At 39.4% G+C, this 138835-nt stretch overlaps 17 protein-coding genes and 1 non-coding gene across 25 annotated transcripts; 11 read left to right on the forward strand and 7 right to left on the reverse strand.

The window, feature by feature from the left end:
• Positions 1–414: 414 nt before the first annotated feature.
• Positions 415–4401, forward strand: LOC116251292 (magnesium transporter MRS2-1-like). The gene is made up of 5 exons (XM_031625461.2): positions 415–1282; positions 3100–3228; positions 3299–3628; positions 3727–3774; positions 3994–4401. The coding sequence occupies exons 1-5, from the start codon at positions 755–757 to the stop codon at positions 4222–4224; spliced, it is 1266 nt and encodes a 421-aa protein (XP_031481321.1). The 5' UTR covers positions 415–754; the 3' UTR covers positions 4225–4401.
• A 414-nt stretch (positions 4402–4815) lies between these two features.
• On the reverse strand, positions 4816–12640 carry LOC116250125 (uncharacterized). The gene is made up of 2 exons (XM_031623551.2): positions 12470–12640; positions 4816–5164 (listed from the first exon to the last, which is right to left on the reverse strand). The coding sequence occupies exons 1-2, from the start codon at positions 12603–12605 to the stop codon at positions 5073–5075; spliced, it is 228 nt and encodes a 75-aa protein (XP_031479411.1). The 5' UTR covers positions 12606–12640; the 3' UTR covers positions 4816–5072.
• A 632-nt stretch (positions 12641–13272) lies between these two features.
• LOC116250123 (kinesin-like protein KIN-7O) lies at positions 13273–31347 on the forward strand. 3 transcript variants are annotated; one of them, XM_031623547.2, is made up of 30 exons: positions 13273–13534; positions 13620–13709; positions 14612–14730; positions 15446–15559; positions 15657–15738; positions 15827–15894; positions 15969–16043; positions 16141–16286; positions 16381–16483; positions 17296–17376; positions 17546–17614; positions 17711–17770; positions 17850–18011; positions 18685–18765; positions 20296–20517; positions 20612–20677; positions 20769–20915; positions 21025–21129; positions 21713–21799; positions 21982–22131; positions 23877–23981; positions 24232–24435; positions 24526–24744; positions 25991–26197; positions 26325–26414; positions 26514–26654; positions 27774–27871; positions 28364–28442; positions 28523–28669; positions 30606–31347. In XM_031623547.2, the coding sequence occupies exons 1-30, from the start codon at positions 13408–13410 to the stop codon at positions 30825–30827; spliced, it is 3666 nt and encodes a 1221-aa protein (XP_031479407.1). In that variant the 5' UTR covers positions 13273–13407; the 3' UTR covers positions 30828–31347. The 3 variants fall into 3 exon arrangements, with proteins under 3 accessions (XP_031479407.1, XP_049932643.1, XP_031479410.1); XM_031623550.2 differs by lacking the exon at positions 14612–14730 and having other exon boundaries at positions 13487–13534; XM_050076686.1 differs by lacking the exons at positions 27774–27871; positions 28364–28442; positions 28523–28669; positions 30606–31347 and having other exon boundaries at positions 26491–26649.
• A 1134-nt stretch (positions 31348–32481) lies between these two features.
• Positions 32482–34303, reverse strand: LOC116250915 (pentatricopeptide repeat-containing protein At3g25210, mitochondrial). The gene has a single exon (XM_031624904.2). It carries the CDS (start codon positions 33842–33844, stop codon positions 32675–32677), a length of 1170 nt encoding a protein of 389 aa, XP_031480764.1. The 5' UTR covers positions 33845–34303; the 3' UTR covers positions 32482–32674.
• A 760-nt stretch (positions 34304–35063) lies between these two features.
• Positions 35064–38425, forward strand: LOC116251560 (pentatricopeptide repeat-containing protein At1g80880, mitochondrial). The gene is made up of 3 exons (XM_031625900.2): positions 35064–35679; positions 36458–38149; positions 38234–38425. The coding sequence occupies exons 1-2, from the start codon at positions 35075–35077 to the stop codon at positions 37554–37556; spliced, it is 1704 nt and encodes a 567-aa protein (XP_031481760.1). The 5' UTR covers positions 35064–35074; the 3' UTR covers positions 37557–38149; positions 38234–38425.
• Positions 38426–39398: 973 nt separating this feature from the next.
• LOC116251507 (uncharacterized) lies at positions 39399–44500 on the reverse strand. Of its 2 annotated transcripts, XM_031625828.2 has the most exons (6): positions 44300–44493; positions 44025–44199; positions 43813–43947; positions 42769–42876; positions 41259–41330; positions 39399–39832 (listed from the first exon to the last, which is right to left on the reverse strand). In XM_031625828.2, the coding sequence occupies exons 2-6, from the start codon at positions 44166–44168 to the stop codon at positions 39668–39670; spliced, it is 624 nt and encodes a 207-aa protein (XP_031481688.1). In that variant the 5' UTR covers positions 44169–44199; positions 44300–44493; the 3' UTR covers positions 39399–39667. The 2 variants fall into 2 exon arrangements, with proteins under 2 accessions (XP_031481688.1, XP_049933072.1); XM_050077115.1 differs by lacking the exon at positions 42769–42876 and having other exon boundaries at positions 44300–44500.
• A 1531-nt stretch (positions 44501–46031) lies between these two features.
• LOC116251798 (small nucleolar RNA snoR114) lies at positions 46032–46119 on the forward strand. The gene has a single exon (XR_004171855.1). It is a non-coding gene; the product is annotated as a small nucleolar RNA snoR114 (small nucleolar RNA).
• Positions 46120–47816: 1697 nt separating this feature from the next.
• On the forward strand, positions 47817–48523 carry LOC116251229 (uncharacterized). The gene has a single exon (XM_031625377.2). It carries the CDS (start codon positions 48087–48089, stop codon positions 48360–48362), a length of 276 nt encoding a protein of 91 aa, XP_031481237.1. The 5' UTR covers positions 47817–48086; the 3' UTR covers positions 48363–48523.
• A 1867-nt stretch (positions 48524–50390) lies between these two features.
• Positions 50391–54960, forward strand: LOC116251618 (lamin-like protein). Of its 3 annotated transcripts, XM_031625986.2 has the most exons (4): positions 50391–50799; positions 52020–52119; positions 54055–54315; positions 54401–54960. In XM_031625986.2, exons 3-4 carry the CDS (start codon positions 54138–54140, stop codon positions 54751–54753), a joined length of 531 nt encoding a protein of 176 aa, XP_031481846.1. In that variant the 5' UTR covers positions 50391–50799; positions 52020–52119; positions 54055–54137; the 3' UTR covers positions 54754–54960. The 3 variants fall into 3 exon arrangements, with proteins under 3 accessions (XP_031481846.1, XP_049932853.1, XP_031481845.1); XM_050076896.1 differs by lacking the exon at positions 52020–52119 and having other exon boundaries at positions 50391–50793; XM_031625985.2 differs by lacking the exon at positions 52020–52119 and having other exon boundaries at positions 50392–50799.
• A 4977-nt stretch (positions 54961–59937) lies between these two features.
• Positions 59938–61416, forward strand: LOC116250881 (lamin-like protein). 3 transcript variants are annotated; one of them, XM_050076895.1, is made up of 3 exons: positions 59938–60094; positions 60376–60621; positions 60738–61416. In XM_050076895.1, the coding sequence occupies exons 1-3, from the start codon at positions 59953–59955 to the stop codon at positions 61088–61090; spliced, it is 741 nt and encodes a 246-aa protein (XP_049932852.1). In that variant the 5' UTR covers positions 59938–59952; the 3' UTR covers positions 61091–61416. The 3 variants fall into 3 exon arrangements, with proteins under 3 accessions (XP_049932852.1, XP_031480715.1, XP_031480714.1); XM_031624855.2 differs by having other exon boundaries at positions 59952–60108; XM_031624854.2 differs by having other exon boundaries at positions 60047–60192.
• Positions 61417–63559: 2143 nt separating this feature from the next.
• LOC116251276 (putative receptor-like protein kinase At1g80870) lies at positions 63560–66477 on the reverse strand. Its single transcript, XM_031625442.2, has one exon. The coding sequence runs from the start codon at positions 65740–65742 to the stop codon at positions 63850–63852; it is 1893 nt and encodes a 630-aa protein (XP_031481302.1). The 5' UTR covers positions 65743–66477; the 3' UTR covers positions 63560–63849.
• A 7853-nt stretch (positions 66478–74330) lies between these two features.
• LOC116250884 (transmembrane 9 superfamily member 8-like) lies at positions 74331–78398 on the reverse strand. Its single transcript, XM_031624859.2, has 7 exons — positions 78149–78398; positions 76970–77134; positions 76583–76692; positions 76399–76507; positions 76201–76313; positions 75955–76105; positions 74331–75861 (listed from the first exon to the last, which is right to left on the reverse strand). Exons 1-7 carry the CDS (start codon positions 78266–78268, stop codon positions 74704–74706), a joined length of 1926 nt encoding a protein of 641 aa, XP_031480719.1. The 5' UTR covers positions 78269–78398; the 3' UTR covers positions 74331–74703.
• A 2615-nt stretch (positions 78399–81013) lies between these two features.
• On the forward strand, positions 81014–83987 carry LOC116249985 (pentatricopeptide repeat-containing protein At3g49740). The gene has a single exon (XM_031623302.2). It carries the CDS (start codon positions 81327–81329, stop codon positions 83505–83507), a length of 2181 nt encoding a protein of 726 aa, XP_031479162.1. The 5' UTR covers positions 81014–81326; the 3' UTR covers positions 83508–83987.
• An 11903-nt stretch (positions 83988–95890) lies between these two features.
• Positions 95891–103369, forward strand: LOC116251050 (BTB/POZ domain-containing protein NPY1). The gene is made up of 4 exons (XM_031625110.2): positions 95891–96498; positions 99698–99767; positions 101098–102303; positions 102549–103369. Exons 1-4 carry the CDS (start codon positions 96437–96439, stop codon positions 103125–103127), a joined length of 1917 nt encoding a protein of 638 aa, XP_031480970.1. The 5' UTR covers positions 95891–96436; the 3' UTR covers positions 103128–103369.
• Positions 103370–105818: 2449 nt separating this feature from the next.
• On the forward strand, positions 105819–110271 carry LOC116251449 (uncharacterized). Its single transcript, XM_031625734.2, has 7 exons — positions 105819–106340; positions 106704–106745; positions 108316–108398; positions 108540–108641; positions 108756–108970; positions 109414–109508; positions 109812–110271. Exons 1-7 carry the CDS (start codon positions 106199–106201, stop codon positions 110051–110053), a joined length of 921 nt encoding a protein of 306 aa, XP_031481594.1. The 5' UTR covers positions 105819–106198; the 3' UTR covers positions 110054–110271.
• A 928-nt stretch (positions 110272–111199) lies between these two features.
• LOC116251288 (photosynthetic NDH subunit of subcomplex B 1, chloroplastic) lies at positions 111200–114848 on the forward strand. Its single transcript, XM_031625456.2, has 6 exons — positions 111200–111926; positions 112244–112434; positions 112802–113059; positions 113554–113659; positions 113836–113921; positions 114469–114848. Exons 1-6 carry the CDS (start codon positions 111309–111311, stop codon positions 114632–114634), a joined length of 1425 nt encoding a protein of 474 aa, XP_031481316.1. The 5' UTR covers positions 111200–111308; the 3' UTR covers positions 114635–114848.
• Positions 114849–115541: 693 nt separating this feature from the next.
• Positions 115542–118620, reverse strand: LOC116251289 (phosphatidyl-N-methylethanolamine N-methyltransferase). The gene is made up of 2 exons (XM_031625457.2): positions 118349–118620; positions 115542–115985 (listed from the first exon to the last, which is right to left on the reverse strand). The coding sequence occupies exons 1-2, from the start codon at positions 118591–118593 to the stop codon at positions 115727–115729; spliced, it is 504 nt and encodes a 167-aa protein (XP_031481317.1). The 5' UTR covers positions 118594–118620; the 3' UTR covers positions 115542–115726.
• An 11067-nt stretch (positions 118621–129687) lies between these two features.
• Positions 129688–132251, reverse strand: LOC116251112 (probable N-acetyltransferase HLS1). The gene is made up of 3 exons (XM_031625191.2): positions 131952–132251; positions 131572–131729; positions 129688–130881 (listed from the first exon to the last, which is right to left on the reverse strand). The coding sequence occupies exons 1-3, from the start codon at positions 132117–132119 to the stop codon at positions 130032–130034; spliced, it is 1176 nt and encodes a 391-aa protein (XP_031481051.1). The 5' UTR covers positions 132120–132251; the 3' UTR covers positions 129688–130031.
• Between the last annotated feature and the right edge of the window lie 6584 nt (positions 132252–138835).

Here is a 138835-nt window from a genome sequence, read left to right on the forward strand (position 1 = left end):
TGAAAATAACAATCCTTTCGAACATAAGTTAAATCCATCCGAAGTAAGATGAGTTTGGTGGTATTGGCCAACGGATACTTCTTTGTTTATAGACGTATTAACACTTTATTATTATGGTTGTGTTTGATAGTTTTGGATATAAGATTTAAGGCTACATGAAAAGTTGTGTTTTGAGAGATTCTCAGGATCTCAACCGCATGAACTTGAAATTCATGCTACACCTTAAAAACCCTGAATTTTAGGGTGGAATAAGAGGAAACCTGATCTTACATCCAGAAATCTGAAATCTGCAGTAAAACAAACAAAGGCCACGTCAGTGAGGGAGCCACTATTTTTTTGCCAACAAAAATATCATCTGCGCGTAAACATAAAACAAATTTGAAGAAGAATTAGAAAGAAAAAGGAAGAAAAATCTCACTCATTTCTTATGCTGCTCAATTTCCTTCCATATCCTGCAGAAATGGGCGGCTAGTTTTAAGGAGAGGCGCGGTTTCTTTTAGTTGCTACTCCATTTTCTTTCGTTCTTATCAGAGACGATGATCGATGGATAGAGGGATAGAGGAGGGAAAGTGTGTAGCTCCCAAGAAAGGGACCCAACCAGTTCACCGCCTTATTGGCGTGGGAAAGGCGCCTTCTCCTTCCAGAAAAGGAGCCACTCCCAACCAGAGGGAAGGGGTCGAGGGAGCGCCCACTCGTCGCCAAGAGGTCCTTGGTTGAATGACAAGGCTCGTCCGCGTAGCCCCCACCGCCGCCGATGGCCTCCAATTTAAAGGAGCGCCTTCTCCCTCCCAAGCCGGCCACCGCCGCCAACCGGCCTCTTTTCCAGGGCCTCGACCTCTCCGGCCTCAAGAAGCGCGGGCATGGCGTCCGCTCTTGGATCCGCATTGACAGTTCCGGAGACTCCCAGGTCGTGGAGCTCGACAAGCTCGCGGTCATGCGCCGGTGCGACCTCCCCGCCCGCGACCTCCGCCTCCTTGACCCTCTATTCGTCTACCCGTCCACCATCCTGGGCCGTGAGAAGGCTATCGTCGTCAACCTCGAGCACATCCGCTGTATTATCACCGCGGACGAGGTCCTCCTCCTCAATTCCCTCGATAGCTACGTCATTCAGTACGTCGTCGAGTTGCAGCGCCGCCTCGGCTTCGAGCGTAGGAGCTTCTCGCCGTCGGCGAACAATTTCGAGGACGGGTTTGGCGGGTCGTCGCCGACGGATGGCCTGCCGTTCGAGTTCCGCGCGCTCGAGGTGGCGCTGGAGTTAGCGTGCACGTTTCTTGATTCTCAGGTACGGTGGATTGCCTCATTTTAGAAGTTTCAGACTTTAATTTCTCTCCTTCCGGATTTTTTTAGTGATTTTTGATGATTGGGCCTGTAAAGGTAGCCGGTGGATTCTTGTTTTGCTTTATTGCATCATGGGGATTTCTGAATACTGAATTATGGGTAGTTGGTATTTGGAGAATCGTTGTCGGCTGGTAATTGTTAGGTAGCTGAGGTTTGGGCATTTGAATTTGATGTAGTGCTTGGATACGTTGTTGTTTTTGGATATTATACCTCATTGTGTTTCCTTTTTGATGGTTAATGGTGCTGGGTAACATGTGTAATGTACTTCACGTTTATTGAATATCTGGAAGATCGCAAGAGTGAAAGTAAAGAAAAATGCACAGAGAACTCCCACCGAATTACCATTACAGAATACAAAATGCAACTAGATAAGCACGTGAATGTTGTGTCAATTGCACATCAGGAACTGTATAACTAGACAAAAAGGAAAAGAAGTATCCATCAGAAGTTCCGCTTAGGAGTACGTTGTCTCAAAAAACTTGTTTGTGGAGATGTGTGATACCTTCTCTATATGGCAAGATTCATCGTGATCATATCACCATATTGCGTTTCCTTTTGGAAAATGTTGCTACAGTTCCACTTGATAACCACAAAGCTTGATGTTGTGTTTCCCTTCCAAATTCAATCCAATGAACTTTGCTATCACTTTGCGTATACTATATGATTTGGTAAATGAAAAGGGTGATTTTTTAAAATATTTTTTTAGTCCAGTTTTTCATTGTCACTAGCTCACCATCCTTAATTTACACTATAATTTGCCAGCAGCCTAGAGATGCCTGGATTTGGGTTATTCTCGGGCTACTTCATGCTGGAAATTATGTGGAGGCCCCTATCCCCTGTTTATGATTATGAAGATATCCAAAGCTGTTTCCTGGAAATCATATCGCAGGAAATATGCCAAGCAAACCAGATTAGAAGCTTTTCTAGGTTTTCTGAAAGCTTTCGAGTTTGCGGTGTTGAGAAATGGAGGAACTGGGTGCCCTTTTGCTGCACACGTGTTCCAAGCAGACTGTGGTTGAGCTAGATATGTTCATCATCCTCAGCTGGATGATTGCACACACCAACACATCCCATAGATTCCATGGGGAGAAAATCTCTTGTCTGAGAACACCTTTCAAATTCTCAAAAGCTTTGCTTTCCAAAAGGGTAGAAGATGCCCTTTGCTTGCCATGAGAGTGGCTTGAGCAGGTTGATTATGAAGATTCTTTCGGCTCACTGAGAGGGCACTGAAAGTCTTTGGCAAACCTTTCGGCTTGCGCATTAGAAAGGATCGGCTTATCCTTCTTAGATGTCAATGACAGATGAACGTTGTCATATTGTGTTATTGGCTCTATCGTTTGATGAAATTTGACTACTTATTGGTTACAGAAAAATGCTACAAACCATGTAAGTGAGATTCGATTCCACTCCTTCACGAAACAAAGCGATCCTGCAAAGCAAAATAATGTTGGTTAGGCTACTAAGTGGCATGTTTTCATCAGCATTTGCTATAAACGTGGGGCCATCACGTTTCAATGTTTGAAAGTACAGTAATGAATTTAATCTTGATTAAAGAAGGAATAACTGGCAGCCAATTGTTTCCTCTATCTTGTTCTTTGAGCCTATATTTTTCCGTCATTCCTTGCTGTATTATTCTCGCATGTTACAGCTGCCTGACAATTCAAGTATAGTACCATACTTAGAATTGGGCGCTATTTGCAATTGCTAAATTGATGAATAATGATATATCAATGGTGTTGTTTCCACAAAAAAAAAAAAAAGGCAGCAGATCTAGAGATAGAAGCATATCCGTTGTTGGATGAGCTGACCTCAAAGCTAAGTACTTTAAATTTGGAACGAGTACGGAGATTGAAGAGCAGGCTTGTTGCTTTGACTCGTAGGGTTCAGAAGGTAATGAGCTCTCATGCTCTCTTCGTACTTTCTGTAAGTATTGTTTCTTCATGCCACCTTCAACTTGCAGGTGAGGGATGAGATAGAGCAGCTTATGGATGACGATGGAGATATGGCTGAGATGTATTTAACTGAAAAAAAGCTGAGGATGGACTCCACATATGGTGATCAATCCATGATAGTTTATGGCTCAATCGGAGCAGGGGTATCAGTCTCTGCTCCTGTTTCCCCTGTCTCTTCTCCTCCAGAATCTCGAAGACTGGAGAAGAGCCTAAGCATTGGCAGAAGCAGGCATGAGAGCATGAGGAGCACGGAAAGTGGCGAGGACATTGAAGAGTTGGAAATGCTACTCGAAACCTATTTTGTTGTTATTGGGAGCACGCTGAACAAACTAACATCGGTATCGCCCGAGCAATGCCTGCATTTTCTTATCTTGGCTTGTCACCAAGTATTATTTTTAGCATATTGCCTGACGTTTCAATTTAAAATGTTTTACAGCTGAAGGAGTACATTGACGACACAGAAGACTTCATAAATATACAGCTGGTTAGCTCTGATCTTCCATTTTTCCATAGATAACTAAGCCCTAACTAAATATAAGCTCCCTTCTGATTTACATGACTGGGCCGTGGACATAGAAAGAATCGTAACTGTGAAAATTTTCTTATTCTTTTCGAAGACTAGTTTCTCTGGCTGAAGTACATATCCAGTTTTTGCTTAGGGGCCATCAATGTTAACTTTCATAACGGTACTTGGTTGTTGCAGGACAATGTCAGAAATCAGTTGATTCAGTTCGAGTTGCTGCTTACAACCGCAACGTTTGTGGTGGCAATTTTTGGAGTAGTAGCGGGCATCTTTGGCATGAATTTCTCAATATCATTGTTCGATGAACCAGATGCATTCAAGTGGGTTTTGTTGATCACTGGTGCATGCGGGTTGCTGATTTTCTGTGGATTCGTGTGGTTTTTCAGACACAGAAGACTGATGCCTTTGTAATTTGTACAACGTGTGATATGTCTTTTCAAAATATCAGTGATATGTCTTCCCAAAATATCAGAAAAGAAAGTACACTATATATTCAGAAGACAATACCTGGCCTTATAGTTTTTTTTTTAAACTCTGTATATTCAGAAAATGATACTTGGATAAACGATGGAATTTTTTTCTTCTCCATTTGACAGGTTCCGATGGGAATGAACCAGGAAATTCCCAAGTTATCTTTGTGAATTTCATAGATTTTCATCCATAAAACAATAGCAGCAGCAGCGGTAGCAACAGTTACGACGATAAACGGATCCATGGAATACGAGAAGACTCGTCTTTCGTACTAGTAGCCGCAACTTTTGGCAATAACATCGCCTACAAATAATGTCACTACAGGCTAATGAAACACGAGGAGATTTTATGCTCGGTTCTCCGTAGGTAACGAACTAGCAGCCCTTCGAACAGATGAAGCAGGGTTAGCAGATCAGCATGGCCTAGCCTCCGTAACAGGTTAGCTAACCCAACTCTCAGTGTGTATGTGTGCGCGCACGTCTGTGTGTGAGCGGATGTTTTGCAATTTAATTTCCGTAATTCACAAATAAATGCACCTAAATGAACGATAAATTTGATTATTAAGAAAAAACTAACAGTGGTAGTGTCAAAATTTGACCATAAAACGTACTATATTCATACAAAGTGATGCAACCAGCATCAAGGACGGTTTAAATGGTAGTTGCTTCATTCTCCGGGCATCATAAAGATGAATGTCAGTTGAAAGGAATATTTCTTTCTGAAGAGCTGTTAAAACAACATTTGACAGAGGCTGGAGGCTTTATTTTGATTATTCTCTCGGCATGTAATCACTTGAAAGAAGATGCACTGGAAGAGAGTCTTTCGCTCCTTGCTTTGTCAGCTTTCTCCATATAATCTTGGTGGGAACTGTGTGTAGTGCCTACCATCAAAAGAAAATGATAATGTTAGACATTGACAAACATGAAATATGCACATCATTAGATAACATTACGGAAAAAAAGCAACTTCTTGCATTTAAGCAGCCGATAATGACCTCCCCCTAATCGTGCGATTCATGCCCTAGCGACTAGCGTGGCAACCGCGAGGAACACCGAAAAATGAGTCAAAGTTCATGAGGATCTCTCACTCTTTCCGTATGGGGTGGAAAAAATTATCACGTGGTGACTTGAAATGAGAACATCAGTTCATTTTGACAGAATGCCAACTCCCAATTCCTCTTCGCCATTGTTCCATCAAGATTCACGACAACGATAGTTTAAATTGAAAATCTGTCATGGACCCATAGCACTCAGCAAATTCTGCATCGTAGCCTTACGCTTCACTTTGTTCCAAAGCAATTCCCTGGACATAGTAGAGCGTTCATACCCCTAATACATCATCTTGATTTCTTACGTTTAGCATGTGTTAAGTGTCACCTAACCAAAACAGTAACCATCAGAAAATCTAGATATAGAAAAATGGCCTACAAGTCTCTCATTTCCAGATCATGAAGCAGACTGGGCAATTCAGCAACTTTACATCAACTGGGACAAACCCCTATTCTGGTTGAAGAATGCGTTAATCCTGTTACCTGTTGCCCCAAGTAGGTGGGCACTTGAAGCTCTTCAAATGGTTGTATAGGACACAATCGCTACTCTTTTTGGACTTTTTCCATATGTTTCATCCTAATGTCAAAGGCTTTCTCATTTATCATATACTCCAACAAGAAGGGATCTGCCCTTTTGATACAGAAAATTCAGAGCACCTATACCCAAAAAAAAAAAGGAAAAGAAAAGGAGAAGCATGAAGACGGTAAACCAGAGAACTTAGCATCAAACACGATGGACCCAACAACTAAAGAATGAAAATTTAATATGTACGTATTTCGTGTTAACATGCATACATGGTAGTCCTATAAGAAATGTTGAAGGAACGGCTAATTGCAGCAAGAGGAAAGTTAATAGACTTTCCTCTTGTGCGAAACTTTTTCCATTATTGTTTCCTTTCCTTGTTGTTCTCCTCCGTTCCCTCCATTATATGTCTGGAAGGGGAACCACCAAAAGTGTAACAAGAAAGAATGAAAAAGAAAAAAAGATGACTGATTTTGTTCGTCCGTGGATGTAGGCAGCAATAGCTGAACCACGTTATCTCTGGTGTTTATGTGTGTTGTCGTCTTTCTTCAATTCTTGATATGGTATCAGAGCAACACCCTGATATTCAGGTATTCATTCTTCCACTAGTCTTGTGCACCCGCCTGTTCATTGTGAGAAGGGTGTTCTGCCAGAAAAAGGGTGTTCTGTCAGAAAAACAGAGGATCGGTGGGGCATAAACTCTTGTCTTCGTGAATCCCTTTGTTCCTGTTCAACAGATAGGGCGAGAACCAGAGTCGTGACATTCTGAATCTGTTTTTTCTTGAATGTGTTCTCCCTTTTCGCGTTCTCCACTTTCGTTTTTCTCCTGCAGACGGAATCAGTTAAGGGACTTGCCCTGGCTACGGTTGTCTTGGTGCCCGCGATCCCTCTTTTCCCCCTTTCTTCGCCTGCTACGACGGGAGGACGCCACTGCTGGTTGTTATAGCCGATCGACTCCTGTACACGAGCGAGGAACTGGCTGAGAAGATAACGCAGCAAGAAGTTTGCTGCTATCAAGAGAGACATCTTCTGTGTATTGCTGAGGAGGACTCGGCGTTCTACGGGCAGGTTGAAGACGTGGGCTCCAGACGTCTGCCTCAGATTTTCTTATCGCTTATCGTCGCCGATCAAACGCCTGCTCACCTCCTGCAAAGGTCTTTTCTGTATTTGTGTTGCCATGGCATCCAACACAGAAGGGCACCCGTCTGTATTCCCACCAAATCAGTATGATGGTGGATCCAGCAGTTCGAGAGTAGAAAATCACCCTCTCAAAATCACAACTCTTTTTTCCGGCACAGGCTATATCAGTTGGTCAAAGGCTGCAAAGCTCTTTTTAAGTGGCAAAGGAAAAGTCAGCTACATTACAGGTACGATACCTAAACCTGAACCTGTTGATCCTAGGTATGCACAATGGGAGTCTGAAAACGATATGGTTATGTCTTGGTTGTACAATTTCATGGAACCCCAAATCAGTAAGGGACTTATGTTTATGGAGACAGCCAAAGAAATGTGGGATGCTTAAAGAAATCTATGGCTAACAAAGCAACACCACTCGTATCTATGAATTGCAAAATGAAATTACTAGGTTTATGCATCAAGATAAACCTTTTAACGTGTATGTGGGCACTCTTCGAGGAATGTTTGATGAAATGCTTATGTATCGTCCACCCACTATTGATCTCAAGATCCAACAACAACGTCTTGAAGAAGACAAAATTTTTAAACTTCTTGGTGGACTTAGTCATGATTACGAGCAGCTTCGCAGCCAAGTTCTTCTGACAACCCCGCTTCCGTCATTCAATTCTGTTTGTGCTATGATCCAACGTGAAGAAACTCGCAGAAAGTTGATGATTTCCAACTCTATTATATCCGATGTCCAACCTACTGAACATCCAGACAAGGTGGCATATCTTTCTAAAGGGCAACATCCATCAAGAAACAGATTGTTGTGTGAGTCTACATCTCACGATCCTGGGCCTACATCTCATGATCGACTTAAAAATCGATCTCGCTTCAAATGCACTTATTGTCAAAAACTTGGCCACACTCGAGACAAATGTTGGGACCTCGTTGGCAAGCCACCTCGTAACAAAGGAGTCTCTCAAAAGTCAAACAAAGATGACACAATAGCTCACTGTCACTAAAGAAGATATGATGAATTTTTTTTCTCAAATGGCAAAAACAAATTTGGTATCATCTCAACCGATCTCTGATGCAGTCAACACTGACGATCAAGGTACATCTTTTGCTTTCTCTTTACATTCTCCTATCATAACTTGGGTAGTCGACTCTGGCGCCACTGAACACATGACCAACCAGCCGACCATCTCAAAAAATTTTAAAAATTTTAAAAATTTTAAACCTGTTTTTACTGCTGATGGCTCGGCAATGGGGGTTGCTGGCTCAAGTCGCATGAAATTGCTTTGTCATGGTAAGGATTCTGAAGTTCTTCATGTTCCTAATATTTCTACTAGTCTCCTATTTGTAAGCCAGATTACTCTTACACATAACTGCATTACAATTTTCTCGGCTAAGGATGTTATTTTTCAGGACAAGGAATCGACGAAGGTGATTGGTAGAGGCGTCCAACGCGATGGCTTATATTTTTTAGATTCTCAAACATTTGCATTATTTAATCATGTTTCTTCTACTGAACAATTTGGTTTGTGGCATTCTAGATTAGGTCATGCTTCTCATAAAGTTGTTCGAACATTATTCCCTCAATTATCTGTTTCTACAAAATCTTGTGATGCGTGTGAATTTGCAAAATCTACTCGCTTACCTTTTAATAATGTTGTCGAACGTAGCTCTATATTATTTGATCTTGTTCATTCTGATGTGTGGGGTCCCGCTCCACTTGATTCTATCTCAGGTTTTCGATACTATGTGACATTTATTGATGATAAGTCCAGGGTAACATGGATTTATTTTCTAAAACACAAACATGAGGTTTCTAAAATTTTTATCAATTGATTGTGACTCAATTTAGTATAAAGATCAAACATATTCGTTCTGACAATGGTGGTGAGTACATTAATGAAGTATTGCAGGATTTTTTATCTCAAAAAGGAATATTGTCTCAAACGACCTGTAGAGGCACACCACAACAAAATGGTGTTGCTGAAAGGAAGAATTGTCATCTTCTGAATGTCGCCCGTGCTTTGATGTTCCATATGAACATGCCAGATGAATATTGGGCAGATGCCATAGCTACATCATGCTACATAATTAATCGTCTTCCCAGTGAGAGACTTGAAAATATGGCCCCAATGGCAATTTTGACACAACGATACGTCTCTGTCAATCATTTGAAAGTGTTCGGGTGCAAGTGTTTTGTTCATCTTCAACAACAATTTCGAAATAAGTTACAAAAACGTGCCATCAAGTGTGTTTTTGTTGGTTATTCTACTTCCAAGGAAGGTTTTAAGTGTTTTGATCCTACTACTAAGAAATTGTACATCTCAAGGGCCGTCAAATTCTTTGAAGATGAGCCGTTCTTTTCTACTTCAATTCATTGTGAGGGGGAGATGCAGAGTCATAGTAATCACAACCACAATGAATCTTGCCAACAGTCTACTCCCAAGACCTTCTTTCCTGTTTTTGACGGCTTCAATCCCAGCACCCTTCCACCGGTTTTTCACCCTGAAGTGAGTAGTCCTGAACCTCAAAATCGCGAGTCAACCTCCTTGAGCCCACAAAGCCAAACTATTGACAATAGCATACCTGAAGGAAGAAGACCTTCTAGAGTGACACGACCACCCTCTAGGTTTAGTGATTTCTATCCGTTCTGTTCCAATCGCTTACTCTAGTTCCAAACATCCCATTGAAAAACACGTAGACTTTAGTAAATTGTCAACCAAGTACCAACACTATGTCTTCAACTCGTACTCTCTCCGCGAACCTTCAACCTTTCAGGAAGCCAGTCTTGATCCTGAATGGCAGAAAGCCATGAATGAAGAGTTGATGGCCTTAGAGAAAAATCAAACTTGGACTGTAGTTCCTCTACCAGAAGGAAAGAAACCTGTGGGATGTCGGTGGATATACAAAATAAAATACAACAGTGATGGCAGTGTTGATAGATACAAAGCTAGATTAGTCGCAAAAGGCTACACTCAACGAGAAGGTATTGACTTCACAGAGACCTTCGCCCCTGTTGCTAAGATGAACTCTATTCGTATCCTTCTATCAGTGGTAGCAAATAAGAACTGGAACACTTTTCAACTTGATGTCAAAAACGCTTTTTTGCATGGGAATCTAGAAGAAGAAGTTTATATGCATCCACCGCAAGGAGTCAAACATCAGCCTGGTTATGCATGCAGACTCAAAAAATCTATCTATGGGCTAAAGCAGTCTCCACGAGCATGGTTCTCAAAACTCAGTAGGGTACTCATTGAGATCGGATTTAAGCAAAGCGCTGCAGACTATACTATGTTTGTCACTCGCTCTCAGCAAGGTATTGTTATCTTATTGGTGTATGTCGATGATATTATTGTTACAGGAGACAATGTAGAACAAATGAAGAAAGTCAAAACCATATTGCACGACAAGTTTGAAATTAAGGATTTAGGGAAATTGAGATATTTTTTGGGTATTGAAGTTGCACACTCAGAAGAAGGCATTTTCTTATGTCAAAGGAAATACACGTTGGATCTTCTCAAAGAAACAGGATTCCTGGGAGCTAAGCCGAGTTCGACGCCTCTTGACCTCAACTACAAAATCAGAAAAGACGATGGAAAACCAATTCAAGATGTTCAAGGCTTTCAACGACTAATTGGAAAGTTAATTTATCTAACCGTAACTCGGCCGGACATCACGTTTGCAGTCAACATGATAAGTCAAGTCATGCAAAGTCCTCGGTCTATACACTTGGAAACTGTTCATCGTATTCTCAAGTATTTAAAGGCGAGTCTAGGGAAAGGAATTTTAATGAAACGAAACAACAACCTTGAAGTGATTGGATACACAGATGTAGACTGGGCTGGAGATCAAAGTGATAGAAAGTCTACCACCGGATTCTGTACTATGGTGGGAGGTAATCTTTGCACATGGAAAAGCAAAAAACAGAATGTGGTGGCTAGATCTAGTGCAGAAGCCGAATACAGAGCTATGACTACATGTGCCAGTGAACTTATATGGGTTAAAGCGCTTCTTCTTGATATGGGAATCAAAATTGAAAAACCCATGAGTCTCATGTGTGACAACATGGCAGCCATTCATATTGGTGCAAATCCAGTGTTCCATGAACGCACTAAGCATATCGAGGTTGATTGTCATTTTATCCGTGAAAAAATTCAGAACAAAACCATATGCACTCCTCATGTTGGTACCCAATATCAATTGGCAGATATATTTACTAAAGCCCTAGGAAAGGAGCGTCATCAGTGGATTACTAGCAAGTTGGGGCAGATCGACATCAGCTCTCCAACTTGAGGGGGAGATTGTTGAAGCAACGGCTAATTGCAGCAAGAGGAAAGTTAATAGACTTTCCTCTTGTGCGAAACTTTTTCCATTATTGTTTCCTTTCCTTGTTGTTCTCCTCTGTTCCCTCCATTATATGTCTGGAAGGGGAACCACCAAAAGTGTAACAAGAAAGAATGAAAAAGAAAAAAAGATGACTGATTTTGTTCGTCCGTGGATGTAGGCAGCAATAGCCGAACCACGTTATCTCTGGTGTTTATGTGTGTTGTCGTCTTTCTTCAATTCTTGATAAGAAATTCATCGTGTCAAAACTGTGGTGTTTTTTATGATGAGCTCCAAAAGAAGTCTCAGTTTAGCGAAAGAAGAAAAAGGGATTTTTGCGTGCGGGTGGGTGTGGGGGTGTGGTTTTTTTTTTTCCTTGGGGGTGGGGCTTTGGTGGGTGGGGGAAGAGGAGGTATGCTGGGGTGATTGTTGAACCACCTGTAGTAAAATATACAAGACGAAAGTATCGGCCTGGGAATTCAAGGTTACTTTCCTAAGAAGCAAACCTTGAAATCAAGAACAAGAGGAGGAATTAAAATCATACGCCAATATTTCATCTAGTTCAACGTAGTTTTATTGCAGCCAACGATTGCAAATTCGCAATTCCCACTAGCACAGTTGACGGAAGGCTCCATTGGCTGCCTAAATCGATTTAATGTGTCTAGAACTAATTTGAGCTGTTAGAACCTCAGGTAAATGCTAGTTCACTTCTGTTCGAGTTGGTTGGTGGTTCGATTGCAGGAGACTGTGAACATGCTTTGAACTCTGGGGCGGAAGAACAATCCCACACACACATGTTGGCATATTCCTTTCAATCTCTTATAGATCAACAGTATCCTTCAACATGAACCAAACCAAAAGAAGAGAAAGAGAAACTTCGGCCGCGTTAGAAGTCGCAGATCACTAACGTTTCCCTTAAGAGAAATCGCAACAAAATTGTTTAACCCATGTACCATTAGTGTCTGATTCTGCTGATGTACTCCAGGAGAACTCTATTTTGCGGCGGAAAACCTTAATCAGCATTAACGCAAACGTGGATGCACGTATAAACTCTCAGATAAAACCAAGAAGAATAACAAGAAGCAGAAAAACTTAAGAAACCAAAAGGGGGCAACAAAGGGAAAAAAAGGAAGATGACGTAGAAGGGGTTTTACCTCGGTTCATGAAAAACCAAGGAACGACGAAAACGACGCCGACGAGGGCAATACCGGCGAGGACGTGCTTCTTTTCTCCGCTGTAGAGGAAGTGATCCACCCGCGCCCTAAACCCTCCTCCCCCGTTCTCCGCCATCTCTCTCTCTCTCTCTCTCACATTTTGACGATGAACATAAATATTGAGGCAACGAAAACGCTCTCGTGACCTGTTGTTATATTCCAATGTTAAGCCCATTCTCACCTTCTCACAGCCGTATTAACTCGGTGCTGTATCTGTTAAATAACTGCCCTTTCTTTTTTTCTTTTTATTTTCTTATTTAAGAGACCGGTTATTGGCCGTTCGCCTTGATGCGTGGGCGATTACAGTATCTTTCCAAACGGCTATTTTTTATATCAACAAAATTTGGCATTATATTTAGCCCCATTTTAATTTTATTTTTTACTTTATGTGATTTTTGGAGAACTTTGCTTTACCTTGATTTATTGTCATTTAAATATTTATAATATGAGATTCATGCATTTAAGATCCGCTAATTCTAAGTCACACTTCCTATGTCGGTAAAGGAAAATAAGAATTTTAAGCGCCTTAATTGGGAACATATTATTGCCTATATTATTATTATATGAAACAATTAGTAACATAAAAGAGAAAATTTAAAATGGCATGTGTAGACTTAGTTTTTTTTTTTTAAATAAGGAATTTGATTTTGTTGGAAGATATAATTGTAAATAAGGATAAAGACGAGGGTAGGAAGAAATGGGCGCAAAGGAATTGTTTCATTTAATATCGGAAAGGCGGGAAAACGCGGGTCGCTCTGCTCTTCGCTCTTCTTGTCGGACAGTGTTTCCTGGTTTCTTTCTCTCGTTGCGTTGCCCTAAACCTTCCGTCCGGAAAGTCGTCGGGAAATCCTTTTCCGGCAGAGCAAGAGAGAAAGAGGATGGAGAGGATCTGCGTTATGGTGCGTATAAGGCCGCTTGACTCCCTGGAGGAGGCGAAGGCCAGCCTGTGGCGTGTATCCGGCAACACCATCTCCCTCCATAACCAGCCTACCAAGTTCGAATTCGGTGATTTCCTCTTTCCCAATTTCCTTCTTCTTCTTTCATTTTTATCGAATTTGAGCAAGTAATCATTTCTTCTCGTTACGGGCAGATAGGATTTTCAAGGAGGAAAGCAAGAACTCCGATATCTACCAAGCTCGGGCAAAGGACATTGTGAGAGCCACAGTTCGTGGTTTCAACGGTATGCGTTTCTCGTTGTCATCTTTATTTGCTTTATTGGATTGATCGAACTCGGTGAAAAAGTGCTGTAGAAAAGAAAAAAAAAATAACAAAGTTTCATAATGCAGCCTAATATCTTTTCTGATATGAAGAGAGAAAGAACCCTTGACAGTATATCAGTTGGGTACGAAGTAGGAGATAGCGACTTCTTGCAGTTTAATGAATTATTGCTCCTTATAGGACCGGAGATTTTGTTGACGATGATACGCTGTGTTTGACAGTATATTATACTCTGGAGATGAGTTCTGATGCGTAGTCCTTTTTTGCCAATTTTGGATGAGTTTCTCGTAATGAATTTTAAAACAGATTTTTTTTTTAATGAAAATAATAATGGTTATAGGCTTATAGCATGCAGGGTTTCAGAAAGAGGAATAGGAGCCCGTAGAGGAACGTGACCTCTTGAGGTTATGAATGTACTTCGCATATATGGATACATTAGGCTGTTGCTTTATTTGGACAGTTTTGTTGATATCGTTTAAATCGGGTCTAGGCGATTTCCTAGCACCGATATGGAATAACTTTTGTTAATACTCGTACAATATCCGCTCTGCTTCGGTAAGTCAGAAGACATAAGTCTTGGTGGCACAATCCGAGAGAATTTGGACTCATTCTTTCGTTGTAGGTGGGTTTTGTTTTTCTTTTTTTTTTCTGCTTTTTGTTAGATAATCTGTTGATATCCAATTTCAAATCAAAAGGTGTACTAGAGTTCTGTTGACATTGACGTTCAAGAAAAATAGATAGCACTACAAGCCTACAATCCTCTACCTTTGTTGCGTTTTTTTTCATGAAGTTTGAATCCTCGTCAATCTCATTCTTTTCTGTCTGATTGTTTAGGACTCAGAATGATTTTGCTCTTCTTCACAGGAACTGTTTTTGCCTATGGACAAACAAATAGTGGAAAAACACATACTATGCGAGGGAAACCCACTGAACCCGGAGTTATTCCACTCGCTGTCAATGACTTGTTCCACGTAATAAGCGAGGTATATAACAGCAATTGTTTGCTGATTGAAACACTCAACGGTTCTATATGTTTCAATAACAATTGGTTGCATACTCCCATTCAATAGTGCTATATGTTCAACCTTTTCATAAATTTGTATAAAAAAAATTACTCGATAAAAAATTTATGACCTGACCTGGACAAGTTGCCAAGTCAACTTGCTCATCCATGACCCATTTGTTAGCCAATTTGAGTTTAGCTTATGGGTTTTGCGTAACTGTGTCATACATAAGTTTTTTGAGTCAAAACAAAATATGGCCTGTTATATTTCTGAAATTGAAAATCTCAATAATTTTTTATACTTTTATATTAAGAATATGTAGATACGGATTGCATGCATATAAACTGGCAAATAAATAAAAATTTTTGCATACATGTGGAGGTATGTTCCTGGAGGAAAATAATAGACCATAAACAGTTTGGATGACCAAAACATTCTAGAAAAGTTTAAGAGTTACACTTACAGGTTTCTTTGCTTAATGTAAATGAACCTAATCATTGCTAATTACTAAAAGCTGTACCTGTTCGACATGATCAATTTGAAATTTATCTTTTGTTTTTAATCAAGGATTATTGCAATGTGAGCTGTCGATTTTTGTTGCTCCATAAACACCTAAACAGGAAATATTTCTAACATTGTCTTTTCTAAGTTACAAAAATTCAGATGAAGCTTTTTTCTTTTTCGAAACATTCAGGTTGAAGATAGAGAATTTCTTCTTCGCATGTCATACATGGAAATTTATAATGAGGAGATCAATGATTTGTTAGTTCCAGAGCACCGGAAACTTCAGATTCATGAGAGTCTTGAGGTATTTATTACATAATTTTGTGAAACATGATATCTGCTGAATGTGCTGTACAATGAGATCGAATGTGTATTTATGGTGCTTTATTGTCATCTTACAGCGTGGGATCTTTGTTGCCGGTTTGAGAGAAGAAATAGTAGTTTCACCTGAGCAAGTTCTGGAGTTCATGGAATTTGGCGAGTGTATGAACAATCTCTTATTTCTTTTGGAACTGCGCCACATGTGCTTCATTTTTAAATAAGTGACTACATGTTTCTTTACCATGTGCAGCCCATCGTCATATTGGAGAAACTAATATGAATGTGTACAGTAGCAGGTCCCACACCATATTTCGGATGGTGAGTTCTTGCTTCATGAAATTTGCCCATTAATATGTAAGTTGCATACAACTGATTTATTTCCTTCCATGCAGATAATTGAAAGCCGAGAAAGACATGATACCTGTGATGCAGAGAGCCCTTGTGATGCTGTTCGTGTGTCTGTTCTTGTGTGTTCACGATTGCCCTTTTCTTTGTTTTAGTTTCTCTTTCTTAAGTGTTCCTCTTTGTCGTTTCACTCTGTCTCCGTTTTTTTTTAATTATTAGAATTTGGTGGACTTGGCTGGTTCCGAGCGTGTTGCAAAGACAGGAGCAGAGGGTGTTCGTTTGAAGGAGGGTTCTCATATTAATAGAAGTCTTATGACACTTGGAACAGTAATTAATAAACTAAGTGAGGGGGCAGAATCAGTGGGGTAGGTTATATTAAGATAGCTTTTGAAGTTTTTTTGGTAATTATATTGGTACTGCAGTTAATCCATTCTAACTAACATTTGACTGCAATATAAGAGGACATGTACCTTACCGGGATAGCAAGCTCACCCGCATTTTGCAGCCTGCGCTGGGTGGAAATTCAAATACTGCTATTATTTGCAATATCACACTTGCTCAGGTATCTAATACTTGAACATTTTCCTTCTTTACGTACTGTTTGCTGGTTTTACCATGCATGTCAAAATGTTGAACTATGCATGCCAAGCTCCATGGGTTGTCCTTTTTTTGTTTGTTGTCTTCTACTGAAACCCACCAACTTGTTAGCATTCATTTCATGGAGCTGATTGCTTTAGGTCTAAGCATTTCTCTGGAGCATAAGTGGACTGAATTGAGAAACCATGCTGGTAATGTTATCAGATGGCCTAACCGATGTATACGTTTACAAATCTCATGACATATCTCTCATTTCTTTTACTCTCTAGAAAAGATTCTCTCTCTGGTTTTTCTCTGTAGAGTGCCTTCTGCTGGCTGCTTCCAATGGATCAAGGATAGAAGCAGAATCAACATCTTATAATGATTGAGAAAGTTATTCTTTTTCTTAAAAATTGTGTAGGTTTCACCCGTTTTGTGAGAAAATGGATGCCTCTGCGTAACCAAGGAAATTTTCATATTTTTATTCATTTTTTAAAGCATCTCCTCGTGAAATCACTTGCATATGAATGGACTCTTTTGAAATTTGATTAAATAAAGTGATTCACTATGTGGTTTCCTGTTGTTTATCTTGTGTGTAGACCATTTTTTGCTGTTGTTTATTTAGTATATGGTCCTTCTGTTCTTGTTCAGTTTAATATAATAGGAAACAACTTTTTTGTAACTGATAGATCAGTTGTTACTCCAGCTTAGTGTTGTTGGTTTGATATATTGTGGGAACAAACCCTAGTCCTTTTGTTGTCTATTTGACTTTCTTTACATTTTTTTATGTAATGGAAGGTCCATACTGATGAGACAAGGAGCAGTCTTCAATTTGCAACAAGGGCACTACGTGTGACAAACTGTGCACAAGTGAATGAGGTTTGTTATATCGTTTTTTTATCTTCTTAGCTTTTTGTTGGTTCCCCTTGCTGTTACTTCTAGCTTGTTCTTCTGGAATTGGAAATGGCCTGTGTTTGCAATTTTTGCTGCCACTTTTCTAATTTCCATCATTTTGATGAATGGATCGTTTATGTCTGTGGGGGGACAGATTTTGACAGATGCTGCATTGCTTAAGCGCCAAAAGAAGGAGATTGAGGACCTTCGTGCAAAGCTAATGGTGTCTTATACTGCTCTATGAATGGACTATGAATTGGAGATGCCTAGTATGCTTTCTTGATGGTTTTCTAAACTATCTATTATTATTATGGTTTAGGACTCACATTCTGAGCACTTAGAAGAGGAGATATTGAGCCTGAGAAATACATTGTTACAGGTGAAGCACTAGATTCAGTTGATTTTGGATTTTACTTTTAACTTCTATTTTGCAACTATCAAAATATTTACATCCACAGAGTGAGCTTGAAAGAGAGAGAATTGCCTTGGAATTGCAAGCAGAAAAGAAAGCTCAAGCAACACGTGAGCAGAGACTACAGGAACAAGCTCGAAAAATAGCTAATTTGAGCACCATGGTGCTCTATTCTACCAAGGATCCAAGGGAAAAGAATCCAAAGAAGGTCATTTGCAATTGGCACCTTATGTTGGTTTTATTTCATTTATTTACTCTTATATAATTATCTACTTTCTCCATTTTACAATATAAATGTTATCTTATACTAAGGAATATATGCACACACACACATAATACACACACTGTTAAATAAGGCCAAGTTTTGGTATGTGTAGGTACCTTATGAACTTAAATACATAACATATGTTTATATGTGTACTCTTGAATTGGTAATACAAGGAAGATATTGTATATACAATTGTTCTCTCTTTAACAAAATATAAAGTTTGTATGATCAGATCAAGTCATGAATTTGACGTGGCAGAATACAGGTCAACTTATGTCAGGCCTGATTCTTGGTTGTAAAATGCAAAACTGGTTGACCAATTAATTAAGTGAGATTTAAGTCTGATTCTTTATGCTTTCATACATTTTATGAACACGGGAAAGATCTTCTTTCATTATTTTGTTTTGTTTTGTTTTTTTTTTCCTCACAGACATTTGCTCCATCTATCTTGATTTCCAATTGTTCATTTGGCCAATCTTGCACAGTTGAGCTGCATGCGTTTTTTGTTGATGCCATTTGCATTCATTCTGATATGCAGCATCCAACTCTTCAAATAAACCAATCTCACGGATTCTCATACACTGATTGTTACTAAAACTCATCTTTGGATCAGGGTAAGAGGCGAGAGACATGGTGTCCTGGTGGTCCTTATGGGAAGCCATTGGAAGAGGGCAATGGTATTAACACAGCCAATGTAAGTACAGATACTTATCACTACCAGTAAGATGCCTTGGATGGTGTAGTCACAAATTTCACAGCGTCAATGGTCAGGGACAGTACATGATATAAAATAAATAACATATTTATCAACAAATAATAGCCTTTGCCAATGATCTTCATGAACCCCAGAAAATAGCAAACCCTTAAATCTCATTTCAAATATTTCCCCTTTTATTCTTAAGTAAATTAAAGCAGTAAAACACCATTGAATCTTTCATTCCAATTCTGCAGTTTTCTCTTCCTCCTTCTCTCTCTCTCTCTTTTTATAGTAAGTTTTCTAGTATTTTCTTGCAAAAATACAAATAAACAAGTAAAAGAAGTTTCTGGAAGCATAAGAGAAACAAAAAAGAAAAATTATATGCTGAAAAATATGAAAAAGGACCTTTCTGGAAAGCCTTAGGAAAGTAGCAGCAGTATGTCAGGAAATATCATGGTTATATCATGGCATTTTCCTTCTTGGAGATATTTTAAAGACATTGTTACATTTTTTGCACTTTTATTGGTTGGTTTCACAATATTTATAGTATCAGGATATTCTAAAAAACCTCATATATTTTTACTATGATATGTGTTTATGTATCATATATGCAACTTGCTTCTTTCTTTCCTGTCTGCCATGGGAATGAAGATGACGAGATGAAGAAAAATTAATTGTCTGCTATGCTTGAGATAGTAGTCCTTTAAATTACGGTTTTAAATTACACGTGAAAAGCGAAGAGAGAGAGATCTATTCATAGCCACAAATATCGTTCTCAGGTTTTTATCGGTGAAGTTTTTCTTGGGTATTTATCGCAAAGTAGTTTTTTTTTTTTTTTTGGAAAATCTCAGAGTTTTTTTTTAAAAATAAAAAGTCAAAATGTTAAGTAAAATTACAAGGAATGAAAAACTAATAAGTATTGTATTGCATTTAGGAGGTTATGTTAAATTCCTAAAACAAGAGGAAATAAAAAAATGAAACAAAAGTTGAAAAAAATAAAAGCAGAAAATGAAATAAAATAAATAAATGAAAAATCGCGTTAAAATCACAATAAATTCATTTTAATGATTATTTCACTATATCCCAGTATTTTCCCGTTTTTATCATTTTCCTTATTTTTTTCGTCAATATGTTCGAAAATATCACAATGTTTGTGGCTACTGGCTATGGATCTATTTACCTATGTTCTCTTACATGCATCTTCCTGAACAGCATAAACCAGTATATTGCAAATACAACCCCCGGAAGAGGTTGAAACCTTTGTTTTGAGGGGATTTTTTAAAGTGAAATCTTTATGCAGATCTTCCCTCCAAAACACAAAATCCTGTTGGAATGTTAACATTCAATAATCTCAGTCTCTCTGAAGTCTGAACATAGCCTTAAATGAAAATCTCCATTTTTTTTATATATGACAAGATAATTTCTCCTTATTCTACTAAATGACACCGTTGTTTCCTGTAATATGGTTGAATTTTGTTTACGGTTTTTTGGTAAATGACCTCTTTGGTTGCGAATTTGAACATGCAGGAACAGTGTGGAGCTGAGCATGATAAGAATTTGTTGTTTCCCTTAGAAGAACTGACACAAGAACCTGAACAGGATTCTGAAACTTATGTCAATCAGGCCTGCATGGAAGAAACTAATGACAGGAGAGAATCACTCGATGGCTGTGTTCTGCCTGATGAGCAAGCCATGTTGCGCGTTACACATCGAAGAAAAGTAACTTTTGAGGACATTGGCTCACCTCAGGTCTGTATCAGGGTTCCGTTTATTAACTGTTTTGCTTTAATTATGACATTAACTTACTAGATTCAGGCAACTCACTTGCATTAGTTACTTGTAGGGAACCAATGATTTATTGGAAATCAAGAGAAAATATGAAGAGTTACTGGTGGATTTTGAAACTCTGGTGCTTCCTGACCCTAGCCTGGGTAATTTGGGTTATTTCGTTTTTTTTATTGTTTTCTCTTTTTCATGTGATATCTAAATTTTCCATTTAGAAAGCAACAAAGGATGTGGAGATATCAAGTTTAAAGAACCAGCTAGCAGCCGAATGTGGTCGTGGAGGTCCCAGATGTGCAAGAGGTACAAATCTAACTGAAAGGGAGTCGGAAGCAATTTTAGTGATCAAGCAGCTGCAAGACCAGGTGAAGTTGATATCTTTGGGAATATGGGCACCTCTAAACCTTCCCTCTCTTTTTCACCCAAACAATCCTTCTATGTATAACTTATTTTACACTGCTGATGATGTTGCAGATAAGTAAACTGGAGATGGAAAAGTTAACAATTCAAAAAAACCTGGATAATTTAGTTGAATTGGCTACAGAACAAAATGTAAATGCAAGTAAGAAATGTGATGAGGTAAGGTTGCCAGGTGTAGGTTTTACTACGCTTGCTGTTTACCCTTATGATTTCTTTCTGTTTGGCCTATGGTGGCCTTTTCTCCTTTTTTCTGCATCTGAGTATGTATCCTTGAATGCATATTCTGTTGATATTTCTTATATATCAGCCTGTTTAACACAAGTTGCTTGTGCTCATTCTCATAGAGTACACACTACTAAACTTCTATATGAAATCTTCTATTGATATCTTTTACATAGAATTTAACAACCGGTACAAGCTTGTCTCAGAATTTTTGTGTGTGGAGATCATGCTCTCTAGTATAAAGCTCCTGTATTCTGAACATTCTTTTGCCTTTTCCCATGTGCACGATGATGAATTTAAATTTGCACAGTTAATTCTTCAAATTTGACCTTCTGAATGGTACCATGATTCTGTCAAAATTTAATTCTCAATTTCATTCTCAAGACATTATTTTCTGAAGGCCTCCTTTGATATCTCATGCTGCGTGAGAACTGGTGATTGCATTTTACAACATAAGTGATATATAAACATGTCAGTTCTGCTTTTCCATGTTAATGTATTTATATTTGATGTTTTTTAGCTTTGTAAAGAACTCCTGGATGCACGGGAAGAGACAAGGGTTGCTCGTGAACAATTAACCTCTGTAACAGTCACAGAGGCAGATGAGGTACTCTTTATCTGATACATGTAATTTGCTTGTTTATACATTCCTTATGAGCATTCCTATTTTGTGATTTTTTGGAAATGTGTTGATTTGAGAATTTTTCTGTCAAATTTGATGTCCTTTTACCTGGCATTTGTCTTTCTTTCTTTTTTTATGAGAATTGATTAAATGATATGATGTTTCAGATGGTTAAGATGGGCAATCCAGAAGACTTTCTAGTAGAACTGGATGCCATCAAATCGGAACTTGAATGCCTAAGAGACTATGTTGATTCTGTCTTCCTCTTTGCGGGTGATCTCCTTTGTAGCTTTAATGAGCTATTGGGTCTATTGCCGGTAAGTTTACTGATAAAATATGAGGTTCATCTGCATCTAATCCATCATTTGTAAGTTTTGGTGTTTAGTGACAGGGGTTTCATAATCATTGTTGTTACTATTAGTATTTGTATATCTTGTGTGAAAGCCTCCAGGTAGAGAAAACATGGGCTCTAGATTGTAGATGTTATTCCTTTGACTGTGATCATTGGTCAGACTTCTGAGTATCGTATCTGTGATTCACGAGCATATATTTAAAGGGAACTTACTTTAGCAAGGCTGTCTATTTGTGATTGACGAGCACATAGTTTGAGGGAACCTACTTTACCAATTGCTATTGAAGAGCCACAGGCTGAATTATATTTTTTTTCTTTGTTTACCCCATATTTCGTTATGTTTCTGTGTTACATTTTCAAATCTACTGCATGCAGCATTTGATGCTCAAATATTTTTGTTTGACCATATTTTATCTGTACCTTTCTCAATGTAATTAGATGTATTTTTGTTTAATCTATTAGCTATCCTAGTGTTTGTGATAGTAAACCACAAGAACTTGTGAAAGTTGTGGAGTCACAGTGCAAGGTATACATTGTCTTCAGTTTCTGTTATTGCTTTAACTTAGTCTGTTAGAAGTTGCTTTCCCATTAAAAATCATTTGCTTATAAATTGCTTACTCTTTACATTGGGATAACAATGTATTTGTTCATTATAGTCATGTGTTTTATCCTTATATTTATCGTCCTCTTTGATGGTAATAATGAAATTACAACCTTCCTATAGAAGCTGGCTTGACTAAAATTGCCATGAAGGAGGAAGCCTTTGCATAAAAAACTTTTCTCAGAAGTTAAACTAGATGATTTTTGGTTATTAAAATGCTTCTGTAAGTTAGAATCATTTCTTGTCCCTCTGAGTATTTGGAGTGGTTGGTTCATGTTCCTTCTTGGGTATTCTGGGCATCATTAATTCATTCAATGATGTCAATTGTTGGGTAATATGTAACAACCCGACCTACTTCTAGGCTTGGGCCCTTAGTTCGGCGGATCCCAACCCGCCCCCTAGCAGTTTCGGCTCCAACCCCAAAAAGGCTGGGATCAGGAGTGTTACATAGTGTTTTCTCCTTTAATATTATTTAGCCTATATACCATTTCTCTTTTTTCTTGCTGTTGAGTTCTAAGACTGAGTTGCACTTATTATTGCTTAAAATACTTTTCCAAACATATTACTGCCAGTGGCATGGGCTATGTCGTGTAGATCCTATTTTAGATCAGGGTTGGGCTTACAGCCAAATTAACAAGAACTAAAAGCTGTTTGGTCTTTCATTTTTTACTGAAACTATGTGATACTATTTGTTGGCACTTAACTCTGTCATTAGTGTGAAAATAATTATGGAATATCTACTAAGTTCTAATCATGGGATGGTTATTCTTCTTCTGGCCTTCTACTGTGGATGTCAAAGATAATCAGTGTCAAGAATCTAAAATGACAGAGCTTGATCTGCTTGTGTTTCCTTTGCCTTGTTGAGGTTTATTCAGCTAGATTATGCGTTTGAAATGCTTTTTTATTGGAGAAAGTAGAAACTGTGATTGATAAATTAGTTGGAAAGAGAACAACCTCATTCTTCAGCAGAAAAGTTAAATATCATGTGACAGTGATTATTTAGTTAATAATTTATAAACTATGCTGTTTCTGAGTATTTCATTTTCTAACTGTGGTTCAATTATGTTGATCACATACAAAAGAAATTGTTTTCTACTGCTATTTTGTAGGAATACAAGTCAGAGATGCATAAACATATCATGGATCTGAAGTTAAAGAATGAAAAAGTGTGTACTTCACTCACTTCAGCAGTTGAGAAACATGAAAAAGAGAAGGTAGACTTGTTATATTTGGGAACAGTTTAAATTCATCTTTGAGTAGAAAATCCAGGTACTTTTCTTGGAACAATTTATGGGTCAAAATGTCGAACTTGGGAGCATCCCAACTACAAACATAATCTAGAAAGAGACATGCAAATTGCGAAGACCTTCTATAATCATGTCAGCGTATTGTTTGAAATTCTAGTGATTTTGTATGCTAAATGTCTTCCATTGACAAACTTTGCCCGTGTGGGTATTCTTTCAGGAGCGATGCCATGAGTATGAAGCACAGAATGCTCTATTGGTATCTCAAGTTTATAGCTTACAGAAAGAAATTTCAGGATTATCAACCTCTTCACTGATCAAGGAAAAGGAAGTCTTGAGGAAGGATCTTGAAAAGACAAGAGTTAAACTTAAAGATACAGAATCTAAGCTGAAAAACTGTATACAGGACAAAGTGAAACTTGAGGTTCTATATCTTCTCCTTTTATATGTAAAATCAATAGTTTAATTAGCATCTAAGTTGACAAAGTATTTACTGAACCACAAAACAATGCAGTCTGAGAGAGCAAACAATGAAAAAGAACTAAAACATTTGCTTGGCCAATGTGCACTTCTTGAACGTGACATTTCCAAGAGGGAGTCAATTGCTGGGAGGAGGAATGACAAGGGTTCTGATGTTAGCAGGGAAAAGAGCCAGATTGGTGTGGTTGAACAGTCGCTACAACTGAAGACTATGGAACTAGAAAAAGCACATTTTGATTTGGAAATTCTCCTAGTATGTAATGTGATCCTGTACCTCTCTTCTCCATTTTTAGTTTACCTGTTCTTTAATGCATTTTCATATGAGTAGTTGTGTCATATCGATGGCCATTTGCCTTTTGCTCCTTGTATAGAAATTATATTGCAACTTCTTGAAGATGTCCATATATCCATATCCATGTACTATAGCTTTCAAATAGGTGCCTAAGTTTGTAATTGTTGAAGCGATCTGTGAAGGCTTGAAATTGCAACAAGAAGGTAACTTTTTGACAAGTTTTCCAAGCTGCCCTTCCCTTGTCCACTGAATTATTTTTTTTCAATATTATTGTTTGATCTCTACTCTCATGTTCATCCTAGCACTATACTCCAGAGTCTAAATCTCAATCTGCATTGCAGAATATGTTATAATACATATCATAGCTATTGGGAAACTGATACAGTACACTGTGAAACCAGCTTCAGGGGTTCAATGATTGTAAAGTTAGTGTAACTTATGGTACACATTTGTACCTTAAATTACATTATGATATAAGGCGTATCTTAGATTACACTTTCAAGTTTCAAGACACAAAAGACCATTCTTTTTATTTGTTTTTTAAGTTTAAAAGTCCCTTGAAACTGAATGTGTCACAAGAAGTCTTCTTACACAGTTGCAAGTAAAAAAAAAATTCAATGCATGCATTAAAAAGTGAATTTGTATGGTTTTGTTGTAGGAGCCTAAAAAAAGAGAAGTTATTCAAGGAGCAAGTCATAGATGTATACTTTAATAGGTATATTTATTTTTTATTATTCAAATATTAGCCAAACATTTTTATTTAATTAAGATTTAACTTTTTTTTGGAGAAAAGATGTAGGTTAGTTGTCATATGCATTTTTCATTATTGTGCATGGAATTCATCATAATCGGAACATGAATGTGGTTTTGTTTGTGTAATTAGTATTAGTCACGATGCAATGTGCTTTAACTTTAAAGAATATGCTTAAACAAAATTTATGATTTTTCTATAAGCTATGTTATGTTAATGTGTTTTATTTTGGGCCTGAATGATACATTATTTTTCTTCTCTTTCTAGATAATGTGTAAGTTCTCTGTCGTTCTCTGAGGATATTGAGGATAATTTTGCTTTCGGGGGTTCCTCTATGGTTGACTTCCCAATTGTGATTTATTTGTGGCATGTTATGTATAACCCATTCAACCTGCAAGGAAAGAGATTGTCATATGTCATCTTCCATTTTATTGAACACTTTCTCTTGTTCAATAGGAAAAGAATAGAATATTAGAAACCAGTTCGTTTGAAATGGAGGAGAAGGTTGCTGCTCTTGAAGAGTATTTGACTACTGCAAAGAAAGACTCGGAGGAAGCCATGGCTCAAAGTGAGTTTCTTGCCTCAGAACTGGGAACTGCTTCTAACAATTTGGCCATAGCAAACTCCCAGATAAATCTGTTGACAGAAGAGGCTTCTAGCCTGGTATGAGACACTGTTCCAGAATCTGTGTTTGTTGCTGCTGGTGTTCAACCAATTTCAGTCCTGAATGGTTGTTTTTCTTTCGGAATTTTTCTTTGAACTATTGCTGTTTAATTTGCCTTTTGCGCAGAAATGTAAATTGGCTGAATATGAAGCCTTTTGCACAAAAATGGAGAATTCGATTCACTTGCTGTCAACAGAAAAAGAAGAGATTATGTTGGTGTGTTATTTGCTTTTGAGGCTAATAGATACAATGGATTTTTGCCTGTTACTGAAGATTTCGTATTCTGTGTTAGATGATAGTCATCTTGGTGTGCAGCAATTAACAAATGCCCTTATAGGGCTAGAAGAAGAAAGGGCTATTTGGCTTGCTAAGGAGAAAGATTTTGCTAAATCCATTACAGAGAAAGGAAACTGTGCTAATGCTGAAATTGCATTACTATCTGAGAATATTTGCAAGGTAATTAAATTCACAAATAGAGTTACTTAAAGCCCACAGTTTCCTGTTCTTTTATAGAGAGGGTACTAATGCATTTTAACTCAAAAGCATGTCTGCTTGTATTGCCTACATGTGTTCTCGACGTGGTTGAGAATTTGTAGGTTGGCATTCAAGAACTACAAAGTTGACTAGCTACAAATGATATTATCTTCTAAACACGGCAATGTTGTGAAAACAATTGAAATGTGAAATGAGAAGTTGAAGCTATGCATCCGTTCCATGTGTTTGCAAAAATGTCATGTCAATTGAAGTATTATTTTAGTGATGGAATTCGGTCTTTATATAAAAAAGATAATATGATAAAACTAGCAATTGCTTTGCTAGCCTGATATCTCCAATTCAATATCTACCTTGGGATTGAAGCCGTACGAGTAAAACAAGCCAAACAGGTAAGAAGAATCAATGTAATGGGGCAATAAGTTAGCAGAGTTTACCTTGGTTATGTTTGTGTGGACCTTTGAAACCTCATGACTGAAAACAAACATAATGAGCTATGAACATCATTCAGAGATGCAAGAAACTATTTTAAGTTGTTTTATCATCTCCATTGAGTTACATCTTGTTCAACATAAGTGTACTGAATCACTAAAGTCAATATTATTGTGCTTCCTCATATGTAATCTTTACGACCTTGACAGTGCATTGAGGTTTGAATCGTTTGATACTTTTTTGATATTTTCGAAGGCTAATAGACTACTAAAAATTCACAACAATTTTGAAATATTGGTTGCTTTTCCACATTACTTCATCAAAATGCTGACACATTTAAAAATTCTATATTCTACGCAGTTTAGATTTGAGATTTTGTCCAACAATTTTACAGTATAAGTTTCTTTTATGAGACCAATTGAAATAATGCGTGTGCTACTCATCATTGGGATTGTTGCTAATTGCCATGGTTCACTATCACAAAAAAGTAAGTTTTTTTTTTCTGTTAGATTCTTTATTTCTGGCATGTGCATGGGACATGCTTGTTTTTTCAATATAGTTGTTCCCTTAGGATAAGATTCTGGAGTTGATCGATATGATATTGAAACTGAATATAAATGTTATACCTATTACTTGGCTTTCTATAAACAGGCGAGGGATGAATGTGGAAGTCTTAGAGAGCAGTGCAATATTTTGGAGGAAAAATTATCATTTACTGAAGCAAGTTTGGAGCAGGAAAAGAAAAGCAGGTTTGTTGGATTGCATCTAAATATTTCCAATCTTCATGTTATGTGTTGCCCTGTGTACACATCTAGGTATGCCATGTTCTTCACATGCATGTGACAGTTAGTTGGGAGGTGCTAGTTTCCTGCTAGACCCAAATCGTGTGTGCACTTATTTTGCCATACTTTATGATGGGGCTTAACTGAAAGGGGTCAGACTCAACACAGTACTCACACATATGTATGTAGGCTAAGTACGCAGACTATGCTAAGTAAGTATGAGGAGTCAAGGACTATGTAACTAATTGTATTTGTAAGACATTCCATCAACTTGCTTGATGATGCACAGGGTTCCCTGTGTAAAGTTATCTTCTTAGAAACGATAGATGACAACTAGTACTTTGACAAATAACTTGCCACATGACACCTTGTGTGTGTGTGTGTTTGCATATTTGAGTATAGAACGTGCATGTGTATGGTGGAAGTTTTAGTTGAAATTTGGATTTGTTTCCTGTGCAGCACGGAAACATTGTCAGAAATTGATAGACTCAAAGAATTGCTGAAAAGAACAGAAGTTGAAAATGTTGAATACCAAGATGTAAGTTTTCTAGCATAACCAGTTGAATAACAATCTCACTAATATGCAACAGAAGCAGTCTGATTGCAGTTTGAGTTCAGGTACTTAAGTCGAGAATTGACTTGCTATCATCTGAGAAGAGGCATGTCGTTGAGGAAGTTGAGAAGTTGCAGAAACAGTTGAACCTCATTGCTGAAGAGAAGAACAAATTGGCAGCTAGGTGCTTACAGGATTCTGAGAGGCACAAGGTTCTCTTCATTCTTAACTCTGTTTCTTAAGCATTCTGAATATATATAATATTCTTAACATAATTAATAAATTATGTTTTCCACCCTTCTGCAATGCACGTATCTTAGGCTATTAACGACCTCGTCCCTCTCTGTCCGCCCCTCCATCTCCTGCCCTTGCTTGTCCCTCAGAAGCTTGCAGGCTCATTGGTTGCTAGAGGGTGCTGGAGGGGAAGAGGTCAGTCTTCTTTCTTTTGAGTCCTTCTTCCACGTCTAGGGATTTCGCTAGATAAGATGCTCTTATCGCTCTCTATTTTAAAACTAACTCGTTCTTGATGTCTGTCGATTGAATCTTATTGGTCTTCTCTTGATTTTCTTCAATTGTCGTATGAATCTTATGTGTCTGTGTCACAAATATGTCACTGATCACCTTCGCTGCCGCTTTCAAGGCCTGAAGCGGTAGCATGCCACAGAAGGTTGGCACCCTCTTTTGGGGTTGTTGAAACTTTTGCTCGTTGTTTACTGCTGCTGCAGAGTGATTTTGGAAACTCTGGATCGGGTGATTTGAGAAGCGGATATTGATTCGGGCACGTTAGACCTTCATTTGTTCTAGAGAAACGAGGGATCTTGAATTTAGAAGTTAGTACCCGATGGTCTAGGGTCGGTAATTCAGCAAGTTAATTTGAGGAAATTGCTCATATATCTTCAACATAAGTTCTTGAAACGAAAACTAAGGAGAAATGAAAATCTACAGACGGAAGCATTTTACAGGGAATAATCAATTGGATTGATTCCAACATTTGAGTTGGAAATGTACTTGCTAGGAGTTTATTGAATTATCAGGCCTTCATCTTTCTGCGAGGACACAGTCGTCTCATCATCTTCTGAATGTACCTTTTCAATTACGGAAGTTTGGTGCGAGTAAAATTAATATCACCTGTTATGCTTTGCTGTCGTTGCTAATTCTGACTACTCTGTCCCAAATTATGTTTTGTCTTTCTTAAGGTGGGCCGTTTTTCTCTTTTATTTTTTCTCTTCATTCTTAACTCTGTTTCTTAAGCATTCTGAATATATATAATATTCTTGGATATTGCTTCCTTGTGGTAGGAGGGTTCAGATTGGATCTTGAGTTGAACCAATGACAGGTCAAGCTCAAACTTTGTGATCACCTGCTGTAGATCTGACATGTTCGACCATGCTGATGGCTACTGATTTGGACTTTCTTCATCCATTACTTTTCATTTATTTATTACGAGAAACTAGCATAGGGCATCTTATTTTGGGATGTTATTGGTTTTTCAGAAATTTTCCTTGTTGAAATATTGCTCATCATACGTGGGGAAGTTTAGCATGGTTAAAGTGACAGTAGTAGATTTTCCATCACTGGAAACCTTGGACCCCTGGCTCCAATTATTTATTTTTAGCTAGATAGTTGTTGCCTCTCTATTGGTTCAAATTTTCCTGCACTTTTGTTAGGTGATAGACCCTACACTTGCCCTGGTCAGGAAGCTGTTGCCCTGTCACATCCATGTAGCTACAGAAGAATGTAGAGTGACGATAGCGAACAGAACCAATCTGTCGAAACATTTTAGTTTCGTGTTTCATCATTTCAATTACATTATTATTGTTGTTTATTAGTGGTATAGGGGTATAACAACAGCGATAGTAGTAATAGTAGTAATCCTCATCTCATACTTAAAAGACCATGAAATTTAAATTCAAGTGAAATAAGTGGATGAAATGAAACTGCTGTCATATTGACTGAAAATGACATTTTTGAGGATAACTTTAGCGGTTTGAATATTGTTGAGACTTGAGAGTTCAACTTTTAGAATGAGGCGGCATTTATTCATGCCTGTGAGACCAACCGACTACTAATGATCATCTTGATCAACCATTTTTCTTCTTATTCGGCACTTTATGATGTTCAAGTAACCTCTATCGTTTTCTTTAACAGTTAGCTATGAATTTCAACAAAGACGTAGCAAAGCTCCGAATCAGACTGCACAACACGCAGGCAATGTTGGATGTATTTCGGTGCAAATATGAGGAGGCAGAGGATGAGAAGGCGCTTATGAAAAAGAGATATGAAGAAGCATCAAAGAAATTGAAAGATGAATTAGTCTCTTCCAGGCTCGAGCAACTTGATCTGAGAAAACAACTTAGTGAGAAAGAATGACATTCAGTGAAAACAACTTAGTGAGAAAGAAATAGCATTCAGTGAATCCTACGGTTTCGATTTCTAACTTTTTGGTGGTGGAGCAATCACAAGCTGTAGACTTGACAAGAGCCTGCGTTGGAAAAGAAATATGGGCGTGGCATAATATACGTAACAGGATACAGGATGATGCAAAAACCATAGGCTAAGGAATATGGAAGTCAAGCATCTACTTCTGTACTAATATTTATTTTTTTCTGGAAAGCCATGTACAACTTGTAAAATCATCTCTTTTGTACATGCATGTAGAAATGTGTATCATGGAACTCTAGAATCTGTGAATATGTCACGCTATTAGGTTTATATGCTTGCTTAGAACCCGACTTATCCATCAGAATGACCAAGAAATGTCTAGAACCTCCACGCATGCCAACATATATAGAGCACAGAAGCTTGAGTAGCAGTACTTTTGGGAGTTTTCATTAGGAACTTGAACAATTATAAAATTTGTTTTTCTCTACTGATTCTATTTTCCTGTAAATTTAAGTGTTGTTTTCCCTTTTCGTATTGTATCTCCATCACTATATGATATAAAAGGTTGGTCATTGCAGCCACCTTTAGGAGGCAGAATTCAGCAATTAAAATTGATGAATGCAGATACCTGACGAAGAAATTCTTATGGTAAGATCACCCGAGGTGATACATCGTCTCAATAATCCGGAAATACCTTGTATCCTATTTACCAAGCTCGAAATTTACCGTCTACGTGGTCCATCATTTGGCATGGAAAATGCAATTTAAAATTTATACGTGATAAATACAGGTAATGGCCATTCAATAAAAAGGAAAATGAAGACTCCTTGAAAGCCAACTTATTCTGGGGAGAGAGAGAGAGAGAGAGAGAGAGAGAGAAAGCCTGATGCTTCAACTCCTGCACCACTGAAAGCCAAACTGCAAGAACACTTGTAAATGAAGGTTTTGATTTTATATGACGTCAAAAATAGACCAAAAAGAAAGGTACAGCATCATATAGTACATTCTCCGGATTCAGCATTAAAGACCTGTACGATAATGATGTACAGTGAAGTATCATAAAATACATACTCCGGATTCATGTCTAAAAGTCCTGTGCGGTATAAGGTACACTGAACTTCAGGTATGCACAAAAAGGTATTGCTCAGGGCGACTCGTCACAGAATGTTGTTGATATGGCCGAAACATGCATGGTTATGAAAGCCACATGAATTTCTTGGACGCAATGACCACCAGGCAGAAATAATGATTGCTGCTTCGATGATAAATAACAGTCTAATTTCTACCAATTGATCTTTAATTGAAAGATGGACATGTTAATAATGTATTTTCCATCTTTTTCCTGACTTTAGCATGAAATGTACTTGGTAGTTATTTGAGAAAGAAGTGGAGTGACTTTCGCTCGAAGACAAGCAACTACAGAGTGAAATATTCAGGTTCGAGACATTTTTTTTCGGTTACAGACTTCAATTTAAAACAGATGTTTTTCCAGTACAGGTACCTAAGAAAAGTAATACACTAAGCTTGCCATACTACAATCACCGGCACCACATTTTCTTGTACGCGGTGGATAAAAAACGGGAGCATAAAATACAACGGAAAATTAGGATTTCGTGCGCAGTTGTATGAGTGAAGAAACATCAAACACGAATAGAATCGTCCAGCTATAAAAAGGAATATGTATAGCAGATCTTTGTACACATGGGGTTTTGATGAACAATTTAAATTTCTCGTGGAGTTTTTTCTATTCGAAACAAAGTAGCTGCCTGTCGGCTGTCCTGCAACACAAATTTTTTTCATTGAAATACCAAAAAAGGTGTAATCTACATCAGCCACTAATCTCGCTCTAGCAAATATAAGCAATCCAAGAGATTACTGTAAGTTTTCTCATCGATACAGTCTTCCTTCTTCCTCAATTCTTCAAGCAACCTAAAGGCTTCCTCCTCCCTCCCTTCTCTTCCCAATCCCTCTAAGACAGTCTTATAAGTAAGAAAATCCGGCGCCATCGAATTATTTAGCATATGGAACATCACCTCAATCCCATCGTCAAGCCTTCCTTCCAAGGCAAGACTACATATCAAAGCCATGTAAGTGCTGCTACTAGGAACAAACCCCTTTTCCCTCATCTCCTCATAGAAGCTCACTGCCTGACTGATCCTTCCCTTCTCACACAACCCCTTGGTTATATAGCTATAGGTATATGAATTCGGCTCACATTTATAGAGGCTCATCTCACGAAAAATTCGAATGGCTTCATCCATTTGCAAACACCTAGAGTACGCCTTGATGATAAGATTCAAAGTCAAAATATCGGGAATCACACCAGAGGCATTCATGTGTTTCAGCAATGATCTAACAGTGTGCAGATAAGCATAGCATATGTTCACCCGATAGAATTTCCGGAGAAGGGTGACCAAGAGAGTGGTGTAAGTTTCTAATGTGGCTCTACAATCAGGGAACTTCTGCATTTTTTTGAAGACATCAATAGCCCTATTCAAATGGTTTCTTCTGCAGTGACTGCTGATGATGGTATTGAACAAAGAGAATGAACCAGAGCAGGCACCGGCCATTACCTCATCAACGAGAGCATCAAAGCGATCGAACCGCTTGCCATTGAAGGAGATTGTAATGATGGTCTCGTAGGTGCGGTGGGTATGCTTGTAATTCCTCTGCTGGGCTGTCCAACGGAAGATGTCGAAGGCTAAATCGGGATCGATTTGGGAGCGAAGTACCTCGTCAACCTCTTCGGGGCCGAACCCAGGAGTTAGTTTGTGTACCCAACTGTTGAATTCCTTCTCCAATGGCGTTTTTGTTCTTGACGAGGGGCGAGGCCCAGATTTGGGCTTGTGGGTGGTGGTCGGTTGTGGGATTGGAGGAGGGTTTAGAGGGTTTTGGGTGTCTTGTTGGTTGCTGGTAGGAGAAGAAAGACTAGAGAGAGGCAAGACGTTCTTCCTAACGAGAATGGCAGAACAAGCACGAAGCAGACGATTGGGAATCGGTATCATGGCGGCTCATACAATGTTTGAATGTGCACACAGTCCCCGTTGCCTCACATACAATACCAGAGAGCAGAGGGGGAGAGAAGTGAGACCAAGTTGCGGGTGATTCGAGGGACAGAGGATCTATTCGCTGTTTTTTCCACGAGCAGGTGAGTCCTGACCGCAAGCCTTACGAGGAGGTGACAAAAGGGCGGGGGCCGGGAACTTAGAAACTTCAGCTTCGGGACGATCTCTTGTTACCAGCAGCCGACGAGAACCTGTATTGTTGAATGGCGACCAGGTGAGGTCTTCAAACCCCGAACGAGACCCAGGAGTGCGTTCTCTGGGTTCAACAGCACACCGACAGGTCCTGCGTGAGCTTAGAACACGGTAAAAAACATAAGCTGTAGTAAAACTCGAATGCAAATGAAGAAGAGCTTCGGTTGGGGCTAAAGCATATACTGTGTATTGCATTGTTCTGGCTTGGTCACTGGATATTTGGGGGATACCATCTCTTCTCGGTTGGATTGGTCTTATACCATGTCGGCTTATTGCATCATCCTTTTTGCCTGATGTTGGTACTTCTCAACAATCACAGTGAGCCGTCATTATTGATTAAACTCAATCTGATTTTTTACTTTGTACAAACACGCGTACAGAATAAAAATATTGTATTCATAGTTATTTGTAGTTCAACATTATTTCAAACATTCTTGACTTTTTTTGTCAAATGGAAGAAATGACGTTCAAGTGGAACTAAAGACGGTTTGTAAATGTTTCTTAGATTCTAAAATATGTATAATACCTAAACAAATAATTAGACATGTCGATTGTGCTAAAAAAAGTATCCATGAACAACTACTATCATGGCTTTATAAATCATAATTAACTAATTGAATAAGTATTTACCCTTGTAAATTATTGTTGCATTGTTTTCCCTTGTACTTTCACTTTCTGACCATTTTCTCTCATCTTCATTAAATTTTCACTCTTATAAACATTTTTTTTTCTCTTTTTCTTTTGCTCATTGTTTTAGTGATTACAACATGTATTTACTAAATTTATTTCTTGAACAATTTACATACTCGCGCCGTCTTGTAGGGGATTAAACTTTAGCAGAGTGTTCCAAATTTCCGTCAGAAGGAACCGATTCTGAAATCCGAGACACTTTTGACCGATCCGAGAGCCACTCCGTGGCATGAGTCTGCCTGGCCTTATAGACTCAAAGCCTCCCTCCCCCTTGGTCCCAAAGGGGCGATGGCACTCGCTCCTGCTAGGAGAGCGACGCCGGTCCTCATTCAGCGCGTTCTATCCTCAGTGCCATCATCGCAGGGTTTCTCCGTATCCAACACGCACAAGCTCATCTTTTCACCGTCTTTTTCTTTCCAATCTTCTCTCTTCTCATGGTTTCTCTCTCCTGCAATCTCCAAACACCCACATCACGGTTACTGCCAGTCTCCGTTTCCTAATCAATACACCTATGAAAGCAGTGATTTTGAGGCCGATGAGCGTGATCAGGATGAGCCCCACATGGAATCCGTTCTCAAGATTCTGTTCGAAGTCAAGGAATTGCCTACTGAAGAGGGAGCGTTGGGTGCTCTTGGCGCGTCTGGTGTGACACCAACAGAGAATTTGATATTTGGCCTGTTATTGAGACTAAAGAACGAATGGCGGTTGGCTCTGTTGGTGTTCCAATGGGGCGTTTCTAAATATGGGCACTCTGGCTTTGGTCCCAAAGTCAGGCATCTCGTGATTTGGATACTGGCCAAACATAACCGGTTTGATCTTGCTTGGAGTTTGATCAGAACTCTGCATCAGCATTCGATGGTCACGTCGCAGACGTTGTTAATCATGATAAAGAGGTAATTCTAAAAAATAAGTAGTTCTCAGGAGGTGGTTCAGTACATCCGAACTCTATACAGCTCTGTAACTTGTCGGTTGAATTGCGAACTTTTTCTTTTTGGCGTTAAAGTTATTGGGTGTTGCTCATCATTATGGAATGCTTTGAAGAATCGATGCTCTCTTTCGTCCAGTTCTCTTGTTCATCCTCTGTTGTTTGCTTTGGGAAAATGCATGTTTTGGTTTACTTTGTTATATTTGTGTCTTCTGTATTTATTGTGTTAAACTTTGCTATGATTTTCTGTATCTTGTATTTCCTATATTTGTTGCGTTTGTGTAAAATTTATAGTCATTCCGGTACTCATGTAGAGAAGCGTACTGATTAAAGCCATCAAATCCTAAGGAAAGGATCAGCTCATTCAAGGACGCCCTTCTCTTCTTCTGTTAAATCTGCATGTTAAATAATGTGTTTTAGTGAAAAATCTTCATAGATGCGTTGGTAACCTTTCGGTGCATCGTTATAGATTTTTACCAAGTAATGAAACGATAGCTTATTTTGCCTATTTTACATCAGTACTTTGATCTTTGTGCGCTTCTTGTACTTATTGGTAGATGTTAATTTTTAGGCTCATTGCATTAGAAATTTATGGTTCAAGTTGTTTTCTCTTACGCATGTTCATTTTACTGCTGCTGTCGTTTGCAATTGAACTGTACCTGACGATTCTTTTGAATTCTTATGTGGTGATTGTTTCGTATGATATATTGGAAAAAGATTCCTGACTGAAGTTCTCTTCGCCAAAGGTACTGTGCAGCAAATGATCCTTATAGAGCCATTAAGACATTTCATGCCATGGACGTGTTCAAAACAAGCACAAGTCAATCTGCGTTCCATACCTTTCTTCGTGCACTCTGTAATCATCGAAATGTTGAAGAGGCAGAAGAGTTGGTTTTTTCAAATAAAAAGTTTTTCCCACCAGAAACGGAGACTTTTAACATCCTACTTGATGGTTGGTGCAATATAATGGTTGATCTTGTGGAAGCAAAGAGAGTGTGGAGGCAAATGTTAGATTGTTGTATTCTCCCTGATGCCACAACATATAGCCATATGATTTGCTGTTTCTCTAAGCATGGAAATCTTTTTGACTCATTGAGACTGTATGATGAAATGAGAAAAAGAGGGTTGGTTCCAGGTATTGCTGTCTACAACTCTTTAATTTATGTTTTATCGAAAGAAAATTGTGTAGAAGAAGCACTGAACATTCTCGATAAAATCGGAGAGGCTAATCTGCAGCCTGATGTCACCACTTATAACTCGTTGATATATCCTTTATGCGAGTCTCATAAAATAAAAAAAGCTTATTCAATTCTTGATGACATGATTCACAAGGGAGTCAAGCCAACTACTGAAACATACCATGCATTTATTCGGGCTGAACATATGAGAGGAAAGTTGGATGTGATGAAGAGAATGAGAAGAGATAGTTGTGGTCCTACCGCTGAAACCTTTCTCCAAATTTTTGAAAACTTATCTAAAGCAGGGCAACCTTGGTTTTTGCTGGACATGTGGGCCAAAATGAAGAAGTATGATATTATTGCAGAACCTGTACATTATAACATTGTGCTGCATGGACTTCTATCCTGTGGCAGATATTTGAAGGCTAGAGAGCTTTATAAGGAAATGAAATCAAAGGGATTTTTGGTTGATCCTAAGCTTGACATTATGTTGAAGAAACAGGAAGCAGTGATAAGTAATAAGAATCAGGAAAAGCACAAGGCACAGGTCTCTGGATTAGGAGGGCACGTGAAAGATCCTTCGGGCTATAAAAGGAGAAGGTACAATAAGAAGCAAGCTTTGCGCCGGTTGAACTTGAAGAAAGTCAAACATCAACAGAAAGCTTGAGAAGCAATAGCCTAACACCAGCAGGCACCTGAAAGAATCAAAGGGAACCTATGCTGGCCCAGGTGTTGTTGAAGTTTGAACGGCTGGAAAGGGCAGTTTATCCTTTTTTGTAAGAATTGGCTGCTTGAGCAGGATACATGACTGTCATCTGGAGCCTCAGTGAAATCATTCCCATCGTCTATGGGACAAACGAGCAACAGATAATTTCCCTGAACAAATGGATGGAACTGAGATTGGTCGTATGGTGTTTTATACAACACATACCCGGATATCATATATACACTATTTTAGGCTTCTCAATGTACTGATGATAGTACATCAAGCAGGAACCCTCCCATCCTGGTAGCGTTTTACATCGACAAGCTACTGCACTGGCTGACGTGATCACGCAATTTGACCATATCAACTTACATGTTGAGATCGACATGTCTACTTTTCCGTCAGCTGCTTCTGCTAACATTTGATCCTGGTGAAAAAAAACAGAGATGCGGGAATGAGAGGATCCAGAAAGGTTGCTCTGCAGACAGGGTGGACTCAAGATTGTGCAATCCCTGGATGGGTCCCCATGGTCTTTCATTGCGTTTCTACTTAAGGTACGTTTCTGCTGTACACATTTGCGATTCTAAGGGCATATGATCTCTTAACAAAATGACCTGTGATATTTGTTTGAACTGCAGGACTGTAGGAGCATCAGTCATCCTACAATGTGTAGCTAAACCTACCAAATTTGAATACAGATGCAGCTGTAGATTAGGAAATTATTCATGAGCACTATAGTAATTTGTCCTTTTCCTCCGGTTCCAATGAAATTTTATCTATTGTTGCGGGATAATCAGCTTAAAGTGCTCAACTACTTAACTTTTTCTTGATGTATTGTGTGTGAGATTGCTTTCCAACATAGGACTTGTTAAAAATTTTGGGAAAGAAACCCATTGCATGGGACATACTTGAAGAAGTTCAGGGGCATCCTGTATTGCTAAATAGAGCACCCACTTTGCATAGATTAGGCAAACAGGCATGCCAACCTATTTTAATGGAGGAACGAGCTATTTGTTTACATCCATTGGTTTGTAAAGGCAATCAATGTGGACTGTGAAGAAGATCAAATGGCTGTTTCATATATGGGCATGTATAAGGAGTTGCTGAGTTACAACTATGGGTAACAAAAAATTTACTAACTTATATTGACAGTCTACTGGTCTGCCATTAGTTCAGGCAAATGGCTGCTAGCAATTCAAATCTAAGAAGATAGAATCTATCAGCATCATAGCTTATCGACGCGGCACTCATATACTGACGCTGATGCGGAAGATCTCAACGACAGAAATTGTCCAAGCATGCGTGGAAAGAAACGTGTTTCTTGACGCATTTTTAGCACCAATGATGGTTTCGGAACACTAATCCCACGGTTTAGTGCACATAGTATTGCATATCGCCCGACGCACAACGGAAACAAGACTGTTACAAAATTCAGTAATCTGCAGTCGCAAATTGATCACCTTCCAAATTGCACACCCCATGCTAAATGGGGATGCAGATGGTCTTGCCAACACACATAGGAAGGCAGGTAAATTCAAAGGCAAGCTAAAAATGACAAAGAACTCACAGCTAGGGACTCCAAACCTAGTCCGAAAATACAGCTAATCTGGTTTCTCACTTGGGAAACGTTGATGCTTGCTCCAGCTATAATGACAGTGAGATTATACTGTTTGTATCACGGATCCCACCTTCAAACTGAGGTACAAGAGTAATTCGAATGGACCTGCATCCACATGAGTGAGCAAGCTTCAGAGTGCCCGCGCAGAGAATGGAAACAAAGATCGCACATCTGCTCTACGAATCTAAACATCAACAAGGCAATTTTTTCTTCCATTGGCATCAAAATCTTTAAAACCTTTCTACCATACAAGAATTTCGTGATTTCCCCTCCAAAAGTAGGTCTCTCCCTCCCCCTCTCTCCTTCTATCTAGTCTTCCCGTGAAAGATTATCTAAAAAAATTATTACTGGAAATGTACGAAATGTTACTGGCTTCTTGTTACAGTCTTTGGCAAGACATTAATGATTTTGATCGTCAATACAGGAACATGTTCCTTCTCTCCATCTCTTCCCATCACTTTCTCCGAACTTTTAGCTTGAGGGTCCACTGCACCTTTCCCTCTGGCAAAGGGATGGATCTCGGCAGCCGAAGAGGTATCTCATACTCCCCCAACGTCGTGATGTCATACGGCATGTGAAGGTTCTCAGGTTGAATGCTCACATACAGCTGCCTTGCCACCTGGTTTTGTTAGGACTCAGTCTCAGTAATTTGTACACACCATCTGGAAATTTGACTTGGAAAGAAAGATAAAGAATGTGCAAATAGATAATGAATTTGATTTGAGGAAAGAGAGGTTGTGCGTGTTAGCAATCCAAGCAAGCATCCTCAATAATGAAACGACAAGCAAGATTACAAACAGCATACACATTTTCCAAGTTCAAACTTTTATACGAACTATGGTTAGCAAGCTACTTCACGAGTGCTTTGAAGGAGATGCTCTGGCAATGCTATGATCAGTAAAGAACCATTTAAGGAGGAACTAACGGCGACCATTAGGGTTGTTTGGCAATGAGAATAGTTTGTTACTATTCCATGCATCTGCTTCAAAGAATGGGGTAGATTCATGGAACAATCTATTACAGTGTTCTATCAATCTTCCCCAATCTTTGGGACATAGTTATGGAATAGCAATAAGCTGTTACTGTTGTCAAACGATCCTTTTAAGGGTCACCATTTAGGTGTACAAATCCAAATATGTATAGCAACTACCATAATTTTATTTTAGGGTTTCCTCCTTCCAGATAAAACATGGTTGTGAACATGGACGAGAGCAATTCAAACTCCAATTCCTTCTTAACTTCCAATATTGACTATCACTATTTGTTACAAGAAGTCATCTCTGCTGAACATATTCAATCTGTTAGATCATTGTCAAACATGTAATAACACTCAGGAGAAGAAAATGGAGAAATCCAAAAATAACTCTCCACCTACACAGAGTTTTTAACGCACCTATGACATACATGAACAATGTATAATATGCACCATTATCTTCTGAAGAATGCTTTTTATTGAGATCTGTTAGGTGGGATTAACTTCTTGTGCTATTCCCTATGAATTATCATCCGTTGACATAGATCAATGTCTAGTATACTTATTATCTTTTCATTCCCTGAAGCCTGCTTTCAATTTAGATATGTTAGATGCGATTAACCTTTTCCACCATTAAAATAAAATTCCTCTATATATGACATCATCATTCCCATTTCTCTGAAGACTGCTTTCAATTTAGATATGATAGGTGAGAAACCTTTTCTACATTAACATAAAATTCCTCTATAATTTATATCATCGTCATCCCATTATGTGTTTGTGTGTGTCTGTGTAATGTAATGGATCAAAGCTAACAACTTATGAATTATGATACAGAAGATACCAGGAGGTGCAAGATTCACCACTCAGATGCACTTCTCAACATGAGACACATCACCTGATTAGAATGATTCAATCTTGAAGAAGTACCACATAGAAGGCCTGAAGGCATATCTAACTGCTAAAGGCAGTACCCTCAAAACCCTGGATTCTGCTGGAATCCCAGAATGCAGGAGGTATCTATTACAAATAAAAAGCATATTCTGGCAAGTCAACAATATGTGCAACATACCTCAGACACAATCTCATCTTTAGTTATAGGAGTCCGCAAGTCATTGTCTTTGCTGATAAGTCGTCTTAACCCCTGCATGCAATCCATAAAAGGATTAAGAACATTCTAAGCACGAGGAATCTGAAGGTCAATAGCATTCAGGATATGATAGCAGTTGTTTACAATCACAAATGTACAGATTTTAATGTTAATCTAAGATGGATCTGTTTTTCATTTTCAAGAATTGCAAGCATTGTTTGACTTTGAACCAGAAAAATACAAAACCTCTATAATCTTTTAATTCTGTGATGAATCTAAGGTTATCACCAGGACAGAGTATTAATAATGAACCATGGAAATTCTCAGTACCTGGTTTCACATTCAGTTGTTTGAATTCATAGACCAAGTAAATTAACTTGCATAAATTAGCACAAGTCAGGTTAGGTTAAGCTTAAAGCAATAAGCATGCACTTGAACTCACATGTGCAGTCATATGTATTCGATATACTATTTCCTAGTACTTTTATTGCCATCCACCCCCTTGGGGAATGGCTTTCTACCATTGGCCCAGAGTGGGGAAGCCAACGAAATATATTTTGATGTTCTCTGATATCGTTCATTCTAGACATCTGAAACTCATCTGATGGAGGCATAAAAAATATATTTTATTGTCTTAATCACTGAAGCAAAGTATTTGCTTCCACAAGATGGATATGGTAATATTTGATATGAGATTGCTGATATTTTTTAATGTACAAACCTTATTTACATCTGACAGCTTTCTATAATTACAAAGTATAACTGGGAGCACCAAGTATAACAACAAAATGGACTAGAACCATTCACCAAAGCAGTTTCCAGATGAGAGTTGGTCCTATTGCCTTGCACTCAACGGACATAAAGCTAGTGAATTCTTCACAAGTTCTTAGGCCTTGCTTGAGTTCTCAACTTGGAATAGTGAGTAAGTGCTATATCTTGGCTTTCTCATGTTTTGTTTATTTTATTTAGTGCAAAATTTTGGGGAACATGCCCTTTACTGGCTATTGCCTAAGGATAGCATCGTTATGTATCCCTATCAGTATTGCGGAAGAACTGTTTCATTCAGCAGAAATGAAATTATATAGTTATTCATCTTCACTTTTCTCCTGATAATGAAATTACAACCACTTTCTCTATTTTCTGAAATCAAATAAAAAATATTGTGAACCCCAAAAAAAAGTTACAATAAGAAATGAATTGTCTTCACAGAAAAAAGTCCGACAGAAGCATAATCTGCTTCAAAAGCAAGTGTTGGAGATTAATGTATAGACAGTCTTTAGACTCTATACACAGAAAGTATCGCAAATATACTAATCAAAGCCATAAAGACGAAATTTGCAATACCATTGCAACCCAATAGAGAGTCCAAATAAAGAAGATTGAAACTAATGCAAATATTTTTGGATGGTCTTTATACACAAGAATTTTCATTATGTAAGCCCCTGTTAATTTTGCAAATCAGCCTACAGAAGCACATTTAGTAGAAACCCACCAGGCGACCATGGTCTAAACGTTTAGCTGCAGTTTGGTACTCCTTCATTTTATCCTCCTTTGTCTTCGGGACAACCATCATAGTCTCTGTTTCTTCTCGTTTATAAAGCTGATTCCAAATGCAGCAGAAAATTCAAATATAACACAAATTTGATGAAGAAAGGTAGATATAGTAAACAGAGGTGGACATGCAACACAAACTCAAAGTTTTAAGTATGAGACTTTTGTCTTGCCACTGTACTACTTGAAAATGGATGCCTAAGGATAGCCATAGGGAACTTGTCAACTAAATATTGCCGGTATAAGCATGATGAAGATGTGTGGACAGGTAAAAACAAAAAAGCAATAAATAAAATGGATTATATTGTAGAGAACACAAAAAAAGATGCTGAAAGAAGTTCACAAAAAAAACAAGAAGACATAGAAGAAGAAACTGTCTACAACTCAGTTTACCATACAAAACCTTAAGCTAAAACTGCAAGGAGAATACCAACATCAATAGAAGCAGAAACCTGAAGAAGAGCAACTCAAAATGGTGCAGCAAAAAGCTCAGTTTTGAAAACAATTATAGAATGCAGGTTTACTCATCTTGACAATAATATGTTAGCCGCTGTACATTCGACAACGCATTAGTAACACATGAAAAGAAGGAGCATCATGAACCCGACGCAACCTATACACTATTGATAAATTTGGCCTTGTCAGTAAATGCTCAGAGTAACCTCGCAAATATTGATCCCCCTGTATGCAATTCTCAATGCTTTCATAAACCAACATTTTGATACATGTTGATAAGACAACGTTTTGTAAGTGAAGCAAGTAAAAACAAAACCAAAGACTTGGAGAAGACGCTCAGAGGAACAATAACATAAAAAAAAATCATTATCAACCATACGAAAGAGAAAAATTTCTGTACACCAAAGGTTGTTGCAAAGCGAACGATAAAATAGAAATGAACACAGCCAAATGGCTAAACTGTTATTCGACAAATAATTGATCATCACACGATTGGAGAACTTCGAAAGGAAAGGAAAAAGGAGCATACTTTACGTTGTTCTCGGATCAGATAAGCGTACTTTTCGATATTGGGAACGGCAAGCAACTTGGGCATCAAATGATTGCGGAAGTACCCAGGCGCTACCTTCACCATCTCCCCCGCTTTTCCCAACTTGTCAATCGTCTAAGACCACAAACCAGACACAATAAGGGAGAAAGGGGAGAGAAAGGAAGCGAGAGAGAGAGAGGGAAAAGACCCACCGTTGTGAGGATGACTTCCAACTTCCTATACCTAACACCATGGCCGATAAAGAAAGAAGGGAGGATACCATGACCCAGATCGTGCAAATCAGGGCGTCTGATAAGGTGGGTCAGAAGATTCCTGCCACATTGCATATGACCCATTCTCGAACTCCTCAGAGGCGGCGCTGCAACTCTACACAGAATCCACAGTCCTCAGTGAGAACTTGATCAAAGTGAAGCATTTCGAGAGCTGGCGACCAATTGAAGGAAAGCGAGAGTTGGGGAGATCATACCTTGAAGATGGCTTCCGGTAAAGATGGCAGAAGCATTACATCGGTCTCTTATTGCGACTCATCCACCATTGGAAACGAAGAAGACGACTGCACTTCGAAGCGCAGAGATGGCCCAGATGGGGAGCGAGCTGCAAGAACCGAAGCTGAAGCCCAGGGGTTTGAGGGTTAAGGAAAAGTCACTGATTTGGATTTGGATCTATCTCAGACTAGCCAAACCTGCGGCAATAAGCCCCCAAAAGTGAAAAAAACAAAAGGAATTTGGATCCGCTAAACAAATACGTGTTTGGACTAACGAGTTGAACTGAAAGTGCAAAGTTTCCCACCCCAAATCCGGTCCTTTTGAAATCCGTATCCATTGAATTATCCGATACACGACCCGTTTATAGGCCTCTTCTCTCTCTCTCTCTCTCTCTCTCTCTCTCTCTCTCACACACGCACACACACACAGTTGGACTAACTACTACAAGGGTGCATCTTTCTTTGGTTCAAAATTTTAGAGAAAACCAATAAATTTGATAGTACCAACGGAATTTGTATATGCGTATAACAAGTTATCAGTCTCAAATCTTCGGTCAAGAGCCTACCGGAGTATTGGTGCTCACCGTCCATTTTACACTATCTTAGACTCAGGAACAATGGAATCCGTCGAAATATTTAACTGAATTCGACCCTTCTAGTCCGTCGACTCATTGACGCCGACCAATCTCAATCTCTACGTGCAGACTCAGAAAGACACTTGATCAACACGTGTCTATCTCGAATCATCGGAAGCCAGCGCAAATGCTACGTAGCAAAAGTAAGTTCCGACCGCCATTGAAGGGCTTACCAGGGGCGTGAGGGGGGAGAAGGACAGAGAGAGATGGCAGGGGAGAAAGAAGGCAATGGGTTCAAGAAGACGACAGGAGAGGTGCTGGGACAGAGGAGGTTCTTCCCTTTCAACAAGATGACCAACGTCCAGCTCGCCGTCGCCGGCGCCGTGCTCGTCGGCGCCGCGGGCTACTACGTGTACTACTGGAAGCCGAAGAGGGAGTCGGCTGCGGGGCAGCAGAAATAGCACAGGTCGCTTTTACTTTTCCTTTCCTCTTCTCTTCTGCCTTTCTCTTTTGTTGTTTTCTTGGGATGACTGTATAAAATGATATGTCTCCGACGCGTTGGAGGTCCTGATCAGTAGAAGTTATTGCATCTTGGAGATTTTAGAACATATGTTAGCTAGGGGTGGAAAACTATAGTGTTTTCCTCTTCTCTTCTGCCTTTCTCTTTTGTTGTTTTCTTGGGATGACTGTGTACAATGATATCTATGTGCTTTATAATGGGGACATGATCATCTTCGTTCTTCTTCTTCTTCTTCTTCTTCTCTTGAGCTTAATTCTCCTTCACTTTGATGATTGCTCAACTGAACTCAACGTTTTTGCTCGGCCAAAAAATTACTCCAACAACATATAGGGAAAAACTGAAAAGATCGAGTAGTTTTTGACCAGTAAATAGAATCGGATTCGCAATCAACTGATCGAGCAGCATCCAACGCGTTGGAGGTCCTGATCTATTGGATCTTGGAGATTTTTAGAACATATGTTAGCTATTGGTCTTAAACTATAATGTTTGGTACCACTGAATTGTCCAAGCATAGACTAGCGGACTCCGTAGGAGGGAAGTGGGAGAAATAATAGTCCTGTATCGAGGAAATATTTAGGAGTATTACAATTTTAAAAACGTCGAATGTCAGTCAAGCGACGAGCGGTGATGAAGTTAGCGTGACTGTGTGGAGAGAGTTCCTCCACGTTTCTCCGATCTTAGAGACGAAGCTTTACGCTTCTGAGCTCGCCTTTTCCATTCGGCAACTTTTCCTTTTTCGCCCAATGGTCGGAGGTTTTTTTTTTTTCGTTTTTTACATGAAAAGCTATATTCGATTGTGTCATAATTCATGTTTTGGCTATGGTTAAAAGGGCAATGGTCAAAGTAGAAACGGATTGATTTTTTTCCACCTGTTCCAATTTATGTTGTGTTTGATAGTTCTGGAAGTGTATCTCGAAAACTGTCAAGTGTTTGGTGTGCATGTAAAAATTTTCTGGATGGAAATTTAAATCACTCCTCCCAACAAAAGAAACCATTAACTCGCAATAGTAAAAAAAAAAAAGAAAGAAAACCTTAGAACATCTCTCTCTCTCTCTCTAGCTTCCAATGAATGGCTCTCTTTTTTACATCGATTAAAAATAAAATTTTAGATGCCATGAAAATTTTCGTTCTCACCCATGTAAGAATGAAATGCCAACATCATTTTAAAGAACTTCGTCCGAGTAACATGCGAGATTAGTTTTTAAGAAGTCAGAAAAACAATTTTATTGTAATACTCAAGTTCGTTTCTTCAGCTATATCAGACAATAGCAATGAAGGATGTGGCGAATAACCTTCCTCCTCTACGTGTGTTGGTGTGATTGATCATGCACAGTAAACTCATGGACGACGCCGTTGACCTGAATGCAGATACATCTAGCAGTTTTCTCAACCCGCATTTCTTTCATATCCTTCTATTACTTCCCCAAAAATATCAACCATTTAGCGATGTGCTGAAAACAAGGTCGTGCCTCAGTTTCTTCTTCTCAACACAGACGTGAACCCAATGCCAGTGTCCAGTGCGCGGTGCACCTGTTTGAGAACAAAGAGGTCGCACTAGCCATGGTTACGCTGGACGGACACCAGCAAGTTGCATCTTGTGAAAGAACTCAAACATCTCAGATGCCTACCTGCTATGAATGTAGCAGGAGATGATGGTGCTCCACGAGAGTCCGGGCAGCCCCAAACTCTAAAACTCCGCGCAGATTTCGAGCAGCCCCAAACTCTAAAATCCGCCAAGCATGATATACCATGAGACCACGTTTCGCTCGAGCATTTCATCGAGCAACTTCAGCGCAACCTCCATGTACGAAGCATGCTTGCAACATGACGTTCCAAGGGCTAAAAATTTCTTTGAGATTTTTCATCAAAACACTTGCCACGCGGACCCAAATCGCTGCATTTTGTGTATAATTTGACAAGGGCGTTATGCAAATGCATCGCGGTCTCGCTCATTTCTGAAGATCTTCCCGTGAGTAGTTTTTCACTTTGCGGCTACCGATGAAGGAGTGTGTCTTAAGCCTGAAGAGGTAGACACCACAGTTGGCAAACTCGCTGATATAGTCGGTGAACTAGTGTCTTAGTAATAATAAAGTTTCTTTCCATTGTGGGAATCGTATAAGCATATAATAAATCCCATTCACACGGCAATTTGAACTATTCGACTTCAAGTTAGATCCATTCTTTACCAAACTTGATTCAGACGCTATGTAACTAGATTCAAACGCAGACTCCAATTCAGATCTGATTTTTAACACTGCTTTGAGGTTCGACCAGAACCCTCATTTATATGTAATGTAATCACGTTGGTTACTGGATTTGCGCTGGATATTGAACTCAGATTCATATTTCACGATGAAATTGCATATCAAATCTAACTTGGTTAGTAACAAGGTCAGATTTTTTATCAGATCCAACTGAAGCATTTTATATAAGACCGATAATTGAGAAACAATAGCATCCACGCCGTTCGATCTCTGTAACGTGTAAGAGTCTTGATAACTCTCAACATAGACGTGTCAAGTCTCTTACATGCCACCGTGATTCCGCGAAGTGGGGATGTCGATGCAGCATAGCGGCGATATCTCGACACTGGCAGCGATAGTTGAGAGAAAGCGAGAGAGAACGGGAGACGGCAGCAGGAAACGAAGAGTGAAGGAAGAGAGCCGACACGCATATGATGAGACCTGAGGAGGTAGAGAAGGCGAGGGTTCAGGCGCCGAAGCGGCCGCCGGGGCAACACCCCGGCGAGGTTCTTCACCAGCGGAGGTCCTTCCCCTTCTCCAAGATGGGCACCGTCCAGCTCACTCTCGCCGGCTTGCTGCTGATTGGCGCCGTCGGCTACTTCACGCTCTACGTGAAGTCGAAGCCCGAAGCGACCGCCAGCGACGTCGCCAAGGCTGCAGCCGGCACGCCGGACTCCGACCGCGTTCTCCGCGAGCAGAAGCGGTAATCAGTGAAACCAAATTCGTTTTCTTCCCGTCTTCTGGTTCGCGCTTCCGGCCGTCCCCTGATGCCCTGCTTTGTCGGTGACATTCTGTTTCGTAGTATATTCATAAAATAATCCTGTATCTAAATTTCAAAGAATAACATGGCCTTGATATTTTGCTTGTCCGTTCTCGAACATCGAACCGTGAAGAAACGAGCGTAATTGTGGAGTTGATTTCCTTCCACGTTCGCCTGATTCGGTGGCGTTATTGACGCTTCTGAGTTCGACATTTACCTTTTTGCCTCTTCTCTATATATAAGACCTTCATAGCGCCTGGTCCCTTCGCATTTCGTCATCGTTTTTGTTCTTCCATTTAGCTTGGTGTGGGCGCCATAAATAACGGATCTATTGTATAGAAGAAGTCACTTTGTTAGCGATGTTCCTCACTTAATAGGTCGGGGCGGAAGTAAAATCTAAAGCGACCAACTGTGAATCTAAAATCTGAGCATAGTTGGTCAGGTAAATGATGTTTATTCCTTTGAAACTGCAAATGTAAGTGGTAGGATCAATTAATTAAGGGTGTACTCTTCAGGTCCCGAATGCATATGAAATTGAAAGTAATGACTGGGTTTTTACCTACCCATCAAACCGACCAACAGAAGAAAATCTAAAATCTAATCCCATCTGCCATAGAAAAGGACATTTCAAAATTCAAATATGGAAAAGGACATTATGGAAGGGAAGAATAGAAAGGGACATTTCAAAATTCAAATTATGACTGCATTGTCAATGTTTAGGGGTCATTTGGCACGTCGTTTTGTAAACCTATCTTAGATGCAGATTCAAGAAATGCAAATTCTGGAATTATAAATCCAGTATTGAGTAAATATATCATGAGGTCAGTATGTAACTTTTCTATGAACCAAATGGCCGCTTACTGTGTCACAATTTTTATGTCTGATCCTCAAAGGTAAGGTAAGAAAAAGATATACGAACCAAATGTTGTTAAACACTTGGCTCAGTGCTTCGTGGTTAAGATTTGCCCTTTAACTGGTGAAGCTTTGTGTAGACCGATGCAGGTCTGTTTGAAAGTATAAGAAACTAAAACCGTTTGTTCAAGTTTCAAACTTTGCTTTTATGTAGGTAGAAGGGATGAATTGAATTATTCTCTCAGTTGGCTGGATACGTATATATATATATATATATATTTACGTTGTAAAAAATGATCACGAAAAGTGCATTAGTGATAACCAGTTACTTGAAATTAAAAAAAAAAAACAGTCATATGACCACAGAGAATAAGATCGTAGGGGGGTTAAAAAAAAAAAAAAAAAAACTTTTTCTAAAAAAAAGTAAAATGTTTATTGACTAACAACACGGGTAGTTTTGTCCGCCTGGCGGCACATGATGACAGCATGGCATCCTCGAGGATCGCGGGACCCACACGTACCGTTGAGTTGGCAGGTCTGCATTAATTAATTGGCCGAACGCGGACGTTGCCTCCAATAGCAGCATGCCCCCCATACTTACACAATATTACATTTAACCGATCATTTTTTCCCGAATGCCGGTTACGGTCCTACATTTTTTTTTTCTGTGTTTTCCATAATGAGGGAAGGGAGTCCTGCTTTCATTTGTAGTCGCATATGTAAGAGTATCACAACAGAAATTATAATAATACTAAAAGACAGATTTCTATCCGATAGAACAAGGTTGCGACAATCGGGTTGGACCCACCCATTTGAATTGAGTTGCGGGCAAACTAAATTAATTTCATAAGAAAGACAACAATGACAAAAATTGCGAGAAAGGAAAGAGACAAAGGCCAAAAACTTAACTAATCTGATTTTGTATATTCACATGTGGATCCGAATCCTAATTTTATAGAATTTTACCAATTGTAAAACGCAAGAGCATTAAATATAAAATATTTCTTTAAAAATAAATCTAATCCGAATCCAAATCTCATCCAATTTCTTAATCAAATATTAATTTTTTTGTATGCGACTTTTTCTTCGACCGAAAGTCGAAAAGAATGGCAGCGTCGCCTTTGAGAAATGAAGAATGCTGGCAAGCTTTCAAATTTTGTAGCAGAGTTTCTGACATTTAATGGCGAAGGGGAAAGTGGGGAGTGCCACTCCAGGGGCCCTTTAAGGCATCAGCTCCTCCTATTCAAACGCCTGTGGATAAACTAAGACATTAGGGCGACTCGTGCCCTGTGGAGAAAAGGAACCAGGGAGACGCGTGTGCGCCGTTGAAGAAGAAATTGGAGCACGGTTGGTACGCCATTGAAGAGAAGAATAGGGCGCTGGCAGAACTCCATTGAAGGGCAAGAGTTTCCCGCTACTTACGACTCTCGACTTCCGCTCGCTCTCGCGCCATCTGCTGCCCTCTGTGGAGTACACCATTCTTTCTCTCTCGCTTCTGCCATTGAATTTCCAGAGCTGCTGGAGAGGTGCAGGTCAATTTTCTCCTCTTCCTCTACTTTCTTCTTCTTTTTTCCACCCTTCTGCAATGCACGTATCTTAGGCTATTAACGACCTCGTCCCTCTCTGTCCGCCCCTCCATCTCCTGCCCTTGCTTGTCCCTCAGAAGCTTGCAGGCTCATTGGTTGCTAGAGGGTGCTGGAGGGGAAGAGGTCGGTCTTCTTTCTTTTGAGTCCTTCTTCCACGTCTAGGGATTTCGCTAGATAAGATGCTCTTATCGCTCTCTATTTTAAAACTAACTCGTTCTTGATGTCTGTCGATTGAATCTTATTGGTCTTCTCTTGATTTTCTTCAATTGTCGTATGAATCTTATGTGTCTGTGTCACAAATATGTCACTGATCACCTTCGCTGCCGCTTTCAAGGCCCGAAGCGGGTAGCATGCCACAGAAGGTTGGCACCCTCTTTTGGGGTTGTTGAAACTTTTGCTCGTTGTTTACTGCTGCTGCAGAGTGATTTTGGAAACTCTGGATCGGGTGATTTGAGAAGCGGATATTGATTCGGGCACGTTAGACCTTCATTTGTTCTAGAGAAACGAGGGATCTTGAATTTAGAAGTTAGTACCCGATGGTCTAGGGTCGGTAATTCAGCAAGTTAATTTGAGGAAATTGCTCATATATCGTCAACATAAGTTCTTGAAACGAAAACTAAGGAGAAATGAAAATCTACAGACGGAAGCATTTTACAGGGAATAATCAATTGGATTGATTCCAACATTTGAGTTGGAAATGTACTTGCTAGGAGTTTATTGAATTATCAGGCCTTCATCTTTCTGCGAGGACACAGTCGTCTCATCATCTTCTGAATGTACCTTTTCAAGTACGGAAGTTTGGTGCGAGTAAAATTAATATCACCTGTTATGCTTTGCTGTCGTTGCTAATTCTGACTACTCTGTCCCAAATTATGTTTTGTCTTTCTTCTTAAGGTGGGCTGTTTTTCTCTTTTATTTTTGCTCAGCTCTAGAATTGATTGCATGAAATATCGTTTTAGAAAGAGGAAGAAAAGATTTCATATGTTGTTCTACATGTTACTCAGATAAAGGATGCTCCTAATTGACATTATATAACTGTTCTATTTTTTCGTTATTTTCTTTTGTTGCCTTTGGGCGACCATCTATTGTTATGCGATGGAAGAATAGTATACTTGCTGAATATATAGAGAATAGTTAGTTCTTATATAGCATTTTATTTTTTGTAGACCATATGAACCTCCAAAAAGTGAATCAGGTTGATTGGTAACAAATTTTCTGGATACTGGACAACCATGAACAGTTCAATTCAGGGCTGCTGCAATCATGGTATGACTAAACACCTAGGAATGTAGCACCGGTACTCTGTCGCTCAGAACACAACAGGTTCAATGGTCCTTCTAGAAATTCAGCGTACATCATTTATTTTCTTCTTATCAGCAGCAACAACAAGGATTTCAGAAGAAAAATCCATTATGTACGCTCTTAATGTTGGTTATCTTTTCAAAAACGTATGTAATTGGCCTACTAACTTATTGCATGAAATATTTTGAATGTATATTCTTTCGGACCTCGAGTCACTCAGGTCCATTATGCTTGTTATCTATGTTGCAATTTGCAGAGTTTCCTGAGACACCGTCCATGACTGCCTTTTCTGTGTCTGCAACCTAACCTGTTTTATTTGTGATTTTCAGCCTGCTCTCATTTCTTTCCTCAGAGCAACTTTCGCTTAGAATCCTCTGGATATAAACACTGTATCTCTTCTTTCCTTGTGCCTCTTTTTCGAGCATATTGGAGGTTTAATATGTATACATATATATATCTACACATAACACATTGCTTTCAAATTGCAGATTAGGGTGAACCCTTCCTATGCTTCTTTTACCAGCATATTGGACGTTATATATATATATATATATATATATATATATATATATATATACAGTTGAGCAACTGAAACTAAGTTATACCACTTGCTTGAGTTCCTTTAATGCGATTAAATAATAGTTAATACAAACAAATTATGTTGATTAATTTGTATTGGCGTCTTTTTAAAATATCAAATAATATTGTTGTTTCATATTTGATTATATTCAGATTTTTTTTTTTGGTTTATATCAAACTTAAGTAAGCGTTTCCGTTCATGCTAAACATTTATGCAGGAAGATTTTAGGTGTAGCAAAATTTTACATTTTTTATAGTTTTAAAGGTAAAAGGTAAATGTTTGACTAATAGTTAACTCGACAGAAATAAGCTTACTAACACTTTTATTAACCACGAAACAGTTTGATTTTATTTTTCAGCATTGTAAAAAAGTTTAGTGCGTTTTAAGTTTTTGTCGGTTCTTTAAATGTGTTCTTAAAAACTTTTCATGAAAGGGTGGCTTATGGAAATAAAAAAAAAAAATGCCAGTACACTTTGTTGGCACAATGTGATGACTCTAATGCCAAACTTTCTCCCCCTTTAAATAATGTAATATTCAAATGTAGTATGATTTCTTTTCATTTCATAAAATTTATTCTTATAGAGAACACTTTTCTGTTGATATGAGTTAATAGGGAGCATAAGATCGTAGGGGGCCATTTAGGAAGACTAACAACATGTTACAGTTTCATCTATCTGAGATACATGGAACAATTACATACCATTACTGTTACCTGTAATTGGCGTCCCCACCTTTGTTCCACCACTCTTCCTCTGCACCATTGGCTTGTGCTTGTCCGTGTTCAGTAAGAATCGGAGATGCAACGCTGGTGGCTTCCTCCTTGCCATAGTGGAGTTGGCTGGGCATCATTGGTGAAATTTAATGAGCTTTTAGTGTATTATTTCATACCATCATCTCAATTTTCCATTTCATCGATGCTCCTTTTTTCTGTCCTTCATTTTTGCAGCCGGAAACGCTCCACTCTCAAGACTTCTCCGATAAACCAACCTAATCTTCTTCTTCCCAAGGGAAATGAACGATTGCAGAAATGATTTGCAATAATTGAATTGTTAAATATTTAGATATTGAGGTTTGGTAGGATGGAGCATCGATTGCAGTTTTCTGTAAATTTAGAAAAAGATCTTCATTTATTGGGGGATTGTTGCCTGTCACCACTTGCCGGATCTTGTGTTTCTTTTCTTTGGTTATAACACAAGCTGTCACTTTGTTTTTCCTTTTTTTTTTTTGTTTTTGGGTACGCGACGATATCTGTTTCTTTATCACCGAAATGCGTGGGGGCAATATTGGAAGCTTACGTTCTCCGAATTCCTTATGTATAGGAGATTGGAGATCCTCTCGGTTAGTCAGGTTCCCCCGCAGACGACAGAGAGAAGATCTGAAAAGAAGCTTCTAACAAGCACCCATGGATCTACGCCCCATCTGGCCGTTCTTCCTGCTCAGCGTCGCCGCTCTCATCCTTCAGAGTGCAGATTTCGCCGGCGCCACTGACCACATTGTTGGAGCCAACCACGGGTGGAACTCCGGCGTCAACTTCACCCAGTGGGCGGCCAACCAGACCTTCTACGTTGGCGATTTCATCTGTAAGTTCTACCACCGAATGAGCCCGCCCCCCTTGCTTTCTCCCCCCCTCTTCCTAACAATTTCTTCTTCTTCCACAATCCACAGCGTTCCGGTACCCGAAGACGGGGCAGTACAACGTGTTCATGGTGAACCAGACGGGCTACGACAATTGCACGACGGAGGGGGCGCTCGGAAACTGGAGCAGCGGCAAGGACTTCGTGGAGCTCAAGGAGGCCAAGCGCTACTACTTCATCTGCGGCAACGGCATGTGCTTCAACGGCATGAAGGTCAGCATCAAGGTCGAGAAGCTCCCGGCTGCATCGCCGCCCAAGGGGGCTGCCAACTCCAAATCCGGAGCCAGATCGGTCATTTCCCGGTGGCAGACCGGCGGCTGGGTGTGGCTAGCGGTGGCCGCATCGGCGGCGCTCGCACTTGTCTTGCCCGGCCTCCTGGTCTGAGTAGCTAGGGTTTTGCTTCATTGGGGTGTGAGGGCACGGGTGGAATTTCCGTCTTTTGTTTGGTTATATTTGCTCTGTAGACGTCCTTTTCCTTTTTCGCTGTGATTTATTTTTCCTTTTTGATTGATGGGTACGTGGATGAGAGGTGTAAGGCTGAAGAGAAGAACCCAACCATAGAAATTGTGCAGGGATTCTTTCTTCTTACTATGATTGTGTGAAGGCTGTAGATCTCCCCATTGCCGTGAAATGTTGGAGCTCTAACTCGACAACGCGTGAAATTGGGCGCAATTGAAGGGGTTAGGTGGTTTACCTTCATACTATCTATCCACTGCGGGTAAAAACTGGCCGTCCCGTTCGTAATCGGCAAAAGCAAACATGGCACATGAAGACAGCATGGCATCTCGAGGATTGCGGGACCGACGGGTTTTTCGAGTTGGTGGTAGGCATCCATAAATTAATTGACCAAAGGAGATACGTACCCTTCTCTACAATAGCAGCATGGCCCCCATGCTTGCCTAATATTGCATTTAAGACTTTTTTTTTTTTTTTTTTTTGATGTCGGTCACTCTTTTTATTTCCTGTGTTTTATATAATCAGGGAAGGTAGTTAAGTTTGCTAGGGCCAGGGGATGGGATGGGATGGGAGGAAGAGTGGGAGCTTAACCTTTGCATTAGATGGTAGAATGAAATACAGAAATCTTCTTTTCATTTTCAATCATTAATAATTTTATTAATCATCACGGAGAAAGACGTCTCTTTTTTAGGTGATATCCGTTAGACCAAAGGTTACCAAAATCGGGTTGGTAAAGATTTTGAGTAATTTTTGGAACCTTTAACGCCCTGTTTGATGGCAGGGTAAATTTTTCATGAAAAAAAAAATTAGAAAAATATATGAAAGGAAAAAATTTTGATTTATGGCCTCGAAGTTTTTTCCGTTTAAAAATCAACTACCTTTGGGGAGCACAGAAAAAGAAAATCACAGATAATATTATTTTACCGTTGTGTTTTCAACAGTGTAACGCCACTTCATAAAAGTAAGAAACGTCAATTAGCCTTCTCCACATTGCTGACTTGGTAGACGCTTGGAATCTATGACAGAATATACGGACGCAACATTAGATTATAACTAGTTAATGCAACAAAAGGACACAGAGAATGTCTATTTTATGAAAAAATGGTTTGCATCAATTACCTATTTCATCTGGCATGTTCATCTGGCATGTCAAACGGGTGTATACAATATAGACTTCGCTTCTAGATGCTGCACCGAGTGCATTTGTATAATACTGCATTTGTATAATACTCTTGAATATGTTGCACTTCTTTCTCATCCAGCCATGAGGCAGTGGAATGAGTGTTGAATCCAGCTAAGTCTCATCAAAGTTAATTTCATCCATAAGAAGTACATCAACAATTACACAGCTAAGTCTCATCAAAGTTAATTTCATCCATAAGAATATGTGAGAGACACATGGAGGTGCTTTGCAAATAAAGCAGACTAAAGAAAACAAAAAAATATGACCTTTTCATAATAAGTTATGAGTTTCAAATATGAGATATCATTCAAAAGAAACAGCATTTGAGCACTCCGTAATAAGAAAAAAACAAACAATCACATTTGCTGCGGCAATAGGGTTGATAACACTACTTTTTCCAACTGGTTCTTGAAGGTTCCATTGTTCAAGGATCTTGTTGTTTCCCAATCGTATTTTTTTGGTCAATAGAAGTGTTGGTATAGGAGGGCAAAAAACATAATAGCACATTAATGATTAAGCAACTCATTTGTTGTCTAAGTAATTTCCACTACTCTTTCAACTGTAAAAGAAAAGAGATAGATATTTTACCTACAACTTTCCATAAGTACTTGAGAACACGAACAAAAACAACGTCGACCGAAACAAATGGCATCAACATTGACAACAAGCAATCGATAGTTAGTTGGGGCTTTACCGTGTCCTAGTGTTTTACCTTTGATGTAACGGCAATCGACGATCGTCTAACCGTCCTGCAAGAACATTTCATGCGATGACAAAGGTAAAGAACCCACAAACAAAGGTCGGTTACAGATGTTTAGGGTTTTACCTTGCGACGAGAGATATGGGATCTTTTAGAGGTCGTTTGATAGCAACAGGACACGCGGAACAGGACATGAGTGTCCTGTTTAGTTGATTTTTTCATCAAACGTCGGACACAGGACAGGCTAGACAGGACGAACGCCTAGACAAAGGTATAAATAATTTTTTTGTTCCATTCTGTTCCGAGCTAACCCTCGGAACAGACAGGACAGAAACTTCCTCTCCCGCCCCCGATGACCTCGACCCCAATCCCGACCCCTCGACGCCATCTCCTTCTCCTCCACCTCCGCCCCCGTCTCCCCTGCCTTTCTCCTCTTCTCTATAGCAGCACCCTTGGAGCCTCTGCTCCATGTCCTAGAGCTTGGTGCAGCAGGCTTCCTTAGCTCGCCCAATAGAACTCATCGTCATTTGCTCCAAGTTCATCTTCAGTAGGCTACTAGGCTTGAATGACTCCAGCGGTGCCAAACTTGCTTTAGCAGTTTAGGTGCTCAGCCTGCCGCTCGTCTTCAGCAGTTTCTAGCTGAACTGCTACTCCTTTTCATGCAACCCACCAACCTTGGACATCCTCTGCTCCAAGGTCTTCTACAACAGGCTTGGACGTCTTCAGCTCCAGGTCCTTTTTCAGTAGCTCCTTCGCAGCATGAGCTTCTCTTTTGAATGTCTGTAATAGATATTGAACTCAAACTCAGATAGGAAGGCGAGGCTGCCATAGTGACCGCAATCAAGAATAAAATGAAAGTTTTTGTATGTTTTGCACTTCTAGATCCTGCAAAAAGCGCAGAAGGTTCTGAGCTGTAAATAAAGTACAGGCTGCCAATAAGCTGTGGCCTTTTTATTGTTGTTGATTATTACAAGGTTGAAGCCCCTTGAGTCTCACTAAAATCATTTAAGTTAAACGGCAGCCGATCATCTCTCTTAGTCTAAACTTTTGATTCCTGACATGGTCTGCAGATTAGTGATGGAGGTGGAGCTCCATATGCTATAGATGTAGCGAATGGGCATATGGTTTGTGGTTGTGGAGATATCAACTACTGCAAGGTACATCTTTCTCAAAAAATTTAGCCTTCTTTAAATCGTCAACTTAAGGGTTTGATTAATTTTACATGGAGTTTAATTAGCTATTGATGTTACTGTCAACACATCTGTATTTCTCGATTTAGATCTTCTTATTGTAGATAATAATGGTGGAAGTGGTTAGATTGATGGAATCAGAACTCACTCAGAGTGTTAATTTTTCTTCTCATAAATGTGCCTTGGCAGCCAAACATGACTTTCGGTGTCAGTCGTTCTTCGAGAGCTGCAGAAGGACCCTCTCAAGCCATCAGTGAAGCTTCACCCTCTTTAAGGGGCAGAATGCCCTTGCAATTGTTGTCTCTGTTTCTTAAACTGCAATGTTTGATGTCAGTGATGTACATTATGTAAGCAGTATGTTGTTTTTAATCTCTCTCTCTCTCTCTCTCTCTCTCTCTCTCTCATGGCAATTCGTTTATAAGGAAAAGCACTTGTGACCTCTGGCTGGCTGTCTGAGTGACCAGAGCTAGAAAAGATTTGTGAAGGAAGCATTTTCACATATTTTCATGTCTGGAGGGACACTCATATATACATAATATAGCAAATTTTTATAAATATTCATATGAAAATAAAAAAAACTTTGAAGAGCGCACACCACACCAACCCATATGAACTTGAAAAATAAGATATCATATAGCAGACAAAATAAATATAATAGCTAAAATTCATTAGAGAAAATACAAATACTGGATAGAATAGACAGTTTGAGCGAAAACATAAACAAACACTAAACTAGACATATAGAACTAACCATGACCATGGAAGACACAAACATCGGACAGAAAGGATAGATTAGAGAGAATGGATAGATCGGACAAGACAGAAACAAACGTCAGACAAGACGGACATAACAGACAGAACAGACACACACGAAACAAACGCTGGACAAGAAGCACATAGTGTTATGTTCCTAAAATCATCAAACGGTGGACAAGGAACATCATTGTCCATAAAGACATGACAGTAGTGTAATGGACAGGACGTTAGGTAGCCTTTATGGATGTACATGCCCACACAGCAAGAAATGAAGGATGATCGGAGGGGAAGTTACAAAGGTAAAACACAAGCACGGCCTTTTATGATTCTAGATCTCAGGCTACTAAACTCAACCTAAAGGGCTCACCACCTGAAAATCGGTTCGTACTGCCTTGTCTTTTTACTCTTAAATTTGAATGTGTGCTTGAGGTTAGAATATTTCAAACAAGTACAAAGTATTTTAAATGTAATATGGGCTGCTTCGTTCCAGTAGAGCGACATTACTGCACTCATTTTTTTTCCTCAGTGCAACTTTCACTTAGAATCCGCTGGATATAAACACAGAGCATCTCTTCTTTCTTTGTGCCTCTTTTCCCAGCATATTGGAGATTTATATGTGTACACATATATCTACACAATGCTTTCAACATGCACTTTGTGGGCTAGTTTAGGGTGAACCCTTGCTGGAGTTTCTTTTTCCAGCATATTGGGCATTTGATACAAACAAACAAATATATATATATATATCTATGATCAAATAAAACTAAGTTATACCACTTGCTTAAATTCCTTTAATTTGATAAAATAATAGTTAATACAAGTAAATTATGTTGATTAATGTGCATTGGCGTCTTTAAAAAATATCAAGTAATATTATTGTTTCATGTTTGATTATATGTAGACTGTTTTTTTCCTTTTTGTTTATATCATACACTTGTATTCTTTTCCATTCATGCTAAACATTTATGCAGGAAGATTTTAGGCATGTTTGCAAAAGTATACATATTTTTTTTTATATTTTTAAAGGTAAATGGTCACTAATTTAATAGTTAACTTGTCAGAAATAAGCTTACAAACACATTTATTAGCCATGGAATAGTTTAATTTTGTTTTCAGCAACGCAAAAAATTTTAGCGCGTTTGATGTTTTTGTCGGTTCTTTACATGTGTTCTTAAAAAAATTTCTAGAAAAGGAGGAGCCTGACTACTTTATAATGAAAATGGTTCAAATGGTGGAGCTGGCTGGACTCCGGACCGGCGTCATTGATGAAATTTAATAAGCTTTTAGCGTATTATTGCATGCCAACGTATTTATTTCTTCGGCTATTTGAAATCCGTTCTCGTCCGTCCCCATTTTCCGTTTTATCAGTGTTCATTCTTTCTTTCCTTCATTTTCGCATCCGTAGAAGCTTCCGTCTCAAGACTCCTCCGATCAACCAACGTAGTCTTCTTCATGTAAATGATTTACAGTAATTGAATTGTTAATTGTTTAGATGCCGAGGTTTGGTAGGGAAAGGGACGATCATCGATTGAAGTTTGGTAGGGAGACGGCTGTCACCATTTGCTTGCAGCATCTTGTGTTTCTTTTTTCTTTGGTTATAAAACTACAGGCTGTCATTTGTTCTTTCCCCTTTTTTTTGTTACCGATATCGCTTTCTTCACTATCGGAAATAGACGAGGGTGAGATTGTATAATCAGGTTCTCTGAATTCCTTACTCGCAGAGGAGGTTGGAGATCCTCTTGGTCACTCTCAGGTTCTCCCGCAGACGACAGAGAGAGAAGAAGCACCCATGGATCTACGCCCCATCTGGCCGTTCCTCTTGCTCAGCGTCGCCGCTCTCATTCTTCAGAATGCCGATTTCGCCGTCGCCACCGACCACATTGTGGGAGCCAACCACGGGTGGAACTCCGGCGTCAACTTCACCCAGTGGGCGGCCAACCAGACCTTCTACGTTGGCGATTTCATCTGTAAGTTCTACCACCGAATGAGCCCGCCCGCCCGCCCCCCTTGCTTTCTCTCAGTTCCCACTCTCCCCCCAACCCCTTCTATCCCTAACCATTTCTTCTTCTTCCACAATCCACAGCGTTCCGGTACCCGAAGACGGGACAGTACAACGTGTTCATGGTGAACCAGTCGGGCTACGACAATTGCACGACGGAGGGGGCGCTCGGAAACTGGAGCAGCGGCAAGGACTTCGTGGAGCTCAAGGAGGCCAAGCGCTACTACTTCATCTGCGGCAACGGCATGTGCTTCAACGGCATGAAGGTCAGCGTCAAGGTCGAGAAGCTCCCGGCTGCATCGCCGCCCAAAGGGGCTGCCAACTCCAAATCCGGAGCCAGATCGGTCATTTCCCGGTGGCAGACGGGCGGCTGGGTGTGGCTAGCCGTGGCCGCATCGGCGGCGCTCGCACTTGCCATGCCCGGTCTCCTGGTCTGAGTAGCTAGGGTTTTGCTTTCTTTGGAGTCGATCCACACAGGAGACGGAGGTGTGAGGGCACGGGTGGAATTTCTGTCTTGCTTGGTGTGTCTGTTATTTTTGCTCTTTTGGTGTCCTTTTTTTTGTGGTCTTTTTTTTCCCCCCCTTGTTTGTTTATCGGAATGTTGATGAGCTGTGAGGCCGAAGAACCCAACCTTAGAAATTGTGCAGGATTCTTTATTCTTACAATCATTTTATGTAGACTGTAAGGACTTAATTGCCCTCATGAATTGGTGTCACTGGATCATGAGTAAGTCCATGATAAATTGGTGTTGTTAAATGTTCAAGTAGGATCTTTGATCTCGATTTAATGAACAAGGCTGGTAATTTGGATCAAAATTCCGGCCATGAATTCGAGGACAACTTTTGATGTATGTGCTCATCAATAATAACAAAGTATAAGTTGATTGATAAGTAGAAACAAAGAGTCGTTTGATTACCCAGGTTTTAGACTCAAGGGTCTGATGTACGGTGGAGCCAATCTCAAAGATAGAGAACTGTAAATTTAATGTCTTCAATATTATGCCTCAAATCAAAGGGAAGGGGGTCTAACTTGAAACTGATACAAGAAATTGAGCTTCAAGTTGAACTTGAAATCCCGGAATATAAAAGGTTTTTTCCTTCCAGTCAGAAATTTGAAATGTTGGACACTATGAATGCAAACCACCAAAGTACATGCGGTGGGTTTGATAAAAGAGCAGCCTTATTTAGTGCATGATAATTCATTTCCATACTTATCAAGGATGGAAAAAACCTTTCAATCACTATAAGCAAATGGCGTTCTTTACTTATTAATCTCAAGTTTAATCTAAGTCAAAGAAGAGCTAGCAAACCAATGTTGTCCATTGCATATTATTCTTTTAAATGTGATGTATGAAGATCACTATAGCCAAAGAGGAGCTACTAGATGCAAAAATGGAACATGATTGAAAGTTTTAAGTGTTGCATCACTGGAGGTTAGTGACTCCAGTCATACAACACTCACAAACTGTCTACCATGTTCTTGAACAAGCATTCCGATTCTATAGTTTATAAAGCAAAGAAGTTTCTTCTCTATCTTCGATACAGGATTATAAATTCTCACTTTTCTTCCATGTTACCATACTATTATTTAGGCTAGAATTAGGCCCCACAACTAGACAAGGACCAATGTCCTTTAAGACTAACTTTCCATATGCTAAAAGACAACTTGCTCGGATCCTTTAAAGTGAAATCCCGAAATAAGAGCACAACTGGAAATTTGAAGTGTTGGACACTGTGAATGCAAACCATCAAAGTACAGGCAGTGGGTTTGATAAAAGAGCAGCCTGTAAAGTGGATGATAATTCATTTCCATGCGTATCAAGGATGAAAAAAAACCTTTCAATCACCATAAGCTACCCCTTCTACAGTTGGAGAAGACGGTGACAGATGCTTCAACAGTTGTATGTGAACTTGATGCATAAAACTTTGCCTGAGCAAATGAGAGTACTCCACAAACCATGGAAGATCAGTATTTATGAGTCTCGCTTCTGCAGCTTTTTCTTTTATATGGGCATTAACGAGCCAAAAATTTCTGGCTATGGGATAGCTAAGTTTAAGTTTCAAACTTTAAGGGGTACTCGTAGGTTAAAAAAAAAAGGCTGAAAATTAATGAAGTTTTATATGTAAAGGAAGGTTAGTTGATGTGGGAATCCACGCAATTTTTTCATGTCCATTAACGGCATTGCAGCGTCGGTGAAAAAGGTTTTCTTATCACTTGAAAAGGAAGAAGCGAAAGTTAGAACACTCATAAACGTTGAAGGCGGTTGTACCAGTGAAGCAACATTCTGAAGATTGTGCTCTTCACGCCCTATACATGTTTAGCCCATTCCCGGAGAGCGAGGGCGGTTGGTTGATCAACCTAAAGGCGATGAACTCTCTTGCCTTGTTGACAACATCACACTTGCAGGTCTCACCTCACTTCACATGACTTTGCAACACCAACGAGGAAACAGCAGACGGCTTTCAGTTGACGCAGGAAGCGCACATTGTGATTGCACAGATCTCCAAAGGAAAGCGATGAAATCTTTTTTCTAGGTGAGGTTTTTCTGGGTAAGAAGTTGACAAGAAGAAAGAGATATATATGTAATGTGCAGTAGCTTCGACTCACAGGATATAGAGAAAAGGATAAAGGAATGGATGTCTCTGGTGAGTGAAGTGAGGTACATTATAGAATTCGAGGCAAGCGAGATCTAGGATTCAAATCTGCTCATTATTTTATCTACCAGTTTTACTCACCAAAAGAGGGAAAGAAAAAAAGAAAATTGCCGAAAATGACGGACGAACTACCAGCAGATTAGAATAAGCCATGACATGCATATCCAGTTATACACCGTTGCAACTTACCTTAACAACTAGAATTTCAAAATCAATCGGATTCAGAAGTGTGGAGTTCATAAGCAGCAAAAGTAACAGAAGAAATTTCTCAATGATCAGCCGAGGTTGATTTGCAGTAAATTTGCACGCTCAGATGAGGTACATGAACATGCTTCTTGCATGGTCAAGCCAGAGTATATTCAGTATTTACATTTGGACTTCATCACTAACAGACACGAGACTCTGCAGACCTATGCTCAATGAAACAACACACGTTCTTTCCTTTTCAAACTACTAATCAACGTAAGAAACAACTGAATATGTTACAGTCACCAAGAAAGGATACTGCAAAGGCTGCACAATGGAAACACCACAAAAAGCATTCAGTCTGCATCTACCATTGCTCTTTTCCTCGTCTTGTGGAACGATTTTCCGGGAGGAGACTCGACCGGAAGGGTGGGAAGATCAGCTTCTCCATTAAGAATCTTAACTACATCCGCACTGTCAGGTCTCAATTCAGGTGCTCTCTGCAAACACAACAATGCAAGATTGATACATCTGCTAGCTTGGTCCTTGTTATATTCATTCTTCAAGTTTTGATCGACGAGATCCAAGACATTGCCGGTCTGAGCCAGCTGCCTGGCCCAACTTATGAGATTAGCCTTCTGCAACTCCATTGGCGACGACGAGATATGCAATGGCCGTCGCCCGGATACGACCACCAGAACGAGAACACCAAAACTGTATATGTCACCCTTCTCCATCAGATACCCACATCCGCCGTACTCCGGCGCGACATAGCAGATTGTTCCCCTCATACTCGTGGTGCTGCTGAGCTCCCTGCTGAATAGATCCCCACTCCACATCTCACTACACCTCGACTGGTTCTTCTTCCTCCTCCAACTTCTTCTGAAGCTCATCCCATCAATCACATTGTCGAAGCGACAGCTGGATTCTCCGACCCAATCATGCCTCTTCCATAGTCTTGCAGAACCCAGTCTCTTCAACTTATCCTCAAACTTTCTCAATCTGTTGCTCTTTTCATTCATCTCTGCAAAATACTCCTCCTTCCACCATTCCTTGATCTTCCTCTGCTTTCCCTTCTTCACCTCCTTTACCTCTCCTGCCTCCTCCTCCGGCGGAGCATCCGCTCCACCCAGATTACCGCTCTCCACGTCACGATTTTCATGGTCACCTGATCCATAGATCTGGCTACCAATCCATTCCATCACGTAGTCCTTGCTCTGCAACTCCTCACTCTCGTCCTGCTTCCACCACCAATCTCTCCCCCATTGCCCGTTGAGATCATTTCTTGCCACTGACGCCGTCAACTCTCTACTGTGCTCAGTTCCGCAATCCTCTTCCGAAGGCGCGAATTCCCTATCAGTAGAAACCCCTTTCCCCTTCAAGCTGCATCCCTCATCCATCACTCTAGCGCCCGAATCCACCTTGACGCTCGGCAGAGCAAAGCCGAAGTCCACTTCCGAATTCAAGGCCGAGCTCTTCTCCAGCTCCTGGCTCTTCCATAGCTCCTGGCTGAAGAACTCAAAGCCCATGTCTCCCTCAACGCGCACCCTCGAGATCCCGAAATCGGAGAGCTTCGCCGTGAAATCCGCTCCGAGGAGCACGTTGCTGGGTTTGATGTCGCCATGAATCACAGGCGGGTCGCAATCGTGGTGCAGAAACGCGAGGGCCCTCGCGATATCAAGAACCGCCTTGTAGCGATCAGTCCACGGGATCTTCTTCGGCGAGCCCTCTGCGAAGAGAGCCTCCTGGAGGCTCCGGTTTGGCATGAACTCGTAGACGAGCGCCCGCCGGTTGGGGTCGGAGCAGTAGCCGAGTAGCGAGACGAGGTGGGGCGAGCGGAGGTTGCCGAGTATCTGGATCTCGTTCTGGTACTCGCGCTCGGCCTGGAGGGAGGAGGCGTCCAGCTTCTTCACGGCGACGGACTTGCCGTCGCGGAGACGACCCAGATAGACGGTACCGGAGCCGCCCCGGCCAAGCTCGTTGCGCGGGTTGAAGGAGTCCGTCATGACACGCAGTTCCCGGTAGGAGAACGGCCGCAGCGGTGCCGGCTCGACGGCTCCGCCAGCGGGGATAGAGTCGCAAGGGGTGGTCTTGGAGGAGCTCAGCCGGACGAACCATAGGTAGAGGAGAGCGAAGACCAATATGAGGACGAGAAGGGTGGAGCCAGAGATCACCAGACACAGTATGAGAACCTTGATCCTGATATTGGAGGCATGGTTACTGGTTGTTGGTATTCCCCTTGATGTCATCTTTTCGGTTCCCTTTCCTTTCCCCTCCCTGTTTCTGTTGTATCACCGTCTTCCTCCTGATGGGTGACTCCTGAAATTGGAAGATGGCTCTTTATCTCTCTGTCTCTGTTGAATTGGTATGGGTTGATGAAGGTGCGGCTTGTGTTTTGGGAGTTTTCAGAGATGAGTTTGGGGGAGAAAAGAATGGGGGGAACCCAATTGCAGAGGTTCCATTTCTGAGAGACGGTGAGATGAGGAGAGTGCCAGTGACACACCTGATTCTGATGGGTGGTTGTTTAAGAACTATACCATCTTTGTTCTGATATCATGGGCTACCGTCGAAAGTGATGGCAGTGGTTGAAAGGGGCCAAGAAGGAAGAAAGAAAGAAAGAATTCTCACCAACATGGGTGATCTGTTTCAAAACAAAGGTGTTAAAGATTTCAACCTTTCGAAGGTTTAAGACATTTGCAGATTTAGGGTTTTGGGTGCGCTTGGATTTTGAGTTGCAGCAGCAAGCAAGGCAACAACAACAGTGGCGTTGGAAATGGGTGTTTCTCTGGTGGGTGGTCTACAGATGGGCTTTCATTTCAAGGAAGAAAGAAATTGTCAAAAAAAAAAAAAAAAAAGGTGAGCATTTTTAAAAAGAAAAGTTGATTGCAAGAGAATGTGAGTGGCAGGCCTTGAAACTGCTTTCCAATCTTTGTTTATTTTAATTATTCTTTTGGTTTCTGCTTCCAAAAGCTGTATGAATGGTGATGAGGTTGACACTCATGTACAGAAACAGGTGTTTCTGACTTTTTGCAACTTGCCCTTTACTGAAAGAAGCAACTAACAACCTGTTTCCCCCTCAAATTTAATAGACCCTAATGCCTGTTGGGGTCCTATCTGTCTGTCTTTGAGGGGAAGAAAGAAAGAAAGACAGTCTAGAAGCAACCCTTCAGCCATGAACAGTCTCAGATGATCTTTACAACTGTGTAACGCTATGCCATGGTTGTGGACGATAGCTAGCCCCTTGTGAGTTTAAGAGAAGGCTAATAAGTGAGACTCACAACAGTGTTTTGAAGGATTGTACTGCCAACTTAAGTAGACCTTTTGAGTGGACTTTCAAACCAGAGGTGGGGGCCTTGAGTCCATTCAAGACTCCTGTAATTATATGTGAGTTGGCAGAAGTTCACATTCTCCAGTGGTCCCAAATAAATTTTGACATAACATAAATGTATATATTAACTGGGTATGAGATGCGGTGGTCCTGACTCTATAATCAATTTAAAAAGCTTGCTTTTGAAGAGGAGACATAACTTAATGCTGAAGTTTATATGATTCCTTCATTTGTTTTTAAGAGCTAAATCTTTTGGTTTGAATTGAAAAAAAATGGCGGGTCATTCTTTTGATCTTCTTGTTGTGGGTTTTGCCTTGATATGGCAATTCCCCAAGTGATGCAATGAATGGCAATTTGTAACATTATGTAATGAATTCTATGGTGAAACTTAGTTTGGATCATGCTTTCAAGAGCTTACATGCTACCAATGTGATGGATTTTGCTTGGAAACTAGTATACCATGCCTTGTGTTTGGTTGGTCGTCTATTTTAAAGTAAGAATTTATGCATGTATGACGTAGAACACGTCAAATGGAAGAACTTGGTTCACACGAGCCATGCCGAGAACTTGTCTTCTCGTGATCTAATGAAGTCATTGCACTCTTCTGACCAGAGCCACAACTGGTCAGCGTCAAAGTTTGACCATCCCGTTTTTTTTTTTTTTTGTTCTTAATTTGATTAAGACTTGGTTGGTCGGGCTGCTCTTAATTAATTAATGTTTCATTTCATCATTGTATAAAAAAACAAAAAAACAAAAAATCATGAAAAGCACTTGAGAATGATCCAAGTTCTCAACAATTCGACTGTCAATTAATACGGGCCTGCGTGTGTCAGCCGCATCCGTGAATACGAAACTTGGGTTAATCAAGTGTGAGAAGTCGGCAACGAGGTTCGAACTCACGACCATCCTGCAGATGCAATGCTTCTGCTTCTGTTCCAAAAGGTTGACATGGGTCTGGTTCGGATGGATGGGTAGCCAAGTTTTACCGCCATTCCCAAAAGGATTTAGGTCAGAATTCCTTTCAATGACTCGTATTAAATGCATTGTATTTTTAATGGCTGACCCGCTTTGCAAGGCAAAGAATCTTTAGAAACGGTGCAGTCTTAAATGAAGTTGCAGGGGCATTTCCTTTTTAAAATTCTTCTCCTCCTTGATATCAATATGCACAACTATCCGGTTGCTTTTTTTTGACATAATAATATAGGACATAACTGTATCAAATAGAACGAGATTTTGGGGCAAAAGATTTTTTTACATAAGCGTGACATCCGGTCGAGCGATTGGATTCCCCTGGCCGAGCAAGTCAACCGAGCCCGAGCCAAGCTCCTTCTCGAAAGCTGGAGCAGGGTCCGGAAATCGGGCCCAAGGTTCAAGGCCGCATTACCAGTAAGTTGACTGACTCGATCGCCGTCCTGCCACTCCGATCGCCAAGGACAAGCATAAAATGACAAGCAAGTCCTCTCCACTGCTCGTCCCTCCTTTCACTGTGTGGTTTTTATGGTAAAATTTGTCTGTGTCATAAAATATCGGAAAAACACGGGTGTTTGATGGTGAGAGATAGAAGGGCGAGGCGCATCTCGAGCAGGTCGCAAAAAGTCCACCGCCTGGCACCAACTCTCTTCCCGCGACGTCACGGTGACACGATCAGGTGGGCACGGGATGCTTTGTCCCGGTGGAAAATGTCCTGTTGGATAAAATCTGGAGAACGTCATCTTCACGCATCCCAATTTTTTCTCATGAAAAAAAATCCTCTAAACCTAAACAGTGTGTTTGATTACGTCCATTCATATTACTATATTAGGTTGGTAAGATTGGTTGGTAACGCCAAATATAACAACCCGTTCATTCCTAACCGGAAAACCAAATTATGAAGCCCAGGCCCCACTTCAAAGCCTCTCTGCTTTTTAAAAAAAATCTTTATCAAACAACCTTTTTTTCATTTCTTTTTATATCTATGTATGTCGAATATAATTCGCAATCTTATCTTTTTCTCTTTATACGTTGGTAGGGCAGTTTTTTTTTTTTTTTTTAAAAAAAAAGATGTTTCACAAACATCTGGATTCGAGTGGGGAGCGAAAGCAATGACACAATATATTCAATGATTTTGGATCTCGGATCGGTTTTAGAAAGTGTATCGTATCACACCTAATTGGCTTGAAAAAAAAGTGGCTCCATTTGAAGTTGAAGTTGAATACTTGACCCGACCCACTTGGGATCCGGACTTATTTTTTGCAGTACAGGATCCAGCAGAGCATTGTTTGTTGTGTTGGACTGGAGGGAAGTTGAAGTTGGTACACCGCATTTCAACAAGTTCATTATTGGTTCACACACCATTGACGTCCAAACAATACGCCAAAACTCTACCGCCTTGTCATCTACAGTGTCCAGAGTCCTGTCCGCTTCTTCTGCTTCCATTTCATGACGGAACCAGGAAGGAGTCTGTCGCTCTTCTTCGCAACAGGACGAACCAGAGGGAGACGCGAGCATGCCCCTTTTCTCTTCTTCTGCATGTGATCCCATGGGTACCGCACCTCGTAGGGTGACTTTTCCGGCAACGATTAATTTCAGGCTGCGATTTATTATTATTCCCTTCCCTTGTTGTTTTTCTTTCTCTCGCAGTATCTCCAGAGTTCAAAACTCGAAATCCGTTCGTGCCCCACGGAATTTATTTCGCTCGTACAATAACAAAAGTGTTTGAACGCCAATATACGTGTACACATACTGTTCCCATTTTACATCCGACATGAAAAAAGAAAAATCTTCATCTTGGGGAGTTTGTGATGTTCGAATTTTTTGATTAATGCTGCCGGCCCGGCCGGCATGTGTGTGCACTGCCGGTGGACCGCGCATTAAAGCTTGATGGTGATGCCACACGCGTGTCTGTTCAACGCTTCAACTTATATGTCATGTTCCTACCTTCAACGGTTCAAAGAAATAATGCTGATATCTTGAACTTCATTCACTCACCGCCATCCTAAACAATACAAAGTATACTTTTTGGTGACTATTAACTTTGGATTATGAATAAAAGTAATGCCCGAAAGGATATGTATGAGATTTTTGGTTGAAAGTTCTTCAACAATAGGTTTAGCTGGAGACGACTGGTGGGGAACACATGTGGAAATCTTTTTCCTATGGAAAATAAAATATTTGGGTAGCTGGGGCTCATTACACTCGGGATGGGATGGGCCCATAGATGAAAAGGACTTTGGTACCTTTCCCCTTTCTAATTCTGTTTATTAGTGAGGCGCCACTTCGCTTTTCTAAAAGCAAACCATGGAATCTAATATCCCGAGGGAACCATTTCAATCAATCGTTCGCTTTGGCTTTGGCTTTGGCTTTGGCTTTGGCATGAAACGAGCGATCCATTTTGGCTCTTGACGGGTCGGGTATCACCTCATCACCACCCCTACTGAATCCGGCACCTTGGATGGATCCGGTTCGCGGTTTACAAGAACGACCTAGCTATCCGCTAATATGACATCTAAGGGCTTCATCTTTTCTCGCTTCTAATGCGCACAGATTCGCCTTTCGCTGATACGACGGTTCATCATCCTCATGCTCTGCTTTTGCTTTTGAAGAAACAAAACATGCGGCCGCTTTTCCGGCTTCCTCTTTTTTGACCGAATTATGGTCATCAACTGCTAGGGCCAAACCTCTTTCTGAGACAATGATAAAAGGGCAGTGGGTGGAACGTAATAATTGAACAGTCTCATTGGCTTCCTGCAAATGGCTGTTAGTCTGGCCCAACTTTATTTCAGTGGACTTGCTTTATGAATTTTATGTTGGAAAACTTTTCCGAGTCATCGATTTCTAGCAACAACGGGACTGCGGAGTGCCGATCGGTGTTGTGAGATTCCGGTTTCTGAATTGAATCAGTCGGCCAAGTGCCTGCCATATTCACTGATTCAGAGCTTACAAAGGGAACAACAATAGAAAAATAAGCATCTTCTACTGCCAGTCTAATTGATCCCAAGTTGCAAGAGCCATAATAGTCGATTCATCGTTCAAATAAGAGCCAAGTAGAACTGTTGTGAGGGCATTTGCAGCTTGGAGAGAACATTGTTTATTATGTGCATTAGTTTGGGATTCTAATGATATCTTAAGGGCCACTTACTACCTATAACAGACTGTCTAGTGACCTCGCTCCAAAATTTAGGGTAGTTTCATAGATCACTATGTTACACGGTTTCATGAATATGCCTTAATTTTTGAAGTGGTTTCACTGGGCAATAACAATTTGTTGATGGGATCGTTTGCCGATAGTAATGAACTATTAATGTTCTACAAATCTTTACTTAAAATTGGGACAGATTCATTAACCATTGTAACATAGTGTTTTATTAATATATATTATATATATATATTTTTAGCAGATTAATAAAACAGCTAGAGTTTATTATTTTTGTCAAACGACCCGGCACAGTTTTTTCATATTTGTATAAGCTTTCCCTGGATCACATTTACAACTTTGTTGCTGATGAAAGGAGTATAAATATCGTATGCATTTTCTAAATTGCTTGGTGATTCTGGCCAAAAGGAGTGGGGTTTGGACTTCGAACCTTCGACCTAAGGGTGCAAATGGATTAAGTTTTGCTGCAGATTCCATTTGTCCTGTGAGCTTACATAAGGGTTTGATACAATCTATATGTACTATGCATGAGGTTTTCATACAATCAAATATTTTTTATTAAAACTAGCTATATCGATGCATTTTTCATTCTTAAAGCACTAGACTATACGTTCTGCAACATGTATAACATATTTTTGAATGGCTAAACTAAAAGGCACCATTCACCAAAAACTTCGAAGAACATAGAATTTTGTAAGGAACTTAGAAATCAAATCTTGGCTTTTTCAACGTGGGTATTACATCAGTTTGTCAAGGCACATTCACATAGCGATGGAGAGCGACGGCGACCTGGTGCTGTTTATGTGCGGGCATATGAATAAAAAACCGAGCAGTTCCAGTGCATTTCATCAAATCACAAAACTGTAATCTGAGTGCAGATCTAGTCAAATGCTGTGAATTAACTCCACCCAATGAACGAGATTTAGGCAGTAAAATCTATGGAGTTCTACGTCATTGTTTATATTTAGCAAACGATCGATTAGAACCTGCCTTCCCGTCGACCTAGTTGATGAATCTTGCAGAAGAAACGTATATATTACAGACGGAATCACTTAAGAAGAAACTTGATCGTCTAGAGAAAGAAATGATTGCAAGTTTCTTAAGGAGGGTTGGCTGGCATGGTTAAATAAGTATAAGAAGCACATGGCCATGGCGTCTGGAGAATCTTATTGCGTTGAAATGAGAGTGGTTTTGGTGAAGGACCAGGTTTTCTTTTATGTATAATAAGTCATAAACTATGGTTTCAAAAGTTCAGGTGAAGTAAATTTTTTTTTTTTTAATGTTTGATAAGTCACGAACTAAGATTTCAAAAGTTCAGGTGGGGTAAATTTTCAAATTGGAAAGTACAGGATAGCTGTTAGTAATGTAGACGGTTAATTTGGACTAGGTCCACCATTTACTAGATTCAAATAAGTTGGATCTTTCTTGATCATATTCCACTCAAACTCAAACCTGGAATTTAATTTTTGGAGCTTCATCCAAATCTGATGGGGGAATTTAAGATCCAAACTTTACACACAAGTGCATCAGATCTTCGTCGGATTTCATGTTCGCAGCCACTGGCCACATGAGCCGCATATCAAGCCTGAGTCCGATTAAGATTAAGACCCATTTTCCTTTATTGAACTCAACCAAGCAAGCCCAGTTTGTTTCAGGTCGTTAATCAGATCTTACCAAGGGGTTGGCCTCCATATTCACTGCCATGAAGCCCCTTCTCCATTTCCGTGCTTCTGATGGGCGGGCAATTCTTGATCTCTAAGACTTGTCAAAACATGGCACTGCTATGCCAGATTGGTAGACAATATAAAAACACAAACAGTTATGAATCTGGCCCAAAGGGCTTAGCGTAGCTGGTCGACCAGGTCATGTAGAAGGCAGTCATCGATTCGATTCTCATGGGTATTATTTACTTGAATTGTAAATGATGAAATCGTGACACTTTAGATGATAGGTGATCCATACGCTGCCTAGGTCCCGATGTAACTCAGGACTTCAGCAAGGGGCAAACGGAAGGCTTTCGAGCTTCTTTTTCATGTGGTGGATTGCGAACCTCTTGTTCACCTAGAAATGATTATGAACCTCAGGTAGGACTTACATAGTCAGAAATGGACAAAACCAAATAATTCTTTTTATAACACTAAGATATTTAAATACTCAGCATCATTCCTGAAACATTGATTAATCAGCAACAGAACCAAAATGAAAGACAAGGTGGTGGCCTGGGCCAAGTCAAGGAGGAGCGGGAAACCAAATGTCCTACCCCGTGCTTTGTTTATAAATCCGATACACCATTAGAGTAATGTCTTGGTGTTTTAATATGACGTGCAACATCTCAATTGTCACAACAGAAAGGGTGGAGAATGGTAGTGGTTAGTCTTTGTTTCAAATTCTTGCGACGTCAACTCTATGTGTTTCAAAAGAGAAAACATCAATATACAAGTTGAAGCATAGCATGAGGTCTCCTGAAAGCACTGGAAGTAGCAATATACTCTAAGGGAAAGGGAGAGGGTCGGGTTGTGTTGGGGGCAGAAAGGTAAAGTAGGGATTGAGGAAGGAGTCGGGGAGGTTTCATCCTTCATTCAAGTGGTTGCATTAGCCTCCCCCTCATCCAACATCTCATACTGCAGTCATGGAGTATGAGTTTGAACCCATCTCAAAACTCACAACACATATTGCTTCAATGTTCTTGAGCTACATAGGTGGAGGGTAAATCAGCTTTCAGATCAATGGAACTGATTTTCCATGTTAGACATCCAGTGATCATTAATAAACTTAAAGTTACACAGATGTAACTTTTTAAATAAAAGCTGTTCACTAAAAATTAATGATTCAAACTCTATCTATAAGAAAATTGACTGCAGAATTGGCACGTACATTTTGAAGTGAAATTATGCACAAAGTATGAAATGTGTTTTCAACGAGTATGAGCGGCATGAGAATAGGAGATGCGGAGTCCGTCTGCCGTCCAACAAGGCTCATAAGGGGGCGAACCTGGGTCACTTACGGAATTCGTTATGAACTTATTTCTCCCTATTACAAGCTTCCTACTAATTTATCGTTTCTTTTGTTAGGCTAATTTATTTATTATCTGTTGGGCTCGCATCGAAGATTAGCGAGTTAGCGTCTAGGCAAAACAATGAGCACACCGTCAGATGCGATAGAACAGTAAAGCACAAGATATGCTCCCCATAAATCAGAAGCAGAAACGAATGATGGTTTCAGTGCGTGGGCGAAATCCAGAAACCATTCTATTAGGGTTATAATAACCAAGGCGTTTTCGCACGTTACACAGGTACGGGACAAATCAACAACCCAAAAAAACAGAACAGACGAAAGAGAGACTTGAGGGACTTGCTATGTTGAGAGAACACGTGATATCACATATAATTCATATACTTTCCCAATATTTCCAGACAGACAATCAATAGTTATGCTTTTGTTCTACAATGGCTAAAGTCAACAAGAGTCTGTACCTATAGCCAATTGCAAGAACACCTTCATTCTTTAACAATGGCCAGAACAGTGAAAAGAAAAAAAAAGGGGGGGGACAGAAACCTTGTTGGGAACTACAGAAAACATACAGGTAATGTATCATGTCCTAAACCAATGGCGAGCAATCTAAATGAGACTAAAAGACAAAATTCTTCGAAGATGCTCACTTGGTGGAGAAGATGTCCAGAATCGACTGCATCCCTCGTTGCTTGCCTGCTCGCTGCTCTGAAAATGATATAGTGCAAGAAACTACGCCAGTCAATCTATTTTAACTGACGAATATATGAGCCTTGTGAACCAGAAGCAGGCGTAGAAGCCGATGGTGCCCGTTAGCACAAAAAAGGCATATGAGGCAATAAGCATATAACCAAAGTACAGCATTCCAGAAACTGGTTTTGTAATCTCAAGCTTCGTGAAAAAGTAGAACGCTGCATAAAGAAAGAGGTAGAGTGCCGATGAACCAGACGTTAAGTAAGACCTCCACCACCATAGATAGTCCTCGCTACACAGTTGGAAGTAGCAAAGCACAACAGTGATCTCAGCACAAGTAACGATGAGAATAAGGAAAACAATGAAGAGGAAGCCGAAGATGTAATAGAACTGGTGAAGCCAAATGGATGTGAGAATGAAGAAGAGCTCAATGAAAACTGCTCCAAATGGGAGTATGCCTCCAATCAGAATTGAGAAGGTTGGATTCATGTACCAGGCCTGTTCCGGAATTTGCCTTGGAATCTTGTTTGTCTTAACTGGGTCTTCAATAGCAGGCTTTTTGAATCCCACATAACTGCCAACAAACAAAAGAGGCACAGATATTCCAAACCAAAGGAAGACTAGTGCAAACATGGTTCCAAAGGGAACTGCGCCAGATGACTTCTCCCCCCAGATGAGTGCGTTTAGGACGAAGAAAATGGAAAAGACAACTCCAGGAAACATGAAAGCAGTTTTGAGTGTGACTTTCTTCCATTCTGTCCCCTTGAACATCTTGTAAAGACGAGCAGAAGAGTAACCAGCAAATAAGCCCATGAAAGCCCAAAGCAGCAGCATTGCAGTCATCAAGCCACCCCTGTTTGATGGGGAAAGGAATCCAAGCATTGCAAAGATCATTGTAACAAGTACCATTCCAAAGAATTGCACCCCTGTACCAACATACACACACAGCAGATCAGAGTTGCTTGGTGGCCTGAAGACATCCCCATGGACCAATTTCCACCCAGTTTCTTCTTGGGCTTCTTCCTGTGTCTCCAACTGATTATACTTGGAAATGTCACGGTACAAGGTCCGGAGCATGATCATTGCCACCATTCCCGAAAGGAAGAGGACAATCATCAAAGAGTTGACAATAGAGAACCAGTGGATTTGATCATCATTCATCAGGAGATATGTATCCCATCTGTATGCCCACTTGATAGGACTTTCCTGCAAATAAAACGTGATAGGACAAAATAAGGATATTAGCCAGGTTGTGCAGAAATCTCAATTGCCACTGGAAAAAAAAAAAGCAATCTGCACCTGAAACTCCACATCATATGTGAAGATTATCTCTTTGTTTTCCTCAATTTCTTGAGGAGCATCAGCCTCTGCAACAAACCGTTGAGCATGTGGGTTGCATGTGGACAAGCTAATCTGCTCGCTCCACTCACCTTCATACTCATGCTTAACACTGAAAGGTTTCAGTAAGAATAAAGATTAACAACCTTTCACCAGAAGTAGACACAAACGATGCTTTCAGGAAAAAAGGATCAACCATTCACAGACCTGTATGGCCTAACCTCGAAACCAACTATTCTTGCAGTGTCTACTGAGTCGCCCTTGTGGTACTTAACAGTAAAATGCAGGTGGTTATGGATGTAGTACTTCTGTTCAGTACTCTGGATGCACAAACCAAGTCTTAGCTTGAAATATCTACATGGGAAATGACAATGAAATCTCTGTTCATAAAGCACAGATGCTTACTCCTCTCTCATGCAATTTGATGCCGACTAGAAAACCATGTTGGTAGAAGGTAGCTGATTCCTGATCCTGTCGTTTCAAAGGAACTACTACGGGAAGATTATCCAGTATCCTTTGTTGCAGCACAAACAAATCATTATGCTGCCCAAATTCAATAGAACAAAAATACACCCAATAGACAACTTACATATTGACATGATATTCGTCATCTATTTTTTCCTTGAAGTGCTTTGCATCCTTTGCAGTCAATACTTTTCTACACGCCAGTTTGCAACTCTGTGGCTCTCTCATATTAAACTGTCAAACAAAAAAACACGAACCAAATGACCTGGGGCTAACAGGAATTACAATAGAAGTTTTTGGTGCATTAAAACAAGTAACACAGATCAATGATGCGATAATTTATTGCTGCATCTCGGTCTTGAGGTTTACGTGATACCAGAATCAGCAGTAACCTTGTAAATATACCAGCATGTTAGTTTTGGCTTGAATTTCAAAGTTTAACAGAGACTTTGATATTAATACTTGTAGAAGAATATAAGACGAACAGAGACAAGGGAGAGAAAAACCATACCACATAAACCGAGTTCTCAATCCTGTCACCACGGAGCACTTCTCCAAGATTCTCAGTATTGTCGACTATCTTTTCTGGTGAACAGTATGGAAGGGAATAATATGAATAAGGAAGCTGAGTTTTTGTAGACGTCAGCTTGTTTACTTTCACCATCAGCACACTACCCTGCAAACATCGATTGTTGATCATGGAACAACACAGGAAATTGCTAAAAAGAATCAAAACATGTGCTAGCACGTAAACTTCATTATCGCCAAGCGCCAACAAGATCGACAAAAAAAAAAAAAAACTTGCAATTTCAGTGTGACAAGATAGTTTCAGATGGTCCAAGGAAACCCCAAATCCAAACCCCATGCCCTTTTGAACAATATATTCAATTTTCACAAAGAAAATAGTACGCACAAAAAAAAATATACAAGTAAACAAAATCAAATTACATTAGTAACTACGGATTGTTACCAAAGCATAGCTCTTTCCCAAAACAAGGAACCGAAATCACAAAATTCAATTTCTAGCGCTGAAGGGCATAACACCGATTTTGCTACATGAAACCGAAATATATTATAGCTGAAGATGAACGAGAAAAATAAATTCCACTCGACACATAACTATAAGATCAGAATCACCAGACTTTCCAAAGACCTATTTGACAACTTCCGCATACGGCTAATTTGAGACGCTTCTTCAAAAAAAATCAAACCAGTAATTCGCCTCTTCCTCATTGAAATGTACAGCTTGCGGCGAGGTGCATTGACTAAAGCATATTGAGATGATTGAGTATCTACAAAACCACCGTCGCAACCTACGCGCTTCCTTGCCCTTCTACAGTGTGGCGCGTCAATTACGTCCAAGTGCGATCCCTGCCCAATCCTTTCCCCGCATCAACTCATAGAAACGAGGGTTCACCAATTTCTTCGAGAAGGACACAGCAATTCACGCAATTAAAACCTAATCTCATGGAACAGATCAGATCACCATAACCTCCGACAGAGATCCATCAAACATGGACGAGAATCCAACAAGTATGCCGATAAAAATCTTCGGAAGCGAATCAAATTCCACAATCGACGGAATCGATGAAATCAAACGCAAAATCGAAGGGGTCAACTACTAGCTGAAAAACAAGATCGAGATCGCTCGATCCGAATGAAAGCAGGAACACATGGGAGAAACAAGAACCTTTTCGAAATCTTCCGGAGCAACACCTGGTAGGTAGAAAGATCTGCCTCCACCGACGATACAGAGGAAAAACACGACCGGAATCCATAGATGCGCGGAGACGGATCGGCGGGTAGCCATGGGAAGGAAGGCGAAGAGAAGAATTAGGGCTCCGGTCGAGGACGGAGACAGAGAGAGAGAGGGGGGGGGAGGGGAGAGAGAGAGCAGCAGCAGCAGCAGAAATCGGGGATTTTATATAATTATGGGAGAAAGGGAGATCCAAATCCGACTCAGGGCGGAGAGTGAAGATGACTCAACTGAAAAAAAAAAAAGCCTCGAAAAGAAAAAGGGGTAACGGAAATCTTCGGTGGTGTGTGTGTGTATGCGTGCGCCCACACACACGTGCTTAGATCTTAATCGATGAAGATTACGATTTTTCCCGTATCATTCTTCGTTTTTAGTTATTTCCAAATGCGTCCATGAGGACCCAAACTATTTGGAATTGTCTAATTGGTAAGAAAATCATTTCTCCTGTTTCACTTTTAAGACAAATTCACCTTTTTGTTACTTTATTTAGTCATTTCCTTTAAGACACAATCTTCTCTTTATGTTTTAAGGATATTTTTAGGTTACTTATCATAGGAATACTACTTTCTATTCACAGATCTAATTTTCTCAACATTTAATTTGAAATGCTCAAGTAAAAAGTAGGAAGAATATCTATATATATATATATATATCGTCAGTGACTTGTTGGTTTCTATTGAATCATGAGTTAACTTTTCACGATAATTTTATAAACAGCTATATGTTTCTGGAAATCTCTGGATTTGAAACATATTTCTGCTGCCCAACAGCTGAATGAGAGGCTCATGTTTCAGATTCTTGTTGCCCTTAAGGAGAGCAACATGTACTGAAAGAACCGTATATTCGTTTTCAAAAGAAAAAAAAAAAGTATTTCTGTCATTGCCTTCAATCAGATGGCCATATTCTTCTCATTGAGGAGTGGTATTTAAAAAGTTGATATTTTCCAGGCACCTCATTTGAATAAATACAAGTCTACTTACTTTTCAGGCACCAACCGCACGAGCAGAACGAGCCTAATTCAAGAGAATCGGATCTCAAGTTACGTCCATGGCAGATCTAAGAAAATGTTTTAAACCCGTAGGTTTGGATCTGTTGAATACATAAAGGTATCAGATTCACAAAAAAAAAAGTGTTTGATAGCTTCGGATTTGAGATCCCCCATGATTTGAGCACCCATTAAACCCCATCAGCAACAGCATGATAAGTCAGATCCCAAAAAAAAAAATAAATATTCAAATTCTTTTAGTGATTGAACCCAATTCAATTCAAGAGATTTGAAATCCAAAAGTTTGATTATGAGCATGTATTCTCTTGGAACAAATGAGCCAAAATTAGCTCGATCTAATTGGCAAAGAAAGAAATCCCTGCTTGAGTTGAGCTCCGATTCTAGTGAAGTCAAAAGTTTGGCACCTAAGGTAGGTCCCTTATCACGATCTGGTAAAGATCTACCAAACTGCACCTCACCAGAAATAGATAAACTAATTCAGAGAAACGAACTAATCCTCCATTTTTATGACAAGTATGAGCATGGGTTTATTAGTTCATGAGATCCAAAACGCTTTTTGTTCTTGTGAAAAATCCTGAATGCGGGTCCTAATCAAGCTTCGTGCACCTCCAAGACAGATCTGAATCTGAACCATGCAATTTTAACAGGGACCAAGAACTGTGGATGTCAATGTTTCAGATATAATCCAAAACTTTGATTTGAAATTTCACATCATGTAGTCCGGATTTGATATAAGATGTTCCTATTTGATTCAGACAGGCATTGGACTTCAACGGCCTATTTGGATGGGGAAAAAAAAATTGAAAGGATACTAATGGATGAAAAGGATGATAAAGGATTAATAATTGGGAGAAAAAGAAAAGATAAGAATAGGAATGATTTGTACTTGAAAGAATTCAGATACGTTGGTGAATTTTCTGTATCGGATTTTACATCCAACTCCGAGTTGAATTGGCAACATTCGATTAGTCATAAAACGAATCTGAATCAGAGGCGCACTGCCCTTCAATCATTCCTATTATAAGAAGAAGAAAACATCCTGCTGGGGTTCGGCCTCCCACCTTTATTAACAGAAATTCTTTGCAATTTAACCATACATATATTATGTAGAACACGTATTATGTCGATCAGTTTTTGGACTTTAATAGTATTTTCATAATAAGTCGTATGAACATTTCATAACAAAAAAAAATGAATTGACCATTGATCTGTTGAAGGTTTATTGTTGAAAGAAAAATAAAGAAAAAAAAGTTATTAAAATTAATGATAAATAATCAAAATACTAATTCCTTTGGTTTTCTTGTTTTTCTTTCAACTATCTATCATAAAAAGATCAACCAACATTTGCGATGATTTTTTATGACTCTACCACCTAAAACTCTAGTTCCTATCAATTTCTCATCTATTGTTAGTAAGCGAAAAGATGGAAAATAGCTTTTTAAAAATGATCAAACATCGGTTGAAGCTCATTCACAAGGCAAAGGAGTTGTGCATTTGAGGTTGGAAGAAGCGATGACTGAGGCCAATTCGATACCAGAAATTTTGACTTCGTTTCTTGGTTTTTGTGTCAAGAACTCACATAGCTTGACGTGCTTGTCACGCTTATAGGCTACTTTAACGGCATGATTTGAAGTTTGGTTAATGCTGCATGTTCTCTGCCCATTTAGTTTTCCGTGGAAGTCAAGGCTTTTAGCCAATTAAGATAATCTAAAAGTAGACTCTCTCTCACTTTCTCTTATTACTTATAAGTGTGTGCATATAATACATCAATTTATTTTGCACGTTAAGATTTTTTTAATGTCGTAGGAGTGAGGAGGCAGCTTCGATCTCGGGGAGCATTTTAATGGTCACTGCATCATTTAGTGCAGATTTCTTGCTTTCTTGAATGTTGTGGTAGGAGCTTAATTTCCCTAGTTGAGACTTTGGAGCACAAACCTTTTGAATGTAACATTTAATTTTTGTTGAAGAAATGCCAACAAACGCCCTCACTCTTCCGCTTTTCTGCGGTCGCCGGTGAGCTTGCCGTCGGCGGACGGGCACTCGGATCTCTCTTCCTCTCTATCTCGATGCAGCCCGATTCTCCGTATCGTTCAGAACGATACGGTGATGAGAGCAAGCCAGACTCCCGGACAAGCCCTCATCCGATTGAATGCCTTGATATCCAAGCACGCACGCTCAGGCCAACACAGGGACGCCCTTCTCCTCTTCCACCATCTCAACTCCTTCCTCCAACTGAAGCCCGATCATTACACCCTTGCCAGCGCCCTCACCGCCTGCGCCAACCTCGCGGACGTCGCCGCAGGGGAACAACTCCATGCCCACGTCACGGTCGCCGGTTTCCAGCGTTACTTACAAGTGGGCAACACTCTAATCGCTTTCTACGCTAAATCCGGTGACCTTCTGTCCGCGCGCCATGTGTTCGATGAAATTCCTTTCCGTGATGTCTTTTCTTGGACAACTCTCGTTGCTGCCCATGCTAAGTCTGGTGATGTTGAAGTTGCCCTTGGACTGTTGGAGGAAATGCCTCAAAGGAACCTCGTGGCTTGGAATGGGTTGATTACGGGCTTTACTCAGAGCGGGCGACCTGAAGTTGCGTTGCAAGTGTTTAAGAGAATGCGGAAGACGGGCGTGAGTTGTGACCATTACACCTATGCTGGTCTGTTGAGCTTGTGTTCTTCCCAAGAATTTATTTGTTTAGGGAGGCAAATTCATGCTGTGGTGATACCAACGGGGCTTCTGGCTAGAGCTTCTGTTGTTAATGCCATGTTGACTATGTACTTCGCTTGTGGGATGCTAGATGATGCTTGTGATATGTTTGTTGAATCCGTCGACATACATAATCAAGTAACTTTTAACGCTATGATAGCTGGATTAATTGGTACGTCAAAGTATTTGGAAGCCTTGGCTGTGTTCAAGGAGATGCAAGAAGCATGTGTATTACCTACTGAATCAACTCTTGTTAGTATTCTTAGCGTGTGCTCTTTTAAGAACATGTTGAAATGTGGGATGCAAGTTCACGGTCATGTTGTTAAGATGGGCCTTGAAGATCATGTTATAGTGTGCAATGCTGCGATAAACATGTACTCGAACTGCTTAGACTTGCAAAGTGCACGGATGTTGTTTGAGATGTTGATTAACAGAGATTTAGTTTCATGGAACTCCATGATTGCAGGATATGGGCAGCAGAAGTTCTGGAAGGAAGCCATGGAGGTGTTCTTGAAGATGCTGAGGAGTGGAATAAGGCCAGATGAGTTCACATATGGAAGCATACTGGCTGGGTTTGTTGGCTTTGAGGCACAAAAATACGTAGAAATGGTTCATGGCTTGGCATATAAAGATGGTCTCATATTGAATTCTCAAGTTTGCAACGCTTTGACTAGTACATATGTAAGATGTGGTGCAATCGATGATTGCTTGAAACTCTTTAGTGACATGCCTGAGAGAAACTTAATCTCTTGGAATGTGATTATTTCTGCATATGTACAGAATGGATTAGTCATGGAAGCCTGGGATTGTTTCTACAAGCTGCAGGAATCCAAGGTTCGTCCTAATTCCTATACACTCAGCATTATATTAAGCACGTGTGGGTGTATCTCGGCTCTTAGACAAGGGCAGCAAGTTCATGCCTATATTCTTAGATGTGGACTAGAATGGGAGACGTCGTTGGGGAATGCCCTCGTTACTATGTATGCCAAATGTGGATGCTTAAGTTGGTCAAGAGATGTATTTTACAGATTGCGTCAAAAGGACGTCGTCTCTTGGAATGCCATGATTGCTGCTTATGCCCAACATGGGGAAGGAGAGGAGGCACTCGGTTGCTTTGAGACAATGGGACAGTTGGGAATCCTGTATGATCAAGTCACGTTCACTGTCATTCTCTCTGCTTGTAGTCATGCAGGTTTAGTTGATGATGGCTGTCGTATTTTCTCCTCTATGATTAAGGATTATGGCTTGTCGCCCAGCCAAGATCACTACTCATGCATAATTGATCTCCTTGGACGAGCTGGAAATCTTGACGAAGCAAAGAGATTTATAAAGGGGATGCCCTTTGAAGCGGGTTCATATATCTGGTGGGCTCTATTAAGTGCTTGCAGAGCTCATGGGGATGTAAGGTTGGGAGAAATTGCAAGCAAATACCTTCTGCAGTTTGAACCAAACAACCCTGCGGTGTATGTCCTTTTATCTAATATACATGCATCAGCAGGGCAGTGGGAAGACGCAGCTCGTGTTAGAGATCTGATGAGAGAGAATGGAGTGGTGAAGGAGCCCGGACGTAGCTGGATTTGAATAGGGGGGCCTCTATTGTGGAAAGCAGCCCCGGCAGTTCTCATTCACTACCGTCCCCAAAAAATTCAATAATGAAAACGAGCCATAATCTAGAACTTCAATACCAGAAGCTAAATAGAATACGGATAGCTCTGATTTGTCACCTCTTTACTCTAATCACGGAAACTATTAATTGGAAAGGTTGCAAGAATTGCTAGCACTATGAATGTCGATACATGCAAGGGATATTGAATATGACCATTATCGGATCTCACTAATGCTCATGGCAAGAATAAACTCTAACGCAGCTACTATCATCGGTACCATCATCCGGAATATTCTTAAACTCCTTAATCATGATGATATATTCCCAGCAACGGCGTTTATCTGTGCCCATTGTTGTACCATTTGTATTTATTGTTGGATTCTTTGAACCTTGTAACTCTTGAATAGTCTTGCCTGTACTATTCATGCACCAACATGATGGTGGCTCGATACAAAGAAAGAAATTTCTACCCAGCGTATCTCCGGCATGCCTTTGTCATAGAAATTGAAAGAAACTTACGTATTGACTAGCATCCCGTTCTTGGACCACTTGGTTTGGTTTTTTGTCAGGCCTGTCCACTGGCCTATTCACGTCCTATTGCTGCTCATAAATAGTCACGGTCGTGTTCAGTTCATATTACCTCTCGATCCTGGTCCCAAAGTTCAAGACATATTAGAAATAAGTGGGTTTGACCGACTGCCGTGTCTTCTGTAGAGTGGCCTTGGAATATAGGAGAGACGAGGATTGAATAACCGCAAGCATGTGGCATTATGCTTAACAAGTTACAGAACAAGCCAGATTAAGTTTTTGGAATAATCCTACATCAAACACAAAAAATGAGCGTTCCGGCTACGCTGGTTACAGTTGAAGGCCAGAAAAAATTCAAAATCAAGCTAGAGAATGTCCTGCCAATATTTTTAACTGTAAGCCAGACGTTGCTGCCTGCTAGGCATGATGACCGGATGACATGATCGGCCATAAAATCAGTCGGTCGAATGGTGTAAGATTAAGATTATCTTAATGTTTAATTATCTAACCAAACACAGTGTGAACATAAGTTTGCCTATGGAAAGACTGCAACCCACAAGTTAACGTTATCCTTCAGGTGGATTAAAAACCACGGCCTCCTAGATGTAGTAGGGAGAACTAGTGATATGCTCCTTCTAAATAATAACTGATAGAAAGGTGGCTTGTGCAGATTCTTCCTGAATTAGAATGTGGAACTGGAATAACAATTTTCAGTAGGATGTTATGCTGCTACAACCAGCTTTGTGGAAAACAAGAGTGCCAATATTAACTGCCATATTCCAAAATGAGATTTGATGGTGGAAAGAAATCATTGTCATCTATACCTAAGAGTAATTGAAGGAATTTATTTCCTTGTTCAGCCTCGACGACGCTTTGAAAGCCATCTGCTAGATAATTTTTTGAAGAAAAGAGAATCACTGATTAAACCTTAGCGACATCTCACTCAGTGAATAACAACAATTTCCTAGGGAAAAAGAAGGGATATTTCCCAATGAAAATAATGCTTAAATTTTAATTATTGAATATACAATAACCTTTTGAAATTATCTGAAGAAACCCACAGAATTATGACAATGTTAGTAATGCAATAGTTTGGCAAAAACCATGATATTTTTATATGTCATAACCTTTGATGATTTCTTCTTTTCAAAATTGCACATATAACTGCAGAATGTTAGAAAAATGGTCCTTATTTGCGACGGCATAACCATTTTTCATTGGAAGAGCAAAGCCCTATCCATTCATCCTTATTTCTTTGGTTCATTTTTTATCTTATTTAACAACTTGGTCTACTCCCACACTGGGCTTGGGCCTCCATCCATGGATCCCAACTCTTCTGTCGTAGTTTTGGTTTCAATTTAAAAAGACTACAAACCAGGGCAACCAACTACTTAACAACCTCTTTTATAAGTTCTCTAAGATCTCAATCCAAAAAATAAGATTCCAACCCAAAAAAGCTAATAATCAAGACAACCAATCAATTGACAACCATTTTTAGAAGTCCTCTAAGATTCTTCACAATCAATCAATTGACAACTATTTTTAGAAGTCCTCTAAGATTCCTCCCAATCAATCAATTGACAACCATTTTTAGAAGTCCTTTGAGATTCCTCTCAATCAATCAATTGACAACCATTTTTAGAAGTCCTCTAAGATTCCTCACAATCTTAAGTATAAGACTCAACTTTTCAAAGTGAGGTGTTACATCTTACAGGAAAAGTTTAAAACAACCTATTTTTGTTAACAGGTCTTTGCTTCAATAGTAGAAAAAAGTTCTTACTTGCAGCCTTCTCTGCATCAGTTCAAATTGCCTAAACACAATGAAAGATGAGTGCAGTCTCTATCATATTACAGCCAGTCAGATATTCTCAAACACGGCACATGATTCTTCTTCATCTTCTTGACAGTACCATGTTTGATTTCGCAAAGAAGCACAACTGTATCCAGGATATGAAAGAACAAGCTGCTGCAATGTTGGACCACTGAGACGCTCGAAGCCACATGCTCCCAACCACCTTTACGACTCCAATTTTGGACCACCTTATCACCCTCTCATTTATAAATGATAACAAAAGGCTAAACCATGGCACGCAATCATAATAAAAAGACACAACACTTTCCGTGACAATTTCTTTAGCAATTGACGTCTTAAAGTTAGCATCTTTTGCTATTTTTACTCCTACAAGCTTAATCCTTTTTTGATTCTTAGGCTCTTCCATAAAAGGAGAGCCAACGACACTTGCCATTATAAAAGCTCATAATCATGAGAGAGAAAGAAAAATATAGTCATGAATGGGAGGATCTAATCACAAGCACATGATCGTAAGCGAATGTTTGTTCTATCTGCAGAAGCATCACTTGTTCAAAAGGTGGAAGCAAATGCTATGGTATAGGCCGAGGCTGGATCCTCACAAAAGGCAAGCACAAATCCAACGCTCGAAGAGAATATAAAAATGAATCCCTGCTTTTCTCATCTTGATTTCGACAAGACTTCACGATAATGATGCGATCGCGAGAAGATTTTATATTTGATTGGTGACTTGTCGATGCTTATCGATAGACATGGAACTAGGGTTCTTAGGCACGACTTAGGCCTGTCTCAAACTTGGGGCCAAAAACTCAGCCCCCACTAAGGAACGATTTGGAAGTAAGTTTCAACTGGCATATCTATATATATAGAGAAAGAGGAGAGAGAGACACCTTTAGAAAGAACTGGGAGAGGAATTCCAATGAGATACGAAAAGTTGAATGTGGGTAGAAGCCAACAAATGAACTTTAATTTCATGTGATGTAAAGAGAGGGTTGAAGTTAATCACCTTTGAATTGAATGGTCTGAAGAACATCAATACATGCTCCCAAAAAAGAAAAAGAAAACACTTGGTCAAAAGAAAATGCTATGTTTCCATGTTTGTGCCAGCGTGCACAACAGCACAAGTGTGAAATATTTCTAATTAATGTTTAGTTAAAATGACAGAAGCCAAACTCTTATGATCGCGAAAGCAAAACGACCTTCATAACTCAGATGCCATAAAACTTTTTCTATTGACGTTCTCTACAAACTTGCTTGCATCTTCAATCTTTAAAAAATAAAAGTGATTGGCAATCACGCAATGGAGTCCCCCACATGATCTGATCCCATCTTTCTCTTGCCGTCTCCACCCAAAATGTTACCATAAAAGCAAGTGGCATTATATATATATATATATATATATATATATATATATATATATATATATATATATATATATATATATATATATATATATATATATATATATATATATAGAGAGAGAGAGAGAGAGAGAGAGAGAGAGAGAGAGAGACAGAGAGAGAGAGAGTTAAATTAGAAGCTGGTTTATTTTATTGTGATCGAACTTGCTGGTTAGGGAATATTTGGATCATCGGGCTGCGCAAGTGGAGCGTTGGCGATGGAAAGAGAGGATCAAAATGGTTGATGGGGTCACTTTTGGAGAACATCGATGCACTCAATGGCGTGGCCTGAAACATGAGCATGTGCCTGTGCATCTGCAGAAGCTCCATGTTTTTTCTAGGCCAACAATCATGGCGGCCCCTAAGTTGGGAGACTTGTGCGCCATTAATTTAAGCAAGATATCACAATCATGCTCCAAAAAGACGGCCAACCAGAGCATGCCTTGCAAGAGAAAAGATGCACTTGTACATTAAAAAGGATGCTGCTTTATTAATTATAAAAGAAGGAAAACAATGGCTGCCCACAATGAAAGCCAAACTCAATCATAAATCTACCTATCATGCCTCAGTACAAGCTCACGTGGCCTGAGGACCATGGGATCTAATAAGGTTATAACTCATAAAGCATTGCTTTCTGTCAGGCTTCAATTTTTTTCTTTTCTCCTTCTGAGATGGTAACGTTTAACTGGATCCTTGAATACTGAGAAAAGGCAAGTCTTCTCAACTTAGCATGATAATGTTACAGTTAGGCATGACAAACAAGGCCTCCAAATGCATGTGCACGTACGTCTATAATAAAAATACTTGTAATTAATGCAAGGAGGACTAAAGTTTTTACATTCGTTCTAGGATAAGAAGAACCAAGGATGTTAAAACATGACATATTTGAAGTTCATAAATCTAATGGTGATCAGATTACTTGAAAGTTTCTCTTGCCCTTCGAATGAAAAGCAGATCAAACTTGGAATCACACCAAAATTGCACATGATAAGCTTTGGGTAGCCTGATTTTTTTGTTCCTTCCTTTAAGTTTAGTTCATCGTTTACTTGCTCCATCTGCAATTCATGGCTGTTTCTACTAGCAAAGTCCTCCCTGGTGGGCTGGTGAAAGCTTGGTCCGAAGTTCTATTTACATGAGTGCTACTCTTCCAGACTGCAAATGGTGACAACTGCTATTTTTGAATTGAATTAAATAACTATAAGTTTACCCAGGTTCCAAAGTAGTCGTAAAGCCTGAGGTTAAGGAGTGGGGCTTCGGCCTCTTTTGGGTATCTCTCCCTATTTCTATTAGAGAAGGCATTGTTAGAGCTAATGTTTTTGAGTTGCAATTAGTTTATCACAAGAATCATTTAGAGAGCGAAAGTACATCAGTGAGGTGCGGTATTGCACATGCGTTTGAGCACGATGACCACCAATTGCACTCATTTTGTCATCCATTATGCTGAGGCTGGGCTCACAGTTGGGATGTAGATGATTTTGATGGATTCAGGTTCAACCTAACATTTGCTTGACTCCACTTAATGTGATTATTTTATGATTGAATTTAAATTCAAACCTTATTTTTCAAAACCAAATATGGATCTGATTAGCATAAGACATGACATTTACATGTAATTATTAGGTCAGATCCTTATCAGATCACAGAACTATATGTTTGGATCCAAATTCATTAAGTAATGAGACCCAAATTTCTTCACCAGGACAAACTGAATAATCAAAAATTGGATCTGCAAACAGGAATTGTGCATCATTGGTGTCATAATCGACAGCCTCAACTATTGCAGTTCAATGTTAGAATCTGATAGAGATGGTGCCAAAGCATGTCCTCACTCAAGGCGCGTTGGCAAAACGCTGAAGTGGATTCTCTCTCTCTCGAGAAAGCGATTGATGTTTGTTTCTCAAGAGCAACAGAGGAGTTACTTTTTCTCTCACACCTTTTTGCATGAAAAGCAATGGCATCCAAACACTGTTCTCCACATTTTCCAGACAAAATAAATAAAAAAAAATTTGCTTTCCGAGGTGAGAAAACATTTCCCAGGAGCTCGAAGATGCAATTTCTGGCTCTGCTACCCGCAGAAGAAAGCAGAATAAAAAATATCGACGATGCTATCATGTTCAACAACAGAGCAAGATTTGGAAGGGAAGAAGATGATGACATTTTGGAAAAGAGTGCTACTTTTTCACATGTGACAATGTTACCTTCATCTAATTGTATAAATGGGGACACCAAATTCAATAAATGATATACTCTGATGATCTCTCCCATTCAACAGGCCTTAGCTGGAAACTATCTGTACTTTTTATGAAGGACAATTTTGTGGCACTGTTTCACTGTTTGGTAGTTTTCTTTGGGATATGAAACAGGAGAGTGCAATTATGTTGGCCCAGAAACCAATGCACACAGGGCCTTGTAGTTTGAACTTTGAACAAGCGGCAGACCAACACTGATAAAGCAAGGACTTCGGCATCCAGTGAAAAGAAATGCCAGAAATTGATTCCAAGGACGTGAAGCGCATGGCTTAGTAAGTTGCAGTGGAATATTTTCTTCTTCATAATCCTAATCCGGATATTGTGACCATTTTGGTGTTTGTGGCTTTTGTGGATTATGGTGTGATTCTCTCCTATATATCTCACTAGCATGTTTGAAGGTGGGATTTGTTGGCATGGATTCTTAATCAGTAAAGAAGAAAATTGGAATTTTCTTGTATAAATTCATGAAAACAATTTAAAATCGTTTTTACAACTAATGGGGGTAGTACTAGAAGAATGACCATGCATGACAGAGATTCTTTTAACAACCAAAAGAAAGAGCTTACCCCTATGGTATAGGTTCTCTGATTAGAAAAATGGGGAAAGAGAATCCGTGAAAAAAAATTGAGTACATATTTGTCAAAAAATAAAAAATGAACAGTTACCCCTTTTTTTTTGTTTGTTGCAATTTCTTACTAGACATGAGATCCCGGGATATCGCAGCGTGGGGAAACAAGAATGCTCGCTCTCTTCCTTTTTTCCTTTTTCTTTCTGGAAAGAAACTCAACAACATTGAAGGAGTTCTTTACTGAAGATTTTAATCTTCATTTTTTCGTCATCTTCAATTGCCACAGATAGAATACTGATTACAACAAGTTCTAGCAAACTCTGGCGACATTTGGTAGTCTTAACATATCTTAAGTAAAAACAATATTGTTTGATTCAATACATGGAGAAATTGCACCCAAATCAAAAGGCTTAATCATATTCTAGGTTCATAAAGCCCAGTTGCTAATGAAATTATACAAAGTTGACAACAATAAAACTCGAAACGTAGATGTTGGGTTAACAATGGAAGTCCGACTTCATGACATAAAGTAAAATAATGCTTCTCTCTTTGCCCTAAGAGGGTTAATGAAGCTGATGGGGATGAGTTCTCTCTCTCTCTCTCTCTCTCTTTCTCTCTCTCTTGTTTTTGATATAAGCCAAAATGTGCTAGTAAAGGGGCTTGTGGCACCAAACAGCTGGGCGTATTATTCACCCCAAACATTGGACAACCTGCCCAAGAGGAACAAGATAGGCGATTCTTGGAGGACCAAGGCAGGCAGGGAGATCTTGCAGGTTGAGTGCTCTACATGAACACATGAATAAAGCGAGGCCCTTGAAGAGATAGGGCAACACATTGCATCACAAAGGGAATCAGGACAAGCAAGACAGAGGGGAAAGGACCTAAGCTTTTCTTTTCAAGGGTGACATCTTCAAAGGAAGCGACAAATGGCTTGGGAGGAGTGTTGAGTATGGAGGAAACACAGGTCTCTGTTGAAGTGCCATGTGAATTGGGGCCACCCTTTGGCCATGGTGGTACAGCATTGCAAAATATATCTTGACATAAGCTAAGTTACTCAAACTCTGTAAACACAGGTTTCTGTTGAAGTGCCATGTGAATTGGGGCCACCCTTTGGCCATGATGGTACAGCATTGCAAAATAGACATGTATTTTGACATGAGCTAAGTTTCTCAAACTCTTTATGGCTCCATCTTATCTTATCTTCTTCTTTTTTTTATCTGAATTGAAGCAGTAGATCACTCTTTGTGACATTAATGGATAGGCAGTAACCAACTTTTTGGTACCATGCCCATGTTCAGCAAAGTTCATGGACAAATGTTAAATCCATTTTTTCTGTCTCTACTTCTCCCGACCAAAGGCTGTTGTTGTACCTGAAAAGCGAAAATGTTACATACTTTTGTTCGTATTTTGCTTTTTATCTTGATTTCTGTGGTTCCTTCTTGCTATTGAAATTTTTATCAGAGAAACTCTAAACCCTGGCTGTACATTGGTAAAAGAACCTCAAGGTTGGTTCTTTTCTTCCTAACTTGTTCAACAGGAGTTGCTTTCGACTTTGCAGGAAGCAGTATTGTCTAGGTCTGAAATCACGCACATTTGCAGGCAGTTTTGATTATGTATTTGTTTCTTTTGCTTTTAGAACCTGAAAGATCATCAAGATTATTTAACTTGTTGAGGAAAACCTTGCTTCTCAAAGCATGATGACTTCTTTCCTGTTGAGATCTTGTTGGGACCGATCATGCATGAGTCGTGACACTGAACCCCCACCAACTGTGCAGAAATAGATAATAATCTGCATTATGCGACCTTTCCAGGACTCCCACTGATCTTCACATCTCTCAAAATTTGGCAATCGCACAAAAATCAGAAAGAAAGCAAAAATTGAGACTCTTGTCTAAAGCTAGCAGGAAAAGGAAAAAGGAACTTTTGGGTCAATCTTTGATCTATCTGTCAAGTAGTCAGGCTTTGTCCAATATTGTCAAATAAAGATAAAAAAGAAAGAAAACAAAAGAAAAAAAACAACTTTAATGTGGCAAACTTTTAAGGTTAGTATGAAAAAAAGAAATCCTAACCAATTTCCTTTGACTGAATTGATTTGGTAGTGTCTAGAAAAATAAAACTGGTTTGGCCAATCTAATGAGGCAAAATGGTTAGATATACTTTTGGTTTCACCATGTTCAAAGTTTGAACCCTGATTCAGATACAAACCATTAAAACCCATGTGTCTGACCTTCTCCATTCCCAACTCATTTATGACAAAAAAAATTATAGCAGGAGCCAGCAATTGACATGTCACAAGAGAAAGCTCCACATGAGGAGCCCTCTTGCACCATGATGTGACAAATGCACAAAGTTTGCATCAAAGCTGCTGTCCATGGTTCACTTTTGTCACTCAAACAAGTTAAGGACCAACTTGAGGCCTTTCCTCTCCACATCTAAAACCCAACAACTTAGACATCAGATACTCATCTTCCCACAAAACAAAGGTGTTTTTGAGTCTGAAATGGAACTTTTTGGGGACTAAAGAATGTGAAAAGACCTGTAGTATTTCATGTTAAGTGGGGAGTATAATAATAGCTTGGAGTTAGTGGGGGGAGAGAATGAAGATGATTCTTTTTCTTGATGAAAAGAAAAGTGGTGGGGAATGAAGATGAGGCCCATTGAAGACTCAGAAGCCAAAGAAAAGAGTTGATCAGCTTTTTGATAATTAGATGTCATAATAAGTACAGAGAAAAGAGAATGGGACTGGGCATTTGTGCAATTAAATGCTTATCAAATCTACCTTGCCATTCACTGAATGTAGTGCCAAACATAGCCCTTTGAGTTGTTAGACCATCAATTATTATAGAATCCACAAAATTGTTAATATCCTGGAAACTTCAAGGCACAGAAAAGTCACTTTTTTGAAAGCTTTTGAGAGGAAATGATGTTGAGTGGGGGATATTGACAATGTTGTAAATGTGGGTTTCAGAGCCTTCTATATATATAAAAAAAAAACTTACAAATTTAAAATATTTTTTTCATTAATATATTGGCTGATAATCAAGAGTAATGGTTGCATTTTTTGCCTAAGTGAGGTCAATAAAATAATGGGGTTGACGAGTCATTTGCTTAACGAGTCGAGCTCGAGTTCATAAGTCGAGTCAAATAATGACTTCGAGTTCAACAAGTAATTGTCGAGTCGAGGTCGAGCCTTAGTCAAGTTTGTCGAGCTTTAATCAAGTCGATATATTCAAACGAGTTTACGAGTTTGTCGAGCGTTAATTGAATAGAGCTCGAGTTCAACATGTAAAGATGAATATCAATACTATTCAAACGAGTTTGTCGAGTCTTAATCAAGTCGAGCTCGATGTCAACACGTAACGATGAATATCAATTCTATTCAGACGAGTTTGTCGAGCTTTAATCGAATCGAGCTTGAGCTGCTTCCGTCGAGCTATTCTCGAGCCGAATCGAACTTGAGGTTTCATTGGTCGAGCCGAGCTCGAGCTAACTCAGCTTGACTCGTGTCCACCCTATAGGTTTCTAACAAAAGTTTACTATATTTGACGATTTTCAAATGTTTAATCATTTGGCAACATCTAATAAAAAAGATTTTTACTCAACTTTTTCAAAATTTAGCATTAAAATAAAAAAAAAACCTCTAAATCACTTCGTACGGTCGCCATTCTTTCATGTTATGCACCGACACATGAATGGGAACATATCAATAGATATGTTGGGTAAGTGGAAGACCGAAGTGGCACTCCCTTAAAAGCAAAGCCCAACTCAAAAGAGTGCATTGAGGGGCAGGCTGGGTCACGATGCCTAACATTATCAATTTAATTAACCAACTACTAATCCCTAATATCAGCAACTTAATCATAAGGTTTATCTTGTTAACTTAAGTTAACTGTAATTAATGTCATTGATTTATGATATGAATGAAACATTCTTAGTACCTTGAGAGGATGAGGGAAGGGTGGATACTTCGGCTCTCAACTAGACTTCATGCAGGCGCAGCGAGTTAAAATGGAGGTTACTTGAAGATGATTGGACGGGGTGGGCTCGGCCCTGTCGCAGATGGGTCCGTAGATGGCTGGGACTTGGTTGCGTGCAGTGGCTCGTCCAAGCCCGAGACATGTCTTTACTTTGACCGACTCGGACAGGTTCGGTATTGATGGAATGGGAGCCTGGCCGAGTCAGTAGGCTACCTAGGGCTTGTTGGCGTGGGGATAATTAAAGTTGACTGTATTGGACGAGATTAACCTTTGACTTTTTTGTGAGGAAATTGGCCGATTTGGCTTTTAGTAAAATCTGACGAATGACAGCTCCTTTTGCGTCCCCGATTAGCGGCTGGATGGCCACTTCGTAATTATCGGTTTTGTCAAGGGTGTTCAGAAGGACTGGACCTTGCGTGAGTATCGGCATGATGGCTGCCCTTCTCCCACATCAGAGTCATCACTTAATAACACGTGAAAAGACCAAATCACCCTCTATGGATCGTTCGAACGGCGAGCACGAGCCCGGATCATGGAGTGGTCGCTAGGTCGAATCCTTCGAGTCAAAGGTTCGGTCACCACCTGGGCTAAATGTCGGCCTATAGGCTAGGTTCGGTAGAACTTGAAGTTTTTAGCCAATCTTGTTATTACACTCCCTAGATTCACTAATAGCAACTGGGTCAAGTTTGAATGTCATTGGCTCGACTAGGCTTTGATTTGACTTAGTAACTACGGGTCCAATCAATTGTTGTTCATGGGCTCATCATCTACACAAGCAATTCAGAGTCTTGGGACTTCCAAATCCGTAATATGATGTGCCCTGTCAACATCTTGATAGGATTATAGCTCCTCATGTAAGTCCAAGTTGTATTGATTTGAGAATATATTGAATCAAGCTTAAAAAGTCTTGATTTAGAATTAATAACTTCTCTCAATCTCTCTTTTTTAAAAAAAAATTTATATTGAAGAAATCAAAAGTCCCTTGATAAAGATCAACTAAGTAGCATACACCTGTCATCATTAACAGCTGTGAACAACTCCTTGCTTTTGAATCTTGTTTGTTCGTCAAGGCTTCACATGTATGTTAATGGAACTGTTTCATTAGATTAATTCTTACTAACCATGAGTTAATTATGTTAAACTGCTTTTCTATCAACGCACATGAAAACATTTCTACCAACCGGGGCCCTCCCTTCACCACCTCCATGAATATAGTCTATAGGGTTCATAACTACTCTTCTTATTATAGGACACTTACTTAGCCAGCATTTAGATCTGATTCTACCTAAACTTGTCCGATTATTGTTGCGCAGTTTTTGGATATCGAACAAAACTCTTTAGATGGTAATCTTAATGTGGCCGATTTACCCTCTTTTGCAATCAATTTGCTTATAGTACCTCTTGCTGCTCTAGTTAATTGTCCACCAATGGTTTCAAAGTGTTATTTCTATGTTATGTATGGCGGTGCTTAAAGGAAAGACATAATTGAAGTAGATTCTTCTTTTTATCAATCAAAACCCAAACAAAGGTACCAGGTAAGAGTGAGTCCGGTTGAGAGACAAGACATTTATCTAGATGTTGGAAGGCTTGAACATCTTCAAAGTGTGGGCTCGAAAATTGTGAACCTTGGCTCGTACTGGGCTCGCCAAGTGAAGCCCAGATGGGTTTGCAGGGACATTTTAGCCATTACGGAAAAAGAAAAGGCGTAAAAGTGGCCTTTCCCAAAGTCAAAAGGCAAAAGATAAATAAAAAGTTTAAAAAATTGGGGAGGAGAAAAAGGAGTGCAGTACGGTCAGAAAGCGTGTTGTTGAGTCCTCCCTATAACAACAAAGAAAAAAGAACAGCACCAACACGCAGGCTCTGTGATCGATGCATGATCGTCGTCATCAAAGATCGCCTTCACCACCTTCGTCTCATAAATTTTCCTGCCGGACAGGGGGCGAAGATCTCTCGATCCTCACTCTTTTCTTGAATTATTAAATCCTGAGCGGCACCAAATATTCTCTCCGTTCTTCTCATATTATCATCATAAATGAGGAGGAGGAATGCCCATTAAACCTTGGACTTTGGAGAGTTCGCTTCCTCAAGCTGCCATAGCCATTTCTTTCTCCTTTTTAGAGGGATTGATGATACCTGAAGGTGGGAATCCGAAGTCAGGATTCTTTGAGCGGAGGACGGCAGCGAGTAATTAGTGACAGTGGTTTTCGTGCATCGGTGGTCGGTGTCAAAGGGAGTGCGGGTGGTGGGTGGCGGTGGTGTCTGGTTTGGAGGGCATGGGAGTGAGAGAGAAGTGGTTTTTAAGAAGTGAGCAGTTTCAAATGAAGTATTTCTGAAGTGAAGAACTGGTCTTTGAGAAGTGGGGTTTTCTGAGGATGAAGTTTATGAAGCTGGGATCGAAGCCTGATGCCTTTAGTGCAGATGGTAATTCCGTCAAGTAAGTTTGTTTTTCTTCTTGGAAAGAAGTTTAGTTTTTCCTTTTGTTTTGTTGGTAAGTTGCATCTGCAGAAGTTTGTACTTGTCCAGTGGACTGAAATAGAAGCATAAGATTCATGGTCATGCATGGCGTGCATAAACCTTTCTCTCTCTCTTTCTATATATATATATATATCTGTCTCTCTTTGTGGTCGGAACTAGTTATGTTCGTCAAATCTTGTGTTTCTTCGTGGTTCCTTTTGGAGTATGCATATCGAGATATGGATGTTCTGGAGGGTCTCAGTAGCCTAGAGCTATGGACGGTGAGATATATGAACGTTGAACTTTTGTAATTTTATGAGCGTTGTTCTTTTGGGGAAAAATGAGCTTGTGCTTATGATCGGCGAACTCCTGGTGATTTGGTTGATCATTGAAGAACCGAACGTTGTGCACTTTGTGTTGTAAACATATTGTGTTAGTTGTGATTTTTTTTTTTTGGTGGTGAGTTTGGATGGATTTGTTAGTGGAGATTGGTTATTGTACAATACCGTCTTTGGAAGGCAGAAAGTAGTATTCTTAAAACTGTAGGTTAGGTGAGTGACGAAACATGCTTATTTGTGCTGTTTGAACTTTCAAGCCGTGCTTTCCTGAGGTCCGCAGGGATTTGTCAGGCCATTGCCAGTGAAAAATTGGGACATACTTTTCTTCCTCTTTTTTTTTTTTGTTTATCATCCACTATCTTATCTTGTTTTTGTCATATAGTATTTATATTTTCCGCCTGATTTTTTGGTTGCGTCAATTTTGTGTAGATGGGCCAATTTTGCTGCAAAAGCTGCATTATGCGTGGTCCCATGGTCTTGTTGTTTTTTTCTACCATTTTCCTTTTCTTGTGTTGTATTGTCTCTGCTTTATGAATCACAACTGGGCAAAAGAGACGCGTATTTTGGTTATAGTAATTGGCTTCAGATGAAAGAAACCTAAAAAAACACTCATGGCCTTGTTCAACTGTTCATTATGTCCATTCCTTTGTCGGTCATTGAGACAGAATTCTTCATCGTTTCCAAAGCAAAGTTCCGTTCTTTTTTCTTCTTCCTTTTTTCCTTCATTTGAGAACCTCTCTTTGTGTGGTCTATCAACCCGTCTTGTGCTTTGAAAAATGAAGGGAATAAAGTTGCTGGTCTTGGACTTGTGTTCTGCTGTGGGACCAATCTAATTTCTTAGTAGAGCATGGCTCAGTTGTACCAGTCTCGCATGTGCCCTTGGAGTTCGTGGATGGTCTAGCATTTTAGATTTTTATGCATCAATTATTTTGGATATTCAGCATATCTAGCATCAAGTTGGCACTAGGAGTACAGACAAAAATCGCATTGTTAATGTATAGTGGGTACATTGGTCTGGGCGGGTTGATTGGCTTCAGGTGTGTGGGCCTTATCTAATTTGTCTGTGGGCTTTATCCTAATTAGATTAATTTGCACTGGACGTGGATTCAGTTTGGGGTAGAATACAGCAAACACTGGGTCTAAACCTGGTAACTGCAAATTGGTGCACTTCTGTATATGATGGAGTCCTGACATCTTAGATTTGAATCTGGTTTGATGTATATTAGGAATTTAGGATTTAAAATGAAATGCCTATGCTGTATGCAGAAATTGTTGGTCACATGGATTTGTATTGTATTGCATATTGGAAGTGTTGTCATCAACAATTGATTGGCAGCTTGGGAGTTTGTGTATGTATGATGGGATGAAATATCCATGCTTATAAGTTATAATAGTCGTGAATTTCCATGATCTCGTCCGATACCTGAATTGTTATCTATTTTATAGTTATTGAGAAATGAGTTTCATTTCCTACCAAAAATGCGAGGGTGGACCAACATTGTAAAGAGAACTTGGAGGAAATGTAATGTTGATTAAGTGTGCGATGCATCCATGTATAACATTAATGTTCATGTGGGATGTGCATGCCGAGTGTAGTATGTCGGCTATAGATTAAACATTTGCTTTTCATGTCATAATGACAAGAATGCATCAAACATTAGAGTGATTTCAATCCAAACTCTTATCACTGAATCAAATTTTTTGGCACTTGATTCTAGTTTAGGCGGAGCTGGTAGATGATTATCATTTTAAGATACTAGATCAGTTGTTCATAAGATGTTTCTTGTTTTTCTCTTGAGAAGCTGACAGGTTCAACAATCCAAGTGGTTCAGTCCAAATGTGTCACCAAACTTGCCCATTAACAAGCTGTTCGCCTCTACAAATTCATGATACCATAGTTTTTCTTTTCTGAGATCAGATTTTATCCAGATGTAGTTCTTACTATATGTCGTGTAGAAGAACGAGTTGATGAAGCCAACAAGCCAGGAGCCCAGGATTAACTTTTACCTTCTTTGTTATTAAGTGGTTGAATCTGAATGTGTATTTATCCTTTGGGTGTAGCAAAAGTTGTAACCTGATCAGTATTTTATGACAAATGTGATATAACTTAGATTTGCAAGCTCAAAAAATTATTAGTTTCTTGGCGTAGGTCGTATCATCCTTTTCATTGAGGGTGTCCTTGCATTCACTATTAATACCTTACATAATCCTTGCAACTGCTGTGGGGACAACATTAAATTTTTTTAAATGATTACGTTAACTTGAACTGGTAATTTATATTTTATTGAGCTGAAAGAGCTATATTTGGGAGTCATGGTCATGAACATCCTGTCCTGCTTGTTATTATTCTTTCAAGATAGCTTGATTTCCGATGCTAAAGGTATGCTTATCATGAGTTTGGATGTTTTTCTGGGTGTCCAATATCGCTGATGCCTGCAGTTGTCTAGAAGAAATTTGCATCACATCATATCACCCCGAAGAAACACTTTCTCTGGTTACATTTTGTATCTTCTATTCTTCTGTTTAAAATTTTTGACCTGTAAGAACAAATTACTTTCTAGTTTCTGTCAAATACGGTATCTTCATGGTGCTTTCAGATTGCTGCCTGTAACATGGCATATAATACTCTGGGTAGTCATCCAAATAATCATTCGTTTGGTTATTGAAAAATTGTGCTTGATGTGTACCTCAAGCCATCCTTTTCATGTTTAAATATGGATTTGACCTTCTTTGTAAAGTTTAAGTTGTTTATTTTTTTGACAGAAAAAATGGTTTTCTCCTGATTAACGCATTTTATTAAAATGGTTCCCTTTCTGTCATTAATTTTGATAAATCATGCAGGTTTGTGGCATCGGAGCTAGCAACTGACATAATTGTAGTTGTTGAAGAAGTGAAATTTCATTTGCACAAGGTAGTGAATTTTCTGTCTGTTTCAATAAATTTTATTGCTTCTGAGATGGGCATCTATGCCAATATTGATGGTCCAATATCAATGGACATCATCATATTTTTTAAATTGCTAATGAATATGCTTGATTGTTGCTATTTTTTACTCCTTTAGTTCTGTGCAAAAATATATGTATAAGATACTGTCATTGTATTAGACCTGACCAGGGTCTAAGTAGAAGAGGCCCCTTGTCTCTTTACGAGTCCAATTAGGTGAGTCAGATGTTTTACTCAATATAACAGATTTGGGTCGGGTGGACTGGTTAGGATGCTGTAATAAACCCACCCAATTGTGAGGTATATATATTGAAGAAGGGATTTCATTAAACCCTAATCGCAGAAATAGATACCTATTTTAGAAGTTGGGCCTCTGAGTGCATCTGTAGAGGAGAATGTGTGTGAGTTCTGTTAGCAGAGCTAACACATTCTAACACATTGTCAGGTCTTTTTGTAGAACAGAAGTTTCCTAGTTTGAATGTCTGCAGGAGGCCAAGTATAGTATACATGAACATAGCTTTATATGGATGAGGCATTAATCCAAACATATACCTGGACCTCAAAGATCTTTTTTGAATAAATCTCTTCATTTACTACATTATTCCATGCTTATTATCGTGGTCTGATCATATTCAATCTCATCTTTCTGTGACCTTATGTTGATATATTGAAGACCTAAATTTTTAGATCCATCCTTAACTTCAATTTCACCTGTTTGATATTTTTGGTGGGATGTGCTTGAACAAGTTTAGCCTCTCTATTTGTTTGACAGTGTTGTAAAGGAACTTGTAAATTGCTTGAAATCATGTGTTAGATTTGAATCATGTGATCCTGTTGTTAGGACTTAAGTTATTAATTGCATGCATGACTCAAATACATCTTAATTTTGAAATAAGTGGATTGTTGGTTTGAGAGAAAAACTGGTATGCCAAATATTGATTCTAGCATTTATGTGTTGCACATAGTGAAAAAGTAAAGGGAAGGCGTCAATATTTAGCATGTCAATGGGGGTGAAAACAGATTCTTCAACTTGATTATGCGAGGCACAGATCAATATCCTGTTTTACCAAAATCTAAAGCTGCAAGTGAAAAGTTGTTGTTTGTGACATCCTAATCATTATGGGCTGTATTTTAAGGAATTAAGCAACCAGTGCTATTAACGAAGTAACTGGATTTAATTTTTACTTTTTTCTCTCTTGCTTTCCTGCTGCTTTTCTTGTCATTTTTTTCGTTATAATAGATTAGCACTTATTTGCCATAGGCAGGCATTCCTAACTCTAAGCTGATAATGAGTGCAGTTCCCTCTTCTGTCCAAAAGCAACCGCTTGCAAAAAATTGTACAGGAAGCCAATGAGAAGAACGCAGATGAAGTGCAATTGCCTGATTTTCCTGGTGGAGCAAAAACTTTTGAAATTTGTGCCAAGTTCTGCTATGGTATGACAGTCACCCTTAATGCGTACAATGTGGTTGCAACTCGATGTGCTGCTGAGTACCTTGAGATGAGTGAGGCAGTTGAAAGAGGGAATTTAATCTACAAGATCGAGGTGTTCCTGAGCTCTAGTATCTTCCGAAGTTGGAAAGATTCCATCATTGTTTTACGGACTGCAAAGACACTTCTGCCATGGTCTGAGGATTTGAAGATAGTTGGAAGATGCATAGATTCCATAGCTGCAAAAACATCTGTTGACCCTTCAAAAGTAGATTGGTCCTACTCCTATAATAGGAAAAAAGCTGTTCCTGATATAATATGTGCTGCTGATAATGGAATCATGCTCCAACAGAAGTTTAGTTCACCAGCTCCCAAGGATTGGTGGATTGAGGATATATGTGAACTTGAAATTGACCTCTACGAGCGAGTTATGATCTCCATAAAGTCAAAAGGTAGGATGTCTGGGACTGTTATAGGGGAGGCATTGAAGGTATATATCCTCAGATGGCTTCCTGACTTCATGAATCTCGATGCCCTTGTTTCATCAGATGATTATGCTGAGTTTGCAGAAAGGAATAGGTCATTGGTAGAAACAATAATCTGGTTATTGCCCACTGATATGGGTGCTTGCTGTTCATGCACTTTCCTACTTAAGCTTTTGAAAGTGGCTGCCCTTCTTGGAACAAGTGAGGAATCGAGGCAGGATTTGGTGAGGAGAGTGGGTCTGCAGCTAGATGAAGCCTCAGTTGAGGACCTTCTGATCCCATCTGCAAATGCTGAAGGGACTGTATATGATATTGATCTTGTGCAGAGCATAGTGGACAAGTTTGTGGCAGCAGATCGAAGCAGAAGAGATCCTTACAACATTCAAAGTAATGAAGGCAGTACTGAACATGATTATGTTACTCATGACTCGTGGTTGAATGTTGGTAGATTGATTGATTGTTGTCTTGCTCAAGTAGCCCATGATCCTAATCTCTCCCTTTATAAGTTTATCAGTCTCTCGGAGTCTGTACCAGATTCGGCGCGACCAGTGCATGATGAGTTGTATAGGGCAATTGATATCTATCTTAAGGTAAGTTCCTTTGGTTTCTTAATCACATTGAAATTCTTGGAACCTTCTTGTTGTTATATTTGAACAATGTCTGAGATTCACTCTGTAAATTTGATCACTCGTAATGAATTCTTTAAATCTTCTTGACATTATAGTCACACACTTGTACGGTGCTAAGGTTCTTCCTTTAATTTGGATCATAATTCTTCTGCCTCTTGTGACCTTTTAAAAATAATTTATAGCTTGTTATGATGTTTTTGTTTTAGGAACATGCTGGATTAACGAAAGGGGAGAAGAAACGAATCTGCAGTTTGATGGATGTTAAAAAGCTTTCCATGGATGCATGTGTTCATGCAGCTCAGAATGAGCGGCTGCCTCTCAGGGTAGTGGTGCAGGTGCTCTTCTTTGAGCAGGTTAAAGCAGCGGCAACAATGTCAACTCCATCAGCTCATATAAGAGAGACAAGGCTCATTGAAAATGGCCTGAAGAATAGATCTTGCTCAGTGAAGATTGTAGATGAACGCTGGGAACAGGATCTCAGTGGGTGCCAGGCGCTGACGAGGGGGATGTCATCCATGAAGATTCGTGATGATGATAGTGTGAAGAACATAGAAATACAGAACAAGAAGAAGAAACCTCCGAAAAAAATGAGTGGCAAAGGTGGGTTGCTGTTGCCATCGCGATCGAGAAGGATATTCGACAAACTGTGGGCGAATAAAGGTGGTCACCTCGACGGAAAGAAGTCAGAGAATGTAGGTGGCTTTCAGAGCCCAATTTCCATGCATCCTGGCGAAGCAAAATCCATCGCATCATCATCAAGGTATAGAAGGTTTTCTGTTTCATAGTAGGTTCCCCCCGCAGGGGAGCCCCATGGGTTTGTAGTTGTAAAAAGAAAAAAAAGAAAGAAAAAGATCATGGCTGTGAGCGCTTGTGGCTTAGCGCTGTGTGAAATGCTGTTTTGGAGTTCCACCTTAGGAAGAAACATGTATATGCAAGTGGGCCAAGCAGGTAAGAGGATGATGCAGGTTTCTTTTCTTCTTTGTCTGTATATTGAATGATCTCTGTCAATTTCTATTGCATTCCATTACTCCCTCTCTTTCGCTCTCTCTCTTTTTCTCTTCTTTCTCTGTGTGTGTTTGCGAGATTGCCAATCAGGGAATGAAATGTTTCAGGTATGTAGGCTCAATCTTGACCGGTGCGTGTGCTTGAATCGGATTCAAAATCTAGGTGGACATCATATATGGAAGTTGACGAACCTTTTTGTGCCGGCATCCGATGCCTGAATCTGAATTGGCAGTTCTTTTGAATGCTTGAACTGTTTGTTTTTTCCCCTCTGAAACTCGTGGCGAGGGTGAAATCTGAAACCCAACTGATCTGGGGCACTAATCGCACTCCCTATTTACCAAGATGAATGATCATCTTAGCTATTTATAGAATGAGTAAAATCACTTTCAGTCACCTATTTGTAAAAATTGATTGAAATAATTTTTTTTTTGGGATTTGTTTAGTGGGTGTTTGGGTAACACTTTAAAACCAAGTTTTGAAAGCAAAAACAGGTTTTGGGAGTGATCGAGTGCCATCAAACCTGATTCCTTTCTAAGTTATGGGAAAACCAAGTTTTGGAAGTGTCACACAAACAAACAAAAACAAAGTTTTAAACTAAGTTAGAGGAGTGTGTCATTCAAACTTACCCTTAGGTTGTGTTTGGTAGCCTTAAACTACATAAAAAGGTGTGTTTTGAGAAATCTTCTAGATTTAAAATCCATACTAGACTTTAAAAGACCAAGGATTTAAGGTTTTTGGGGGAGGGTGTGGTTTGAGATGTAAGATCTTAGGATGTCAAATCACCACGGATCTGATCCTAGGTGGAACAAACACAACCTTAGGTTTTTTATTTTTTGGGATTTACCAATGAGAGAGAGGTGGATAAAAGAGGCCTTCACGCTCAGGTTTTTTCTTGATAAAATATTCTACTTATATTTTTCAAGAATTTTAATGTATCATGTATAAAATTTTAGAAAAATACAATTAAATATCTACCAATAAAAAATTTGTGTGTTAAGTGGTGAAATGCGACACTTAAGTTGAAGGATGCACTGCTGCTATTATTGTTGCCGATACAATCAAGAACCCTCAAGCTAAATCAAGAACCCTCAAGCTAAAGAGAATGGGGGCCATCGGGCTCTTTTCTGAGCAGTAAGTCGTAAGCCACTGTTCCACTTAGAAAAGGAAAATTAATAACTCAAGCATGAAATAATCTAATGGATGGTATGCATAGTTGATAGAGATGTTCATTTAACGGCGGAGCCAAAACACGTTTATGCTTTATATATCCCTCTAGGAAAAGGTGGAAATGTTCAGTTTAATGGATAGGACTTAAGACTACATTTGATAGCCTCGGATCTCATGTAGGAGGCTATCACAGATTTTAAACCTTGGATTTTTAACCCATGCTCTGACCCCTTCCATCTCATGTCACAAATCTATGGTTTACACAAGTTAACACAAATTTGAGATCCCCAGTTAATAAATTCACTACTTGATTAAGCTGTGGCTTAAAATCTAATATGGATTTAATGTCGGACTCAAATCTTATGACCGAGACTATCAAACATAGCCTTAAAAGGATTTTACCAATTGCAAAGGCCGGTTCAGTTTTTGCTCAAAAAAGAAAAGATTTCTAATATAAAACTTCTAGTTCTCGTATAAAACTTCCATTGTCAACAGCTATGAGCTATGATATAACTTTCCACACTAACAATATTAAAAATAGAAGGAAGCCTTTGAATTGTGTTAGAAAATAAGGCCCCTAAGGAATGCTTATCTTAAATTAAGATGCCAAATTAATTATGTCTGCGCACATGCAAACACACACACACATACACATATAAAATGAGGCAAATCAATTCAATTTTGTGACTGTTTTTCACGTTTTATCTTTTTATGATCCATTAATCTTAAGGTAAGAAGAACGACTGTCAAAGGAGAAAAGAAAGAAACAAAGAGAAAAGAAGATTGAGTAGGTGAAAAAGTGAATTGAATTCTTATGAAAATTTTTAAAACACAATATGAATAACATGTTTGAAAAATAATATATGCTTCAAGTTAATTTCAGTAAAAAGGTTGACTTTTCTGCAAATATTTTTTTAATGTTATAAGACCTGTTAATTTTTTGGTAATTAAAAAGCACATTTGGACCTAAAAAATGATGACTTAAAATATATTTCTTACTAAATCACTCTCAAAATTATATCTATACATTTACATTACATGATCTAAAGGCATAGTTTTTGTTCCTAATCTAACTAGTATGAGAGTCTCTCTCTCTCTCTCTCTCTAAAATGTGAGGCTTGTACTGAAATTGTCAACAACAGGAAAAATATTTTTAAAGACAAATTTCTATGATAAGAAAAACTTTCTTTAACCGCACATCAGGGGAATAATTCGACAGAGCCCTCAGTTCCTTGGACACGTATATGATAAAAAGCTAAAATTCAGGCACCTTCAATTATTGATACACTGATCTGTAAAAACAACCCATTTTCCCGATATCCCCCAAAAGAACATTTTCTCAGCCTCAGAGTCCAGCGGAAACTTTGGGCTGGGTGGATTCTTTGCCAAAGCTTCCTGTTGGTAAACGATAGTCTTCTTACTGTAGTAGAAACTGGCCCGAGAGATCATCTGCGGCGAAAGCTCTGGGGACTCCGGCTTCTCTCTGTCGTCCAGCAGCCCCGCCCAATGACGCTGATGTAGAAAGTTGAAGTCAGAGTACGGCACCTTGGCCACCCAGCAAGAAAGGAACTAAACCAAGAACTGGAAAATAGTGGTCAACAGAAATGATGGGTCTCTGTTAGACTTGATTTTCAGAGAGGAAGAAAAGAGAGAGAGAGAGAGAGAGAGAGAGAGAGAGAGAGAGATGAGCATCTCTTTGACAGTGATGACATTTAATCTTTTGGAAGATCAGCAGGCTGACAGTCCAAATGCATGGGAGAAGAGGAGAGATCTCTGTATTAGTGTCGTGACAAGCTATTCGCCAACAATCATCTGCACCCAACAAGGCAATCCTCTCTCTGTGTCTATTGTATGTGATGATCGGTTGTCTTTGTTTGATGTTGGATCCTTTTCAATTAGAAAATTCAAACCAAGGTAGTGAGGTGGTTTCTGGATACTGGATATCGTCTGTGATCTTGAGACGGGCTTTTCTTTACTTTGGGAATTCGATTGTGCTTCTCTTTATTAATACGTTTCTTTCTTTGGGTTTGGTTTTGAGCAGTGCGTTGTGTTCATGTTAATATTTAGTGCTTTTGATTCACGTTTGACCCTGGAAAGTGTGGTATTTTCATAAATAAAACGCAATTTCATTGTCCAGGTTTTCCTATTTAAGAAGGTTTCGTGTTTGTTTATCTTTTTGTCTGCTGTAGGACTCAAATCGCAGTTGGACTATCTGCAGCAAGGTTTGCCAGGTACTGACTATTTAAGATAATAAGGGCCCATTTGGCTTCTTAGTGATAGTTTCTTAAACTGTTTGCTGAAGATTGAATTGGTTTTCTTTCCATTGTTGGGGAAAGTTCAAAAACCAGTGGATGACATGTGAGATCTGTTTGTGAAAATAACAATGCACTTATGTTTTTTCTAGAGTTGTATTGGCTGTTGCGTTCATTTTCAATTTTTCCCCATGATTGTGGTTCCATTCATTTTAGGAGCATAGATTATAGTAAGTTTCAGCAGATATTAAATATTTTTTGCTTCCATTTCTCCAAAAACCAATTTCGTGACTCTTTTCTTGACTTGTTTTTCTTTCTGAACGTATTTGCTTCATATCCGTTCTCACTTGAGCTTATTCTTTCATAAGAAAATCTCATAAAGTAGACATGCCCCTTTGACATGCTTTTGTTGGTATTCCTGCACGATGTATATGAACAAGATTAAGGAAGTGTATTTGTTCTAACGTCTAAAGCTTAATAAGCTCAGTATTTGCTTCCTGCTTGGTTAAACCAAACAGGATATGAAGGCCATTAAATTCTCTATTTCCTTCCTTTTCCTTTTTGAGGAGGAAACAAGGGACAATGTATAATGGAGCTTGAAACCTGACACATTCCACAAAGCTCATCATACAATTTATTTACATTGGCTGTGCATAAGGCACCAATCTTTGGATGTTATTTAAAATTCAGAAGCCAACTGATGCCCTTTCCTTTAATCAATGTGCTATTTCAGAAACAAAGTGTTTAAGATCATATTGAAATTCTTGAATGTGCCTCTGAATCTTGACCCTTCTCTGTTTTAAGAGACAATCCAACTTCACTTTGGATGATGTGGCTAAAATGGTTAATCTTGTTCTCAGATATTGCATGATGGGAGGTTCAGTCCTAAGCATCTGCAAGTCTTCATGATCCTTTCCAACTCTCCCCATCCTTGTTCAAAGATGTAACTTCAGTAAAAATGGTTTAGGTGTAGGCCTTCAGATGAACATCTCCATGGTTTCTTTTCCAAATGTTTCTTCCCCCTTTGTTTATCATTATTCCCTTCTCTTCAAACTAGATGAGCAGTCAATTCATGAAGTTTTGAGAGCTGGTGGGCTGGAAAATAACAACTCAAGGAGACCATTTGTTGTTGCCTTCAAGCTTTTATGAGAAGTTCTTTGCTTTTTGTTAAGCTGATTTTTTGTAAATGAATGTGATTATTTATCAGCGGATATTTAAATTTCACATCTTGATTTCTAGCTTGTACATGACATTAAACTGTTGTGACCAAAATCTAATCCAGAATGGATGGCATAATGCCGATGTTCTTTGAGCAGAAGAAATCCCACTAGAACCTTAGTTTTGAACTCATTCCAAACACATTTTCCTTTCTATTAAGGATCATGGATCTGTCCTGCATGTCTTACTTGTTGAACCAAAAAGGAGCTGTACAATGCGACGTGGTCGGTGCCATATCTCAATTCCTCTAATCATGGTCAATTGAGAACTCATGTGATTGCATGTTTGAATTGAGAATTTGCACTGACTTTATAAGCTTTCAACTTTCAAGGATATGAACAATTTGGGATCTCAAGGAAAGGATCACAGGACATCACAGATCAGTATTGCACTATCTTTTATGATAAAGAGAAGGTACAAAGTTGTTCCATTTTCTATATTAGTTACAAATTATTCTGTTTATTTTAGAGTCCAACAGTAAGCTTGATATAACAATCAGTTGGTTGTGAGCCTCGTGTGTGTAGCTCCTCTTAAGTTTTATCGTTTTGACTGAAGGTGGAGCTCTTAGATGGTGGAACATTTTGGTTGTCCGAGTCACCCTCAGTTCCTGGAAGTATGTCATGGGGATCTGAAGTCCCATGCATTGCAACATGGGCGATATCCTTTTGCTTGCTGGACAAGGATTTGTTACTATGTGTTTTAATGTATCTGTCATATGGTGTCCACTACTCCACATCATGATAACTGATTTCCTTGACATTATTTTTCCACACATTTCAACTCAAAAGAGTTGAGCCTCCTGGGTTCAGCTTCCAGATTGTGAACACAAATATGGATGAATTCAGTCCTCGAGCTCGTAGGCGAAGTGCTCTGCTTACATGGCAACACCTTGCTTCTCTCCCTCCTAACTTGCCTGTCATATACTGTGGTGGATTTAACTCACAAAAAGAATCAACAACTGGTCGATTTCTGCTGGGAAGATCAAGGTAGTTGTTGTCTACTGTGATCCAACAGCTACAATGACTCTTCATGAATCTCACCTTGCTATCAAACATCTTGTTGGTAATTCATGCAGAAGGGTGACTAGCAAAACAGATTATGCTACTAATTTTCTGTGAAAAGCTTGTGATTGTCAATTATGACCATCAGAGAAGATTCTACTTACGAGCATTGTTTCAGTGAATGTAAACATTGCATGTAGATAACCAGTTCAGATAAAATGATGTTTGGATGCCTACTGAAACGTTAGTCTTTTTAACCAGCATCTGTTGTCGTTGCTCATACTAGAAACTTATTCTGTTATGCTTATATGATTTGTATGCATGCGAGGAAATGGATATGCTACTAGCTTTCATATAAGAAGCTTGTGTTATCAATTGTCTTATTAGTTCTATAATCTCCTTTCCTTGATGCACAAATAAATTTTTAGGGAGCATGGAGTTATAGGTGACATGAGGGATGCATGGCATGATGCTCGAGTAAGAAAGAACGTCTCGCTCATAAGGACTTATCATGGATTCAAAGGTATTTTATTATCATCGTCTTCTTGAGAGCATTTTTTTTTTCTACTTCTTGGCTTTGGCTGTCATAATTTTACCAGAAAGAAAAAGATTTTCTCATGATATCTATGAAAATTTTTTTTCTCTTCGATCATTTTTAAATTTTATATCTCTCAGAGTGCAAGATAACTGATGGGAAACGTAATAAAGAGGTTGGTTGTTTATATTCTCGTGCCCAAACCAGTGAAATGTAGCTGTTACTCTTACAACCCATTGTGTAAATTTTCTTAAAAATGGAGGCTGATTTGCTTGTGCGTGTTGATTGCAGGGGATAAGCAAGGAGCAGTAGAATTCTTGAAATTGATATTTAGAGCTCTCTGCCTGTGCTGGGATCGGCAAACTCAAGACCTTCATGTGGATTGGATTCTTTATCGAGGCCGGTCCTTGGTTCCAATTTGCTGTGAAGTGGTTAATGACAACATAGATGGGTGCTACCCGTCATCTCATTATCCGTTGTTTGTGGAATTTATGCTTCCTCGAACTGTAAGAATGGTTGGAGAATCGACTTAAAACAGCTTTTAAAAGGAAGAGTTCAGCTTCACCTACCACACACCCTCCCCCTTCTCTTCGGAGCTGCTTAATAATGATTTTTGTATCCCAGTTTTACTTGGTTTCTCGACGTGTGATCTCAGGATGTTGGCATGATGATGTCATTTTTTTCGCACATGATTGTTATGTGCCGTTGGATCTCACAGGGCTCAGGAATGCAAATGCATGACCTTTCATGACCGGTGGTCTCTCTCTGTCTCTCTCTCTCTCTCTCTCTCTGTCTCTCTCTCTCTCTCTCTCTCTATATATATATATATATATATATATATATATATATATATATATATATATATTACTTGGATTGGGATGTTATTAATTCTGAATGCTCCGTCCATGTTGATTACTATCATAATTGTTCAAACTATCAGATAACACATCTTCCTTTCTGTAGACGTGGAATGGCCTTTACTGTTGGCAAGCAGGTTACAAAAGTCTGACGCTACTCTTCTGAACTATAAAGGGTGGATGTGCAATGTTGACAGTTATACTTGAAACACTGAGGAATGGATGCTTAGGCATCTACCTGAGTGTTTACCCAACGTGGCCCAAAGTGCAGTTGAATTTGTTGTTAACTACATAATACATGGTGGATCAAAGCGGCCCAGAAGTGTCCTTAGGACCCGCCAAATGAGGATTCAATCTCCCCAGAGGTGACATTAAGTTGTTGCCCGGTCATTTGGGCCCATTCACTTGTTCATAGCCGCATCATTTGAATTATTTAAATTGGTGGGCGAGACAAATCGGTGGAGACCTGCTCTCAATTCCTCCGTTCCACTACATGCAAACACAGATCAATCACAGTTGTTGATGCGCAGTGTGATATGAATCAAGCGTGTTTTTCTTTTCTCTGGTTATATAATTGATGTCTTGCTGATGAACTTTGTGGGTCTTGATTGAACTTCCTTTTCTGGTGCAACCAAAATTGTGAAGACCGTCGTACCACTACCAGTCTGGCCATTTTCAACCTCAACTGCTTCCATACGATTCAATCTCTAGTTTAAACTCGGGTCCATCGATGCCCCATCATTCTGAAGGTTTCTTATTTGGATCTACCAGTTTTAAGAGTTTAACCGGTTCGTTCGTTATCCAGAAGGGGAAGGGGCCCAACTTTATCCCACCCTGTGCCACACGTTCAAGAACTCAACGGCTACGTATTTTCATCTCTCCTCGCCAAAGAGTTGGGAGAGAGAGAGAGATCTTCCTTTTCCAAGCGAACATGTCTGCAACAACACTCCCACTTCCGACCAAATCCTTCTTCTCCACCGTCACCAACACCTCATCCTCCACCAAGACACCACCCTCCTCTCTTCTCCTCCCACCGTCCCACTTCCATATTTCAGCCTATCCAATTCCCAGTTCCCCTCCAAAACCACCGTCGTCTTCCTCAGTTGTCACTTACCTCAAGAAGAAGAATCCATGGCTCGACCCTTTCGACTTTGGCGATGACCCGGAAATGGAGTACGGCGAGCTCTTCGCCGATGGCAAGCAGGAAGAGGACACGAGGCCCCCAGACAACCCTGATAACGAATATGGATTCCTGAAGTTCCCGTTCGGGTATAATGTGGAGATCGCTTCATTGGGGTTGAAGATAAGAGGGGATGTGAGGAGGTGCTGTTGTATGATTGCCGGTGGGGTTTACGAGAATCTGCTCTTTTTTCCGGCTATACAACTGATAAAAGATCGGTATCCCGGCGTGTTGGTGGACGTGATTGCCTCTGCTAGAGGGAAGCAGACGTATGAGATCAATAAGAACGTCAGATTTGCTAATGTATATGATATGGAGGATCCTTTTCCTATACCTTCAGAGTATACAGATATGGTTGGCGTGCTTAAGGTTGGTACCATTCTTCGTTTGAGAAAAGAAAATTTGGTTTGGTTTTCTGCATTTGACGTTATAGTGTTGGTAACTTTTCAATTTACAGATAGAAAATAGCATTGATTCCCCATTGATGAAAAAACTCAAACCTGAAAGGAAACCCAAAAAAAAAAAAAAAAAACTACTGCGAATATCAAGTTTATCTTGTTCCATTGCACATTTGTTTCTTTTGAATAGTTGAAGAGAAAATTCGTGCTGTTGAACCCGATTAGCTGTAAAATCGCATATGTCCTCTCTGACAGAGGGGAGAGCATGATAAGATCTGTTTACTGCAGGGGAGGTATTACGACATGATCCTGTCGACGAAGCTGGCGGGACTTGGGCACGCAGCCTTCTTGTTCATGACGACAGCGCGTGACAGGGTGAGTTACATCTACCCAAATGTGAACGCAGCAGGTGCAGGTCTCTTGCTTTCAGAAACATTCACACCTGAAGGAATGAATCTATCTGAGGGTGGCTATAATATGTGAGTCTTCAAGAGCTTATACTTCCTGTGCTGTATTTCAGGAATCATCTCTCTCTCTCTCTCTCTCTCTATATATATATATATATATATATATATATATATATATATATATATATATATATATATATATATGTGTGTGTGTGTGTGTGTGTGTGTGTGTGTGTGTGTATCTAACCAAAAAATGGAAACTGTTCAACAAACGATAGCCAACAAAAACGTGAAAGGCATAACTTTTTGGTTAATGATAAAATGCCTTTTTCTTTGTTAATATCACTTTTCTTTTTCAGTAATATTCAGTTCACTAAATTTGTAGTAAATGAAGGATTTCAGCTGCCGTAGGACTCACATGAAAGAACTCGAATTTTAGGTACAATCAAATGGTCGAGTGGTTAGGAAGACCAGCAAAAAACGTGCCAAGGCAAGAAGTGCCACCATTGAAGGTGTCAATCTCGAGGAAACTAAAAGAGGTCGTGGAGAAGAAATACAAGGAAAGTGGCGCAGAGAAAGGCAAATTCGTTGTCATTCATGGCATTGAGTCCGATTCACAGGCGAACATGCAGTCCAGGGGAGATCCAGACAGCTTGTTGCCTATTCAAGTATGGGCAGAAATAGCCAAAGCAGTAAAGTAAGTTCATCGCTAGTTGCACCAATACTTCGGAATATTACTCAGCTGATGTCAAACTATAGTTGTCAAGCCATCTACAACAATACCATGATACTGAGAAAGCTATGATATATATGATGTTTACTTTCCTCTATTTTTAAAAGTTTTTTAAGACTGCTATTCTATTTTTCTAAAAATTATTTCTATCTTTTTTCAAATCCCTAAGTCAAAGCAAACTATTTTTCTAAAACTTAATTCTATTTTTTTCAAATCTCTTTGAGTCAAAGCAAAAGAACCTTCGATTTGATAAGGGAAAAACCCCACCTTGACGAGAAATTGCCTGTAGTCTATTCACAGATAGATGAATGTTGAAAATTTTTAAACAATTAATCATAATTTCGACTCTATCCAGAAGAAAACTAATTATCGTTTCTTCTTTGAGAAATCTTTTCTTTATTAGATCAAATTTTGACAACCTGATGTGAGGTGGATTACTTTGCCAAATTGACTAGCAGGGGTGTGAGGCCTGTTTTTGTCATTCCACATGAAAAGGAGAGAGAAAACGTGGAGGAAGTGGTCGGAGATGATTCCAGTATTGTGTTCATCACTACACCAGGGCAGGTCAAAATCTCCCTCATTTGATTGCCATTTTTCATTTTTCCACTTCAGGAAAACAATGGTTAAGCAAAATAAAAGAGAATGGCCAGGCAAAATTGGCCTCTGTTTGAAGTACTTAAGACCAGGCAAAATTAAGTTAAACAAAAAATTTGACACTGATTTGTTTATTTTGATGTCAGTTGGCTGCTCTTATCAATGATTCTGTTGGAGTAATTGCCACAAACACAGCGGCAATACAAATTGCAAATGCTAAAGAGAAGCCAAGGTGAGAGACATCTGCACATTATACCATGTCCTTTGTTCCAAAACTTCAACCTTTTGTCGATGCATCTGGTGAATGGTAGAAACATGACTAATATAATCAGGTCCGATTCAGGAAACAGGTAACTGGATGTCATAGGATAAGACGCAACTTCATTAGATTTGGTACGGGTTCTGAAGTTGAAAAGAAACGTCTTCACTAGATATGTAATTAACAAATTTTACTGTAACTCTGCAGTTTTACTACTAACCAAGTTTGATATGCATTGGACATACCATTCATCCAATCGACCAGGCATAATTTAGGCCATGCAAATTCTCTTCTCTGCTGACATCTGGATCTCAAGGATAAGAAGCAAACCGTTTACATACGTAATCAACTAATTTTTCTGCTGCAGATCTGCATGTTAGTCGGGACCAATTTTAACATGCATTAGATGCACAATTTAATCCAATGGAACAGGAATATTTTAGTTCACTCAAATTCTCTCCGCCGGCATCCGTATATTACAATAGTTCAATAATTTCTAATTCGGTTTATTGTATTGCAGCATTGCGCTCTTTTGCTCGGAAGAGAAGGGAAGGTTATTTGTTCCCAATGCTGAAGATAAGAGGTGTAAAGTTATAGCATCAAAAACAGGGAAGCTGATAGACATTGATGTGGAGGCAGTAAAAAATGCTGCCCAGTTCTTTGAGGTCGCACTCATTCTTGCATAGACGCAATTCACTATCCGGAAACGTTAAAGTATATGGATCTGAACAGCTCGTTGCTATTCATTCGTTGTACATTTGCACCAAATTCAATATGAGTACCTATTAAACAGCCACATGGAAGCAGGTCGAGAATAATTTGGTAAGGCAGAATAAAGGTTCAATATCTGGAGTTACATTTTGAGATATGATGTAATAGTATCACACAAGGATTAAAAGAGTTTCTGAAGGCCATGATGACACTTGCATTAATAACAATGAATTCCCCAAGCATATACATCAAAGAATCTTTCATTTTATCATTTTCAATTACAAATACTTGAAATCTCAAAAGAAACACTTTGATGAAACATAGCCTCAATCTAGTGATATTCTTTCATCTGGCATTTTAAAATACGGAGAAAAAATTGTATCCATCAGGACAGGAACTAATTCTAGTTCTCTCACAAAAGACAAGGTGGATTACAAAAATCAAATTTGATAAACTGGAACCAGATTGAAACCCATCCACATCAATTTTAACAGCTCGAATGATGGCAGCTTGATGGTGGGGGTGGCATCTACTCCCTAAAGACAAAGTTTTCCAAGGTTGTCATTCCTAGTCGCATCATATTGTTTTAATAAGATAAAAATGCATGAGATAGAACCCTTTGCACTTGGTTCCTCGCTGCATGAGCATTTTCCAACTGGAAATACAGATCCAGTAGCATGCTTTCGGAAAGTCAACAAACATGTAGAACAATCAACTCCTTGCACTAACCGAATCACTGTGATCACCAAACAAAGTAGAAAATGTTTGTAATAAACATGCCGTATCAGACTGTGTCGTTCACATGACAAGCGCATGTTCAGCTGAAAAAGAAAAATCTCAGGATCAAGCCAACAGCTTGCACATTTAATGGTGACAGATAAATAAGAGTAAGCAACTGAAGCGTTTCATGCATAACTGGTGACCACGGAGCAGTTACAATGGGGGTTAACAAAATTTCTCTTGCTAGAACCGTTAACAAGGATTGGTTCTACAGAAACATGAGAATGATGAAAGCACTAAGATCATCATGCTGCAAAAATATAAAAACTTAAAGGCCAAAAGTACAATCAACCAGATGAATGCAAAGGTTTAGCACGTGTGGATGGGTTTTCCTTTGATTCAAGCATCATCATAAAGACATATCCTAGTACCCACACAAGTACGTATTGAACAGGAACCCAACAGATAGCCGCTACAATAGAGAGTATGCTCCCCACGTACTGAGGGTCCTTTATGTATCCGAAAGGGAATTCTGTCACCCAGGGTATATTCTTCCCAAAACGTACACCATAGTAAGTACCAGATTCCCCAAGCAACTGATAAACCCTGCAATCCACAATTTCATCTTTCAACATGAATGACAAGGGACAACAGGTGATGCAGTTAGATGAGATTACTCAAAAATAATCTAACACGTGCATTCTTCATAAGGTATAACCACCAACAAACAAAATCTCACTAAAATGTCCTACTGATAAACATGTAAAGAGTCTGCAAAAAAAGAACCTTATAAAGTCAACTTTCTGAACTTTAATCAGAAAGAAGACATACCAAGTCCCAAGAACATGGCGGTCATCATAAATTTTACTTTGTAAGCACAATAAAAGTATTGATAAATGTTTGGAAGAGCTGGATTCTACTAACAAGTGAATGGAAAGGGGATAAAGCTGACAGATAAACAAGAGTGGTTAAATTAAGCATAATGTCACCCACAAGCATGGAGAACTGAAAATTTGACAGTTTCAAGTGAGAAATGCCAACGCCAATGATGACAATGGTATCACACCAGCAAAACTAAGCTGTCATCGTTGAGTTCTTCATAGTGCATCTAATAGACAATTTTTTTGACTATTAGACAATTTTTTTGACTATTTTTCATTAAGATGCTTAAGAGCGAGCTGACTTTGTGGCCCCCAAGAATGTAGTGAAGAATAAAATGTTACAAATACCTTCCAAATTGGTAAACATAATGACACATTCTTCACTCTACCCATGCAGACAAATCACGCCCTGCATGATCTCATCAGAAGTTTGAAGACCTCCACTTATAATGATTTCTCATTATTATGTTCCTTTAATTGTTGCTAATGATCTAGTTATCACTGTTTTTTTACATTTTTAATTTGATCTATAACCAATAGTGTTTTCTCCTTGTACTATTTGCAGCATAAATCATTGAACATATACAATCCAAGTTCTTTTATTCTGGAAACAAGTTATCCATCACTTGTATATTCATACTCGAAAGTGGCTCTTTTCTATGCTACCTGAGGGTAATTCTGCAAAGGTTACAGCACCAAAGCTTTGGATCAAGATTAGGCATATAGTGGTAACATGCCCTGAAGTTTGAGAACAAGGCCCTTGCTGAAAAATCAGCTTCCCTTCTCCCAATGATCTCTCCACTTCTTACTTGACCTGTTAGGATGAGGAGAGGGACATGATTCGTGGTGATTCCCTGATGACTGGTAGGTCTGTCTGAAGCAATTCCCTGGTTACTGATCACTAGCCCAGAAGCACCATAACCAAGTGTAAACTGGATCAACGATCAAGAGCCATCATGAAAATGTATCAGAAACCAGATAAATAAGATAGGAAGCCCTCATGCCTTTTCCAGATCTTAGTTGTCGTTCAAACACGAGGTTTACCTAAATAAAAGTAAAACTAACGAAGAAAGGATTCATCCATATCCTTTAGCTGGAATCTGTTTACATCTGTGTCCGCATATATTTGAGTTACCTTGGAATCATTAGTGTGGACATTGAGGTGTTTGTAAACAAAGATAGCTATTAGATACTTGTAGGAGGGTAGAATGGAGGCAGAAGGTCAATATCATGTCCCTCACTAAATAGATAATGTTTCACAATCTTCCCTCTTCCAGCAGCTTCTCCATTCCAATCCAATGTTGATGCATTGCCTTGTTCTTGTAAATCTCTGGTTCTTGAAACCCTTTTAAGTACAAAAATTAATATGTTTCATGTAATTGATATTACTCTTGGTAACTTATGCATTTCAGGTTAGTAACTTCCACTGTCCTCAGAAGACCGCATACTGTATATGAAAAAAAAGAAAAATCCAACTTATATGCATCTTAAGGCCAATGGTATTAGTCTATTAGATGACTGATTAGCTCCTCCTATTGCCAACATCATGAACACCATCATAATAATGTGCCTACATTTACAGGCATCTCTTGAAGAAGACAATAAAATATCAACAATGTTCTTCAACGGATAGTACAGGAAACAAAAGGATCTAAATACATCTAGGTGCTTATATTGTTAGTAACCCTAAAGTACCAAATAAATATAGGTTCTCTAGAACGTTAGAGACCCTCCTGTCGAACTCTGTATGCTCAATCTCCACCACCCCATAGGTAAGACCAAGTACCAAGAACAAGAGATCAATTTGGTAGATATTCGAAACTCCCATCTATCCAGAAAGCGGGATAATTCGGAGCATTCGTTTACGCTTTTTATCGCCGCAAACCAACTTCTCCCACTTTTCTGGATCACTGAGATCGTCCAAGGACACCCCAGGAGTGGACACTTACTCTTCATCATTTCCATTAGAAAGACAAAAAAAAAAGAAGAAAGTGAACAACTCTCGAAAGTAATCGAAACTGCAGCCATCTGAAACACCTTAACTGCAACGTGAAGGAATGAGAAACAACCAGGAAAAGCATGACGCACCTAACGTTCAGGAACTGGCCGATAATGAAGAGTACTAAGCAGTACCAAGGCGGCCATGAGAGGCGGGCAACCGAGAAGAGGGCAATAAACTGAACGGCCTTAAGTATATGAGAGATTTGGGCCATCTTGTGAGATGGGTCGGTGTCCTTCCCGCAGAAGTCCACCCACAACTGAGGATACGTCCACAGAACATAGTAGAAGGCGAAGGGCAGCAGCAATGCCACTGAGACGAGAAGGCCACCCATTATCTTCACTCTCTAGATCGAATCAGTGAGCAGGGAGAAGGGATTAAATCTCGGGGACGCCATGGTCGAGCTGAAAACGGGTCGGATGGGTAATGATCTGAACACGATCCGAATATTAGGCAGAAGACAAAAATTTGAACAAACGCCTAAGATTTGGTCAAGTAGTATTAGATCAGTTATCACCTCTCAATTTTAAACAACAAACATTCATCTTTTCAAAGAAACTCTCAAAGAGTTGCCTATTAAAAAAAAAATTAACTTTTAATATGAAACAAAATATCTCTCGTGCATGAACGCCTTTTCTTGATAAGAGAAAATAATTATAAAACTTTCTTTAATTGAACTAATCATAAACGATGCGTAACTTTTGAAACTTACATTTTAGAGACGTAGGAAACTCATCCTCAAATAATCACCAGATCAGCCGGAAAAGCCAAGTGAGATTAAAAAAGGTACGAAAAAAGCCAAGTGAATACCATTGACATCTACTTCTTTGCATATTCATGTATTCGCACTCGAATATGAGCAAAGAAAAGTCATATCTAATTCCAAATCTAAAATCCGATTGCATAACCCGAACCCAATCACAATCCGATCGGTTTTTAACTGGCCAATTTTCAAAATGTATGAACATTAAATATAAGATATTCATTTAAAATTAATTGGATATTTATATATATTTGAATCCAAATATGATTGGATATCATTTCTTAAATTTGACTCCGATCTACTTTCATAATCGAATATTAATTTTTTTTTATTTTCCGTTTTCTTCATAATGTTTGAGTTGAATATCCAATCCAAACTAGATATATTGAAGCTCCAGTTATAAATGCCTCTTTCTCTCTCTCTCACACAGACAAGAGTACACCACACATAGCATATCCCCTCCACGCCACCAAAAATTTGATCAAGGACCATTTTTGCTTGATAAACTTGTGTTGAGACCTATTACAATACAGAAGATTAACGCATGACAATGACCATGAGATTTGAACATCAAACCCCTTTGAAATGAGCCGCCTTGCTGCCAAGTGATGAAGCAACTGGTATTTGCATTTGTCTATGAACTTTTGAGCAAGGATATATTAGCCCTACTAAATAACCAACTAGTCATTAATGAGATACTTAGGCATTTGATTACTTAAGATTTGCAATCGATAGATAATAGATCTGAAGTGACAAAAAATTCATGGTAAAATCCGTGGTTCACACTAAGATCAACATTTCATCTTCTTGCATTGAGATGAGGCATTTGACAAGAGAATATTTCTCTTTACCAATTTTGTCCTTATACAAGGTGTCTCCTTTTTCTCACTTAAGGGACATTTTGGTCATTTTGAACCCTGAACACACTGCTAGCATGTTCAGGCCTGAAGGCATAACCTTCTCGGATGGGGCATGAACTTGAGAGTTGGAATGAGATATTGGGTGGTCCTTCGTAAATCACCTTAAAGTTGAGCCGCCTTTTGGGAACTTTCACTTTCTTCTGTTTTTCCATTTGACAACCATAAGCTCTACCCCAGACAAAGTTTGAGATAGAAACTTGAAAATCCAATTCCATTTTGAGATTGGTTTTACTTATTTTCCAAAATAAACATATATTAGTAGGTATTACTTTTAAACATCAAATATGTTATTGCGGTGATACTTCAGTAGGTCCTTCTAAAGAACACATCGTTCTTTATTCAACTATTTTTTTTTTTTTTTTAAAATAAAAGTTTTCTATACTGAGCTAAGATCCAGCTTAGAAAGGAGCAGAGGTCTAGACTTCTTGGGCAAGGCTGAGCGAGCTCAAGCTAACGTTCTCTAAGCTCTGGTGCTGAGCTCAATCAAAAGCATCCAAGGCTTGAGATAAAAGTCAAGAATTGGCAAGGAAACGATGAAGATGTCGAGCCTTCACAACCGCCATGATTTCTGCCTGAAGAGCATGCAGCCAAAGATGAGAAAGCTCGCCTCGGAAAAGCTAAGCACAAGAGAGTGGCTTGACTTATTTTCTTTCTCTAGATTTCTTGCGAATTAACCTTAGCAAGATTATAACCTTGATATGGATTGGAATCCGGACATTATTCTTGGTTCAGATCATTGGCATAGATCCAAAATGCAATTACGTTGGATCCCAGCGTTCGAGGACTACATCCTATTCTCGTTTATACGTAATAACTAAAAATTTTGGCCATTGCTTTTTGGAAGTGGCGATGGGATACGTGCTTCAAAATCCAGATTCGACTCTACACCGTCGAATCTTGTTCATAGAACAGCTTTGAATCACTAGCGCAGCCAGAAATTTTGACTGTTGTGGGCACTAATTCAATAAGTTTTATAATTTTAGGGGCACCTATATATAATATGAACACTAAAATATATCAAATTGGTAATGTAAAAACAAATAACCTTTGTAAAGCTGCTATGGGCAGTTGCCCACACCAGTCACCATGTGCCCCTGCCACTGAATCATAATACATTTTTCAGGTTCAAGTCCGGATCTAATCCTTGCTGAATCTGGAAACAAGACAACCACCTCCGACTTTTAAACTGGATCCCATAGATTCTCGAGAGGCAATGGAGAAGGCAGGGTTGGTAGGCAGCCATTCTGATCAGTTTCGCATTTCCGTGACATCAACTTTGTGTTAAAAACAAGGGGTAGAAACGTTACCCTGAGACACCGAAACCAAACACCTATGCGATAGGCAGGGTGGGGTGGGGGTTTGGTGCCATCGCCCCCTCTCAGATTATTTTAGTTTAATCTATATAAAAAAATTTGAAAACTTATGTTTCAACCCCTATTAAAATTATGAAACTACACTTCGGCCTTTGCAACAAAAAAATTCCTATCTCGGCCCCTGTAGATAGAACAAAAGGTTCTGCTCTCAACAGAAAAGAAGATGAAATGCTCCTCGTATTTACCTGGGATCGATATTGATCCTGCAGTCATGCTGCGATCTTATTTCAAGCATTCCTAACCATCGCCCCCAAGTATGTTAATTTTGCAGACCAGAGAGCCTAATGTTCTTCATGGGTGCAAGCTTGACATATATATGATTGCGATCATGATGAAGTTTAGGAACTTCAAGTTAGTGTCTGTTCAAACTTAATTACCTCCATTAAGACCGTTACATACATATTGAGCGGTTGACGAGCTAATCAAATTGACATACGTCTGTGAATTGACAAACTTAATTATCTCCATTAAAAATGGATCCTGAAAAATATTATAACTCAATTTTGTAAACCACAACTATATGGACCACCATGTGCAAGAGCATATATACTTTTAATCCTTTTCTACTTGTAAAGGCAAGTAGTTGTATCTTTAGCGCTTGTTCTTCCATGGTGTGGTCCTATCTACGAATCGATGGAGTACTTAGACTGGAAAATATGCCGGGACTTCTGGTTTTCAGGTGGCTTAATTAATTTGGTTGCCATGGGATAGCGTGGTCCATATGGAAGAGCAAGGGATGGAAAATGGATTCCCATGGACAGATAGAATAATTGGATTTCGGATCTGAATCAGATTAAGGGAAGGCCAAACATAACAAAAACTGCATGCCAGTTCAGACCCATTTGAAAGAAAAAAAAAAAAATTCAGCTCATTTTGTTCTTAATACAAACTTTAATATAAACTTCAAGTAGAGACGTCAATGTATCCGATTTGGTTCTCCTCCTTTTCTTGCTACCGTCAAGTACTTGAAGTGATGATCTCCTCCATATAAAATATTTAGCATTTTGTTGGTCCTCTTCCTTTAATCTCTTGCAGTTTTAATCCTTTTCTTCCTTGATGATGAAGAATATGCACTTAAAGGCCGGATTCATTTTAAAAATATTGCCACTCTTACTGTTTTACACAGTAATTAAACCCGAGCATCCTAACGCACTAGCAGCTATGCTAGCATGCATGGATCTATATATTAACTCTAAATTGTTTGCTTAAGATCTATGGTAATAATTTTCACCGGCTAATTGTAGGCGGGCACCGCGTCACCAAAGGCCGGAAGGCCATGCCTTTTAGTGAGAGTCATCGATTCAAAAGCGTGACAGGTTCATGTATTCGTATAAGTTTAACTTTATATATACAATGCTGAACATGATCATGTTCATGCATGCATTTCTTGAAGGATCGATCGGCTTTTGAGTTTGATGACGACGTTCGAGAGTTAGAGAGAGGGACAGTAAGAAGTTGATGGGGTACTGTGGGCTTTTGTGTTCACAGTAGAAACCGAGGTGGCAGATGGTGATGGCGGAAGTGGCCAACTGCAGTGTTTTGTTTGTTTCAGATGGAGATGGAAGGGGGTTGGGCCGTGCAGGCAGATATATATGGAGGGACCACCTTACTGTCGACAGCCGTATAATGCAGTTTTTGTCATATTAATTTCCCAAGTCATCTTTGGCGGCTATGATGCTTACTCCTAACGAACCGATCCATCATCCCATAAAAAACGGCAGCAGATCTTATAAAACATGGACGATAGATCGGTATGACTCTAATCATCAGTTCGATTCTCTTATATGCTATTCTTGTGGACTGCCATCCACGACACTCTTAATTGACAGGTGTTTCATTCCCCCTTCAAGTCATGACAGAGGCAGAAGCAAAAGAGAAGCAGAGAGATATACATACTATGAGATAAACATTCAACAAGAGTATTTTATATGCACATAGATAATCGATTCACTGCAAAATTGTCATCTTTCTCTTAAACATTCATCATTGCAGTTCTTATTAGCTGTGCATTGAATTATGGGTGCTTAGAAAGGAACATTATTTCACACAAAAATGAAAAAATTTAGACACATAAAGTATGACGGGGAAGTAGACTGAGAAGTAATTCTGTTGAACAGATAGGAAGGGGACGCTTTCCGCAAAGATGGCCATTAAAGCACCAGCTAGCTAGCTAGGTGAAAAAGGAAAGCATTGGACACATAATTAGTAACTCCTTTCTTTGCAATAATAAGAAGAGCAAACTCTTCCGCTTTTGCAGGCGGTGCAGTCTGCAGAAAGATGAGAAACGAATGGAGGGCCAGCTCATGAAGCAAGGTGCTCCTGATCAGTACATCCTCATTGTAATATTACATCCAAAGCCAGAGGAGTTGGCACTTTAAGGTGGGGACTAAATTGTTCTGCTTTCAAGGAGACCACCATGGCCAGACGCAGGTTTGAAGACAATAATAGAAGGGTCTCGCTCGATGCTCTTTTGAGAGAAGATTCTTCATAAGAAGGAAAAAGGACGTGATACGAATAATTTGGATATGTGTACCTCTTGTTCTCTCACGTATCTTTGAAAAATATGTCAAATTGTAGTTGGGATATGCTTTTTATAACTCATGTATAAACATGAATTAGATACTCCCGCACCAAACGGCAAGTAGCAAGATATTCCACATCAATGCCCTTAAACCCTCTTTCTTTACATTAAACCCCCATACTCCCAAGAATCTAAGATATGTATATATTTCGCCTAAAGCGTTGCCTAGCTATATATATCAATCAACTTTGACCCTTATTCATATAATATAATGCTCAAAATAGACATGTCACCACCCTGCTCTCAATCAGAACCGCATAAAAAAGTATGACAGAAAAACAAAAAATTGGCCGTGCATTTCATCGGTAATATAGGTTGGTCCTGGCTATGGACATAGATTAGATTGAACAATAGTCAAATAGCCTATACCCATTAAAAAGAGAGCACGTCTTCACGCGTAGCAGATTCCCAGCACCCCAAAATCTAAAAAACAACACGCACACATGCTCTCCTTTTATTTGCATCCTTTTCCACGAAGAATCTAAGATATCACCTAAACATAGAGTCTCACTAAGCGATCTGACCGGTTTTTTCTATTTTTTTGGTGTTTTGAATGCTTTCATATGGTTACGAAAAGGGAGATAAAGTGGGTTATGTCGTTTCCTTCCTCCATAAATTAATCGATATATGCCTCAAAAAATGAATCTCAACTTGAAATAAAGTGCTCCGCTGTTCGAGTCATGGGCTCATCCTATTACCCTAAAGTCGTCAGTGCAGTGATAAAAGTATATATAGCTGCCAACTTATGTTTTTTTTTTTTATCAGGGTGGCATTGCCCTGTGACCTTGCCCAGACAAATTAATGTCACGCATCTTATAAGAGCCTCGATCTTTGGGGCAACAACATTCGAAAAAGGCTGATATATCTGGTGAAAGTGTTTTGGATCATTTTCAGACCATTCTCAAAATGTGTAACCAGATCGGGCTGGCAGTGGGTGAGACAAACCCAGAATGTGTAACCCACTAGTCGGGTTGGCGGGTTGGTCAGAATCAGTCTTCAATTTGATTTTCATGTGTGTTACTCTTTTAAATTGCAAACGGTAGTAGTGTGACATTTTAGTTGTTGGGTGATGTCCACTTACATTTAAAAACAAACCTAAATCATCCAAAGAGCAGGGATAATAGAGAAAAAAAGGAAGAAACAATGCATGCTCGAGCATAGCTTTCTTCTTCCGCCATTAGGCTCTTCATGCAATTGGATGTCTTTTCTATCACCACATGACCCAGGAATCATATCTGCATCTTGTTTATTTTCCAGTCTTTTCATCATTTTTTAATATTACCCATCACAATAGAAATAATCAATTGGTTGGCATTCCACATGGCCCTCTTCACCATGCGCCACAAACCCAATATTTATGAGGCTTGTAAAACCATATCATCTAAAGTGGATAGCGATTTTAATATTTCCTACTTTCCTCCTCGCAATCATGGATAACAAGGTCTTATCATCCCCTCCATGCACTGTATCCATGTGTATCTAATATAATGGGATAAGGACACCTACCCTTATCATGAGATCTTGGTCTTATGCTATTTGTTTATTGATTTACTTACTAGTTGGTTTATTTATTTTGTCGGGAATGATGTTGTGGACACCATGAGGCACCAGACTTGATTGATTGTTTGAAATCAATAAAGCAAATGGCCCATTGAGACTCAATGATTTAACTAGGCAACACTGTGCATGTATTAATTTGTTGATCTGTTTCCTTGTTTTCTTCATTTTCTTGGATGAAAGGTCACATCCATTAACGGTATTGTTTTCTTGGAAAAATCTGGCCCATTGAGACTCAATGATTTAATTAAGCAGTACTGTGCATGTATTAATTTGTTTATCTGTTTCATTGTTTTCTTCATTTTCTTGGATGAAAGGGTCACATCCATTAACGGTATTGTTTTCTTGGAAAAATCTAACGTTTTAGAAGTTAAGATAATTGCAACAACAAAATCTATACAATATCTCAATATATTTTATCTAAAGAGGTTGTTTGGCAAGAAAAACATTATAATACCCAATAAATCTCCCTCAAATATTGGGACAGACATATAAAACACTAAAACTATGATTCCATAAAAATTCATCAAGCACTCTCTGGATGTCTTTGCTGTCAAAAGACCCCAAAGTATCACATTTTAGAGTCAGACATATAGTACATGCATACCATTGGATCATCCTAATTAATTTAAGAAGATGCCGATGCTTTTAGCAGAAGTTGCACCATGTACGTCAAATGCTATGATGATACAAGTAATGTTAACTCGAGAGTTGTTAAACAAAACAAGGCTATGTGATGAAAGGCTGACATATAATAGAGTAGCCACCAATGATTGCTCATACCGATTGATCCCCATTTATTATAACAAAATATAGCATCTAAGATGCTTACCCTCTTTAGCAGGATTGGGCTGGTTTTAGACTCCTTCACAGTGGGAGGTTGACCCGCTGAGAGATAAAGTAAAGCCCCTTTCCCTCTTACTCCTGCTTTCATGGTGCAAGACGCCATCGCCGGTGCCTGTCTAGATATGCATTGCACTTTCAGATCATGCATCGCTTTCTTCTAGTCAATACAAAGAAAGAGTGCCCATTCCACTCAAACCAATGACCGGCTGCCTACTCATCATTCGCCGGAGCAGTCGACGCTATACCCCTCGGAGCCGGCTGCTCCGCAGCTTGACACACTAGCTGAAACACCAGCAGAACCACACGTCTATATAGCGCTAATTGGCAGGATTAGTGTTAGACTTTCTCGTGTAATACGAAGCTTTGGAGAGGTATGAGAATGTATTTTCTACCTACATACATTCAAATAGAAACAGGACCGGCCCGGCTAGTACGTACACAGGTCAGTTCGTGGTAGGGTCACGGGCATTTTCAAGGGGCCGTGTATGGGTAAATATCATATCACGTTTTTAAAAGGACAGCTTTCACGAAAGTTTGCTGACTCGCTTGCTGTGAACATACATTGAACTTCTTACTGTATATTAACTGGATTCAAAACCTTATCAGCTGATCAGTACATTACATTTCATGATGATAAATGCAATACGTTGAAGGAGGACCACGCTTTCTATGTAGATCAAACCACACAAAACAGATTAATTAATTCAGATGTATGTTGGTCGATCGATTTTAACCGATGCCAACGAGTTGAATTGCGGGTTTTCACCCACAGGGGCTCTGCACATCTGGCTAGGAGGCGTCCGGTAATGTTCCGGATGGAAGGCTTTCACTAGTTTGGAAATGCGGGTACGAGTTCCTAGTGGATAGATATACGTTAGCGTGGTCCTTATACAGGGACTTGACACTGACAATTTGCTGTTGAAGAGGGGCAGCACCTGTACCTTACAACAGGCAGTGAAACATTTCTCTCCAGTAGCTGTGAAAAAGAAAGAAAAGAAAACATTTCTCACTTGCAGTGATTGAGAGCAGAGAAGAAACTGTAGTTGGGGGTCCTGTTATTGAATAATTTATGTTCCACTTTCTAAAGAATGCAATCCCTACTTCCATAAAATGATATCTTACTTTGCACAGTCAGTTCAAACCACCTTGGAAATCAATCTTTATTTACTCCTAATACATGCGGTATAATCAGCAGTGCCTGTTATTCAGTCCAATGGTGAGAACAATCTGTCTTTAGAAAGCGACCAACATTGATCAAATGGTCCAAGATTGAAGTTTTTCATCAAGTTGGCTGAAATATACTGTCCAAAGCAGTTCATGGTCTCTGATCACCGTGGAATATGTGCGTTCAACAGTGGGTCATTTTACTGTGGAGGAGGAGGGCTTTCTGCGAACTGGTCCCCTGCCTTAGTGCATCCTTTGCGGAAAGATATTCCCCGCTTTTTGGTTTTGGAGAACATAATCTACCTTTTCTGTAGCCAACGGAAATTTTTTTTCTTCGATTCAATGGCAACTACATTATCTACGTTTGTAATTGCAAATCCTAAACCCTAAAAGTAACTGCTCATTTGAGAGATCTATTCAAAAAGGAATTTAACATTGCCTCACAAAGCATAGGGTAGCTGGTCGAGCCAAGAGATTATAAAAAGTTAAGTCTTTAGTTCAATTCTTATGAATGCTACACCTCCATACCTTGAGTGGTGGAACTAAGTACCTAAGTTGGAAGGTACATTACGTTGATACTAACGCACCTTAGGACTTTGAAGGCAGAAGAAATAAAGTGACTTTTTTCTAAGCAATGAGTTATTAACCACCTGCTGACTTGATAAAAGATCTAACCTCCTTACCTTTAGTTTGACTATCTGATCAGCCCACAAAAGTTCGTTATTATTATTCGTTCGTTATTATCATTCGTTATGACAGCCACCACCCATCGTGATTGTTGAACCTTTCAAAATGTGACTTTATTATCTTCGTACATGTTATGCTTTGCTCGCTTATTTTGCGGACAATTAACATCTTTGTCTTCATGAGATGTGGGTGAAAGCCACTTTTTGAAACGGCTGATTAAAGAGAAACGACAGACTCATAAAGTCGCAGAAAGCAGGATTTGTTTCGCAAAATCTAATTCCTGCAAGGGAAGGGACCATTTAGCAGGGAACGGCCCCTTTAATTTGGCATCCTCAGGTTCAGTTCCCAAGGACTAACTCTGCAGTCTGGACCTGCTACTGATTGCTGTCTTTATGCTTTAACTCAGCTGCATTCAAGAAGAAGCTATAGTCTGCACCATTCATACTGTGACAAAGAAACACTATCAAACACCACGCTGGCCTTGTATGAAAGTTTTTGGGGTTCAAGCAGCTTTGATCTTGGAGCTATCTTATTGAGAAAAGAGATGACCGTAGGTGCAACAACTTAAATCATTGCAGTGAGGTCTTCCATTGGAGGGGATAGAGTACCTAGCAACTTTCCCTCTTGTTTATTCCTGTTCTGCAATCGGAGGAGAAAGTAGGCTTTGAATGGTCTCTTGCCTTTCACCTCAAGAGGTAAGCAGTAAGCTTCCTACCGGCCTCCAATGGAAAACATTTCAATATAGAGCTGTGAATTCAAAAGAACACAGGTTTGCTTTTTAGCATGTCCCACAAGAAATTGCAAAATAAAGAAGCTGACCAAGCACTACAACTTAACTCCAGTTAGAAGAAGCCAGATGATGGAAGTACTGGTGTCGGCAAAAATTCACAAAAAGGAGCACTTGTTCTCTGTTAGGCTGTGAAAAGTGCAGCTAGCCTGTAAGAGCTCTCTCAATGGTAGAAATTAACATACATTTTTCTATTCATGCGTGACATAAAGAACCATATAGACTTGTCAGCCCGCTAATCATTTAACATTCATGTTAAGTGAAGTTACATGTCCCTTGGAAATAGTAACTATTCAGGACGCTTTCTCTGGATTGGATAACCCTCTGGTCCATGGTCATGAACAGGGAAGTCTTACTTCCAAATTAGTGCGTTATGTGGTTGCCCTTGGATTCAAAAGGCCAAAGTACAGACAGATTACGCTGAATCTTCGCATTGGAAATCTGATCCGTATCTTGGCCAATTGCAAGGACATACCATGCAGCTGCTTGCAAGAGAAGAACAGTGGTTCACTAGCAGTATGCGTCATGATCTGAGTGGAAAACCTGTCATATGCAGCCCGATCTCAGCTGGAACGTGGGGACAGTGTCAAACAGTAAATGCTAGCAAAGGTGACGATGAATTTTAGAAAAGACCACGATTTTTTTACCATGGCTGCCGTTTTTCTGTCATTTGGTTGGGCAACAGATTGCAAAGATAATCCGTAAATTTGGAGAAAGATTGCATGGGTTTGGAGGGAAGCTACTGAATTTCTTGAACTTTCTACATGTGACAGTACAGGAAATTGACTGTAGCATCAGAAAATTCTGAGACATTAATCTGTACTTACATATGAAGACATAAAACAACTACCATTATTGGTATAGCAATTCATGAATGCCTAAGCAATGGTTTGTTTTTTGACGGTAAAATATGGTGCCCCGTCAATACACACCGAAAAAGCGTTAAAACATGTTGAACTACAACAGATGGATGGCTCTTCCTAATCAAGAGTGAATTTATGCTCACAACAAATTAATGAAGCTATGATTTCAAGACGAGCATGGGCCGGCCGCCCTTGTGATCGCCACCATCGGTTGCCTGCCAGATCAACGGTTCAAAAGTCTCGAGGATCGACAAAGAGAGGGGCCATGGTAGAGGTTGGGGAGGCGCATATCCAATCAGGGGCATCTTCGTCATTTAAGGCTTTAATGCACCAGACGTCCTCTGCACATGAGAAGCATTGCCAGTGTGGGATGCCCTTGGCAGCTGGGTCCCAGGGCCCCACCTCCGCCGCGATGGCGAGGGCCCCACCTTCCCTCGCTAGGTTGTACACGTGCCACCACAGCTCGCTCATCAACTTGGCGCCTTCTTTGCCCTCCACGTGGAGCCCATACACAACGTGGACTCCAAACGGCTGGAAAACATCTGGGACCGAAGGGATGCGCAAGCATGGCATCAGCCGATCCGCCAACCGAGTCGCCTTCGCGAAAGCCCGGACGACCGGGGACGCACCCTTCACTTCCAGCTGAAACACTTCGCTGCAATTCCACACGCTTGCCATCGCATACGAATCGGGGAGCCGAGACGGCACCGCGCCCGGAACCCACGAAGCCCCGCTCTTTTGGACGGCTACAAACGTGCCGAGGGTGAGACGGTTCGAAAGGACCGAGTCGATGTCCTTCGGGAAGAACTCGGCGGTTTCAAAGGCGTGCCGGTAAAGCGCAGTCGCAAAGTCAACGGGGACTTCGACTAGATCGACCTGAGGGTCCACAGGCTTGGCGTGGGCGTGGACCGGGTGCACCAAGACAGTCGGGGCACGAAACATGGTGTAGCCAAATTTGCCGGTGAAGAGGCCCAGTGAAGCTGTGTTGGTGTTCTCGGTTGCCATGTAGGCGTAATCGGCTTGCTCTTCCTCGAACCACTCCTCCATTCTCTGCACCAATCTCGAGCCCACTCCAGCCCTCCTGCACCCAAGTCGAACCAATGAGCTTGAGAAACTGAGGAAGACAGAAAAGTCTACTTGGTTACTCTTACAAAGTACCAACCAGCCCGTTTGGTCCTAACACGCTCATCCTTTGCAGTGATGAAATAGCAAAAACTATGGAAGAAAGTTTCTTTCCTATAAGAAAAACATGATTCTCTTAAATATATACATTCCCATTTTGATTTGTGAGGCGGGTTCGTTCGTATCTTGAATACTGCGTAGTGTGTAACCCTTTGCTATAATTCTCAAATATTTCAGGATACTCTGTTATATCTGTTTCACATAGAACAGAAGAAATGTAGATGATGTCTTTGACTGGTCATTTGCGTTCTTTCCTCCCTTGGTAAATCATAGCCACTCTATTGGCTTCCATGTTTGCGTTTATTCTTTTCTATTTCTCGTCCAACACAGCAGCAGACTAACAGACAGTTAACTTATGTTAAAAAAAAGGAAGAAGAAGAAAACTAGTGCTGTCACTGTTTCTTCCCCGACCAACAGGTGAAACCCATGAAAAGCGTGAACTCAGGAACAGGAAAAGCCAGCTTAAATAATGACGAAAGAAGACAGAATCTCAGAGCACGTTTGCTTAAAGATGACTGCAATGAAAAAAGAATACGATGAAGAACAGAAGAGATTGGGGGTAAAGAAGAGAAAAGCCTTTTCTTTTTACCTATGAGACGGTGAGACTCTGAGGCCAAGAATGTAAGCAACCTTGACGTAGAGAGGCACATCAGAGTTCTGCTGCTTCCTTTTTGCGCCACGGGTAACGGTTTTTATGCATCCCCTGATAACACCCACGATTTCACTGTCATCTCCATACTCGGCTACCTAACAACTCACAGCAGGAAACTGCTTCAGTGAAGAAAGAACGACAGATGGTGGTTATGTTTTAGCAGAGTCGGAGTTTATTCATCCAGCATCTTCAGTGAAATGATCAAGAGAGCGAGAGAGCCGACAAAAATGAAAATAAAATTGAAAGGAGTGACAAGTTGCCACAAGAATTACAGAGCAAGCGGTAGAGAGAGAGAGAATTCTGAAGCGAAGCAGTACCAACATGAGATAGGAAGGAGAATGGCGGACTCGAGCCAGGGGGTCACCCATGAGATCTGCCACAAGGGAGGTTTTCCCACTCGGCCCAACCTCACACATACTCTCCAGGAGAGTCACCCCATTGGAGTCCCTCTCCTCGTCGAACTCTCTCACTAGAATCCCTGCCATCAGTCTTTGGGGACTTCCTTCGCTTCGATTTCTCCCTGCTCCACTTGCCTGTATTTATAGGGTGGCAGCCATGAATGTGATGATTATGAATATGGCATGATGATGCGGGCCGTAATGGATGGATGATCTGGTTTATCCATCGGCTGAGATGTACGGGATTGCTAGAAGAGAAATAGAATGGCGGCCGTGGCTCTGGAGGGGCTGTTTCATTCCATAATTTGCTCTGCATTTTCCTTTTTTTTTCGATTTCGTGTTTTTGGTGGGGGGCGTTTGGCTGCTTTTAAAAGCAGTGATTCATGATTATGATAATCAAAATCATGATAATCTGATTATATATGGCTACCAGTTTAACCGTCATTTCTTGTTTTCTATTTGATATATACCAGCGTTTGATCTGCCTCTTGGAGAATGATTATTGAAGAGAAAGAGCTGAAAAGAACTTCATTAAAAGAGAGAGCCACGTCCAAGAGTATTGGATGCAGGATCAAATTGATGATTGTAAAGAACCAAACCACAAACTTAATCAGACTTATGGGATACCTTTATAAATATCATTACCTTATATCACAACATTATCTTTAACAATAATATGTATCATTCCCTTTCTTATGAAAACATTGTTTTATAAAATTGGAAAAACATAAAAAATAATAAAGACAAGAGAGTTGTAAAGGAAAGGATAAGTTCATCTAAATCCAATCTCTCAAAATTAGAGGGATTGGAGTGGAAACGACAAGGATTGTTCATTTCATTTATATCCAAACAAACTTTATGATCAGATCTTTCCTTCCCGTTTTTAATTTCCTCTCCTTCATTTCCTTATTCCCTTCCATCCCACCCTTTTCCTCCATCTAAACATAGCTTTAAGGATTTAGAACTAGTATTTGGACTTTCTCTATTTACAATAATGTTTAGATATTTTTCTTATTTTTTACAACAATGTTGTTATTGTGAAAATATTGTGGTATAAAGTTGAAAAACATAAAAAATAATAAAGACAAGAGATTTAACATTATTTTTTTACCATGAAAGGCCACCAATAGGATCAATAGTATGAGCATTGACATTGAGACTTTCTCTATTTACAATAATCTCTTGACATTTTTCCTTATTTTTTACAACAATATTATCTTTCCTTTTGTTTTATCATTTTAAAAAAAATATTGTTTTAAAAAGTTGAAAACATAAAAAATAATAAAGACAAGAGATTCAACATGATTTTTTTTTTTTCTTTTTTTTATCATGGAAGGCCACTTTCACCTCGTCCAAAAATAAGGTGCGTTTGATGAACATAAAAAAGTTCACTGAAGAAATTTATTGGTGTTTGATGGCTGAAGGAATGAGAGAAATTTACAGGGTGATATTTGTGACATTGTTTGTCATTGCCCTCATACTCTTGACACTTTCCCCTTCTATTCGGTTTGCTTCTAAAGCAAAACAGCTGATCAAGAGAAAACAAATGCATGCAATCCATGTTCACAAAATATATCCTCTCCAATAGGAAGCAAATCCACACATGTTGAATGCTAAAAGCATTACATAATGTAAGATGAAACATAGACCAAACTAAGAATAATTCCCTCATATTTAAAAGATAACCATCAAAACAGATAACCAAGTTTTCATATCAAAAGTATAGAGCATTCGAAACACATCAAAATCAGAAATAGAAATAGTTCTATCCATATTCTTAGATGTGCATAGGTGACTCGAGGGTGGCACTCTTCCCCATCAGGTTCTTCACGAAGATCTGCATCTTCGCCATATGCAGAGAGGGGAAGAAAGGAGGGAGACAGAACCAAAAGGTTGGGAGCCAAAAAGGAAGCGAAAGGAAGAACAAGGGGGAAAAAGACACCTGCAACAGTCGGCTGAAAGAAAAACGGGCATCCCCAAGTGTCCTTCAAAGTTACATTGTCATATCTGGTGGGTATATATATATATATATATAATCGTTTGAAAAAAAAAAATAGGAGATGCTTACACCAGTCACCATATGGCTCCGCCATTGAACTATTTCACCAGGTAACTTTCAACCAATAAAGCATGACTTCACTGGGTATTTTCCCCCTTGTCTATAGTGTTTCACCCGGCTACGTGAAAGTTACCGGTGTAATAGTCGCTAGGTATTTTTCCCCTCGTTTATAGTGTTTCACGTGGTTATCAAATGTGCTCTCAGGAGTGATAGTATGAGACCTGATATTTAGACTTTTTCTATTTACAGTAATCTCTAGACGTTTTTCCTCTTTGCTTTTTTTGCAAAACAATGTTATCTTTCCTTTTGTTGTAAAGATCACATTTAATAATGTCAGATACTTTGCATTTTTGTCATCACTCAAACTAGAAAACGTATTTGCCTTGAAAATTTAGTGAAGGTGGATCGACCCATCACTTTGTTGAAGAAGCCAGGGATCTCTTGGTCGTCTACAGGTCTCTATTGAAGCCTAAATCTTCTTTCGTAAGTGTTTCTCATTCTCTGTCCTTGTAGACTCCACATAATTAACTTGATCTCATTCTTCAAGGATATGATTAATCCATTTTGTTTATTATGCGAGGATCTTCTGCTCTGATACCATGTTGACAACACAAAAAATAAAGAGATTTAATGTGGTTCTTTTTTTTTTTCTTAACCATGGAAGGCCAACATCGACCTTAAAGATGGGTAGTTTACTTTCATTGTTTACAATATTTCTCAACATCTTTTGCAACTCCAGGTTAATGGCCCTTGTTGTTGACGACAAAGCCTTCATTACTTTTGTTGGCGTCTTTGTATCTATCTATAGATATCATTTCTTTGTGGAAGCATTATTTTATCTGTATTATTTTTTATGTTTTTTACATGGTATCATAGCATCTCCAGGTAGCAGACACGAAGTGGACTAATCCTTACCTTGAAGCGATTCACAAGTTAGAATGAATTCCATGAGAATGAAGAATGAGGAACACTTTCTAAAGAAGATTCAGGCTTCAATGAACAAGAGATTACTTGCATCTTCAATAAAGCGATTAGTCGCTCCATCTTCGCAGACAAAACTTGGACTTAAGTGAACACAGTGTCCAATGAGGATGAAAATAGAAGGCATTATGCAAAGTACCTAACGTCATCATAGAGGTAACTTCACAACAAAAGCAAGAATGTTATGGTTAAAGATAATGCCGTGATGAGCAAGGGAATGACATCTACGGAGATGATAAAGACTAAGGACATCAACAAAAATAATGATTGCATTGTTATCAACAAACATGGTAATTGATCTAGCATTACAAAAGATTTAGGAAAAATACTTGGAGATTATTGTGAACAAATTGTAAAGTATAAATATCAAGTCCCATACTATCAATCCTTAAGATCGATGGTGGTCTTCAGTTGCTAAACAAAAACGTCCTGTTGCATATCTTTGTTATTTTTTATACTTCTAAAGAATCCTAGCCTTGTGTGCTTTCTGACAGGTTCCGATTGTGTTTCCTTGACCACTGATTCCAGAGTCTTCTCTCTTTTCTCCCAGGAGAGAGAGAGAGAGAGAGAGAGAGAGAGAGGGTTAAGGAACGAACAACAATTCCAACTTGTTGCTACCCAAAATTTCACCATCTATGCTTCTCATACCTTATCACAAGCACCAAAGAATCTGTATAAAACATAAATATATGGGTTTATAAGTACTCCTTCCAAGGAGCGGAACATCATTATGTCACTGCAACTTATTTCCGAAACACCAACGCTGCTTTTGCGTCAGAGATGGGTGCTAGAGCTTTTCAATTGTTGGCTATAGCCTTATTAATATAACTAGAGCTGGCTCATTAAATGGGTTGATCAATTTGAAGGGATTTTTGCCTTTAAAAGAAGAACAAAATATATGACCATCGAATTAAAATTGTATGAACCCATGACTAAGACCGATTTTCCTTTGATATCCTTGTACCAGAGAGTCAGAAATTTTCCACGAGAGGGGCCGAATTCTATTTTCAAAATTTTTGTTTAAGTTTTTTTTGAAGGTGGACGAGGGCCCCCACCGCTTGTGTGGGGTCTGTTGGTAATTTCACACCTTTGATGAACAAAGCAGAGCTTGTCACTGAGGTGTTGGGGTCGCTTTGGGCCACTCATTGGTGCTGAAGTACATTTTTGTTTTTTCTCCACTTCCTTTAGTGGCAATTAGGATGCCTCTAATAACGGACGTGCCAGTTTTGCTTCTTCAATTTGAAAGAAGAAGAGATTGCAAAATTGAGATTGTTGAAGGATCAAAAGTAGGCTTGATGTATGAGTCGAGAAACACTAAAAGGCCAAATTTTGAGTTCATACTTGAACCTTGCCAATGCACCAAGCAACGGCACTGAAGCACTACTTTCCCGCTAGCGAAACCTTTGTTAGTCCTGCCAAAATTTCTTGGACCAATTCCTGCTGCTTATGTTGAAAATGAGTTCTTATTCATTGATTTTTAGATAGAGCTTTATTCTTCTATCCGCTGTTGTCCATACTGGGGCTTTATTGGCTGATACACATTGTATCAGCAAGTTATTGATGTGATATGGGAGCTGGGCAGATATGACCCCTTCCGGGTCGTTTGTTAATGGAATAGCAACAGTATCTTTCATGAATCTGCTCCCAAAACAACAGATGAGGATAGCAATACACTGTTCTACGAATCTGCATTAATCTTTGAGGCAGATATATGGAATAGCATTACTGTTTCCATTGCCAAATGACCCTTTCAAAACCCATCCCATATAGGGCTGATGCAGGTCTGCTACAAAGCAGCGATTTAATATATTGATTTTATGCATATGAAAAACTAAATGTAGTAATATGATCAATTCCTTGGCTACCTTTTCTAGAATCACATGCCTTATCGTGTTAAAAGAGATAAGACCCTTCTATCAAGACGGATCAACTCAGCCTACTTGATCTAACCATGTATCTTGCTTAAATTCTCTGGCACATTGACTCTAATCTTGGCCTTTGTTCATCAAGCCATGTGTGTTTAACATCTAGTTTTTATCTTTGCAGCACATATGCTCCAAGGTATGCATGTGGGTTTAAAGTAGACGCTTCTGTGCACTGAAAAAGGTTTTCATCATTGTTAAAATGTCTACATAATTGAGATATCCGAGTATCTTTATCTGTCTTGTACCTTTCCTGAAATTACCACACTTTTGTATTTAAGTGGCTATAAGAGGACAATACGCCCATCTGATAATGTTGCTGCTTCTTGTCATGTTGCTAAAGAGGAGGAGACAATAAAGTGTGGGATGCTTTAAACTCCAAATACATCCATAATCATATGGTAATTCGCCATCTTGTTCTATTCAATCCAGCTCTTCTCTTAAAGTTGGTATAACAGAAAACTTCCTTTTCACCTGTCTGCATTTTGCAATTGATGGAAGGAGGACCAAGATTCAATCATAGTGCTAAATAGTCAAGGGGAAGAAACCATAGTCGTTCTCGGGCTACTGTCACGATCACATATGAAATTTAAGTGGATGAGAAGACAGATCGACTGAGGCATAGATTATTGTAGATCTGCTTTATGCTCATAATTGATGTGTAACCAGTAGTTTCCACCTATGGCCATCTTCTGTTTATAATTAACAAATATGAAAACTAAAATATCAGTAGCCCTTCGACCAAGCACAGTGTCCCATGCTTCACATAACTGCAAGCCTGTGGATGGATAGAACTTTCGGGTGCAATTAGAAGCAATATTTCCAAAAGTTCTGAAACAATTATTGGTTGAATTTTATGCTTGGATTGGAAAAACACTTTAATTCTTCACTTTTTTTTCCCCAATTTGAGTGTCGCTTGATGCGTATCCACATTTCCTCTTGCAAGCTTGAAATCATTATCATGTTCAATTTTCTATAAAATGTTGAGTCATGTAAAAATATATCGAGAAAAAAATAACCACTAAAGGAAATTTCCTAGTGAGCTATTTCAATATCGTCAGTTGAACTCGTAAACGAAGTTCAGTTCAACCAGATCAACGGACAAAAGTTTACACAATACACAAATATTTGATTGTCATCACCTGACTAGGTCATCTGTCATACAAAACTTTACACGCTAATTAAAAATAAGCCCAGAAGAGGATGAACCTTTTGCAGCAAAAAAAAAGGAGGTTCTTACTACTTTATTTGGGAAAACCAACAAATATAGCCTACCTTACTAGTGCTTAGCTCGTACGCTGCATAATGTATTCATTCTCCAACAAAGCTGAAAGCCTTCAATTCAAGCTATACCAATCTGACCTGCTTATAATCAAGTTCTTGGATTGGCAAAGCCTTCTGGCAATTAATAGCGTTCAGTTTCATGGATCAGAACAAATTAAAACCTTCATGCAAAAGTGTATCGGAACTTGACAATGAATATGAAATGGCCGACATGTCCTTTTGCAAAATGTCACTCACTCTGCTCATCTTAGTCTATGGCACAAATGATTGAAGGAACAAGCCCCACAAGTTGTGCCATTTTTGGTTCTGGGTATTGCTGAGTGTGAGGTTGCCAAAACAAGGGCGGTTGAGTACCTCTTGGTAAGAAGGGTCTGTGAGAGAACTAGCTGCACGGCTATTCTCATGCAAATTCAGATAATGTGGCTCAATTTTTCTTTGCTGAATTACGATACTGTCACAGTTGACAGTGTAAGTTGCACTAGTGAAAGGCGGCAACTGTGGACAGTTGTTCTTGTTGCATGTGAGGGTGGCTCTATAACTCTATGGAGGCACAAATA

This window comes from Nymphaea colorata, chromosome 3 (assembly GCF_008831285.2).
Source record: "Nymphaea colorata isolate Beijing-Zhang1983 chromosome 3, ASM883128v2, whole genome shotgun sequence".
Lineage (NCBI taxonomy): Eukaryota > Viridiplantae > Streptophyta > Magnoliopsida > Nymphaeales > Nymphaeaceae > Nymphaea > Nymphaea colorata.

Bases quoted from the DNA above. Each gene is read 5' to 3' on its own strand.
- LOC116251292 (XM_031625461.2), top strand. From the start codon at position 755: ATGGCCTCCAATTTAAAGGAGCGCCTTCTCCCTCCCAAGCCGGCCACC. The intron at 1,283-3,099 runs GTACGGTGGATT...AAAAAAAAAAAG, and splicing joins GCACGTTTCTTGATTCTCAG to GCAGCAGATCTAGAGATAGA. The intron at 3,775-3,993 runs GTTAGCTCTGAT...TGGTTGTTGCAG, and splicing joins ACTTCATAAATATACAGCTG to GACAATGTCAGAAATCAGTT.
- LOC116250125 (XM_031623551.2), bottom strand. From the start codon at position 12,605: ATGGCGGAGAACGGGGGAGGAGGGTTTAGGGCGCGGGTGGATCACTTC. The intron at 5,165-12,469 runs GTAAAACCCCTT...TTTTGATGGTAG, and splicing joins TTGGTTTTTCATGAACCGAG to GCACTACACACAGTTCCCAC.
- LOC116250123 (XM_031623547.2), top strand. From the start codon at position 13,408: ATGGAGAGGATCTGCGTTATGGTGCGTATAAGGCCGCTTGACTCCCTG. The intron at 16,484-17,295 runs GTATCTAATACT...ATGTAATGGAAG, and splicing joins GCAATATCACACTTGCTCAG to GTCCATACTGATGAGACAAG. The intron at 27,872-28,363 runs GTTTGTTGGATT...TTTCCTGTGCAG, and splicing joins GAGCAGGAAAAGAAAAGCAG to CACGGAAACATTGTCAGAAA.
- LOC116250915 (XM_031624904.2), bottom strand. From the start codon at position 33,844: ATGATACCGATTCCCAATCGTCTGCTTCGTGCTTGTTCTGCCATTCTC.
- LOC116251560 (XM_031625900.2), top strand. From the start codon at position 35,075: ATGGCACTCGCTCCTGCTAGGAGAGCGACGCCGGTCCTCATTCAGCGC. The intron at 35,680-36,457 runs GTAATTCTAAAA...TCTTCGCCAAAG, and splicing joins TTGTTAATCATGATAAAGAG to GTACTGTGCAGCAAATGATC.
- LOC116251507 (XM_031625828.2), bottom strand. From the start codon at position 44,168: ATGGGTCATATGCAATGTGGCAGGAATCTTCTGACCCACCTTATCAGA. The intron at 42,877-43,812 runs GTATGCTCCTTT...ATTTGGAATCAG, and splicing joins TGATCCGAGAACAACGTAAA to CTTTATAAACGAGAAGAAAC. The intron at 39,833-41,258 runs GTATGTTGCACA...TAACAAAACCAG, and splicing joins AAGATGAGATTGTGTCTGAG to GTGGCAAGGCAGCTGTATGT.
- LOC116251229 (XM_031625377.2), top strand. From the start codon at position 48,087: ATGATGAGACCTGAGGAGGTAGAGAAGGCGAGGGTTCAGGCGCCGAAG.
- LOC116251618 (XM_031625986.2), top strand. From the start codon at position 54,138: ATGGATCTACGCCCCATCTGGCCGTTCTTCCTGCTCAGCGTCGCCGCT. The intron at 54,316-54,400 runs GTAAGTTCTACC...CACAATCCACAG, and splicing joins CTACGTTGGCGATTTCATCT to CGTTCCGGTACCCGAAGACG.
- LOC116250881 (XM_050076895.1), top strand. From the start codon at position 59,953: ATGCCAACGTATTTATTTCTTCGGCTATTTGAAATCCGTTCTCGTCCG. The intron at 60,095-60,375 runs GTAGTCTTCTTC...CCTTACTCGCAG, and splicing joins GACTCCTCCGATCAACCAAC to AGGAGGTTGGAGATCCTCTT. The intron at 60,622-60,737 runs GTAAGTTCTACC...CACAATCCACAG, and splicing joins CTACGTTGGCGATTTCATCT to CGTTCCGGTACCCGAAGACG.
- LOC116251276 (XM_031625442.2), bottom strand. From the start codon at position 65,742: ATGACATCAAGGGGAATACCAACAACCAGTAACCATGCCTCCAATATC.
- LOC116250884 (XM_031624859.2), bottom strand. From the start codon at position 78,268: ATGGCTACCCGCCGATCCGTCTCCGCGCATCTATGGATTCCGGTCGTG. The intron at 77,135-78,148 runs GTTCTTGTTTCT...CGATGTTTGCAG, and splicing joins CTCCGGAAGATTTCGAAAAG to GGTAGTGTGCTGATGGTGAA. The intron at 76,693-76,969 runs GTATGGTTTTTC...TTTGTTTGACAG, and splicing joins TTGAGAACTCGGTTTATGTG to TTTAATATGAGAGAGCCACA.
- LOC116249985 (XM_031623302.2), top strand. From the start codon at position 81,327: ATGAGAGCAAGCCAGACTCCCGGACAAGCCCTCATCCGATTGAATGCC.
- LOC116251050 (XM_031625110.2), top strand. From the start codon at position 96,437: ATGAAGTTTATGAAGCTGGGATCGAAGCCTGATGCCTTTAGTGCAGAT. The intron at 96,499-99,697 runs GTAAGTTTGTTT...TAAATCATGCAG, and splicing joins GCAGATGGTAATTCCGTCAA to GTTTGTGGCATCGGAGCTAG. The intron at 102,304-102,548 runs GTAAGTTCCTTT...TTTTTGTTTTAG, and splicing joins CAATTGATATCTATCTTAAG to GAACATGCTGGATTAACGAA.
- LOC116251449 (XM_031625734.2), top strand. From the start codon at position 106,199: ATGAGCATCTCTTTGACAGTGATGACATTTAATCTTTTGGAAGATCAG. The intron at 106,746-108,315 runs GTACTGACTATT...TCAACTTTCAAG, and splicing joins TCTGCAGCAAGGTTTGCCAG to GATATGAACAATTTGGGATC. The intron at 108,642-108,755 runs ATATCCTTTTGC...TTATTTTTCCAC, and splicing joins CATGCATTGCAACATGGGCG to ACATTTCAACTCAAAAGAGT.
- LOC116251288 (XM_031625456.2), top strand. From the start codon at position 111,309: ATGTCTGCAACAACACTCCCACTTCCGACCAAATCCTTCTTCTCCACC. The intron at 111,927-112,243 runs GTTGGTACCATT...TGTTTACTGCAG, and splicing joins ATATGGTTGGCGTGCTTAAG to GGGAGGTATTACGACATGAT. The intron at 112,435-112,801 runs GTGAGTCTTCAA...CTCGAATTTTAG, and splicing joins TCTGAGGGTGGCTATAATAT to GTACAATCAAATGGTCGAGT.
- LOC116251289 (XM_031625457.2), bottom strand. From the start codon at position 118,593: ATGGGTGGCCTTCTCGTCTCAGTGGCATTGCTGCTGCCCTTCGCCTTC. The intron at 115,986-118,348 runs GTGCGTCATGCT...TGTGGATTGCAG, and splicing joins GGCCAGTTCCTGAACGTTAG to GGTTTATCAGTTGCTTGGGG.
- LOC116251112 (XM_031625191.2), bottom strand. From the start codon at position 132,119: ATGGCAGGGATTCTAGTGAGAGAGTTCGACGAGGAGAGGGACTCCAAT. The intron at 131,730-131,951 runs GTACTGCTTCGC...GTGAGTTGTTAG, and splicing joins CTCCTTCCTATCTCATGTTG to GTAGCCGAGTATGGAGATGA. The intron at 130,882-131,571 runs GTAAAAAGAAAA...ACTTGGGTGCAG, and splicing joins AGAGTCTCACCGTCTCATAG to GAGGGCTGGAGTGGGCTCGA.